This window comes from Haliotis rubra, unplaced genomic scaffold (genome assembly GCF_003918875.1).
Source record: "Haliotis rubra isolate DU_JTF1 unplaced genomic scaffold, ASM391887v1 Scf12, whole genome shotgun sequence".
Classification (NCBI taxonomy): domain Eukaryota; kingdom Metazoa; phylum Mollusca; class Gastropoda; order Lepetellida; family Haliotidae; genus Haliotis; species Haliotis rubra.
Window position 1 is genome coordinate 3,105,267 of NW_025765114.1, and position 121,896 is coordinate 3,227,162.

A 121,896-nucleotide genomic window follows, 5' to 3' on the forward strand; every position below is an offset into this window, starting at 1 on the left:
TACCGTCATGTTGAGATCCTCGATTTCAGATGCGCCATCTACGTTACTTTGAATCAAGTCGTCATTATAAGAACACTTAGCGTGTCTGCCAACTCAACTCAGGTCATTATGATCATCTAACAATACCTGATTACGTTGATTACGACTCAGAGACTCACAAGGCTTTAATTACAGCGTCTAGACCAACACTGAACATCGGCAACCTACCATGGTCCCGAGTCCTCAATAATGGCTCAAAGATGTGGCATTTACATTGTCACACCCAGATGAGTCTCTCAGGGATTCTGGAACATAGCTTCAAGAGGGGAAGAGTTAAAAGATGAAGACGATGAGCTCATTATGAATGTAACCCGCTGATCACTTAATTGTCTGATCAGTTTCCGATTCCACACCAAACCTCTTGAGTGATGACTTTCGCGAACACGAACAATTCATTTATTCAGTCAGATGAAATGTTGAAACATTTTCTCTTTAAAGCAATGAGCCAATCACACATGAAACAGATGAAGTTCAGCTTATAGAGAACATTATCTGCACATGTGTCTTCCATGTCTTTGACAAGAAATAAACGTAATATCAAAAGTCAAGACATGTTAAACATAAAAAGCCAGAAAGAAAATGTTTAACCGTTGTACATATGTTTACCATATATATGCAAATAATTGTTTGTTAATTATCTTTTTAACATTGGCTAACATTGGTAGTTAGGTCGGGAACCGTCATGCAACACCCACCGGACGGTCATTTGCCAGGTGAGCTAACACTTCCTCTCTGATGTATGTAATCCACACGTCAGTTTGAGAGTGAACAGATTTGATTGTTAAAGTCCGCCCTCACCAGTTTCGATTAATTTGTGAAAACTTCATTTGTATATGATGCTGACAGTGTCCAGCTGAGAGATATTGCATGAGGGTATTTTGTTCAAGCTGAGTGGGAGTGTCGAAATCTAGGATGGTGAATTGATTGTTGCAGACAAAAGCAAATATTATTTTCTAATAGAAATAAATCATGCAGTCTCTTTTGTGTTTGTTAGGAAATGAACGCCTAATTTATACATACTGTGTGTTATTAACTTGATGCCCGAAGAGATAAAATAGCACGTACATATACGAGTACAGGTTTGAATTAGACGTGACACATGTCGAAATTCTTATGCAAGTCGACATTCAACATGAGAACAGTACCGCAACACCAGATTTGTATTTTTGTAAAAGTAATTTCAACTTGGATACATAAAATACAACTAATTTATTATAATTTTTATGAACACTGTGCAAAGATTTACAGAGCTAGAAATATGTTTTTTTCAAGTTCATAGAGGATCAAAAGATGATTCCACAAACTAGAAAAAGAATTTGTAAAGTCTTCTCAGCACATTCTGCACACACAAGCCAACTCTGCACACACAAGCACAGGCTCTTCTTAGTCGGGGGTGTGATGTTGCTGCACAGTTGGTTGCTGATGTCGGTATGCACGTACACGTAACGCCCACCTCCGATTTTTTCGTCAAATTCGTTATCAGGCACATCGTATGTTCACATTTCCTTGGCAGTTCATAATGTGAGGAACAGTTGTAGTGTGTTGGCATCCCTTTGATTTCCAGTCAATAACATATTACACAAGAAATAACAATGCTGACACCATTGTTATCCCTCCCAAATGCTTTGCGTAGTACGTTTAGGAAGTAAGTTTAGTTGCTGTAACTATAGTTATTTAGTACTTTTTGGCAGTTAGCTATATCGACCATCAGCACAATACCATCCTTTAATGTTACTACGGAGGTGGTGGTTTTGCCATTCACAGAAGTTCCTGCAAGTGCCCATTCACCATACTATCCATTCATAGAATGGCTAAAATACCACAGGTAACAATGGGAATTCTCCCGCTTATCTTCTGTCAGCTCACCTATTCCCCCCACATTCTCAGAGGCTTTGAAGCCCCAAACTGGACCACTGGCTTCACAGTTCCGGTCATTTGCATATCTGGAACATTTCACGTGAATGTCAAGGTGCACCAAGGATGTTTTTCCCGCCTCGATAACCGCCCGGCCCGTTGATTTACTTAGGAAACATTCAGAATGGGATTTTAGACAGGATGTTGTGTCAGTTTGAGGATGACTGCATCTAGGAAAACATCTCAGAATATTCATTTCGTAGCCTTGAAGTATATTTATTTCTGAGTCTCCTGTTTATTGATTTGTAATTAAATATGATAATAAGACCAGTTATATAGCGCTGAACTTCAAGCTGCACAGGCATTCTCTCAGCGCATACAACATTATTACCCCGGATAACCCAAGCTGACTGTGAGGCGCTAGAAGATTAATAGTCACGGGACTTATCCCATCCGGTACCCAGTTTCTGCTCGATGAACAGAGGCAATTTTGAACAAACTCATTTGCCTAAGGTGAGACCACACGTGTCACCTGTGCTTCGTTGTGGAACAGGACAGAACCTCCCAGGTGCCAAGCTGCCAAAGACGGTCACCCATCGTTGCTTATAACTTCAACCTAATTGTGACCTGGCCCCGATTCCCCGAAACAAACTTAAGTCTGTTTTCAAAGACTCAATCTCAATTTGAGATTTGAGTAAAAACTTAAGTTTGTTTCGAGAAATCGGGGCCTGAACTCACATTAGGCCACATACCACCATAAAAATAAAGGGGGTCCATCTGATTTCACTTTTCCTTTTCAACTCCGAGCTTTACTTGAGGACCGAAGTTAGACACACCCCACCCCCACCCCCACCCCCTCATACTTCTGCCAAGTTTATATTGATGTCAATGCTCCATGCGTCAGGGGACAACTTAACAATAATCTTGCCCGTGGCGGATGTGTAGATATATCGGTCGGATCCAGATTTGAGAAAAAAACGGGGTGCGAACTTTGATGCTTCCTCATTATATGTCTTTGTCTGCACAATTATCGCGTTTGAATATCTCCAAACATCATACCGGGTGTCTCACTGGAAACATAAATTCAGAGTAAAAAACAATGGGTGACTTTATTAAGTGATAAAATATGCAAATATCTTTGAATGTATATTTGTAGGTATGCCTTTTGACCCCGTTAAGATCCGGGTTAGAATTGATCCTCAGCAAACCATACTTGTCATAAGTGGCCACTAACGGGATAGTCCAGACTCAATTATTTGTTGACAACCGTCATGTAGCTAGAATATTGCTGAGGGCGGCGTTAAACAAAACACAAACACACCTCAGCGCAAAGACAGTAAGGATCCAGTCTGTATGAGAAGCTTCCTAATCTGTAATCAAAGTAGGAAACGAAATATCGCCGTGCAGAGACTCGGGAAAATCTGTGCCTCGTTACGCTAATGATTATTTGCACACTTTTGATCCGTGAAAGACATATTCAGTAAGAACGTTAACAGGAAGTTGCAAAAGACAGACGACAGTCAATAGTTCAAGAAAAGGCTTGTCAGGAAATTAAAATGTCGAAACCAACGAAGAAGAGCCTATTGAAGTTTTTGTCCAAAACCTTGGGCTTCGAACAAATGAAACGTTCAGTTTTTAGTTTCAGTTATTAGTGTTCCTTCGGGGCAGATTGATCATGAAATGTTAACATAACGTGAGCGGGTTGTTCAGGTGGGAGGAGGCGCACTGTTGCCACACAAGTGATGCATCTTCTGATCAAAGAGGAGAAGAAGTTCTGGAGGAGACAAGGGATGATGGGAAGTTTTTTGGACAAGATAGAGAGTAGCCCAACCTATGCATAGAGTAAAAACCGGCGATCCAAGGTCAGTTGTCAGAACAATCACGTGCTCCAACTGAATACTAATTTATATTATTCCACACGAAACATCTTTGTTTTATTTCTCAAAGAATATTTCAATCAGTCAAAGTCGATTACTAGTAAATTGACGTTTAAAGGTCTTACAGGATGACATTCCTGTTGTTGTTTTTTATTTAATAATTCCTTATGACTTGACCAATCAGATTTAATGATAAACAGACCATCAACAAACAATACTACGAGGTATTTTTAACAAATACAAAACATTTTCTATGCCATTGAATGGCTGTGCCGTACATATCGATATATTATAAATGACCTTCAATTTGTTGTGAACTTTCCCATGTGTCTTCTAAGCAAAAAGGGAGCGATGAGGTAGCCTTGTGGTTAAAGCTCTCGCTCATTACGCCAAAAGCCCGGGTTCGATACCCAATCCGGTTACAATATATAATGCTGATTTCAAATGTCCCCTGCCTCGATATTTCCGGGATATAACAAAGAGCGGTGTCATACCATACTAACTCACTCAGTCTAAGCATAACACGTAATGGTAATCTGAAACTTGAATGGATGGGAGAGGAAGTACGCTTCTTTCTGCATATTTTCAAATGTTTCGTTTCTTACACTCTCCTTGTTCTAGACATCCTGCTTTTATGCTCCTCCCTTCAATGGTTCCGTGGCAGTTGGGGAATTCTGAAGATGTGATTACGGCGCGATGCGATGGACCATCGCTAATACCCCCTTCACACTTGAGGCGGAATGAGCCGGAATGCCGTCGGAATGAAAATTCCTGGAGATTCCTGGAAATTCGAACTGCATTCTAAAACTTCTTACTCCATTCCAAATGCCCTCCAACTATGCGTGTCAATTCTTGTAACATGCCCGAATGTTTTAAAAAAGGTTCAGAACTTTCGAGGTACATTCGAAGTGGAAAAATATCGAACAACATTTGAAGTACACTCTAACTGCATTCTAAGTATTCTTACTGCATTCTAACTGCATTCTAAGCATTCTGAACGTATTCGAGGGAGAATAGAAAATGCAACCGTTTCAAATCCTGCAAGAATGTCCCGAATGCGCCTCGAATGCATTTCGATTGCTGGAGGAATGTAGGTGGAATATTCGTATCGGAATATTTGATTGCACTTTGAATAGAGCTCGAATGTACATCGAATACACCTCGAATACGGAAAGAACGTCCCGAATGCTCTTCAAATGAGCCCTTACGTCATCAGAACACCGCCGAATTGCATATAAACGTAGCCACCTGTCACTGAAACTTCAGATATCAATCATTCACATCTTCAAGCTGCGCAAGTTGTCTCTGGACAGATGCTGCCCATCTTCCTCATCCACCATACCATTGTGGAGATTAGGATAACTAGTCCTCATCAAGTTGTGCAGGCAGACACAGCATTCAATGATTTCCTTCACAACGGAAGACCTTAGCAGCATGGTGGTGAGGAGGATTTGCCAACTCTGGGTCATGATTCCAAATGCATTTTCCAATACCCGTCGGCCCCTGCTGATCGCTGATCCTGTAGTTGTAGATTCTCTCGTCTCTCTGTAGGAGAGTCCTATGAAGGCCCTTATTCCAAAGGCATCATCTCCCAGAATAAAGCATGGCTTACGCTCGTCATGTTGGGGTAAGGGGAACGGATCAAGAAAATCCCAGGCTCCCGTCTTCAAGACAATCCTTGAGCTCGCACTCGTTGAAGATCTCAGCATCAGACATACTTCCGTAAGCAACAACGTCCACCCACAGGAACTTGTAATTTCCATCCACAAGGGCCATGAGGACCACAGACAAGAAGCCCTTGTAGTTGAGGTACAATGAACGGCTCTTGGCAGGTTTCCTACTGGCCACACGTTAGCTCCTACGGCATGTGGAATATTCCACCTGTTTCTGAATGCCTCTTCAATGGGTGCCCATTCTTCTGGAGCGGTAAGGCAGATGACAACCTCATCGTTGTATTCCTCCACAATGGTCTTACATACTTTTGGGATGATCAGGCTGACTGTGTTCCTTGCCACGCGGAAACTGTACATGATGCTGGGGTACCTATCACCTGGAGCCAGGAACCTCAATGTGATGGCTAGCTTCAAGCGTGGAGGTAGCGCCTTTCTCATATATGTATCCTGCTTCTGTATTCTTGGTCCCACTCTCTGTACCAACTCATCAAACATGGCAGGCTCCATCCTAAGGTAGTTGAAGAATGACTGCGTTTCTTCAACTTTGAGCTCCTCCATCAGTCTTGTGTAATGTCCATACAGCCTCCTCCATTCCTCTGTCAGCCATGGTCTGGTCTGGAATCTCCTGGGTCTTCTCCAGTTTCTTCTCCTGGTCTCCTCAACATTTCTTTTAATCAGGGCTTCCTGGTGGACTGCAATCTGCAGCAACACAACGTGGTCCAGGGGGTCCATACTCTATTGAGTTGGGCAGTGACTGATGAATAGTCCAGATTCAACCCCATCGTGGAACATTGTTGATGCATTTCAGACAATCGTGTTACATTCTAAGTGCATTTGAAGGACATTTGAAATATTCGAGATGTATTCTGTTTTAATTCTTTAACATTCGATCGATATTCGGGGGTCATTCCAAGAGGGTTCTGAATGCATTCTATGTAAATTCGTACAGCATTCGAGGTACGTTCCAACTGAAATTCGAGTGCTATTCACGCAACAATCGAACCGGCCTCGTACGGCAGTCGAAATTCATTTTAAGTATTCTAAGTGTATTCTAATGGCATTCTAAGTATTCCTACTGTATTCCGATTCATTCGAGCTGCATTCGTGATCTAGTACATTTGGAATGAATAAGAATCATTCGAGGCGGGTTCGAAGTGCGTTCCAACAGCTTTCTTACAAAGCCTGAAAAAAATTGTTTATTTTGACATTCTCTCCCGAATGCGGTTCGAATTTTGGAAATATTATTTTTCTTCCTGATTCTCCTTGATTTCTGTCAATGCGAAATAAGTGTGAAGGCGTGTTGCCGAATGGCTGACCTGCAGGCGGAGCTGTCAGACCAGTGAAAGATGGACTGTTGCCGGTTGTGTGAATACATAGCCAACGGTAAGATTCCGGGCTCCAACACCATTCTCCACTCATTCAAAGGGCAAGGATTCGTGGCTTACTTTTGTTGTAATACTTCAGTGTAATATTTCATACAAATGCCATACTGAAGTCACTTTAATTATAAACCTATCTCCGATTTTCTCTGCAGTAAAGTAGGTTCTTTCCAGAATCGGGTAGACCTCTGCCTGATGTTGTGTCGAGTCATCCCCATTGTGTCCTGATGTTGTGTCCAGGCATACCCATTGTGCTCTGATGTTGTGTCGTGCCATCCCCATTGTGCCCTGATGTTGTGTCGAGCCATCTGTGTTGTAGATCTACACTGAGGCTGGTATACATAAGTGTCCTGATTTTGTGTCCAGGCATCCCCATCCGATGTTTCCATAACCAGCATACCTACCCAACCAACAGTTTACTAACATTTGAACAGACATACAGGTCAACATGCTATAAAGGTGAAAATGAATCTGGACGAAAGACAGAAACAAATGAAAGTACGTGTATTTTGCGCTCAACTCTAAGGCACTCCTCAAACACAAAACGTCTATTTTTGAAATATGACACTAACTAGAATTCGGTTTACACAACTCGACACAAACGTTAGTGTGTATGTACATAGTGACACACATGTTTATGCATGAAGCATTGAGTAATCTACTAAAAACACGTCAATGCATCCACAATGCATTGTTTTCCGCAAATCGAACAAACGATATCAACAGCGTGTGCTAATGTAACATGTCTACAATGTTCGCATGCGATCCGTGATTGATTCTAACCATTGCTTATCAGCAGCGGCGTTTCCATCCACTACGTAATATAATGATGTAAATGGTTCAAATCAATTCCATTAGTTAGAAACAAGCAAGGGTATCGGAGTAGCCACCTACGCCTTGGGTACACTGAAGGGTAGAAAGGATACGTCTGTCAGTTGGAGAAGATCCCCACAAGGCTGAGGCATATCTATTCCTTCCTGCAAGTTAATTAATTAGTGGAGTGTTTTGTTTCTACCGGCAGCACACTGCAATTTATTATTACTTTGTTCATTAGTACCATTGTGATTTCACGTCCTCAATAAAAGCTTGGCATTATGGTTTGAAACGAAACATTATTTTTTTCTATGCCACCACAAATCGGGGTGATCATGATGTTCTGCCACCCAATACCAATACTGATCTTTCACTGTCTGTACAAACCGTATAATTATCATCTGATAGTGCAGTATTGAGTTCAGTTCAACGCCATGTTCAGCAATCCAGTCATATCACGATGTGTCTGCCGGCTTGATGTAGGAGGAAAGTTGGCACTTATATAGGTCTCGGGTGTAGCCCACTCTTGGAGAAACCTTGCAATACTCTGTGTTGATCACTTACCAACAGTCACAACAGGACCGAATCTTGGATTCGAACCTGAACTGAAGGGACTCAGAAAGCTTCACTAGGTAACCGGTGTCCCTGTGATGTAGATCTACACTGAGGCTGATTTGTAGGTAAAACCGTTATTGGTATATATATTGGTTGTGTTCCACCAAACACTGTTGTGTAGCGATCATGGACACAACAGGGACGTGTCTAAACTGTGGCTAAATCCACCATCCATGAACGATTGCCATTTGTATGTAACAAACACGTGGCATATACTGTTCTATATGGTTAGACTATGATCGGCAACATCAGGCCAATATTGTTAGCTGCAGTGAGTTCTGATTTGGATCAGGCAAACCACTGCTGAAGGTGTTAGAATTGATCCATGCAGTTGGAGAGAGATAGCACTAACCATGTTATGCCGTAGATTACATTTTACCAGGTTGTCAAATACACACATACTGTCCCCATGCATGAGTTATGTTCCTCATTATATATATTTACACACACACACACACACTCGCACACGCACACACACATAACTGGGAATAACAAAGAGGTTGAATTCAAGAATATAAAAATGTAACTTTTTGGGAGTTATACTCGTATGAACCTTAGGTTTATAGGTATGTAGGTATAGAATATTAAGTCCCATATACTTTGGAATCTAATGGAAATATAGCAAGTTCAATCATAAAAAGATGGTGTTTTGTACATTAATGCCACATTATAACCCAATCGGTAGATGAGGCAGTAATATACAACTCGTTATGGCACTGGGGATGACCACAACGAGTATCCAAAATATATAATTCCCATCCACATTCATCATGGATAGCTCAACTTCTCCAGTAAATGACTTATCTGTTCATTTTTTGTGGTTGCTGGCATGGAATCTAAATTTAACATCTAGTTGTTTTAGAAAATCCTGTTTTCGCGTGATCGTCGGTTGTTATCCATACAATACAATAACCCACGGCGTGCCATAGATTAATACCTTCAAAACCTTTACATCGCTTCTAGCAATATTCCAGCAAAATCACGGCGGGGACACCAGAAATGGGCTTCACATTTTGTGCCCATGTGCCCATGGAACCCAGGCCTTCGGCGTGACTAGCGAACGCTTTAACCACTAGGCTACCCCACTGCCCCTAACAACGAACAAGGCTGTTGGGACTAAATGCACATGAACCAGACCTATTCAATATAAGGCATGACATTTGCTGTGTTGACGTGTATGGCAGCTGATTCAGTTTTACCCTGCAATTATGAGGAAATCCACGGCAAGCCCCATACCCCATTGAATCTGTTCTTTAACACAATCTCCAGCTGCTTTTTATTCACTCCAAAGGTCATATCAATCTATATTTAGTAATCTACATAACGACCATTTTGTATCAATGATGACCCTAGTGTGTTAAGTTCCGGTTACCCAGTTCTTTACTTCCGGTACGAAAGACGTCCTTCATTGAAGGCGGAGGAGGATGTAAAGACCTCCTCTGGCAGAGACAAATGACAATCACAGACTCTTCACAGGCTTGTGTTGGCCAATAAATTGCTGCTGAAACATCAGTCCAACAGATAGGCATACAAAATCACACACAACAATGGCCAACTAGTTCCAATTCAGAGTTCAACTGAATTGAAAGTGTGGTAGTGAACTACATATATACACTCTAATGAAGAGGAAGGACGACCCTGCTTCAATGTGTGTCATGGCCACAAGTGTATAAAGATCAACGCCACCGCATATCTTTAATGTTGAAAATGTATTTTATTGAAAGCACAGTGACCTCTCCGTCCACTCTACGGGAAGATTCGTTTCGGTATATTTGAAAGCACTACAAAAGCAGAAGTTCAAGATGACCATACACCATTTCCTTCAACCCACTTTCGCTGAGACGGAGCCAATCGATAGGATTCCATTCTAATAGGATGGAAATGAAACCAATTCTTTTAGGATCGGTTTCATATTACATCTGTTTGGGCGTTAAATATCTTTTAGGAATCATATATCAATAAAACGCCGGATCCTTTCTTAAATTTCAAGGTGACATTCAGTTATTCAGTAGATGAAATGTGCAGATGAATTTAGATTAGCTGAACATTTTCTTTTAAAAATTGTATAGCAACGGTATTCGCTGACAAATTAGTTTTGTGAATGAGAAACACATAAATGATAACTTTATTCATCTGTTAGCTTCATGGGAACCAATCATGTCGGCTATATTTAGAAGGGTTAAATTGCAAAACGCTACAAAAATGTTTTTCGTGCAGAAGCTTTGTCACTTATTTAACGTATATTACCGTAGATGAGCCGATCTCACAGGTAAGCCACCCCCGCTAACTTGACCCTTAAAATCAGTATCAAAATAGTATGTGATGGGGTCCTAATCGCTATACGCGGCCAACTCAGACCACAAGACAACTGGCAGTGATAATTATAACTTCGGTCCGCATTATTCACAGCAATCACAACCATACTGCGTCTACTCACGCCTCGAAATGAAGTCCAGTTGACAGAATGGTGACAACCATTATTGGCATGAGTATATATAAAATATATGTGTGTGTGTGTGTGTGTGTGTGTGTGTGTGTGTGTGTGTGTGTGTGTGTGTGTGTGTGTGTGTGTGTGTGTGTGTGTGTGTGTGTTATTGTCCAATCGTCCGTACGAGTATAAATATGAGGTTTAAATGCAGCATTGAATACGTATGACAGACTTGCTCATTGGGATATGATTGTAAAAAAAAAGAACTTTTTTACAAATCCGCATGAGACAGGTTCCACCTGATAAACAACTGGTTTCTTAACCCCTGAGAATGCATCCCCAGTTCTTGGTACCAAATAACAGCATATTATCCAGGGGACAGCAATGTCAATGTTGTTGGGAATATAAATTTAGTAAACATTCTGGCAATCGTATTTTCTGGCTGGCACCAATTCATTTCAAGAGAAAATTCAGGGTACCACCTGAATTCTCTCTCATGTAAACGTGGTTTGAACCCATACATGTTCAGGATATGTAGATTCCCTGTTGGCATGTTGGAGTGCTGAACCTTGTGTGGTGTATCCGTGACGATATCGAGCAGCGGTAGTGTAACATAAGGCAACACCAACCCCTAGGTTTTCCAAGCTTATACATGTCAGTCAAATTCAGTATCTCTCCACGAACCATGACGTTATGAATCAATTATCAACATTTCTTTCCAGTGTGATTTCATTGTTCTGTGATGTACCGTTATTCCTAAGATTCTTGTATTCTGAGATGCAATTAGCGTTTCATCTAACTCACTCACAGCCTCAGGCTCTTTGTGAATTTGATAGTTCTCACGTAGAAGTTATTACATGAAACCTTTGATGTGGACATTACATGATGTTGTAGGGGTGTGTCCAGAAAAGACTGGTCACTTGCGCAGGTTGTTTCACTGTGACAAGTCAGTCAAACAAGCATGGGTCTGTGACTATTTGGAAAATGGACATACTTGAGGGGCGTGCAGAAATGTAATACTTTTCAAAAAATGGCTTAATAGTAAGTGCATCCACAAAGAGTACAACAGATGTATAGCCTTTACCATCTAAAAGATGTGAGCAGCAAAATTTAAGCCTGTCAGGGAAAGCTCTGAAGACGACCATCGTCCTTTAAGGCCTGTCGTGTCAGCAACACCGGAAATGATAAAACTATTGTAATGAACGACATGCCAATAATAGAGAGTCATATTGGAAGTTCGGTGGGCATTTCCAAGGAGATAGAACATTTCATAGTCACAGATTCTTACTAATGGAAGCATATACCACATATCGCTGGTTTCCTACGCTTCTGACATCTGATCAAAAGCACACGTAGCACAATAAGTCTTGACATAACATAGTTCTGTATGAAGCTGATACAGACCGGATTTTGCAAGAATTTGCTGCTATGGATACCACTTGAGACCAAACAACAAACAAAACAGTAGAAACATCACTATCACCGAAAAACGTCGGAAAGGTTATGGCCTCCGTTTTCTGGGATGCTGATTACATTGGACTATGGTCAATAGGACTGTGCAAGAAATGCACAATACTATGTTGCACCTTTGAGGCTATGTATAACTGAGTGTCGCGCCGGCTGGTTGCACCTCAACTGAGCTCTCACATATTGTTCAATTTCATGAGAAAGAGACAAGCTTCAGAGCACATATTTGGCAGAGTTGTGTATGAAGATGTTGTGATCACATTGGTGAAAACAGTTTTTCGAAATATCAACTTTAAGGTGGTTTATTTGTGAAAAAACACAAAGTTTACAGGCATGACTGGATTTGTGCTATTAACTCAGTCCAAGCTGATTGATCAGTTCACACGCAGTGTATTGTTCAAGTCAGGCCCAAGCAGCCATCACTGATTGGAGAACAATAGCCATACCTGGATCATCAAGCCTACAGATTATTTCTCAATGGAGCACTTTCTTAGACTGTGTTTGTGTCTACTTTTCATGACATTAATAACATATTCTCCATCACTATGTTTATCTCTCAACAAAGGTAGATCAAATAAAGTTTCAGCAGAAACTTTCCACACTCTGACAAGCCTGAACATCTGCAGTGTGAAGAAAACACGCCGGGGTCGGAGAAGCACAGAGAAGAATAACAGATGTGTGAATGGGAAAGATAAGATTTTCTGAAACTCCCAAACGTCTAGTATCGCCAGTACTTACAAAACACATGACTTTATAATGTGTTTGATAAATGCCAGATCTGCGAAAACTAACGATCCAACAAATGACAAGGCCCTCGCACTCAGAAATCTGGTGCTGGACAACAAACTGGATATTTTAGCAATTACAGAGACATGGCTATGCGATGATGATTCTGATAATCTCGCAGTTGGTAAACTCACCCCTCCGGGGTACAAGTTTGTTCAAGTATGAAGGAAACACAGGCGTGGAGGCGGTGTTGGTATCGTCTACAATGATAAACTTGTTGGTCGCAAACTGAAAGCTGCCAATCTCCATACTTCATTTGAACTTATACCACTACAATTCACATGTGACAACCAATGTTTCAACATTATAGTGTTGTACAGACCGCCAAAACCTGGTACTTTCTTTGATGACTTTAGTGCACTTCTTGATTCTCTGACGACAACACCCGGTAAGCTCTTAATATGTGGGGACTTTAATTACCACATTGACAAGACAAATGACAGAGATGCGCAGAAGCTGCTCAATATTCTGGAAGCTCATGGCCTAACTCAAGTTATACATGAGCCAACTCACGCTCAGGGACATATTCTAGACCTGGTGATTGTGCGTGAGAATGAACTGATGGTCAGTAACGTAAGATTTGATCATTCTGTAAGATCTGATCACTACAGTGTCTTGTTCAATGTCAACATCTCAGTTGAAAGACGAACCAGAAAGAACATCTCATTTCGCAAGTGGAAGGACATTGATCTTCAAGAGTTTCAGCTAGATATGACAACAGCTATTTCTATCTCTTCAGATCTCCCCGCCAAACTCTGCTGACCAGCTCATGCCATCCATTGAAGTCCTGTACTGTAACTCTTCATCCAGAATCACCCTGGTATAATGACGACATTCGATCAGCTAAACGCCTGAGGCGTAAACTCGAGAAACAGTTTAGACACACCAAGTTAGCCATTCATAAGCAGATGCATGACAACCAGAGACATCCAGAGACATCATGTTGACTCTCTTATGGAGACAGCCAAGTCAAGCTATTACAAAGCTGCACTGCAGGATGTGGATGGACAGAAGGACGTGTTCAGGATAGCTAACAGGCTTCTGTTTAAAAATTATCGGATAATTCCCTGACTCTTCCATCTCATATATCCCTTGATCAATTAGTTGACAAGTTCTCAGACTTCTTTTCTCCGAAGATTTCCACAATCAGAGACTCACTATAACATGATGACCTTCCACACAGTGAGCCCCAAATTGAATGATGATAAAACCAATAGCTGCATTTCCATGCATATCCCATTTCCGACCAGCAATATCTGTTACTTTGTCGGCATGATGATACCTGGACGTCAAGGCTACAGCATCTCTTATTCAGGCATATGTAACATCTCGTCTTGATGTAATGTAAATGTAATACTGTGGTCTCTCAATCAAAGAAATCAGTACTCCCGTATGTATGTATGTATGTATGTATGTATGTATCTTCCATCTCACCTCAGAACATGTATGTGTCTCTTTGCTGAAGCACTTGAACTCTATGTGATGTATGTTTGTATGTATGTATGTATGTATGTATGTATGTATGTATGTATGTATGTATGTATGTATGTATGTATGTATGTATGTATGTATGTATGTATGTATGTATGTATGTATGTATGTATGTATGTATGTATGTATGTATGTATGTCATTTACACTGAGAGACTTGGTAGACGATGTTTAGTGATTCAGCTTAAATCCACACTCTCGGATACGATGTAACATTACACCAGATTGCTGAAAGAAGACAGTACCTCAAATATAAGGTCATACACATACTCCTTTTTACCAGCGGGTCCCTACTGTTGCCTCTTTTAATAAGAAATAAGGGTACCAGTAAACAGCAGGGTTGGAATTGGTTTTCAGGAAAATACGCTTGTATTGGATGGTCAGGCTCGCTGGCTTGTTTGACACGTCATCGCATCCAGGTTGATATACGCTTGATGTCAACCACTTGTCCAGACTTGATTAACCATTGAAACTAAACAAGTCTAACCGCCGCCATATAGCTGAGTGTAGCGTTAATTACAAACAAACAAACCAAATGCGAGACGGTAGCTGGAATAATGTTAGGTATTTTGAGTAGGAGAAACATTTCAACAGCCACCTACGTGTTCGTTCATTAAACACAGAGTATGTACAATGCTACGTTCCACAAAGGCGATGGATATGCCACACGCCAACATCAACTCCTTAGGCGAGAACGTTGATCACTAATGCAACTCTGTCCATACCTTTGTAAAACAAGCTCGTTCTCACTTGCATCGCAATTTCTTTCTTTGAGTTGCCAAAGCTTCCAATGTAATCCGACTCCAGGACGTAATGTCTACTGGGCGATCCAGTGTGATCGTTTGTCCGTGAGGTCCTCCTCACAACATCAACCACAGAAGACAATTATCTTAACAGATGATCTCCTGAATGATAGGAATTAAAACTCAAGGCACCATATTAAATACCAGCCACAAATTAACCTTCAATATCTCTTGGGGGAGTGTAAAAACTATGTTCTAATGTGTTCGGTGGCAACTCAACTGTCAATTCCTACTTTAGGTGATTCTAAATGCGTTTCCGTGCGTTCGGGAAATTATCGCATGCAGTCGAACTACAACCTAGATTGTGGGGCGGTGTTTAAATAATTTACAAGGATGGCGTCTTCAGGCAGACCCAAAAAAATCCAACACTGAACAGCTGGCTCATGATTATGAATTTCATTAATTTTATTACTAATTAATTAAATCAGTACCCAACACCTGTCGACACTGAAGCCATCAATGTTTGCTTGAGTTAATAGTTAAGCCGTGTGTTTCATTCAAATGCGTTGATTTCAATGGTGCGGAATATAAAATACAATATTCTTTCAGTGATGAATATACGACATTGGTTACTGTTATAGAGGAAAATGTTGTTATTATTAAGGGATAAATATAAGTGTTACAATATTCAAGACGACTGATTGATTTTTTTGTTAAATGTTAACACGACACATGGTTGTAAAATACCTTGATTTATATAACTACCCACCCACTCACCCATTCAATCTTATTTCTTAACACCTCGACACTGAATTTCCGTGTTTGTGGTATGATTTTACAAGTTGTTGCATGAATAGAAAGAACTATTGTGAAACAAGGACTCGTGTCATGCATGTGATGATACAGACTCCTTCATAATAATCATAATAACCATGACTACTCTTAGCCTAAAACACTGTCGGTCATCCTTACATAGACAAACCATCATTTGTGTAAATAGTCTATGTATGTACAAATTGACGTGTCTTGATTCAGGTATGAATGTGTTAAATTAACGGTTGAATTGATAAGTGGAAGTCTTATTTAATTCACTTAACAATTCAACTGTTCTAACAAGCAAAATGAATAGGGGGGGGGGGGGTTACGTAATTTAAACTTGAAAGAACTTTTGTTAGATTTGTTTATGTGTGTTAATCCATCACACATTCCTGCAAAAACTTGTAAAGGGTAATCTGTGGCTGGGTAATTTGGTGAAAAATAAATTGGTTTCACTGAAGAAAGGAATTTGCAATTACATGAACCCTTTTATTGTGTAAGTTAGATTTATATATTCTTAAAAGTATTCATCCACATCACCAACACAGTCGCGTGGAAATAACGATTTATTTTGGTCAAAGTGTCAAACCATTCACTTGTTCTTGTTGTTTTTCGTTTGTAATATAGAACCAGATACTTTGGAATAAAACGTTACCTGCCCTTCCTTCAATGGATAAGGTGAATAGGGTGCTTCGACTCACTAGTTTGGTTATGGTTGCATCGTATCCCGCGGCGGTAGAGCATTGCTCATGATATCTTTCACTGAATTGATGCATCCAGACTTTATTGACGTCATGGTGTATGGCAATGCTTGGAGTATTTGTTTGAGTGGCATTCTCACAGTTAGTGACGTGGAGATGACATAACTTTATGGATGATCAACTTAGATGATCAAGCTTAGCGTATTGCTGAGTGCGGCGTTAGGCAACAAACAAACACTTCCTAACCCTTGTCGTGAACACTTGGTGGCATTACAGATTGCCACTAATCCGTTTCCAGAACTGCATATACATTTATTTGTACCCCTATGGAATCTGATACTCGAGATTATTGTATTGTGCTGACGTCTCGAGTACACCTTCCAGTCGTCTTTGTGTTAAACCCATTTCTGGTGTCCCCCGCCGTGATATTGCTGGAATATTGCTAAAAGCGGCGTAAAACTAAACTCAGTCAGTCAGTCAGTCCAGTCGTCTTTGTAATTCAACATGATCACGGCACCCAAAGCGATTTACGTTTGTATAACATTTCATAATAAAGATCAAAGGTTGTTCTCCATAAAGTGCAATACCTTGCGGACATGAAATTACCTTTCCCGTCAACTTCTGGAATTCAATAACTTTAAAGTCCACATGCGAATACTCTATTATTTCATCTTTATCCAAAGTGATGGAATTTAGTTCACCCCTACATCAGTTCTGTCACGACATGAAGGTCGTAGAGTTTTAATAACTGGTAGAATTCATTGGTAAGGGTATGGTGCTGTCAAAATTGGGATCATATCTGGACGAATCTTTTATTGAATACCAGTCAGCGAATCCGGGCACACATACGTGAGTTTACATAGCGAACAGCAGCTCCTTGGACCATCACCCATGTCCTCTCCTGGCAGAAGGGTAGGCACCATGCATAATACTACAAATCCACATGGATACAGAAGCTACCTAAAGTGAGTGAGTATATTTTAACGCAGATGTGAACGTCATTACCTGTATATGATGGCGTGTTACCGTATTATTTTTGTTTGTTTTGTTGTTGACGTTCTCAACAATATTAACATTCCAGCTACGAGTGACGGCGGATTGTAAATAATCCAGTTTGGACCAGATAATCCAGTGATCGACATCATCAACATCGATCCACGCAATTCCGATACGATGTCATGTGTCAACTAAATCAGCGAGTCTAACCATCCGACAAACATGTTTTTTTAAGACCACGACCTCAACTTCAACCACGACCTTCACGAGTAGAGAGAAGCATCTGCTGCTGAAGACCAACCAATACCCGGATTGTCCCGTGTCGTTACCTTGATGTGAAGAGAAAGCCAGAAGTGATGAACGTTTCAGACGTTTACCATAAAGGATACGAACATGACCTCGGATGGTCACAAATGAACATACAAACATACATGAGGAAGATTCCGGGATTCCAAGACATGGTTCAAGGATTCCCAATTTCTGCACTGTTCAATACGATGGCTCTGGCGACTTGGCCACCAGGATTACAGCAGCCTCATAAATAGTACACACGTCCTCGATGAGATGATGTTTTATGTCCTTCATTTACGTTTTGAAAACAATTAGAGGTTATGAGCAAAGAAATGATTATTTCCTAAAACCTCCACAATAATACAAGGAGGAAGAGCTCTCCGCTCCACATCCGTGAAGAAAACCATGTCAAGTAGCAACTGAACCCTTCCATTTCTGTTATGCGTTTTTCAAGGAAATCACCACTCCACAAACATGAATATGTCACTGGCTACTTCACCTTGGAAGACGTCACTGAACGTTTCTGATCTGGATAGTCCAGCAGATGATGAGATTATGGCTAACCATACCACTGCTCACTCAACCTGACACTAAGGATACTTAGTCGTATATGAGTGTTTTCAACAAAAGAAATGCTTGCCATGTGTAGAATGTATAATTTTAGTTATACATTAGAAATATTCGGAATCTTTTTTTTCATCCAAGACGACCTTCTGTTTCTGTTGAGTGGAAATTGGCCATCAATAATATGAGGTAGGGCGTTTTCCTATCGTGGACACTGTCAATTCCGCCAAAGAACATTAACGACACAAAGTAATATCACTAATGAGTTTTTGTTTTCACATTTCACTCTTTCAGTTGACAACTGAGATGCTCTAGCTGTCGTAGTCTGTGACAAATTAGTGTCATTTTATTTCCCAAAGGACTTCTGAGATGGATTCAGTTTTTTATCCTGCATTTTTAATTTTTCCTACGAAACGGTTTAGTTTTTCCGAAGATAATGTCGTCCATGACTTACTGAGAAAGCAGCATTTAGGACAATGGAGTTGTGGGTTGCATTTGTGTAGGTAGGTAAGATTTCAGAGAAATATTAAGTAGGGACGATATTATGGTACCGTTTTACCAATGTAGTCCAGTGACAGCTTGGGGGTGTCCCCAGTTTGCCAGCAAGTATTATTTAAAGGTTCCAGGTCACTAGACCGTGCTAATCTCTTAAAACAACAGGTGATGCACTTTTTAGTTACCCCTGTGCTGGTGAACACAGTTCACCTTACCACTGAGCTGGTGAGCACAGTTCACCTGAACTGACACTAATACTTCTGCGATGGTACCTTCAGCAAGTGCCTGGGTTTATGTTACCGGTTCTACTCAGTCGCCAGCCTGAAGAACGGCTAGACCGCGAGAAGAGACTGCTGCAAGATGATGTCAAGACTCCACTTGCTTACGGAGATAGTGTACCTCACCTTGTGGGACTATGAATAATGATGTATACATGTGATGTTGTGTATAATGCGATATATAAGAAATACAGTTCGCTCTACCACCATGTATAGTGTAATAAAGCACACTTTCGCCCTGAACTATTATAGTTAAAGTACGAGGACTATTGCTGGCGAAGAACATTTGCTCGTCTTCCAATGAAGGGTTCATTTACTTGCACTATGGCGTTCTCTTTGCGTTCTACATGATTCCACCCGTGAAGATCCGGGTTAGAATTGATTTTCAGTAACCCATGTTTGTCGTAAGAGGCGACTAACGGGATCGGGTGGTCAGGCTCGCTGACTTTGTTGACACATATCATCGGATCCCCATTGCGTAGATCGATGCTTATGTTTTTTACCACTGAAATGTCTGGTCCAGACTCGATTATTAACAGACTGCCGCCATGTAGCTGGAACATTGCTGAGCGCGGCGTAAAATTTAACTCACTCACTCTACAGGGTTCCCGAGCTAACCGCCTTTTTCTCTCTCCTCCGTGCAATAGTATACTTCTCTAAGCTATAGTATTTCAGTTTCATGTAAGTATCATGTGTAAGTGTTTATGCCCCTGACAATGCTTTCGCTTCTAGAAAATGTTATGATTACACAATGCCATTTAGAAAGTGGTCAAATGTAACAAAGTGTAATCCCAAATATAACATATGTTAGAAAATGTTCTGTCCTACATTTGACGCTACCTGTGGCACACTTGGCATAACCTGTTTCACAAAGAGCATATCAAACAAATATGCGTCAGGACATTGCAACCCATTAAAGTGTGCGAAAAAGTCCTATAATACTTCTGTGTAGTAATTCACAAATAACATGCCATATGCTTCAAGGCAATCGCTTTTACAACTGTAGCATGTAAACTACACACCGATTACAAAACATACCTAAGAGAACCCACACGAGCTGTGGTGTACCACAGGACCTCGTGCCTTTGCGAGGATTAATGATTAAAAATAATATTACTCCGAATTACTCGAAATGCTTCACAGTACAATACATTATGTATCATACTGTGAAGCATTTCGTGTCGGGGGTCATCTCAATTATTTTTTTATATTTTATGAAATCTTTAATCCTCGCAAAGACACGAGGGCCTGTGTGATGTGACCCCAGTTTGCCAGCAGCCAGCAGGGGATTACCTAGGTTTAGAGGACACACATGCTTATGAATGAGCGTGCAGACTAGAAAATACAAATGATAACAGTTTGATGACGGATTACGTTCGGATTAGATATCTTCTCTCTAAACTAGTTTAATTACATCTGTGATTAACGTAAACCATATGGGGCAATATGAACGTCGTATTTCTACTACCAACGTAGTTTAGATCAGTACATCCAGATGAAGTTGAGTAGTCAAGCCACATTCCACGATTGCATTGTGGGAATGTAACCATTGCGAACGTTACCGTGTCGCTGAAAACTTGTGAGTCTAATTGAGACATTTTAACCGTCGTAAAACATAAACGTAATATTTCCACCAGTGATGTTAGCTGCGTGAAGCAACTGCAAACCAAGAAACGGGATGCAACGGAGTAGTTTACTGTTATGTAGGAGGCTGTACGAGGCGATGACAGCTGACATGCATCGTGACGTCGCTTACATTGTGACGTAATGCAAAATGGTTCGATTACGAGGGGGCAGACAAAGAATGGCGCAGTGACGCCAATACATTGTGACGCAATGCAAAAAGTGCACATTATCGTCTGATAAAGTACTGTCGGCGCCTTTGATCTTTCACCGAAGCATCTTAGAATTTGTAATAACGTATGTTTGTATCATGATGATAGTGGTAATATTGCCTAATGCTTGTATTTCATAATACTGTTGATGATTGATGATGATGATTGTGATGATAATATGTATGTTGAAAAAAAAGAAAGAGTGAGAGAGTGGGTTTAGTTTTACGCCGCACTCAACAATATTTCAGCTATATGGCGGCAGTCAGTAAATAATCGAGTCTGGACCAGACAATCCAGTGATCAACAGCAGGAGCATCGATCTACGCAATGGGGATACCATGACATGTGTCAACCAATTAAGCCAGCGAGCCTGACCACCCGATGCCGTTAGTCGCCTCTTACGACAAGCATGGGTTACTGAAGATCAATTCTAACCCGGATCTTCACGGGTGGAATCATGTAGAACGCAAAGAGAACGCCATAGTGCAAGTAAATGAATCCTTCATTGGAAGACGAGCAAATGTTCTACGCCAGCAATAGTCAGTTAGGGGTCGTTATGGTTAAATGAAACGCTGCTATTGTGCAAAGAATGAACCCTATAATAGTTTAGCGAAGTACAGTAGTTCGATGAGGGAAAGCAGCATGAAGTAATGCCATGTTGAGCTAGCGCTTGAGGGAGCACTTCTGTAGCACGCTGAGAGAATACAATGGTTACGCGAAGAGAAACAATTGCACTTCAATTGAACGATATGGTTTAGCGATGGAACAATGTTCTTCGCCGAGGGAAGGCTATAGTTAACTCGGAATCCTTTCACATTAGGAACTTCTACGGGAATGTGATGACACGCCATTTTCCGTGGATGGAATGCTAATACACTACGATCTCGCGAGCAACCGTTACAGTTTAACCATAAAACGGTATGATTGTCGTTATTTGTGACACAGCAACGACTGGGTGTATTCTTAGAAATTATTTTCTTGCTCGAATGCGACCAACAGTTGTCATCAATGATCCTATCATGGAATATTCACAGCGATTTTACGCATAATGGAACATTTTTCGTCTGATAATATGGACTAGGTGTCATTTGACCATGACGTTTTATGTTTCTTTGAGAATATTCTATTTCTGCAAATGAAATAATTACATTATCAGTGACTTTCACCTGTTGTTTTTACACTATAACCTGGCAGTTAGTTTTGCTTGGAAACAGTATTTGTTCATCGAAAACAGCGAGCGCTGTGCAGTTCATCAAGGGAACTTATTTGCGAAGGGAACGCAAATGTTATGTGATGAATCTACTGAAGTAAGATCGAAGCCTTCAGTTTAGCGATTAAATGCTTTTTGTTTGCTGATAAAACTGTACCGAGCTACCGATTGTCGAAAGAATTATTCAGGAATACGAGTCCGCCGAAGATGAGCAGAGTGTCTTAGTTTGTCGAGGCAACATGATATATAGTGAATGAAGATATCGTATATCAGCTAATCACATACTATCAGGATCTCCACGGTACCCATGATGTTGGCATTTGTGGTAAGATCGCATAGCCGGTTTCTGCTCTTTAAACCTCACATTAAATATGTCATAAACGAAAGCACTACGATTACTTTTGTGACACGAAACACTATATTTCAAACAACTCGATTAAGTCATGACATGTGTTCTTTTCCATGGACACACGCTCTCCATTTATCAGATCGTAAACTCATTGTATCAGGTGGTCACCTATACAGCGTCATCAATTGTCTAAAATAGAAATAAACTATTTCGGCGTCATAAGACAAACAGACAAATACGTGGTTGGGAGTTGGAGCATCACTTCATACAGTTGTCAAACGGAAATAGCAATGAATAAGAGCAGGCGCTCTTAAACAGAAAATAACGGTTGTTGAAAGCGTCAGAGTCAATCCACGCTGACAGTTGTGAAACAGAAAAAAACAATGATTGAGAGTGTAAGCATCAAACCAAGTCGTCAGTGATCAAACAGAGAAACCATTGGTTGAGAGCCTCAGCATCAAGTCATGCCTTCCCTTGTCAGAGAAATGAGTGGTTGAGAGCCTCAGCATCAAGTCATGCCTTCCCTTGTCAGAGAAACCATTGGTTGAGAGCCTCAGCATCAAGTCATGCCTTCCCTTGTCAGAGAAACCATTGGTTGAGAGCCTCAGCATCAAGTCATGCCTTCACTTGTCAGAAATGAGTGGTTGAGAGCCTCAGCATCAAGTCATGCCTTCCCTTGTCAGAGAAATGAGTGGTTGAGAGCCTCAGCATCACATTTCAAAAACCAATATGCAAAATATAATGCAAACCCTCTTCTGTAATAATAGCGTGTTCACCACTACATGGGTGAAACAGTCTCTGTTTCCATCGTAAACCTACCTCATGACCTATTGTCTACTACGCAATCTAGTGTGATTGATTGCTCTCCACGACGTCTCCATTACAGCAACAACGACAATGGACGATTATCTAAAAGGATCTCCTCAATCTGTGGACTATACACTCCAATAACACAGGTATCGTTTTCATGCTTGCGCAATAACATAATAAATAGCACTGTTGGAGAACCAAAACATCATCTGTAAAACAGCAGCAACGTTTCTGTCAGATTGACATATGTTGGTTTCATCTTACAAGTTACTGAGTTTTAAGGTTTTAAAGTTAATATTAGTTCATTTGCTCTATCCTTCTGTATGAAATGTGTCTTTAGGCTGAACGAGAAAATGACGCATTGATATAAAGGTTTCTTCTACCAATGGTCAACCGTATTGTCCGTACTTCATAAACTTTGGCATTACGAGAGCAGCAAATGTTTTTTTGTCCACTGAATGATGAAAGGGAGTTACTAGACGGTTCCAGATATTAATTTAGACTTTTTATTGTATTAGAGATAATCTATTATTTTGTGTGCAATTCGAAAATAGCTTCAAAACAATTGTGAAATTGTCAAGAAAAATTCTGAAACATATGGATGATTGTGACTTTGTTTACAAGGAAGAAATTGAAGAAGCATAGTTTTGCTTGAGGATACATAGATGTTTCAGTGTATATATGAGGGAGTACAGAAATGATCACGTGACAAATCTCCGTGACAGCATTAACAGATGACATTGGAAGTTATTAATGATGAAAGTGACTGACTACTGAATAATCTATGTAAGCTACGAAAATTTCATGTATTTTGATTTGGGATTTTGTTTTGTTCAACATGTCAATAGTATTTACTACAGCCAGCTTAACGTGTGAGCACAAGCATGACAAAGAAGAATCGTATTGTGGAGGTGTGTGGTCCTGTGCATGGAGCACAGGTCACAAAGCAGTTGAAGGTAAGCAACGTTGGGCGCTGAGAGTCATTTGATGGGTGGCCCTGTTCTGCAGCTTGATTTCTGGGAGTTTCAACATTTGTTGGATCATTTGTTCAACATTTGTGGATCCAGAGGTTTCCCAGTTACCTTCCTAAGGGTTCATGGGAATATAAAACCCATACTGTCTCCAGTTATCAGGTACCAATTCCCTACTTGGTAAACAGAGGAACATTTCAGCCTCATGTCCAGGGTGACGTCACAAGTTCCGAAATTTATGTTTTGTATGTACGTTTCCTCCATCTGGTCATCCATTGGATGAATGGACACTTTTCAGTGCGAATGAACTGCATTAGGGGGGGTGACAGCATTGTGAAAACTTGTACACATTGTTCGTCCATAGGATGAATAACACCCTTGTGACTGCCGGGATATGATCTCAGCACCTGGCGCTAGCTAGCTTGGTGCTTTAGACCATTGGCCTACACTGCCTACGAAGCCTGAATAACACCCTGGTCACTGACGGGATACATTCTCAAGCCCTGGCGCTAGCTAGCGTGTTGCTAAATCAACAATCTGCGGAAAGATGTCATAGTAAATAAACGCTGCAACCAAATCTACAGCGAGTGAAAACATTTGTGACGCAACGCTGCATCTGTGCGCCGATGGCCACAACACTTGGTTTTGTTTTGGAAGCGTTTTTCGGAGCATCTTTCTGATGAAAACACTTCCACTTGGTCATTTGAAGACTTTCTTCGAATGTTCTGACGTTTTTGCTGTAGGAAATTGCCTTCCTGTATCAAGAAAAATTGAAATTCGCAACAAAATCATTTTTTCAGCAAACTTTCCCTTTTCAGAACTAAGCGCAATTCCAAAACCCAACTTTAGAAGTGTGGCACTTGTAGATCACTCTTCCGTTCTTCCGTGTTTATTCCTAACTCTGTGTATCCTTTCAAGGATTCAAACAATCGTGATGAAAATATTTTATAGAAACATTCGTTTGCGCTGTAAGATGCCTTTTTCTCAACATTTCTCTTTATCGTTAATGGGATTGACAATTTCCTGTAACATTCCCATGAACCTTAGATCTGTGTTCATTAGTAGCTCAATAACTTGAAGCATCAGCATTTTGATGATTATACGCAATCAGTCTACTATTGATGTAATTCAATTTAGTCCATACTTAAATCGTCTTGGACAGAAGCAGATTAGTGGGAATTAAAGAATATTTTTATGATTATAAGTCATCACTCTAATATTGATGTAATTCAAGTAATTACATGCTTAAATCTCCTTGGACAGAAGCAGATGAGCTGGATTTAATGAGTATTTGTATGAGTATAAGTAATCACTATGATGTTGATGGAATTCAAAGAATTACATACTTAAATCGCCTCGGACAGAAGAAGATGAGTTGGAATTAAAAGTATTTTAGTAGACAACGCGCTTCACTTTACCCTTGGTAGAAGTTCCCATGTTAACTGTCCTTGTCGTTCATTACCTTGGATGAATGGACGGCTAAGGACTGTTGCTGACAAACCAATGCTCCTATCGCAGCTGGAAGATACGGAACATATGTGTGAGGATCCTGATATATCTAAGGGAGGCAATCGTGTACAGCGAATTGTGGGGTCTATAAAATATATAATTATAAATCATAAATATCTCTATATAGACACATTAAGAAGATACAATTGTTTTGCTGACTCAGCTATGGCAGGCGAGGTGCAGGTCACGCAGCATTCCGCTCTGTTTCAGGGTCTACTCAAAATCATGGGCATTTGCTCAGCTTTTATGAATTCAGGGGTGTTGTCAAAACTTAAACTTGACAGCTGATATTAATGGGAATGTGTAAACTACATATACCTGAGGTGAAGTGTCACATGATTCCTCAGAAATGGAATTGTGAGAAGTTTCTATAGAAATACCCTCACGCTTAACAGAACTATTACAAATAGAATATTGTATTAACACAGACACATTTTGAAGAAATCAAAATACTCGTTATAATGCAATATCCGTTCCACTTCTACATATTTTACTTTTTGTTGGTTGGTTGGTTGGTTTTATAGTTTTAGGGCGACGTGGGCCAATAAGAGGCCTATTTGCGCCCTACACATTGACTTGATTTAATAAACAATCATAGGTAATTTCATCGCCAAAAGGAATCGTTTAGTTAAGATAAAAGAAACGACAACCCTATTAATTTGGATAGATGTATACATATATCGAATAACCTCTGCTTTGTGTTACGGATTAAAAACCTTAAGTAATCACTTCCATTTCTGAAACATGAAATACTCATTCATTAAAAAAGCAGTACGTTCAGATGACAGCGTGTTAAAATGATTTGAAACCACAGGGCATGTAATTAGATAATGTTCGATGTTTTCAGGCGTCTCCAAATTGCAATGGCCACATTTAGAAGAGACCGTCTTATCTATAATACTCCTGTAGGCATTTAGCCAACAGTGTCAAAGTCTGAGACGTGAAACAATAACCTCATCACGCCTTTTACGACGACGAATTTTATTACCAGATTTTAGTGATGGTCTAAGTTTGTACATATGTCGGCCGGTAGTACCTGTATCCCACAACTGTTGCCAACTCCTTGTAACAGATTTCGATAAAACATTTTCAAAATCTTTAGGGATTGGTTGAAATTTAAATAAATCAACTTCAGGAAACTGTAACCCGGATTTGGCCAAATAATCTGCAATCTCATTCCCATGTATTCCAACATGTGCTGGGACCCACACAATGTCGCATGCAATGTACTTCATGTTTAAAGATGTATCCAATATCTCATGAACAATGTCATCTCTAGATCCATTTGCACCAGCTTCTATAGCTTTGATTGCTGCCATGGAATCTGTATAGATAATTGCTTGATGGTCGTGTTCATCTACCCATCTCAATGCTTGCAAAATGGACAAACGTTCAGCTGCAAAAACAGAAAGATAATCAGGGAATCTGAACACCTTAGCGATCGATAAATTGGGTATCCAAAAGCCCCAGCAGTACGATCATTGGATGGTTCTTTCGATGCATCAGTGTATATATGTGTGAAATTAGAATAATTTTCAGACAGAAAGTCTTGAGTTATCACTTTCATTATGTTTTGGTCCATTCTCTTATTCACGATTAAATTGAGTTCTGAATTCAATCCAGGCTTTAGCAGAAGCCACGGAGGTGTGACAGGCGGAGCAGAAGGATCAACTGGGTTACAGTTGTAAATACCATGTTGATCAGCTAATCTCTGAATATTCAAGCCAAAGGGTAAATTGCCATGAGTCCAGTCACACATGACATATTCCACACAGTCATTAACAATCTCAGTGACTGCATGGTGTTTGTTCTTGGTTTTCATTTTTAAGAAATATTTCAAAGATACCTGTTGTCTTCGAAGGTGAAGGGGCATTTGTGAACACTCAGCTTGAAGCGCTGAGGTTGGAGTTGTACAATAGCCCCCAGTGCATATTCTCAAAGTTTTAGACTGAATTCTATCAAGCTTATTAAAATGACATTTAGCCGCCGACATATACACCTGACAACCATAGTCAAGTCTGGACAAGATAAGGGCCTTGTACGTTTTGTAGTCTCATAAGTAGTTACCTCCCCTACTGGGTTCATTTACACAATTGGAACCCCGTTGAATAGGTGTCGCAGACTATTCAGGGTTGGCCTCTCATACTGTGGCAAATTCTTAAATTGTGATGCATTTTATTAACCTCGAGGTGTCGTTAGAAATATACTTCCTTTCAAAAGTTTAGACTCACTAGTGTAAATATAGCCACTTACTTCAGGCAACCGTTCTAAACAAAATTTTGCAAAATACTCCATACTGTTTAAAGGTACTGTTTACACATGAACTGATGTATTGTAAAACAAATTCGTAACGTTGAAAAGATTATTGTCATGAGTTCAATAAATCATAAAAATCAGTGAAACTCACCAAAACGCAGCTGTTCACATACGCGATATTTTGCACATGTTTTCAGCAATGTGGTGCATGATCCTCGTGCAATTCATCTGCATAAGTTTTGCAGTTGGGTGTTAGTGGAGAAATCAATCTTCGATATAACCATATAAATAAATATATATATTAACTTCAAGCTATACCAAGTCGCGAAATGTCACACACTATTGCAAACAAAATTTGAAATAACAATTACTAAAGGTAAACTTGTGCCCACAGACATTTTACAGCACAAATACAAATAACGATATATGTTATGGTCGCTTCATATTATTTTTGTCTCTTTTTATTTCACTTAGTCAGTGAATGACAGTGTTGCTTTTTGTTGTATTTTTATATAAGCTTGTACCGTATTATCAGAGAAGGACTTATTTCATGAGGCAAGTTCACAGTTGTACAGACATTCATGTGAGAAGGGACTTCCGTCTGTTTGATGAATGATTATGACTGTCGCCAGGAGCATGGAAAACAACAAAGATCTGGCGTGGCTTCCACTTGTCAGGCTTTTGTGCGGAGGACAGGATAAAATCGGATTAAAGGTGGCAAAACATGTGGAGTAGGAGGTGATAGTATATGAATACACAATCATGACAGCATAGGTCTTCAGGCTCAGAAACATGGCAACAGGAGTGCCATCTTACCCCGACCGCGTGGTGAGTGAGTGAGTGAGTGAGAGAGTTGTACGCCCCTTTCTGAAAAGTGAGTGAGTGAGTGATTCCAGTTGTGAGTGAGGTTGTACGACCTGTTATAGAAATATTTCAGTCGTATCACTACGAGGGACACCAGAAATTAGCCTAACACATTGTACCCATATTAGGAATCGAACCCGGTTTACGGCGTGCCGAGCGTAAGCTTTAACCACTATCCCACCGCCCCAGCTGCCATAGAGTTGGAATTGCTGATAAATGCGCTGTTAAGCAACAAACATACAAATGAATTCGTGAGCAAATGGAGATATGGGCAGAAGACCAACCATCAATCATAATTTACAGTGTATAGTATTGTGCGTTTGCGTCTCCAACCTCTTAATCAGGCTGAATTTATCTCAGGTGAAATTTCTTGTTAGATATATACTTGGAATATTTAAAATGAACTTTCAGCCAATGATACTCTTTGTATTTTGGCAATTTCAAATGACCAATGAACATAGCTGTAGTACATTAGGAGCGACGTGACCATGTGGGTAATCCGAAATAATTGTCCCGCTTTAATGCGGAAATCGAGTTTTCTGGAAATTTCTAATATTTAGACACATTCTGTGTTTTTACTGATCAAAAATGTTGATAAACTGACACACTTTCAATTCAAAACAAGTTTACACGCAATAGAGCACACGTGTACTAGTTCAGTGCATAATTTCGAATTGCAGAATAGGAAAATCCATTCCAGTTGAGTAGCACCCATTAGATTTTTCCTGGAATTTAGATTCTAGCGAAGGTCTGGTTTCCTACAATCGGTTCGAAAGGCGTGTTCAGTAACAGTACCGCGAGTACTGAGCGCTGAGCGTACATGTTATACCGCCTTAGTAATCACTGTGCGAACCCTCGCGCTTATAGACACTGGTCCTGCAGTGGCACTATATAGGACCATGTTTCCTCCGTCCGTCACTAGTATTTAATTTCCAGACATGGTTAGACATGACAAAGATCTTTGATATGAGATGTCATATACTGGAGATGGGAGAACCGTATTTGCGATGCAAGTACCGATCTCTAACAGAAGCAAGTCTCTAACAGACGAAGGTATGGTCATCGTGATGTTCATGAAATCACCTCCCAAATCATCTCGCGCCTTCTCACTAAATGTCGTAATTTCCTCACATGCCTCCAACGTTGCCTTTATTCAAAGCTTTCCTTCTTGTACCTGATCGGATGGTACTGACGGACACTCATTGATAGCCTACATTTCACACTCTCATAGCCCTCTCACCAAACGTACCAAATGAGTAAATATTGTTTTCCGCCATAACTCAAAATAGAGTTATGAACTTCAGTCGTTTTCTGCCATACATCAGAATAGGGATGACAGCTTATAAAGACAGAGAGTGGGAATTTGGTTACATCAGCCTGGATTCTTGAACACCGAGTCTGAGTCAGGGTTTTCACAGAAGTGAACCACTATCAAATATTGATAATGCCAAGTGATCAAGCTCATGAAATGGGGTCAGAAATCAGGAACTTAATCTGTCTCATCGTAGTCAATGATTAAATTTGGCCATGTCTCCTCATGAAAACTTTACTGAGATCTTGAATGCTGCAATCCTAATCAAACAACCATTTTAGCAAGAGTCTTATCGCACGGGTTCACACCATAAAGGGTATGAGAGTTGTAACAACGTAGACACCAAAGACGGGAACTGTTGGAATATTGCTCGACATTTAGGAAAAGTTGACTACTGGGAAGTCGAAGTCTCCCTCGTGGATACAAGTCCTGAGGATGGCTGTTTGCCTCTCTGAACTATTATGGGTAGATATAAATACGAAAGAGACGAGAACGGTTAAATGGTCCCTTCTATATGAATGCTTAGTTCAAACGTTCCGCGCCACCTATATCGTATGTGAATAATCTTTGGATTGAAAGTAAAATTTTGAAAAAATGATTTTTCGTATGTTATCAGCAATGAGAGTCCTCTACATTTCAATCCAGAATGTACGTGCAGCCTGTAAACGTTCCCTATGGTGCATGAAATTAACCTGATTCGACAAGTTAACAAATCACCTTTTGAAGTATCAGAGTCGATTTGCTCCTACACACGTTCAAGCTACGCTTCGAGGTGGTGGGGAATCAGAAATGATACGGGGATGTGTTTCGTATTGATGCAGACTGGATCTGGTGAACGTGCAAGTAAAGCTAAGCAGAGAAACATATCGCACTGATATCCTTCATCCCTTCGTGGTGCCACATTTCGACAACCATCCTTTACAGAGTCGACCTGCGTACATTAATGACAATGCTAGACCTGACAGAGCAAGGGCTATAGTGAGGCTCAGAAGGAGGGAATATCAACTCTACCATGGCCAGCTTGGAACTCAACCCAACTGCACAACAGTTGGACATATTTGGACATAAAATACCTTTTTTTTAAATCTACCTGAACAGTTCAAACTGTAGCAGATCAAACTGCTTTTACACCAGGAATGACCATTGGTGCCACAAGAAAAAAATCAAAAGTTAATATGCATATCATGCCGCGTTGGGTACAATCAGCGATCAATGCACACGGTGGTTCTAGAGCATTTTGATAGGCTAAGTACCTTTCGGGAACACTGTTTTTAAGCCTACTTTACTCTGCACACCGACATGGTTTTCGAATCCCCGACAACCAAATATGTGACGTTATCAACGGCATAATGCTTGCTGATAATTCCTAATAAATATATTTGTTCAGTTATGTTGTTTTCTATATAGTTGTCATCGTTTTCATAATGTGTCTTGCCAAATGTGCATGACGTTTCAATCCATGGGTGGTCCGTATTGAGTAAAACTGTAGAAGGAAGTATATGACCGATACTCTGCTCCACAGTACTGTAGAAGGAAGTATATGACCGATACTCTGGTCCACAGTACTGTAGAAGGAAGTATATGACCGATACTCTGGTCCACAGTACTGTAGAAGGAAGTATATGACCGATACTCTGGTCCACAGTACTGTAGAAGGAAGTATATGACCGATACTCTGGTCCACAGTACTGTAGAAGGAAGTATATTACCGATACTCTGGTCCACAGTACTGTAGAAGGAAGTATATTACCGATACCCTGGTCCACAGTACTGTAGAAGGAAGTATATGACCGATACCCTGGTCCACAGTACTGTAGAAGGAAGTATATGACCGATACTCTGGTCCACAGTACTGTAGAAGGAAGTATATGACCGATACTCTGGTCCACAGTACTGTAGAAGGAAGTATATGACCGATACTCTGGTCCACAGTACTGTAGAAGGAAGTATATGACCGATACCTCTGGTCCACAGTACTGTAGAAGGAAGTATATGACCGATACTCTGGTCCACAGTACTGTAGAAGGAAGTATATGACCGATACCGTGGTCCACAGTACTGTAGAAGGAAGTATATTACCGATACTCTGGTCCACAGTACTGTAGAAGGAAGTATATGACCGATACCTGTAGAGGAAGTGGTCCACAGTACTGTAGAAGGAAGTATATGACCGATACTCTGGTCCACAGTACTGTAGAAGGAAGTATATGACCGATACTCTGGTCCACAGTACTGTAGAAGGAAGTATATGACCGATACTCTGGTCCACAGTACTGTAGAAGGAAGTATATGACCGATACCTCTGGTCCACAGTACTGTAGAAGGAAGTATATGACCGATACCCTGGTCCACAGTACTGTAGAAGGAAGTATATGACCGATACTCTGGTCCACAGTACTGTAGAAGGAAGTATATGACCGATACTCTGGTCCACAGTACTGTAGAAGGAAGTATATGACCGATACTCTGGTCCACAGTACTGTAGAAGGAAGTATATGACCGATACTCTGGTCCACAGTACTGTAGAAGGAAGTATATGACCGATACTCTGGTCCACAGTACTGTAGAAGGAAGTATATGACCGATACTCTGGTCCACAGTACTGTAGAAGGAAGTATATGACCGATACTCTGGTCCACAGTACTGTAGAAGGAAGTATATGACCGATACCGTGGTCCACAGTACTGTAGAAGGAAGTATATTACCGATACCGTGGTCCACAGTACTGTAGAAGGAAGTATATTACCGATACTCTGGTCCACAGTACTGTAGAAGGAAGTATATGACCGATACCGTGGTCCACAGTACTGTAGAAGGAAGTATATTACCGATACTCTGGTCCACAGTACTGTAGAAGGAAGTATATGACCGATACCTGGTCCACAGTACTGTAGAAGGAAGTATATATGACCGATACTCTGGTCCACAGTACTGTAGAAGGAAGTATATGACCGATACCGTGGTCCACAGTACTGTAGAAGGAAGTATATGACCGATACTCTGGTCCACAGTACTGTAGAAGGAAGTATATGACCGATACCCTGGTCCACAGTACTGTAGAAGGAAGTATATGGCCGATACTCTGGTCCACAGTACTGTAGAAGGAAGTATATGACCGATATATCCACAGTACTGATAAGTATATGGTCCACAGTACTGTAGAAGGAAGTATATGACCGATACCTGGTCCACAGTACTGTAGAAGGAAGTATATGACCGATACCCACAGTGGTCCACAGTACTGTAGAAGGAAGTATATGACCGATACTCTGGTCCACAGTACTGTAGAAGGAAGTATATGACCGATACTCTGGTCCACAGTACTGTAGAAGGAAGTATATGACCGATACTCTGGTCCACAGTACTGTAGAAGGAAGTATATGACCGATACTCTGGTCCACAGTACTGTAGAAGGAAGTATATGACCGATACCTGGTCCACAGTACTGTAGAAGGAAGCATATGACCGATACCTGGTCCACAGTACTGTAGAAGGAAGTATATGACCGATACTCTGGTCCACAGTACTGTAGAAGGAAGTATATGACCGATACCTGGTCCACAGTACTGTAGAAGGAAGTATATGACCGATACCGTGGTCCACAGTACTGTAGAAGGAAGTATATGACCGATACCCTGGTCCACAGTACTGTAGAAGGAAGTATATGACCGATACCTGGTCCACAGTACTGTAGAAGGAAGTATATGACCGATACTCTGGTCCACAGTACTGTAGAAGGAAGTATATGACCGATACCTGGTCCACAGTACTGTAGAAGGAAGTATATGACCGATACTCTGGTCCACAGTACTGTAGAAGGAAGTATATGACCGATACCCTGGTCCACAGTACTGTAGAAGGAAGTATATGACCGATACTCTGGTCCACAGTACTGTAGAAGGAAGTATATGACCGATACTCTGGTCCACAGTACTGTAGAAGGAAGTATATGACCGATACTCTGGTCCACAGTACTGTAGAAGGAAGTATATGACCGATACTCTGGTCCACAGTACTGTAGAAGGAAGTATATGACCGATACCTGGTCCACAGTACTGTAGAAGGAAGTATATGACCGATACTCTGGTCCACAGTACTGTAGAAGGAAGTATATGACCGATACCCTGGTCCACAGTACTGTAGAAGGAAGTATATGACCGATACTCTGGTCCACAGTACTGTAGAAGGAAGTATATGACCGATACCCTGGTCCACAGTACTGTAGAAGGAAGTATATGACCGATACTCTGGTCCACAGTACTGTAGAAGGAAGTATATGACCGATACTCTGGTCCACAGTACTGTAGAAGGAAGTATATGACCGATACTCTGGTCCACAGTACTGTAGAAGGAAGTATATGACCGATACCTGGTCCACAGTACTGTAGAAGGAAGTATATGACCGATACTCTGGTCCACAGTACTGTAGAAGGAAGTATATGACCGATACTCTGGTCCACAGTACTGTAGAAGGAAGTATATGACCGATACTCTGGTCCACAGTACTGTAGAAGGAAGTATATGACCGATACCTGGTCCACAGTACTGTAGAAGGAAGTATATGACCGATACTCTGGTCCACAGTACTGTAGAAGGAAGTATATGACCGATACTCTGGTCCACAGTACTGTAGAAGGAAGTATATGACCGATACTCTGGTCCACAGTACTGTAGAAGGAAGGAGGAAGTATATGACCGATACTCTGGTCCACAGTACTGTAGAAGGAAGTATATGACCGATACTCTGGTCCACAGTACTGTAGAAGGAAGTATATGACCGATACTCTGGTCCACAGTACTGTAGAAGGAAGTATATGACCGATACTCTGGTCCACAGTACTGTAGAAGGAAGTATATGACCGATACTCTGGTCCACAGTACTGTAGAAGGAAGTATATGACCGATACTCTGGTCCACAGTACTGTAGAAGGAAGTATATGACCGATACTCTGGTCCACAGTACTGTAGAAGGAAGTATATGACCGATACTCTGGTCCACAGTACTGTAGAAGGAAGTATATGACCGATACTCTGGTCCACAGTACTGTAGAAGGAAGTATATGACCGATACTCTGGTCCACAGTACTGTAGAAGGAAGTATATGACCGATACTCTGGTCCACAGTACTGTAGAAGGAAGTATATACCTGACCGATACCTCTGGTCCACAGTACTGTAGAAGGAAGTATATGACCGTCCACAGTACTGTAGCTGTAGAAGGAAGTATATGACCGATACTCTGGTCCACAGTACTGTAGAAGGAAGTATATGACCGATACTCTGGTCCACAGTACTGTAGAAGGAAGTATATGACCGATACCTGGTCCACAGTACTGTAGAAGGAAGTATATTACCGATACTCTGGTCCACAGTACTGTAGAAGGAAGTATATGACCGATACCTGGTCCACAGTACTGTAGAAGGAAGTATATGACCGATACTCTGGTCCACAGTACTGTAGAAGGAAGTATATGACCGATACCCTGGTCCACAGTACTGTAGAAGGAAGTATATGACCGATACCCTGGTCCACAGTACTGTAGAAGGAAGTATATGACCGATACCCTGGTCCACAGTACTGTAGTAGAAGGAAGTATATGACCGATACTCTGGTCCACAGTACTGTAGAAGGAAGTATATGACCGATACCCTGGTCCACAGTACTGTAGAAGGAAGTATATGACCGATACTCTGGTCCACAGTACTGTAGAAGGAAGTATATGACCGATACTCTGGTCCACAGTACTGTAGAAGGAAGTATATGACCGATACCTGGTCCACAGTACTGTAGAAGGAAGTATATGACCGATACTCTGGTCCACAGTACTGTAGAAGGAAGTATATGACCGATATACAGTACTGATACCTGGTCCACAGTACTGTAGAAGGAAGTATATGACCGATACTCTGGTCCACAGTACTGTAGAAGGAAGTATATGACCGATACTCTGGTCCACAGTACTGTAGAAGGAAGTATATGACCGATACTCTGGTCCACAGTACTGTAGAAGGAAGTATATGACCGATACTCTGGTCCACAGTACTGTAGAAGGAAGTATATGACCGATACTCTGGTCCACAGTACTGTAGAAGGAAGTATATGACCGATACTCTGGTCCACAGTACTGTAGAAGGAAGTATATGACCGATACTCTGGTCCACAGTACTGTAGAAGGAAGTATATGACCGATACTCTGGTCCACAGTACTGTAGAAGGAAGTATATGACCGATACCCTGGTCCACAGTACTGTAGAAGGAAGTATATGACCGATACTCTGGTCCACAGTACTGTAGAAGGAAGTATATGACCGATACTCTGGTCCACAGTACTGTAGAAGGAAGTATATGACCGATACTCTGGTCCACAGTACTGTAGAAGGAAGTATATGACCGATACTCTGGTCCACAGTACTGTAGAAGGAAGTATATGACCGATACTCTGGTCCACAGTACTGTAGAAGGAAGTATATGACCGATACTCTGGTCCACAGTACTGTAGAAGGAAGTATATGACCGATACTCTGGTCCACAGTACTGTAGAAGGAAGTATATGACCGATACTCTGGTCCACAGTACTGTAGAAGGAAGTATATGACCGATACTCTGGTCCACAGTACTGTAGAAGGAAGTATATGACCGATACTCTGGTCCACAGTACTGTAGAAGGAAGTATATTACCGATACTCTGGTCCACAGTACTGTAGAAGGAAGTATATTACCGATACTCTGGTCCACAGTACTGTAGAAGGAAGTATATGACCGATACTCTGGTCCACAGTACTGTAGAAGGAAGGAAGTATATGACCGATACTCTGGTCCACAGTACTGTAGAAGGAAGTATATGACCGATACTCTGGTCCACAGTACTGTAGAAGGAAGTATATGACCGATACTCTGGTCCACAGTACTGTAGAAGGAAGTATATGACCGATACTCTGGTCCACAGTACTGTAGAAGGAAGTATATGACCGATACTCTGGTCCACAGTACTGTAGAAGGAAGTATATGACCGATACTCTGGTCCACAGTACTGTAGAAGGAAGTATATGACCGATACTCTGGTCCACAGTACTGTAGAAGGAAGTATATGGCCGATACTCTGGTCCACAGTACTGTAGAAGGAAGTATATGACCGATACCCTGTTTCACAGTACTGTAGAAGGAAGTATATGACCGATACTCTGCTCCACAGTACTGTAGAAGGAAGTATATTACCGATACTCTGGTCCACAGTACTGTAGAAGGAAGTATTTGACCGATACTCTGGTCCACAGTACTGTAGAAGGAAGTATATGACCGATACTCTGCTCCACAGTACTGTAGAAGGAAGTATATGACCGATACCGTGGTCCACAGTACTGTAGAAGGAAGTATATGACCGATACTCTGGTCCACAGTACTGTAGAAGGAAGTATATTACCGATACTCTGGTCCATAGTACTTTAATCAGTTTGGGCTGGTCATGTCTTTCTTGGAACATATGATCGAAGTCGCATCTGGGGGTCTTTTAAGAATTCATAGGTTTTCAGATGTAATTATTTTTAGATAATTTGTTCCTATCATTGCAAGGATTCTTAATTAAAGGATATTCTCAGTAGATTCTAGTTAACATGTTCTATCTAAATTAAACAAAAGCATACACAGGGCTGGTATAAAAAAGCATTAACAGAAACTTACAATATCAACTGCCACTCTTCGATTGTTTATTTTCAGGTAAAGAATATGGAAACATAATTACGTTTTTTCCAGGAATGGTTCCCTGATAACGTACTTAACACACATTAACATCAACCTTTGATCTACAAAAACGTAATTCGGCAAAACTACTTTTATTTCAAATGTCAGCTTGCTCAGACAAATGGTTGTTTTTTATTCATTAGTTTTTAATTCTTATGATGCTTGTGCTGCAGATGAAACCCAAAAGGAGCTTCGTCCTCAATATTAAGAGTATAAGTTCATTAACGCCTTAGGCCTTCGATATCACAATTATAGCACTTCTTCTTCGACATGCATGCCGATCCTCCAAGGTGAGGCAGTAAAGGACATAACAAAGATACTTGTAGGAGGAGGGATTGTTTGCTCGCACAGCGCGATAAATTCATTATGACAAGAAATAAATATTTGTGTGCGAAAACTAGACGCAGGCAAAGTAGAAGACATCCAAATTTGGAACCATGATTCTTGACACGTGTTCGAAGGATTGGACCACAAAATATAGATAAAGGGATTTTCTTGATGCGTAGGCGACTTCAGGGTCGTGGTGTACAGAATATAAACACTTAAAGAGATCAAGGATAATTCATTAATACATTCACGTGGATGTACGTGGTTTGGATCGAACACTCAGTTGGAGTATTCTTTCATGTTAATTTGAGAACGCTTTCAAATATTGTTTCGAAATGAAATGTTTTTTGGAAAAAATGTTGCTTATATCTTAAATACTATGGCTACCATCCTTCCAATTTATATTGATCTGTTTAAGTAAGAATTACCATGTTTACCTTCATGAAAAACTGTTTCATGTAGTCGATTATTTTGAGGAATGTTTTATGAAGTAATATAGTTTATACAAAGCATATACAAGTCTTCATTTTGAAGGTCTGATGTATTTTAGAACAATCATTAAGTACTTGTAGATGTTTCATGGTTTCGCGTGTATATTTTCATTTACAGTACAAAACATACGATTCAATACAAAAAACCTAGTTGGGTCCGCTCAGTGTTGAAGAACGCGGACAAGAAAAATTTCCAACTAAATTTCAATGACTTTTCGTCGTCTATTGTGTCCAGAATACCACTCAACCAGGTTACGGTCCATGGTTTGTCTGACATGTTTGATGACGGCCAGTTAAATCAATAAATAAAATACACTGGTATTTTTACAATACGCACAGGTAGGTTAAGTGAATTTATGGACATTGCCGCATGGAACTGACAAATAAAACCCCACAAACTGTTAATGAAACTATTTTCATATAAGCACAATACATCAACGCCAGAGAATAACCAGTCTCGATTATACGTCAAAACAATACCTTTAAGTTTTGATTACACACATCGTGAAACTGTAATATTGCTGAAACAAATATATACTTACATATATACTTATGACTCGACCTTTAGCAGAGGTTTCTTATAGATGTTGAAAGGATTTTGTCGTTTCTATTCTATTGAAATGCATAGGTGGAACCAAAATGCGACTTTCCATGAAATTTGAACAAACTTCATAGAAGCAACTGATAAATGAAGACGCTATAATATCTGCCCACAGTACATTGCTTGGATAGAAGACGAAATTCACAATTGGAAACTGGAACATCCCTCTCGAACATTATGTTAGATCCATGTCAAATCATTATATCTTGGACAAACCGAACCTGTAAGAAAAGAAAGTAATGACGTAAAACATATCGAGATCAGATTGACGTCACCAAGTGTCCCAATATCCGAAATGAAACCCGAGGCTATTTTTTGTCAGTATACGTTTTTGTAACGAGATCCGTTCTAACGTTATGTCTTCACATGTTCTGTTATGTCAGGTCCATAAAATGGAAGTGTTTACTAAACAAACTGTCAAGCTAAAAATTTTGTATTATAAAGGTCCCTCAGACAGATTGTTCCTTGCGCAGCCTGTCACGTGCGAAGGACACCAATGTCTTCAGAACGCTAATAGTTCGCGATAACATAAAGACAAAACCCAATCACGGTGCCACGTTATGATGAAAACAACTTGATATGTAGTCACCACATTCCTGACGCAGTAAATGTTCCCACGTGTTGCCTTCTTGGATTAATCTTGTCCATCAAGTACATCTAATTTCGCCTTCGCAGTGCTAATATAACATTGTGACAAACACAAACTGACGTACAACCGAGACGAAGCCTATCAGATCTAATTAGCTCGACACGTGTCTCACGTTTCAAAGTATAAACCCACGCTCAGTCTAAATCATCTCCACATATTATATTCACTTATTCATATTCTTTATTTATTAAGATATTTATAGCATTTTTATATACCTTCATCTTCTTGACGTTTCTCAGAATATTAGAGTATTGTTCCATTAAGACCTTTCCCATTTATCAAACTATTCCTCGAGGCCATTGGTGTTTGTTTCTTGATACAGTATTCATGAGTTAATAGTACATTTCAACAACATCTCCATTCCCTTATCGGTTACCGTTCTGCACTTTTCCTGGATGTGTATATCTGTTGCCGTCGCCAATACAACAGTTACTGTCATAATTATTCTACGTATTATATATTGACAGACATTTTACGCTGAATATGTATTTTATGATAAAAATATACCCATTGTCACTGACGGATACGGCTTTTGGAGAAAGGGGGTGTGTGTGCACACTCTTGAGAAAGGGGGTGCACACTCTATTTTTACGAGTTTCAATGGTAATTTAATCAACTTTCAGGATAAAAAGAGGTGCATACCCCAGCAAAACACACACACACACACACACACACACACACACACACACACACACACACACACACCACCCTCTGGATTCACCTATGATTTTGTAACAGTTCAATGTTTTCAACGTAGTGTTATGGGCCATTTTATTGAGAGAAGTATCTTGTTGTTGCTTTCATAAGATAATGCAGACACAGAAAATAGGATGTTTTCATACAAAACAGAAACGACAAGGTTGGGAAACATCACTGATGAAATATTTTTAAATTTGGTAAAACACGCAAATATTCTGGGATTACTACGACAAATTAGATTCATCTGTAACCAAACACCAACTCAAACCCCCTCGAACCTTCATTATCTGTCCTTCTATTATCTATTATCGTTCTATTACACTGTAAAACAATCCAACAGATTTCCCTAATTCAGATACTGCAAAACAAATAAAAGTGTACTTGATATCTATTTCTGTACCAAAAAACCTTATCCTCCATGCTGGCGCATGCGATGCAGGTTTCGTAACTTATTTCAGATAACGTAATACGTGACGTAATTGTATTTCTTCAGGTAAGGCATAGACGGAACACACATATGTATTTTATAATGCCACTTCAGAACAATGCCTATCTATGGAAAGTAGCATATCCATGGTAAAGTAACACATCCATATTTGTTGAACGGCTGATGAGTATGTAGCTGGTGAGAAACAGGGTGTTTGCGCATGGATCCCCAACAACTATGTTTAGAAACTGATATATACACGGATTGATTTGTTTCACCCAACATCGAGGTACTTTGATGACAGTATCTAGGACTAGGAACTGGGCTTGACGTTGGTGGGATGTCTGCAACCCAGAGACAGATATCAAAATACGATGGCCACCAGTAACGTGTCTAACTATTTCAGCCAACGGCATAAGATGATTAGAAAGGTTAATCTTCCAAAATGGGTGTATGTGTGTGTGCCGATTGTAGCAATATGCCAGTCATGTCACGGTAGGAAATTTGGGTGCAGACTTGCAGCTTCATTGAGTTTATGTTATAACTGTTTACTTGATCTGAGTTTCAAGTTTCTTGTTAGTTATCAAAAGAGACTGAAACTACTTCAACTTGTTTTTACTTCATATAAACTATTCATTTATTTGGGAAAGGACTTCAGATGAGACAATTCAAGGAGAAAAAAACTATTGCAATAGTATTGCAATAGTTGCAATAGTTGGTCGCAATTGACTATCTCTATCGCAATAGTTGTTTCCCCCTCAATAGTCACCCCTACAAGTTACACACAACACACTTTATGGTTAAACATGATTACGGGCAGACAGGCTTGATATATCTGGAACCAAAAACACTTTCATCGTTATGTGTACTGGTATGTCGACCGCCATGGATCTCTGATACTGAAGATTTGTATAGAATTCCAAGTACGAAGTCTTCGATCATCATTCTCCAAAGCAGTCTCTTTAGGATATGACTTACTACCGAGGGTAACGTGTCTGACGTTTATAGTCATCAGGCAGTGATCCCGGAAGTTGATCAGTAAATCGAAGGTTAAAGAACATCCACACATTCCACATTGACAGGATGTTATCCGATGACTGTAAAAACAATTCTTTCTAACTGCAAAAAGATATACTTCTTTATAACATTACCTCATCATATGTCAAAGCCTGTACCTATTGTCATTTGAAACAACATCCGGTAATTAAAAGTTCACAATTTCGCGACAATAAGTGTCCTAACTGTCTTCCAAGAGACAGCGAGTATGTTAGCTGATGCCCCGTGGAGGAAAGCTGTTCAGGTAAAATCTCGTGGGAGGTCCTTATTAACACTAAATACTTTATCGCTATCACTGAACGTCGGTCATTTTGCCAAACTATGCCAAAGTTCGGCAGAATGAGGAACTTATGACTATCTATGTTTTACAGGGTGAAAAGATGAAATATACTCTTCAAAAAAGTAGGGAACTTCATTTTAAATTTTCGATTGAAAAAAGTTGGTGATTTATCGGAGTCAGTCAATGTTGATATGATATTAATGAATGTTTTGAGAGTGCTTCACCACTTGCACTTCCTTATGACCATAGTTGTTTGTACAGTAATTGCTCTTGAAAGATCATTGGTGTATGACGTGAAATTTGCATGTGTACGATTTTTTCAAACTAAAAAACGGCTAGAAATAAACACTAACAACTGTGTGATGCAAGATGATTGTCAAAATTTATGGTCTACATTGATTGATCGACCTTCTTGAAAACAGTCAAAATGAAGAATGACACCCCATGCACGTGTATGGGGCTACTGCGTTGTGTACGTGCTTGCCATGCGTTGTGTTTAGGGGTGATGATAAAGAGAAATGGTGGTGCGTTCATATGATATGTGTCTTTAAAATGTTATATACTTATACTTCGTCTCCAATTGAAAGTCCAGGTTCCCCTACTTACTTTGAAGAGTAAATTGGTCTTTATCTGTTTCGAAGTACTGCTCTGAAGACACTGGCGAGTACATGTTAGTGAAGAGCGTTCGCACTAAACTGTTTCACATGGTAACACAATATGGCCATACAGCCGATATAGTTGCATATAAAGTATAGGCCATGGTCGTTTCGTCCACCCTGAAACTGTTCCCGATGACTCCGTTGTATGATATATAGGCTTCACTGCAAAGCGTGTCCCGGTTATAAATTATCTTTATATGATAATTACCAGAGGAGACATGTGAATGGTTGATTGATAAAGGGGATGTCAAAGTTGAACTTTATAGACAATACAACTGTAGGTTGATTGTCAAGCGATCCAAATCATAACAATGTATTTCCAACAACTGTTCACGGAAAGATCCACGTCGTAAATTAGACTAAGGTTTAACATTCATCATGTAGCTTCAATCGAACATGGATCTGGTTAACTATAACTTGGAATATTTAGGACGTACATCAGAGTGATTTCGAGATATGCAGGTATAATTGATGAGAATACGAGAATCTAATATAGAAAATACAATCTAACACCAAAAGTTGACTCATCTCAAAATATAATGGATAGGATATGAACGAGGTCATGCCCAGTAGCATATTTGTCACTAATTGTGATCAAGACAAGAATGTTATGTTCAGCAAGGGAAATATCCTTACTCGAGAGGACCCGTGAAGATTCGAGTTCAAATTGATCTTCAGTAACTCATGCTTGCTGTAAGAGTCGACTAACGGATCGGGTGGTCAGGTTCGCTGACTTGGTTGACACATGTCATCGTATACCAATTGCGCAGATCGTTGCTCATGCTGTTGATCACTGGATTGTCTGGTCCAGACTCGATTATTTACAGACCACCGCCATATAGCTGGAATATTGTTGAGTGTGGCGTAAAACTAAACTCACTCACTCAAAACTCGAGAGGACAATGATCATCCTGGCATCGATTCCAAACTTTGCGAAAAGATATTATTATCGTATCACACTCTCGCGTTTATGTTACAGTATTTGGTAAAACGATGACATAGTAAGTTGGCCTTTTCCTCTGTTTGGAAGTGCTGCTGTAAAACATTGAACGTACGTAAATGTTATTTAAGTGCGTTTGCACTTAAGATTGGAGAAACAAAGCGACTGTTTTACGTTTTGTTCCCTGGAGCTAATCCAAATATCATCATTAGCTCGAAAGCACCTATTGTCCCACGCATCTGTTGAAGCATCGACCATCTTACATACTTGAGTGAGCGTGTGATTTTCAAAACATTTTTTTTAAATAAAAAAAACACGTTTTTCTATTTCAAGAATAAAGGTTAACTGCAAGATGAAAAATATTATGATGGTTTCATGCAAGGGAAAACAATGATTATACATTTTCTTTGAACATTATTCTCGAAGAAATCGTTCTTTTACTTCTAAGCATATAGCCCATACTCTTACATAATGCAGGTGGACAGATGTTTTGCGTAGAAAGCATGCATTGTCCAACCACAGCCCGAGGAGGCATTGCTATCGAGAGATGGCGGATAGGTTTACGAATAATATTCGGATATGCACTCGGATACAGTTAAAGTTACCTTGGGGCCAAGGACTAACATGTCTTCTAAAGTCTTCCTTTAATGACCCCCAGAGTCTCGGGCAGCAACTGAGTGATGAAGAGGCATGGTTTCCCCAGCCCCTTTAACCGCAGACTGACCTATCCCTCGGCATAAATCTATAGCTCCAACATTTGAAATCCAATTTTGATAAAGGATGTTTTGTAATGTTAAATTGAAATAGTTTTTCAATTTGACATCCAGCATCTTTTATAGTATGTCATTAGACTGGTCTGTGTATTGAAATAGCGACGTGAAGTAGTGAAACTAGTGAATACCGTTGCAAAACGGAAAGGTGTAACTTGAGTTAATTGTGTCATAGCGCGGTGGATGATTACCATAACATTTATGAAAGATTCCGTTGATTTATAATTTCACACGCACTCACTCACTCACGCACACACACACACACACTCTCTCTCTCTCTCTCTCTCTCATACATACATACATACATACACACACATACATACATACATACATACATACATACATACATACATACATACACATACATACATACATACATGTACACACACACACACACACACACACACACTATGAAGTTATGATGCTATCTGATGGCTTTTACAGACTTTTTCTATGTAAATATCATTGATCGTTTTGTATACTTGTATATCAGCACAACTGTACCTATCAACGTCACACATTGACTACATGTACTGTATCTATAAATAGGTGAAAAAATGGAAAATAAGAAAAGAATTGGAAATGTCCTCCACATGCCTACCATAAAATTTCTTGAATGTTTTCCTGAGACCTTGAATGTGGTAACCTTGATCGAACAACTTCTGAGCAAGAGTGGCATGACGCTCTTTGAAATCCTGATAAAAAGAGCACGCTTGATTGTACCTTAAATGTTGAGAAATGTGAACGCCAATGGCTGGAGCTGTTTGAATATTGCTCAACATGAAAGGGAAGTTGACTATTAGGAAGCTGAACTCATCCCTTTTGTCATACAGCCTTGTGGAGAGCGCTTTGTCACTCTCAATCTTTATGCATAGATCTAAATATGAAACAGTTGAGGCGGTCTCACTTGTCTCCTTAATTTCAAGTTCAGGTTGGTAAATCAAATATTGTATATGATTCCCTGCTGAGCTCGTGGACGAAACATGCGAAACTGAACCTCAAATGGTGAATCGCCAGCCGTCCATCTTGTCAAGCAGTCTTTATAGCATGTACCGAATAAAAGTGACTAAATATGTATCCATTACAAACTTATAACAAATGCTGCATAGTGTCTTTATGAATAGTCATTCAACAGTTTGTGTGTTAGATTCAGGGATCTTAAGGTGTTTATTTGAGGTAACGTGACGTTAGAGACTATTCTGTCACGAACGAGCTCACCATCTTTACAACACTGTGTTATTGTGTGAGTGAGTGATGTTTCGTGTCGTGTTATGCCTTAAATCATGCAATCAAGACCTCTCGGTAATGTGCTCAATATTCATCATACCGTAGCTGTGGGCCCAAACCACGGTAGATGTATCTCCATGTGACACGCTGCAACAACGTTAACGTGATGAAGCTCTCCATTGTCATCTCTCATGTATAACCCTAATTCATGCACTCGGGTGGTTTTGAACATGTGCCAAATAATCTTTTTCACGGTATAAATGCTCATGCAAGTGAGTGTTATCTTTAAAAAAGCATAATTTGGGTTATACAATTTTGGCTCCTGTACTTGCATTGGAACATTGATGAACTGGACACACCGGACGTCTACAAGAATTTGTGCCAGGAATTCCTCAAAGTTGGTGACAATGATGAAAGTTGGTATATGCACCTCTTATTTATAGTTCATGAACAGACACGTTCAACATGGTGTATGTTTATTAACGACACTGGCGCGCGCGCACGCACGCACACGCACACGCGTTCACACACAGACAGGCTCGCGCACCTAAGCACGCACACGCAAATAGATACTCCGTCATCTGTTGACACGTAGGCCGGACACATGACCACAGGGAATTAATTATAAAAAGTTGGTTCTTTTATTTCTGTAATTACCTGTCAACGCTACTCGTGAGTAGTATTCTTTAATTGAACACAATATTTTGCAGATGATGAATAACGGGTTAAGCATGAAATATACAAATGAAATTCTACTATGTATGTAACGTGGCGATTTAAGATAACTATAAATATGCACCTAAAAGAATTCGGATGTTTACAACAATGTACTACACTAAAGTATAACAACATATTTTAGAATTATATCCCCAACCCTATCCTCATTAAGTTCCCATCGTATTGTCAGCCATTCCATAAACTTCCCAGCTTTACGGAAGTTAGGGACTTTTATTTCTAGTTGTTTTGTATTTACAATTATAGATAACATCGAAGGCATGAGTTGAGAGGATATAGGACTCCAATAGCGCATCATTATAGCAAACCCTAAAACATCGGGATTGTCTGGATTCTCTACTTTTCGTTGAGATGAAATCTATCTTGCTTGTCCTGCTAGTTGAGTACACCGTATCCGAACGACATCCGAAGTGATTATATATTTTCTCATGGGCTCAAACGATTTCGTCTGTCCAAAGCGACTACTGCAAGGTCTGTCTAAGTGATCCCCTGAGAGAAATATATACGACCTGACGACACGACACATCGGTCAGAAACTCCACAACCTTGAGGTAAGCTTGGACACCATTTAAGAGCCTTACAACATCTGTCAAATGCAAATACTAATCGTATTTACAGAAACATATTTAGAGCCATAACAAGGGATGGAAAAAATATAAAGATTATCATTAGTTATATTATTATTATAAACCTAATTCCTTAAGTTTATAGTTCAAGAAATACATACGACATTTGCTTGACTAACCAACAGTTGTTTTGTGCATAAACCGAGATATTTTAGGCCAGGCCCACCAACGGACTAATGTTTCTTGGTTCGTTGATAAACGGCGCTTCCGCATTACTGCGCCGATCGATTTCCTTCTGTTGTCCAAAATGCTTTTGGTGTTAATGATTACCTAAACCGTGTTTTAACCTATTATGATTGATATATTGTTTAAGAACTGACTGCACTATACATTTGGTTTAATGGAGCTCTAACGTAAAAATGTTTTTACACACTTTGCGTAAATTCGTTACGAGTAAATCAATTATCGGAACACATCTGGTCTTTACACTGGCTTTGATTGAGTGCGTTGAGGGTTAAGATCAACACTTACCTTTTTGTATAATGTTAACATTAATTTGTATATCTGTACACCTTCAGGCTCTATGGCTTGAACATTGCTAAGTGCAGCGTTAAACAACCAACAGACCTATAGGCTATGAGAATATATATTTACTGGGACCATCGTTGTGAGTAGTTCCTACACATGGCCTATACATCACTCTAATCCTCTCGATGGTTCAGGGGCCGCGACATGACTTCGCGTAGGGGTATTGGTGAAATGTGGTCGATCTGAGAGGCAGCTCATGTAGGGAGACATTTAATCGGATTTGTGGCAAGGCACATTTGGCACTTTGGCACCAACCTGCGTTTCTGTTACACTGAGACCGCTGATGTATTGGTATTTACGAGGCTGAACACGTTTGAAGTCACAGGAGTCAGTCGTGTTGAGTTTCAACACCATTTCAGTCACCCCATTAGTGTCTGCGTCAACGACGGGAGATCCAGAAAAAAGGTCTGGACATTTGCTGAAACAAAGTGACACGTTGCTGTAACCAACTGAAGTCTTGCTGACAACAGACACTTTGTTGTAGGGAAATGACGCCTTGCTGTATCCAACTGAAGTCTTGCTGACAACAGACCCTTCGTTGTGGGGAAATGACACCTTGCTGTAACCAACTGAAGCCTTGCTGACACATATCTGTAACCAACAAACCCTTTGTTGAAGTGAAATGACACCTTGATGTAGCCAACTGAAGCCTTGCTAACATATATCTGTAACCAACAAACTCTTTGTTGTAGCGAAATGACACCTTGATGTAACCAACTGAAGCCTTGCTAACATATATCTGTAACCAACAAACTCTTTGTTGTAGCGAAATGACACCTTGATGTAACCAACTGAAGCCTTGCTAACATATATCTGTAACCAACAAACTCTTTGTTGTAGCGAAATGACACCTTGATGTAACCAACTGAAGCCTTGCTGACATATATCTGTAACCAACAAACTCTTTGTTGTAAATGAAATGACACCTTGATGTAATATATCTGTAACCAACAACTGAAGCCACCTTGATGTAACCAACTGAAGCCTTGCTGACATATATCTGTAACCAACAAACTCTTTGTTGTAGCGAAATGACACCTTGATGTAACCAACTGAAGCCTTGCTGACATATATCTGTAACCAACAAACTCTTTGTTGTGGGGAAATGACACCTTGATGTAACCAACTGAAGCCTTGCTGACATATATCTGTAACCAACAAACTCTTTGTTGTAGCGAAATGACACCTTGATGTAACCAACTGAAGCCTTGCTAACATATATCTGTAACCAACAAACTCTTTGTTGTAGCGAAATGACACCTTGATGTAACCAACTGAAGCCTTACTGACATATATCTGTATCCAACAAACTCTTTGTTGTGGGGAAATGACACCTTGCTGTAACCTCACTGTAATCCAGGTAAATGGTTAGCGATGACAGCGTGAGAATGTCAGGTTGGATTGAACAGTGATGCCAACTAGTACCTATGGAGTCTAAATTTGTGTCACAAAAGTAAATATGAAAATGTGCATTATACATTGAGTGAACCCTTATAAGAACATACCTCTACAATAAGTGACAATTTATGACAGTCCCGGTATTGCATGCTGTTTCAGATGTATATTTCGGCAAGGGTATTACCACTCATATACATGGCAGGTATATGGAGCAGTTGTACGCTATGGCCTTTGTTTCAATGTCTGTGTATGTATGAGCCACACACGTATTTTCTCTGCTTACAGGAATCTAGGGTTTGCTTTTTCGTCTACCCCCATGGGTCATGTATACATGTACTTGCAAAGCAATTTTCCATACGCCCACAGTCAGATATGGCAGTGTGTGGCACAGCTGGGTGATCTGAGAACAACCGTTGTCGACTGTCCGTGGATCTCAGGAAGGAATCCCAGATGAGTTCCTCTGTCAGCACTGCACCCACGTCCGTACGTTTCACGTCAAAACCATGGTACACAAGAACTTCCCCAGCTACTTCTAGACTGACTGACTGACTGACTGAGTTTGGTTTTACGCCGCTTTTAGCAATATTCAAGCAACATCACGGCGGGGGACACCAGAAATGGGCTTCACACATTGTACCCAAGTGGGATTCGAACCCGGGTCTATGGCGTGACGAGCCAACGCTTTAACCACTAGGCTGCCCCACCGCCCCGCTACTTCTAGAAATCCAACAAAAAGCACACATTTGCATACACTATGGAATATGTACATGGTCCATGGAAGAGTGATATGACAATACAAAATTCACTGATTCCCAAGGTTGCATTTTGCGCGCCATGATGTCCCATGAATTGCCTTTCAAGGGGATTAACGCCATCTCCAAAAGTATCGTAACTGGCCACTTCAAACAAACATCAACGGGATGCAATGACCAGTCATGAATCATCTGGAACATGATCAGGGGACGTGTATACCCACCACGAAGCCCACGTGAGGCGGTAGCCATACTGGACCAAGAAGGAAGAGGGGTGGGCAAGGCATAGGATAGTTTTAACCGTTACAATACACATATTCTGCTGATTGTAATGTTGTAACTACTCCTTCAGTTTTCTTTATGCATCTATTAGCCTCACTCTGTGTATGACTGTGCATAAACTATCTGCTGATAAAATCACACAAACAAATGTTCAGGACAAATGTTCAGCCTTGCAGGCTCTCCTCACATACACTGAATCGAACTCGATTTTCTGTTACATGGAGGTGTGTTCCACTTTGGTGTTTTGGGGTATAAAATCGCTGTTATGAACATGATTTTAGAATCGGCATCTCATCATTTGTTATAATCGACTTTTGAGAAATCCCCATGCTCATCTTAGTGCCGGGTTGTACCCTAACTGTCTGGCCCTCACCAGATCCGGTGGTGTATGCCATTATAGTCTGTTCTCAACGTTAAATTTCGATAATAAGCAATGTTTAAATTAGTCATGAATATATTACCAAATTCGGCCCCGTTAGATACCGATTTTGATCGAACTCGTGCCTTCGAAACGTATCTAACTATAACTAGCTTTCGTTCGTCGGTTTCGTTTTGAAGGACACTCGTAATGAAAACAGTAACTTATGGCGAGTGAGTGAGTGAGTTAAGTTTTACGCCGCACTCAGCAATATTCCAGCTATATGGCGGCGGTCTGTAAATAATCGAGTCTGGACCAGACAATCCAGTGATCAACAGCATGAACATCGATCTGCGCAATTGGGAACCCATGACATGTGTCAACCACGTCAGCGAGCCTGACCACCCGATCCCGTTAGTCGCCTCTTACGACAAGCATGGGTTACTGAAGATCAAAATTCTAACCCGGACCTTCACGGGTCCGTATCTGTTGGGGACGAATTTCGGGAGAAATGTTGATGATGGGAAACACCCACAATCCCGCCTCCAATCATCACTGAATAGGAAACACATATATTCGGATTTCCTTAGAAACCATGTCTTCAAATATTAACATTATAACTTGTTATTTACCTCAGTGACAAGATACGAAGTCGAGGCAACAACTTCTTCACATTTTCACATGTAATACGAAACTTTTGTTGATATATCAGGACGGCCAACGATTGTAGAAATCGGCAACGTTGTTCGCCAAGGTTGTTGCTATATATAGGGAATGTAACTATATTCGATATCGCATTCATGTTTCGAAGGTGGGCGGTTTGTCCGGATCTAGTTATCACATAGTGTAGTAGCCAGTATTAAAGTGGAGGTTCATTCCCATTATGATTACTCCCAGTTTGGACATAGCGTTTATATGAACATATTGTGATTCCATGAATCTCCATGTCAAGGATGTGTTTACGGTGTCGTATTCTGTGATGTGTGGGCGAACTGTCACGTGCCCAGGGTATCTATGGAAATGCTTTACACAGATCGAGTAGTAAAGTTGAATATTGTTTTATCATAATGATTTTTGACATTATTTTGGGGAAGATCGGCTCGGCGTGATTATATTTAGGGCTATAGGGTTTAACGGTTGTGTTTTGTGGCCATTGGGAGCGTTATTGTGTGTTATTGTTAAGACAATGAATATATACTCACCAACATTGAAAACGCACCATTTATAAAAGTTCAGATTACTAGAAGCGCGTGTAAGGAATTGATATTTTTGAGTGGATAATAACAGATGGACGACTGACAACAACACAGAAAACACGCTCGTTCATTTAATTGTTCCACAGTCAGAAAGGATCAAACACACGTGGGTCAAACCGAAAAGTCAATATCGCGTGTGACCACCATTTGCATTGGCACATGCAGTTCAACGTCTCCTAATTGAGTCAATAAGCGTCCGAATAGAGTGCTTGAGGATGGCATTCCACTTTTGCAGTAGTGCTGCCTCAAGTTGCCGGATTTTTCGCTTCTGTTGTCGCCGCGAAAAACTTTTATCAATTTCGTCCCACAAGTGCTCAATGGGGGATACATCTGGCGACTGTACTGACCAATGAATTACCTGGATGTGTTGCTGGGCCCGTGCGTTGTCCTGTTGAAAAGTATGGACATCTTGGTGGTTTTTGCAGAATGATACGACGTGAATATGAAGAAACTGGTCACGGTAGTCAAGGGCATTAACTCTCCCTTGACAGACATGAAGATAGTCCTTTGATTGTAACTTATTCTACCCCAGACCATGACGCTCCCACCACCCCAAGGATCTGTCTGAACCACACAATCATCAGTATAACGTTCACAATGTCTACGCCAAACACGTAATCGGCCGTCAGCATTACGTAGATGAAGACGTGACTCGTAAGTGACTACCACAAAATGCCATTGTTGTAACCTTTACTGAGCATGACTGTTAGCCCATTGTATACGCTCATTAAGGTGTCTGTCAGTCAGAATTGGTCCAACGTAAGGACGTCGAGCATTGAGCCCTGTAGCGTGTAGACGGCCTCGCATGGTGTCAGCGCTGCTGATCCAACGTCGACCTTGAACTAGTGCAGCGGTCCTAGCAGTCGGCAGTATTCGATCATGGATATGGTCAAGGTCAATATGGCGATCCTGACGGGGCGTTGTGACACGTTGTTGCCAAGGTCGTGGAAGGTCACGAGTACTGCCTGTCTGCTGATGTCGTCTATGAAGCCTAACGGTGGTGGAGTGGCCAAGTCCAAGTTGTCGAGCAATATCCCTGCTGCTGGTGCCAACCTGAATCATGCCTAGTGCACGTTCCTTTCGTGAGGTGTTAACCTCGGCATCTCTGTCCTCGTTTCACAATCGTAAGTGAAGCAGTGAGAATCGTTTCTCATACACCTGCTTTTAATGTCACAGTCTGCATCATTTCAGAATGAAATCCGCGCTTTTTTCATGACGTGGCTGCATGTTGATGCGTTTTGGAATTAAGAGTCATACTGTGGACAGGAATTTGTTTCTAAAGCATTTTTTCAACTGGACATGCCCTTCGACTTCATGTTAGTTATATTCATTGATCATTGTCATGCTGAAATCCATCTTGATGAAAATATGGACAATTTTAGACTGGTGCGTTTTCAATGTTGGTGAGTACATATTTGATATTCGTGCGTGTAGTAACGCCTTGTTAAAAACGTCTTACAAGTGTGAGAGTAAGGATTTACGCTGCTTTTAGCAATATTCCAGCAATATCAGGGCGAAGAAGACAAGAAACTGGCATCACACATTGTAGCCAGGTGGGGAATCGAACCCGAATGTTTAAACCACTAGGCTTTAACCCCACCGCCCCAATGTGTCTTCGAAATGAATCAATGAACCCAGACGCGGTGACAGAACGTACTGTGATGTGTATTTATAGGAAATGCAGTGACAAAATGTGAAAATGACAAATCTGTTGTTGATCAATCAGGACAAAATCGTGGTAATCAGGAACTGCTACGGGCAAGGTAGTCAGACAGCATATAACTTCGGAGCTCGGTTGACAAACAGGAAACCTAAACAGACGCCCAAAGAAAGACAATCCTGGTAGTTTATTGTAGCATGTAGTTACTGGCGCAACACCAGATATACGAAACCACCAACACGAGACTCAGAGACACAAACCATCAGATAAACCACATCGACACAAACCACCAGACAGGGCACATAGACGCAAACCACCAGACAGGACACATAGACGCAAACCACCAGACAGGACACACAGACACGAAACCCCAGACAGGACACACAGACGCAAACCCACAGACAGGACACATAGACGCAAACCCCCAGACAGGACACACAGGCACGAAACCCCAGACAGGACACATACACACAAAACCCCAAACAGGACACACAACACCCCAGTCTTGAAACAAAGACACAAAACCCCAGACCGGACACAGACACAAGATACCTTTACTCAGGACACCATGGCTGTGTCCAAGGTATTATAATACACGTCAGTCAACCTGTTGGACGTGGTGGCGTACAATACCAGTACGCTTGATGTTCTTCATTGAGGCAAAACTTTAGGCACCTTCAATCCGTCGCGGGACTGAAGAACTGACAACACGCAGACAACAAAGCTATACGTATGGTAGTAAGATTGTGCCATGAAGAAAAAGCGTTTCATTAGCTCGTTAAAGTTTTATGTGCTCATTTGACCAATATCCTGCTCTCTGCGGGCAATACAGTTGGAGATGTTGTGGAGATGAACCAGGAATTGATTTTTGAATCAGCCAGGAACGTGTCTCATCATAAACCATTGCCTGGTCGTCTGTGTGCTCTCATTTACCTCTTATGTGGTTACAAAACAAGTTTAATGAACAACTGTGACTTCCTGCAGTGGACATTCCTCTACCGGTAAGATCCGCCACACGAATATCTAGCCTTCTTGGCAGGGCCTATTTACAAAAGAAATATTTCAGCATTTTTTGAATGAACTTACACCGGGTACCTTAACAAGCAATATTTCAAATTAATCCACAAAGAAACGAATGGCTTACTTATATAGGTCGATGATCAATAATTAATCAAACATGTCCGTAATGTTCCTGTTTGTTGCATATTCTGGCAAATATTTGTAAATGCCAAAGTCAAAACGGACCCAAATATACATGTGTAAAAAATAAAGGCTGGCAACTGAGTACAGGGTTGGGGAGAAATCGCTGTATTGACCTGAAACTGTACTTAAACACATTTAGATTGAAAGTAGATGAACATTCTTCTGTAAATACAGCAATTACCGTTATCGGTGGCAATATTGACAAATATTCTATTTATGTTTATCGCATTAGGGCCCAACTGCGTGTTATCAGGCGGTAACGAGAATCCTTTGATAAGATCACCTTAGGTAGGATTTTAGATACTTTAAGTATTAAATAAACATGTTGTCCTGCGAGGGTGGCTATTTTGAACGCCTTTGAAATTAGAGAAGGAACTGAATTAGTGAAAATAACTTATTTAGTCATACACTTGGAATCTGCAGTCCTAAATTTAGAACGAAAATAGTTTTCAGTAGATAATTTTACGATGTACGTTTTACTATTTATGGCTAAGAAGCAGAACATGTTAATATGAACGTGTCTTTAATGAAGCTGATATTAGCAATAATATTTATCATAATTGATGGGCTGTGTGACATGTTACAGACATACGTGCCCCGTAGGGATTCCGAAGCTAGAACTGGTCCACAGCAACGAATGTTCATCGTGGGAGGCGACTTAAGGGAACTCGGTAATCTACCGTATCCCTACTGCGTGGGTAGGTGTTCATACTGTCAATCACTAGCAGTTTTATATAATCTATATATACGTTTACACGTAGCTCGTATCTATATCTGATAACCAAATTTATATAGTTGAGAAATTTACACTTTCAGTTGTCCCGTAAGGGTGATAAAGAACCCCGCACAATATACATGTATATGGACCCGTGAAGGTCCGGGTTAGAATATCGATCTTCAGTAACCCATGCTTGCCGTAAGAGGCGACTAACGGGATCGGTTGGTCAGGCTCGCTCGGTTCCCAATTGTGCAGATCGATGCTCATGCTGTTGATCACTGGATTGTCTGGTCCAGACTCGATTATTTACAGACCGCCGCCATATAGCTGGAATATTGCTGAGTGCGGCGTAAAACTTAACTCACTCACATGTATATGGTTGATTGATATAATGTCAATGTCGTTTCTGTTAAGGATATCATGTGATTCCAGTGTTGTTGATATCCCAATGGCTTGGTCGACTTTGGAAGAGAGGACATCAGGAACTGATATTTTCCAATGATGGTCAAAGGACTCATTCCCTTCACTGATTTATCCGTCTCCATTGGAAATGAAAGAGACCGGTGCAAACGCCTCATCTGTCTCAGTTTATAGCTGTTTTCAATGATAAATTCGACCTTGCCTTAAAAAAACTTTAATACCTTAGAAAAAATATGCAAAATAATTTGTGTAAAGGACATTTCCAAAATTTAGGCAAATTGAAGTGTGATGCGTTTCCCGGTGTTGACGCGTTCTCTATCTTCTCACGGTGAACGCTTGTTTTTATACGTGATTGTCAGGATATGCTCCCCTTTCGCAAACAGTTCATCCATGTTTATGAGTCAGTTCGAGTAGTACGCTCTTCTTTTAGAAGAGACAGAAATGTAAATTATGGAAATGGCAAATTAAGGGCTTACATGTATATGTATTATACGCAATCGAACTTCATTTACGCTTGAAGATAAATAACAATATCCACAAATAGGAAATGCAGAGCCCTTGGTGAACATCTCTGACAATGACCACAAGCACAGTTGAAACATGACAGTTAGTCTGTCATACAGACCCTGAAACAAACATATCCAAGAAGTCCCATGCAAGTCTAGATTATGTGGCACGTGTAGATTACGGCAGTTTCTTAAAATGAAGGAAGTCATTGGAGTCCTTGTCATTATATTTTATGAATATAAACTAGGAACCGTTTTTGGGGGGAAATATGTTAATTTTAGAGACTACATTTAAGTCTACAGGACTATCATATCAGTAGGATTTACATGGTACATCAGCGAAAGTAAGATCAAGAACCAGCCCATACGTGTGGGTGACCCTAGCTTTAAGGATCGAAACATACGTGTGTTAAGAAGTGAGGTAAATACGGATATATATATATATGTGTGTGTGTGTGTGTGTGTGTGTGTGTGTGTGTGTGTGTGTGTGTGTGTGTGTGTGTGTGTGTGTGTGTGTGTGTGTGTGTGTGTGTGTGTGTGTGTGTGTGTATGTACATCTTGTACCTTTATTTCAATGTAACTTAGTTAATACCCAGAGAATATACAGGGAATGTGGTTCAGTTGAGGCTGATTGGTAACGACATTTTAATGTTTTACGGACTCTAACATCTTTCGCCGACATCATCCTGCGTTTACTAGTTCCAGAAAAAAACGTGTAGTTTCTTTTTAAAAGTATCTAGCATTCGATATTTTACGACGTGCGTTTTCACTGAAGAACCCGTGAAAACCCGGTTATTAATTTTCTCCAATACAACCCGTGCTAACGGGATCGGGCGGTCAGGCTGGCTTGGCTTGTTTGACGCATGATCCCATATCCCAGTTGCGCAGACAAATGCTAGTGATGTCAATCCCTGAGTTGTCTGGGTTAGGTTCGATTGTTTACAGACGTGTCATTGTTCAAGAATATTGGTAAGTGAGGCGTTAAATAAAACCAAGTAGCCTACACCAAAATAGCGCTCGCTTCTATAGGTATGGAGTAGATTAACGTTCGGCCTTGCGAGTGTCAATATTTCTATGTTCTATGCAAGAGCGGCATTTTCCCCTTGATGTTCCTTCGCTGTCTTTCTATAATTCCATAAATCTCTGTTGACTTGTGGAAAATATTTATCATTGAACATAAGTAAAAAGCGGTTGTTTACATTATTTAGATCAGGATGTAATGCACTAAGTATTAAATATATTAGAAGAGGTATTGGCTCTTGTAATGATGATATTGTGTTATGTAAACACTGTAAAAGTATTGAGGATGAAATTCATATTGTTTATATTTGTAAACCTATGAGGATATGCGTCGGCGTTTCATTCGGAAAACGGTCCATGGATATTACTATTCTTTATATGTACATCAACAGACATTAGCATCATAGATCATTTTGTCAAGTTCTCAGAACATGTTTATTCTGCCCCTTTCGGGGTTGTATTGTGAAAATGGTAACTAAAATCACTATTATACCACCTTGTACGATGGATCGTATGGCCTTTATACAAAATAAATCCTTCTTCTTCTTCTTCTACTTCTTCTTCTTTACGGAGGCGTTGTATTAACAGTGACGAACGTGTTTTCCTGACTGGTACTGCCCGAAATATAAAACCTGTCTGGATTATGACAATATATATAACGTGGGTGACTTTAAGAACAATTTATGCCATGGAATATGTAATGTTCGTACTGAATAGCTTCCGACGAAAGGATTTCATATTACTGTAAGCAAAATGCTACTTATCTTAGTGGAAAACGATTTTTGTCGCGAATGAAAAACCTTTTGAGTTAATACATTAAGGAAACAGTTTCAGAGGACAAGTAAAATTCTCAACCCACGTCATCTATATGTAGGCGTTATAAGTGGGAAACCTCAGGCAAGGCACAGTTCACTTATGCTTCCTGTTCTATTTAGTCAACACTATTTGAAAGGTCTTTTTTCCAGTCTCTAAGGGTTTGAAGACGGTGTGAGGAGTCCGCAATAACATCAGTTTCTGAAGTCGGAGTCAGCTGACACAAGGGAAATTCCAGTGTCTGGAAAGTATCATTGACCCCTACATTTGGGATACAATTGAATACAAGATAATATGCCTTGTGTCCAGCCAAGTCCCCTGTAGGCTAACCCGTTAATTTAATTGTTAACCTTTTGTTTCTGGTGAATCACAAGCTTGTGTGTTCAAGTAGTTTCATCGTCGTGTTCTCCATATGTCTAATGGAAGTATATCTGCGATGTTCAACATAAAGAGTGTATCAACTGCCGGTCACAAAACTGCATACGTTTGTAAATTTAATTCAACAAGAAAATCACAAACACTACAAATACGTTACTAGGCTGAACAGAAACAGTGGCCCAAACCCCTGCAAACTTCAGGTCCAAAACGCATATTAAAGTTGCCCATTGAATGACCATTTCTTATTCGTTTCATTTTTAGCCTTCATCAAACATATTTTTTACCGACCAAAATGTTAACAAATTTTCCCTCCACTTTGATACTGTGGAACTGACTATTTAACGTCATAATTTATCACATTTAGTTTATGTTCCGTTTAACGTGGTCAGTGTGGTATGTGATTATCGGAGTCCGTCTATAATCACGATGGTGCTTGACATAAAGCAGCTGACTTATTATATGTCTGAATCAGTTCAGAAAGGCCAGTGCTGCAACTACAATCAGTCTGTCTCACAGTCCCTGAACCGCACTGTTTTCCCATCCATCCAGCTCTTTCTGCAATGCTAAAACTCTAAATGAAGCAAGTCTAGATTTCCTCAGGTTCAAGCATGAATCTCCCATCTCACTGGGGCTTCTTTTCAATTTAAGAGGAAATATTTGTTTCTATCAAAACCATATAGATTCATAGACTAAGCGTTAGTCTACAACGACAGAAAGTTTGCACCTTTTGACCAAAGTCGCCTGCGTGTTAATCATTAACTTATGAGTTCCACAAGGCTGGGTAGCATTTCATGAAATACACGATATTTTGTTACCCTATTACCTCGTGGTTCATTGTTCGAAATACCCCCACCCCTTAACTACAAAAAAGCCCGTGTGTCTGCGTGACAAATATCCTATGCAAAAATACTTGTATGCGTAAAACGTTACACCGAAATTTATCAGATTAGTTAAGACGTGGGGTGTGGGGCAGCCTAGTGGTTAAAGAGTTCGTTCGTCACGCCGAAGACCCGGGTTCGATTCCCCACATGGGTACAATGTGTGAAGCCCATTTCTGGTGTCCCCCGCCGTGATATTGCTGGGATATTGCTTAAGCGGCGTAACACTAAACTCACTCAATAGTTCAGACGTACCACGCGCAGAAGCTCCATAGACATTCGTATGGCGCAAATCCTGAACTTAACACTAGGAAAGAAAGTCGATAATCTCTGTGGGCCGTTATTTCTGTCAATATTTTGGTGTGGTTCGACCCGTGAAAATTCGGGTTAGAATTGGTCTTGAGCATCCTATGCTTGTCGTAAAAGGCGACTAGCGGGATCGGGTGGTCAGGCTCGCTGACTTGGTTGATACATGTCATCGTATCCCAATTGCGTCGATCGATGTTCATGCTGTTGATCACTGGATTGCCTGGTCCAGACTCGATTATTTACAGGCCGCCGGAATATTACTGAGTGCTTACCTCACTCACCCAGTTGTGATTTACGTAATCTTATCTCTTTATTTGTGTAGGAACTAGCATGTAGGGTCTGCAATGCAACGCACCGTAATGGAGCGTCTTCGGGCTATGTACATGCTGGACACTGATAGAAGTCGGCGTGCCGAGGCCAAACTCTTCAATGTTCCACAGTCTGTGATTAACACATAGTCTGTAACAAAACTAAAATGTTGACGATCGATTGATTTGAAACGAGGCACTAAGAAATCAAGCTCAAACTTTGTCAGGCTACCTGAGTAAGAATTAAATGTCAGACGGTTAGAAACTGTCTACATGAAACTTCACTTCATGTATCACTGATTTCTATTTCTCTTTATGAAGAAAGACACGACAAAGCCAACAGGCTTTAATGGTATTCACAACCGGGGTAATTGTCGCTGGTCACGTGTCATGTATTAATGTCACGTGAATCCCGATCATCCTAGCATTGCCTTGAGAGGCGACGTCAAAATGAACGCCGGGCCTATGTCAATCTGATTCCTCTTGGCACATATGGTAGTGAATCCGTCATGATGTGGGGTGACATCACTAAGACTAAGTGACCACCACACCACATTGTGGTCAGTGGACAGTACTATCGGAACAACATGCCGAAACCCTTTGTTGCCCCGTGTTCAAGGCGGGCCGACGTTATGTCTTTCAGGACAACAACGCACATGCTCACCGTGTACAATTGCCATTTCTGGTGTCCCCCGCCGTGATGTTGCTGGAATATTGCTAAAAGCGGCGTAAAACCAAACTCAGTCAGTCAGTCAGTGTACAATTGCAAATCGTCAATGTTCACCTGATGCAGCACGACTTCCACTGGATGGCATTGCCAATAACGAGCCCAGAACGTCCCCATTGAACACGTCTTGGACATGAGAGAGTGACACGTGGCATCACAGTCATAAGCCACCGGCCACCTTGAAGTTGGCCCGGCGCTGCAAGAGGAGTGTGACTGAAAGACACTGTAAAACCCATACGCAGTATGGCACGTCGAGAGAACAGGTGTTTGATAAATCATGGCGGCATTATGGATCATTGAATTTACCATCGTTGGTGCACGGTGTAGTAGCCCAGTGGTTAAAGAGTTCACACAAGGCTCTGGTTCGATTCCCTACTTGGGTTCAATGTGTGAATCCCTTGTATGGTGATATTGCTGGAATTCTGCAAAAAGCGGCGTAAAACATTATTCAGTCAGTCAGTCAATGGTCAGTAGGTGGTCAATGCATCCACTGTCATTCTTCACTACGGGTCGTAATGTGTTAGTTTTATCATAAACTGACGTACAAAACATGAATTTCGAAAAACATCCATCAAAAGCAAAAAAGCACTGAAGTTGGTGTGTTTGGGCTAATGATTCACATGTTGTGTGTTTGGTATATCATACTGACCACAGATTTCAAGTTTACTTTATGGGTTTTCAAAATATTTTCAAAATTACGGGTGTAAAGTTTCTTTTGTACGTCAGTTTACAACTGTTTCCAGAAACTAATATCTCTTACAATTTTGGTAGCATTTTCAGAGTAATCCTAGTTCTCTGGAGAGAATTCGATAATCATTAAACATCTTTCTACATGCCGATGCCGGTGTTTCAGCTAAAAAAAATAGCAAGACACATCAGTACATGGAATTAGTTCCGAGTCGAAAGACAATCTGGAATCCTGTTGGCCATTTCTGGATATTTCATAAGTCCTTTGTGACAAAAAACACAGTGTGCAACTGTCTATGGACGTGAATATATGGAACTCTCCAGGCCTTCCACGTTTGGCCGGTTTACGGCTTAATCTGTGGCCTCTAAAATACGCAAAGCTTCATATACTGGAAGTAAGTCAAACGCCCGAGGCTTTTCCTTCTTTTGTGATACATGTCGAATTATTAACTTGACGAAGCCAATAAATCATTAACCAGGCAAAAGACAAGATATTGATACCTTAAGATATATGAAATGTGAACTCTTCTTAAAACAAAAAGAAAAGTGCCTAAGGTTATACGTCCGGTCAGAGAGATGAATTGATATATCGTTAGCTATAATCACATGCTTAATTTGACTTTCCATTCGTCAGTGTGGACCTGGAGAAGGTGTATTGCAATATCCCTTTGACGAGAATAACTACGAACCTTTTTTACAAGGAGTTAAACTACGGTCACTATAGATCTGTAACACGATGTATTGCCCCCAAAGAAACGCTTAGGCAGCAACATTTGGAAAACAACACGTTTTCTTCTCATCGCAACACGATCATGTGTGAACCCTTGCTCTGTGTAGTTGAAAGTAATCATATCGAAGGCTTTAAATAACGTTTACTCTACCACTGGCGTGATTCGTTAAATGTTTAATGTGAGACATAGAACTATAAGATACGAAAAGGGCATATTTATGTATTTATATCCTATGCATGTTAATAGCCTGAAATAAATATAATCGACTTGAAATACACATGTTACATACATTTTTGAATATAGAAACATTTAGAAGTGTTATGTTTAATAGTTTCCTTACAAACTATCAGTGAATTGATACTAAGTATTGTGTCAAAAGGATATTGCAGGTTTCCAAAACGTAAGACCATTGTCATAATCGGAAGACTGTACGATTCGGACTATATCAAAAACATGTGTTTATGAATCACATCATATAGTGATGATATCAAATGTTCGCAAAAAGGTGAAAATCTCTTTCCCCGCCGGTGATACCCGTCACAAACACATGCAAAACCAAGTAAAGCGTTCATCTGAACAAAGACTGGAACATATGGTAAAGTCACAGTGAGGTAAATGATATGGAACATACTGACTAAAATTTGGGAATGACCTCCTCAAATCAATGACCTCCACACAGTATTTGACAGCGTCACTGAAACCATAAATGTTTTAACATTGGTTTCTCGTCATCCCTTGTGGACGGCCACCCCAAATCTTATGCACAGATCGGGATATAACAGAGGAGGTGGTTTATTGCCAATTCAGGGGAAAAGGGAGGGGCAGGCTATTTGACAAATCTTAAAACACATCAGATGATCGCCTCACCTGTAGATTAAGTTCATGATAGACGCCTATGTGGATGCCCGATTGTGTTAAACAACGCCCATCTTGCGGAGTACGCTATGACACCGAAAGATAAGCATGTGGCTGGTTCCAAGTCCAATCGCATTTAAATGTATCAGCTCTGCACTGTAGAGCGAGAGTAAAATATATTGCAAATGTCTAAAAAGATGACTGTACTTTATTACCTAGTCCTTAGCACAAGCCAATAGTTAGTGATGATTAATCAATCTAGTTTGTAACATAAATTAAATAGAATGAACAGGTTTTTACTACTAAATCTCCATAGGCTATAATTACATTTGTTCTAACCTATTCTTCGAGCTATGACTGAAACAATACCCATGCATTATTAATTACATGCTTAAATGTTAACGAACCCATTATAACATGTTCTCCGTTACTCTGGGCTTACACATCGAATGATAATTTGGTCTTCTTGAGATATATATTATTGCAGTATACATGAGTATTGGTACTTGCAAACATATGAGTCTTTCCTTCCCGCAGCGTCCCGAAACTATTTCCCCATTATGTTTGTTTTTAACGTAACAAGCAACATAAATTTGTTAATAAGCTCTTTCAGAGTGAAATTTGGTGTCCTGATGCACCGAAACGTTACAGTCACCGTTTGCAACGTGCATAAGCCACAGACCTCTTTCCTCTTAAGCTTATCAATATTGCCGGGGAGTCCGGTACACCAACGCCAGCATCTTGATTTTCGGCCACTTGCCATGCGCTTCCATCACTGTCAGTGTTGGCGGGGTAGCGTAACATGGGTGTTTATTTACCTACAGCGTGAAGAATTGGACATGTCAGTTACCTTGAGCATAACCTGGCGGCAAGATGCAGAGTCACGAGGTGGTCATCCAACAGCCGACCTCAGCCCAGTCTGTGAGCTAATCAAACATCCTTGGTATCTACTGGGTCAACAGAGGCTCCACGTGCTGCACGCGTGCATGGCCAGGATCCACACGCCAAATTACACTTCACCAGGAAGTGTCCATCTTCTTAATGCCTGTAACATAATCTCAGGTAATTGACCCAGCAGGTATTTATGTATTCAAATACCGGTTCCTACCGGCTGCGATAACGGTAAGATTTCATGGTTCGACTACATCAACAGGTAATCCCACTATCGCCATTGACATGCGTTCGTTTCCTACTACTGAACGCAGGCATTTTCGCTTCAAGTCACAAGCGTTTGACTGATTGAACAGCACACAAAAACCTTTCTTTCCTTTGAGGGTAATTATGGTTTGTTGAACCAATCTGATCTATCACTGCTTTAGCAAAGTGTCAGTGAAAGTGATTATTTGCATCTATGGTAGCTATTGCTCTTTCTCTTGAAATTGGTAACATCCACATACTAAATATCTGGGGAAAAGGTGCCATTTCCAGGACAGTTTGGGCGTTACTTCGACAAACATTGTGTTCCTTAACCATGAACACGTGGGAAGGGGTATTTTCTAGAACCTGAAGAAATAAAGCTATTTTTTCTCGCTATATTTTATTGCATGTATGAAAGAGGTACTGTATATAAGAACATCTGTACTACCAGTTGCAAAGATATATTTTCAGTGAAAGTCCTGGTGGTTGAGTGGATGAGGTCTTTAGACAATCAGTGCTGGGGGTTTGGTGCGTAACTCCGAGGCTTGGGGTTCAAATCTCGCGTGGTACTAAACGAGTATAATGTACTGGAATCGGTCTTCTTACAGAAAGTGTTATCGCAAATAGAATCATGTTAAAATAAATTGTAGTGCTAAAAGAACATCACACAATGATATGTCCCTTCCATCCCTCTTCGTTCATTGAAAGGTGCGCCCACCATCTTCTCAGTGTGATCTTCACTGTCTCAGTAGCTAAACATCCAAACATCCCGTTAGTTGCCTCTTACGACAAGCATGGGTTACTGAAGACCAATTCTAACCCGGATCTTCACGGGTGCCGTGGTAAATTGAGTTCCAGGACAAGCACACATCATCATGTAAATTGTCCAGTTGCCTTACATTTTAGCTGGACATTGTGCAGTGTTCTTGAACGATATGTTTTGCCAATGCTTTGAGGTATTACTTTTCACATAACTACTAAAAGTCTCTCGATCCCAGTGAAGAACCATAGCCTTTCTTCACGCTGCGGCATTCATAGTACAACATAACTACCTTGAACACAGTTATCACTTAGTTTGAAAGATTTTCATCTCTAAGTCTTATTTGATGTTCATGTTTACATCAAGAATGAAAAAAAGTATTGGAAATGGTAGTCACAGCTACAATGAGACATCGGAACAGCCGTGGCCTGGAGAACTATTCAGCCTTCACGATAAGAGAAGTTTGATACGTGCATTGCTCACCTTACAGGTAATAGCTAATATAGCTCGAAACTGCGTTGTAGTATTATATGAGAACATAATATCTGAAAATGTTTTCACAGCAACTGTTCAATCAGTTGTTTTCTGATACTGTTTAAAGAAATATTCCAATTTTAATCAAGGGAATGGCTGTAATAAATATGGAAAGAAGCAGCTTATGTCCTCTTTAGCTGTTGGAACGTTACTTTAGTGCAGAGAATAGGCTTTGAGGTCGGTTTCTCAAACAGTTCTTAAACCAACAAACATGCAATTAGTTGAGCAAACGCCAGTAGGGTATACAAGAGTAAGCTCAATTAATAATGAGGTTGTACCCCTGAAAATCCGGGTTAAAACGGGCAACCCATGCTTGTCTAACGGGATCGAATGGTTAGTTTCGCCGACCTGGTTGATGCATGTCAGTTGCGTAGATCGCTGCTCATGATGTCAGTCACTGGAATGTCTGGTCCAGGCGCGAATATGTACGCACATATAGGTGGAAAGTGCCGAGAGCGACGTTAAACAACAAACAAACATAATGATGTCAGGGCATTTCCAAATTCAATATCAGTGAAGGTCACGTCTTACTTTTCAAAAAGGTTGGTGTTGAACGCTGCACCTGGAGCTGACACGCTGCGAGAGGGTGTGTTGGTGTGAGTGCGTGTGCGGGTGCGCTACTTTGGATGAATGCCAGTTCTATAGTGCTGACTAACTAAGATACCATTCCACATTTTAACATGGATACCCAACTCAGTGTGCACTGAGAAGACACATACTTCTAATCCACAACAATCATGTTACCTCCGTGTGAAAATGTATTGCTTCGCGTGAACTTGATAAAATAAAGTATTTTAGTGTGACGTGAGAGGGACTAGCCTAGCTAAAGCGTACACTCGTCACGCCCAGGCACCTATCTGGAATTCCCCCCGTCCTGATACTTTAGCATGACGCAGATGTGGCTCCAACTAAAGAACGTCCGCTCTCCGTCAGATACTCTTTCCAGAACGTCGAGGTGGTCGACGTCGGCCCAGAACTTGTCGAATCTGGTCCGGTCACTGAGCGACCAGTGATCCAGGCTGTACGGGTAGCCAGCAACCAATTGACCGATCATATGACCCCAGATATGGGCAGCTCTTAGTTCTTATGGGGTACAAGAGTGTTTAAGCGGTCGCTCGTCAGGTCAAAGAAAAACTCGGGTTCGATTCCCCACATGGGTACACTATGTGAGGTCCATTTCTGGTGCCCGCGGGGCGGTGGTGTAGCCTAGTGGTCAAAGCATTCTGTCTTCACGCTCGAGACCTGGGTTCGATTCCCCACATGAATGGTATTACTGGAATAATGGTAAATGCTGCGTAAAACCTTACTCACTCAGTCGCTTATATCATAATACAAGGATACGTTTTCACCAGACTTACACTGTCGGTCCAAGGGCATGAGAGGTATCAATTGGTTGTGCATAATTATCTCCCTTTGCCACACCAGAAACCGGTTCGTTCAGATTAAGTTTCAACGTCTGTTGTCCAGAGTTGCGTTGTAAAAAGCAATCTTAGCGCTAAGGCGCACGCAACTCCCATACCTTAACATAGACTTAAGGCAGTCTTAGCGCTAAGGTTGTTTTGTTCAACAGCACCCTGATCTAAAACCTTAGTAACTTAGAACTTTCCTGTTACACTGTGATATAAATGGAAATCTGTGCAGTGCGGCGTTCAAACCTAACCCACTCACACTGAACTCATCACTGCTTGCAAAACAAAATAGTATCTGATATTTGCTTGCGACAAAAACAATTTCACATGTAACATAATACTTCTCAAAGTGAGGTAGGGAATAGTTTTGCGAAATTGTAATTTAATCTTCAGTATTAGACATATTGATCACTTTTCTCTGGTGGCTGAAAGGATCGCTCGAAATCCTGGTTCAACATTTCGCTCTCTAAAATCGGATTCCGGGATACTGATATGTGTGCCACTCGGATGTGACAGTTTCCCCGGTGTCGCGTGACAATTTGCCATCCGTGTCATGTGTACACGGACTGCACGTGCTAGTGGTGACATACGAGGGGTTGCAAACTGACATCTTGAGTCTCGGAAAGCACGAGCAGCAGTAAAACCCTAAGCTAACGAAGATAAAATGGGCCTCATTGTGACAGATCGAGGCGAGTAATTCGAAACACCCAAATTTATTGCTTTGAAATGGGTTTCCGAGAAATCAAATGATTATTTGTATAAGCCATTAGATAGCAATTACGAAAAACTGCCCAGTGCCCAGATTAACATGAAAATGCGCATATAGATGGCCGTTGCATCTCGGTGTATTTCTCCGCTTCAGTCAGCAATGTTGCTTGTCCTGCAAAGTGGAAATGTATGCATCTGTTGAATTGAGAGTTCCACAAAAAGGGCCATCGCTGTGACGAGCACCCTCGAGGCGCTACTCCTGGGCCTAAGCTGGTTCCGGCTCCCTTTACGCGCGCCAAGTTGTGATATGCGAGACGGGGCCCAGCTGACTTCCGGTACCAAATTTCCGGTGACGAGCATATACATAGTCCAAATTGCACGACCGCCATATATAACTTTACTATACCGGGCCAAGTGTACAATCATGCTTGGCTGTCACAGCTGTTGATAGTCGTAATAGCTGGCTAATTTGGGGATGGTTACATCGGAAATTTGTTATTCCTGCAAGGAGTATCGGTCCTTACTGTCAACTGACAACTATGAGACCATGAAACGTTGTTTGTCACCGGAAGTACTGAGGTCTCGCGAAGTGCCGTGACCGACTTCCGGGCCCTATACCGTGCATGGCCATCGACGTATGATCGGTTCGTATCGCAGTTCTCTCTGGGTAGGTTTGATCACTCTATGCTCGTGGGTTCAACCAAAGTGAGTGAATGAGCTGTGTGCGAAATCTACGCTGGTCCTGTGGTCCCTGGCTAGTAACAATTAATCAGGCCAGTGAATTTTGCATTGATAGGTAAGTAAATCTACGAATGTTATTTTGGACCAGTAAAGTACAGACAGGACCACTAATCATTGTCCAATCACTGGTCCTGTGGGCTACTGGGAAATTTTGAAAGGTTTCTTTCCCAGAATGAGTATAGTTTTACGAGATATAGTATGGTTTTACACAAGAAATTGGCTTCACACATTCTGGTGAATCGACCCTAGGTCTTCGGCTTGAAGTCAAAGAACCCACACAGTCTGAACATGATACAGTGTGAAGCATGAAGTACCAGAAGCCTAACATGAGCAATACGTTACATTGTTTTCTGTGTATGTTAGCAAGATCAGGCAGTATTAACGTCAAATCAGGTGGGTCCAACCCAGACATGGCAAACTATTTTATCTCCGTCCCAGGAGTTTGAGACAATGAGCTAAATTGGGGTAATGGCGAGACGAGCTAATACATTAACCACGAGACTACCCCACCGTCCCTTTAACCAATGTGATGAACGTCTGAGACTTCCGTCACTTCGGGTTTCCTTCTACGTTGAGCGCATGGGTGGATCCAGAAGGGTGTGTGGTGATGCGGGTGTGCGCAACCCTCCCAAATCCCTCCCTCCCATTTTCTGAAGAGGCATTTCCTCATACCCTTCGGACTTCATGATTTATGTGTGTGCGCGCGCGCACGCACACACACACACACAACCTCCAAAATCCTGCATCTGACCCAGTCTAAGTAAACTTAGGTTCCGCAGTGTAACAAATAATACTGTGCCTAAGTTTATTCAGACTGGGATCCGCCCCTGGAGCGTAACTCGATAAAACTCGCTCCCTCCCTCCCTCCCTCACTCACTCACTCTCCTCATAGGGATTAAAACTCTCCGCCAGCAATGAAGATTATACAATTCCTTTCGGGCTCTTTGAAATAAGACCCGTGAAGATCAGGGGTAGAATAGGTCTTCAGCAACCCATGCTTGCCACAAAGGGCGACTATGCTTGTCGTAAGAGGCGACTAACGGGATCGGGTGGTCAGGCTCGCTGTCTTGGTTGCCACATGGCATAGGTTCCCAATTGCGCAGATCGATGCTCATGCTGTTGATCACTGGATTGTCTGGTCCAGACTCGATTATTTACAGACCGCCGCCATATAGCTGGGAATTTGCTGACTGCGGCGTAAAACTAACCTCACTCACTCACTCACTCTTTGAAATAACACATACACCTCTTATAAAACAATGAAAACGAATGAATGTGCAGTACACGATTCTAATTAATTTCCTTTCTGTAGCATTATATGAAGGCATATATTTCAAAAAGAGAACCGAAAAACAATGCTAATTTTGATCCGATGAAATTACGATGTAAGAAAGTCATATTTACAGATCAATATATTATATGCTCAAAAAAGTGAGTGGGCGAGTTAACATTAACGTCGCATTGGCGTTATTTTAGCCATATATATTTTCTGCTCAAGGAAACAGCAGTCGAATTCCCTGCACAGTATACTTATAGACAATGGTGTATAGTCATCACTACATGATCTAATCATTGCGCCATCAACATCATGGATGGATGTTTGTTTTTCACTCAGCTATATGGCGGCGGTTTGATCTGGACCAGACTCTCCAGTGATCATCCATCTGAAGATTCTAACCCGGATCTTCACAATTATAGATCCAGGCTAGAATTGGTCTTCAGTAACCCATGCTTGTCGTAAGAGACGACTATCGGGCTGGTCAGGCCCACTGTCTTGGTTGACACATGTTATGTTATCCAATTTGTGTAGATCGATGCTCATGATGTTGATCGCTGGATTGTGTGGTCCAGACTCGATTATGTACAGACCGCCTCTATATAGCTGGAATATTGCTGAGTGTGGCGTTAAACAACAAACAAACCAATCACAGGTGTTTTCCCGTAAGCAATATACACGTTTGTACATATTTGCATACGTATCATCCACAGTCATGTCTTCTCTTTTACTCTATATCAGTTATATATTGGAGAGATGTGATCGGTAGAAGGCCAGATTCCTTCATCAATTCCTGGAGTTGATAACAACTTCACTGCTGGGAGCCAGGGCCACCCATTTAACATGGAAGCTGGGCAACTGACAGCCTGACAAAAGAAACAAGTTATCCTTGAGTGTGTGATACTCAAGTAATACTGAGATTTCCATCAAGATGCTCCTTCCTCACAGGCTTAATATCGAAGCGACATTAGATGAGGCCACAAAATGTTTTTGTCAAAGCTTTACAACAACCCTTGTGTATTTTGGGCTTATGATAACTATTACTGAAACATCGTTCTTTATACAATGTTAAACACATGGCCTCTGTGTTGTTCGCTTTTACACACCAGAATACTGAAAAGGTCACGTAGTTCTACAAAACACAGTTCGATCTCCATTCCGAGACAGTACTGACCATATCTCACTTTCCTGTTTAAGACAGTCCTACCCTGTGGCAAATGTCAGCTAAGTGTCAAACTCTCGGTATATAAATTCCATTACTTCCGTTTAGCATATTTTGCGACGGAATTCGAAGGCATTTGTGAGTCCCAGTTTGCTCTCTGAGGCACTCTGTAACAAGAGACACATCAACATCCAGCGTTTGATTCACTGGCCCATCTGTTATCGCACAAATCGAGTTTCGGGACCCTAAGAAAAGGATAAATCATGTCTTAGTTACAAATTAGTATTGATGACAATATCTAACGTGAAACAGCTGGGAAATGTTCTTCCGTTCTTTCTGTTTTCAGATGATCTGACGATTAAGGAATTGTTCCTTGCGAAATGCAGTTTCACCTAAATACAGAAACTGCACATGCAGCAAACACTGGTTCCAGTGCAGGTGAAAAGAAATATCGTAAAAGCATTTGAATAAAATATTAAGTTAATATAAAGAGTAAAATAGTCGATCGGATTTTGTAAGATTCACATTTTAATTTTAAATGTCCTTTCCCCTTTCCAGAGACCAATATTCCAGAATATTCTTGCTACTGGTCATATTGTTTTCAAAAATATCTAAGGAGAATTTTTTGTTTATTCCATCTTAAAATAATTAAAACGCGTACTTATTGCATATTACAGACACAGTGTATATCCGGATGAAAGTTGCAGTAGGGATCTTCTTGATTAATAGATATCTGGATAACTGCTACGTTATATAGTTTAGATAAACAAGGTCTCACAGCATTCGAAAGTAGGGTCGCTGGAAACTATGGATAGCACATTGCCGTCATAATGAATTTTATATACTGGGAATTTAGAAAGGAATTCCATTCCAAACCCGACACAGGGGACAATTGTCACGTGACAGTACTACAATTGAACAGAAACGTCAATGTTTAGCATTGAAAAGTCAAAATGACATTTAGTTCATATTTCCATTTTCTCAAGTTAAATTTTGCAAACCAGATATAATCCTCACAATAACGTGTGCACATTGTCTTACAGTGTTAAAGCCTCAGCCTCTCTCGTACACAGTAACACCTAAGAATTCCAGAACCGACTTATGAAGATGAAGTGGTCAGGATCGACGACGATGTTGGGTGGCATATCATGTTATCCCCATGACGTTGATCGTTGCTCATGATGCCATCTTGTTTAAAATCTATTTTATTTTTTTGCAATGTGACAATGTGTTCAAATAAAGTGGACCAAACTCTGTAACACAAACTGGCAGTGTTACTGGGTGTATTTCATGGAACATTACACCCAACAAACGTTTGTTTGAATGTCAGTTTGATAGCCATAACCTTAACACGTGTTCAGAATGTCTCATGTATTGATAGCTTCCTGATTAAATGTAGCATCCTTCCGAGGGCACTGTCATCACAATTTTTAAATGTCAACATTGTTAAAGCTTAAGTAGCCTTTAGGAATCGATATCTTACTCTTGCGAGAGTCAGCAGTAAATCCTGAGCTTTTTTCTTCAGACAGGTGAATGACGTTTAGAACGCTTGGTCAGGTAGCGGCGACAAAATCCGGACGGAGGATAATCAAAGATTTCTTCCAGCTGGGCTTGGCCTTGACATGCTCCTCGTGAATTGGTCTCTTTCACAATTTGCAACACATTCTTTGTATTCTACCAAACTGCACATAACTTTCCGGTATCAGTTTCCAGGTTACTTCCCATCCCCCTCGTTTTTCCATTTGTGAATTTCCCTGGTTGATATACTCGGTCGGCACACTGGTGGAATATTGGGTCGTGGAGTAATTAACAAAACACTTTAGCAGTCAGTTCTGTTTTTTCAAGTTGTGCATGAGCACAACACACATGTGCATATGCTCTCTTTGGGCCCTACAGACAATCCAACGCATTCAATGTACCTTCATTTCAGAAAGAGGGGAGGTGAGGAAGTTTAGTGATTGAAGCGTTCGCTCGTCACGTCGAAGACCCGGGTTCGATTCCCCACGTGGGCACAATGTGTGAAGCCCATTTCCGGTGTCCCCCCGCCGTGATATTGCTGGAATATTGCCAAAAGCGGCTTAAAACTAAACTCACTCACTCTTTTCAGAAAACAATCTGATGTTCTTGTTTAAGATAGCTTAATGGTTAATATATATTGCTACATCTTGATTATAACGTTATGTAAAAATATATTATTTGCGGATCAAATGACACCGAGAAACAATATCCGTGCAATAGAATCTCTGCAGTCACACAGGAAACACACCACGCAGAATGTATTTATCGATATGGCGAGATTTTTTTAACGGCCTACACACTTCTATAACTTCACAAATATAAAGTCGACAGTGGGAGGAACAGTATTTATGGAGGTTGAAGGGAAGCACGAGGACCTAGTTGCCTGTGGCGTCAAAATTCGCTTTGTAGAGCTACTTCCCTTTCCCGCAACAGGATCTGAAGATGTGTGCCCTGTATTCTGACACTTAGTAAAGCAACTGTTCTTCAAAGCATGGTTCAACTCTGTCACTAATGGCTACACTATACTGTACAGCTCGACCCAGAATAGCAGAATTGATAGCTATGCAGAAGGGAAACCTTTTAAACGATGTTGAATTTCTTAATGAGTGAGTTTAGTTTTACGCCGCAGTCAACAATATTCCAGCTATTTGCCACCGGCCTGTAAATAACCAGACAATCAGCATTAGCATCGATCTACGCAATGGGGATACCATGACATGTGTCAACCAAGTCAGCGAGCCTGACCACCCGATCCCGTTAGTCGCCTCTTACGACAAGCATGGGTTACTGAAGATCAATTCTAACCAGGATCTTTACGGGACACTTGACAGTGAAGTAAACGTAACAGTAAATATATTTCTCAGCGGAATCTAATTCTCAGTTTTCTAGCATGATTGTTTCTCTAAAACAATCCAATCTGTATGTGATATTATGTGACAAATTCCTGAAATATGCAGTCCGAGTAGTCTTATTTGCTGCTATGGCCCTGTCACAATAGCAGTGTCTGAATCACAGATGATTCAGCTTCGATACAATGATGATTCAGTTGGGTCGTAATGACGGTGTCAGCCAGCCAGGAGCGGAATGTGTACGCTCTGACCTGTATCATTACCCAGTATAACCCAGCTTAAGTCGGTGAAAAAGAATTAGTTGTAGGAGGAATCGATCTCTGATAGAGTTGATTGGCAAAATCAATGAACACTTCACTTCCGGTTAGGAGCTATAGGAGACGCATGTTACTCTGTAAAGAATGGCATTTCCTTCCTTTGTTTGTTTTCACTTGTAGCAAGATAATTAAAACCTTCGACCAGAACCTAAATATAGACTTGTTTCAATATTCTGCAGTCGAATGCAGGCTTTGACGTTTGCGAGAAGGTTGGGATCGAACAGTGCCAGGGTTTGTCTGAAAGGCGAACGCTTTTGTGGTAGCTTGGCGCCCAAAATAGCATGTGGTATCCCAGCGGGGTTTCGACGTTCATGACTTCGATAGTTCCATGTTGTTAGTCAAGGGTGTGTCTTTTAGGCCTTTCTAATTTGAGTTTCAAAGCACACTGAAGGAACAAGAAGATCTTTGATAACCTTGAAATGGACGAAGACGTTGACTGCGATACGTTGTTTACGGAAGTCCATCAGGCCCGCGTCCCACGCACTCGACCAAAAGAAATGGTCATTTTTTTATCTGTCCTCCTGGAACTGAGTGTAACCATTGTATCATTGTGACAGTTGATTGCCTGGTGTGAAATAGATGATGGAGTGTGGGGGAGTAAATAAACTGTGAAAAACTCGCCTTAGTAAAGGCATTAAGGCGTGATTAACGGCCCACTGATATCCTATAATGAATGTCAATATTACAAACTAACTCCCTCTCTCCGTACAAATTCACTGACACCATTTGATACCGCTGAAATAATGTTCAAAGCGGCGCTAAGCTAAACTCCAAACCCTCTCATTCATTTCTTTTGAGTCACATACAACCGTGATACCATTGAACAATTTTCTCATTGTCTGAACGGATACTACAGTGTCACGTAAGAAGTACCAACACATTTGTCAAATGGCAATAACACATTTCATAGAAAATCAATGCTCGTGTTGATGATCACTGGAATTTCTGGTCCAGACTCGATTATTTACTGGAATATTGCTGGGTGCGGCGTAAAATTAAACTCACTCACTCCCATCAATAGCAAGTTTAAATCCAATATAAGTATCGCATTCATCAGTTGGCTATAGTTGACGTCATGGTACAAATGTATACCATCGGCAGGACACAGCTCCAAGTAATTTCTGTAAAATATGGCATTCACGATTTTATATCGATATCTCTCTCTACGTTAACCTCAGCAGATTTCCAATCGTTCTCCAAGTCGACGTAACACATGTTTAATTTTCGTATTTCGCAATCAGCGGGTTACGTTTCAAACTGACAGAAAACGTTTCATTTTTCGTTTAGATTTGTTGTTGAAGCATATGAAGCATTCAGTAATCAGTCACACGCAATAACATTGACGCCCCGTGGGTGTACAGCTAATACAGCTGATCATTGGAAAGATGTGGAAGAGAAAGTTGCAGAACCAAGAGGGATGTTTCTCGGCACTCTGTTTATCTAGATCTCCTCAGAGAAATGTTGCAATTTTAGACAAATGCTTCCAGAAAAAGTGAAATCGCATTGTTTGTTGTTTAAAGTGGCACTCCCCAATATTCCGGCTACTCGACGAGGTTGTAGAATCCTTACCAAACCTCGCGGATACATATATCGTGTTATATTTACAGCTAATATGTATGTACACAGATTCGTCTATAATGATAATAATGATCGAACACCCCCTATTGTCATTAGTGACAATAGCACCACGGTACGACCAACAACACTCCCTAGGGGTGTAAGTTTAGTTTATTTCATAGTTTATTGCGCAGTTTCTCAAAGACATCCTTGAATTTTATGCCTTCCAGAAAATGGTGTCTATATCGGTCAGTATTTTCTATAATGTCATTTACCTACTTCTTTTAAGTTGCGCGTGCCAGGTAGCACGGTTACCTCAGTGAAGACATTGATCTCACAGATGTCTCATAGATGTATACAGTTTTACGTGTGCAGTTGTGACCTAGCAACATCTTGTGGGTGGTCGAATATGTCATTGCTTTATGTTTGTGTTTGACATTGACCGTATGTCGACGATCCACGCCTACATTTTATCCTCGACAATAATAGAGGAATTATAAAGGAAATCAATTATGATGCCTTCGACAATCCACTATGAAGCATCTAGAAAACATATATCTCGGAAGAAATGGATCGAGATATCGAAAATGCATACTAGAAGCTGTTTCATTAATGAATTATGGTGCATAAGAGCATCGCAAAACACGTACGAGAGGTATGTTCCTTTATTTTAAGAAATACCAGTTTTCTTTTCACTTCTTGAATGTTTGCTAGCTCAAGTAGTTATCGGAAGAACAGTCCTAGTAATCGGAAAGCTGTTTAGAGTTATGTCCCTTGACTGATAAATCGGGTTCTCTGCCTGGAGGCTTCAAGCAACAATACTATACGTGTTACAAGATGCATGTGATGTTATTTAATTCGTACTACGGTAACAGTATAACAGTGGGTCATTTGAGGCATTAACCCGACAACCCAGGATAAGAGACGACATATATATAACGCCGGCAAAAATATTTATTGTGATCAAGAAAACAGCTATCCACATTGTGAGATTTGAATCTGAAGAGCGCAAACATACTGACGTACCAAGGACCAGAATCACCGAGAATCTGAATTACGAACCAATGATCCGCGGATGGAAGGGACGCAACTCTGCACAGCGAAATACCAAGTGTCGACTCGTTAGCCTACCCGGCGTGACTTGAAGATGGCTTTACACGTCAACATTATCAAATAATGAAGAAAATCATCAATTATAACCGTCCGAATATTCAAAAATCAAAACTGCAATATTAATCAAGCGGCGATTGCTGGAGAAGATGCACAAAATCGAAGCAATTATCAGTTTACGTGCATAAACTGTTAAACGGCTTTACACGACTACTTGACTACGTGTCATTAGGATGATCAACTCGATCAGTAACTGAATCACCTCGTGTGTACTAGAATCAATACAGCGCAATGACGATGTTTGGTGAAGAATTCAGGGGCCTTTTTTATCTGTTGATTGGTAATCAAAGTGAACAACTGTACATAATTTCCAAATCAAAACTTTCCATTCTATGAATAAGTAGATACAATGTAAATGTATACCGTTCGTTACATTTACTAGTTTTTCAACTGCAATGTTGTCCAGAGTATGTACATGTCTAGAACACTAATATTCAGGGCTCATGGCAAGGCCATGTTATTGTGAGTCCCTTTGCTTGAAAATGGCTCACACATGATGCATAAAACTATAGAGTGTTAATAGGTTTCAGTATCTTGGAGGGGCGGTGTGGCCGCCTAATAGTTAAAGCGTTCGCTCGTAACGCTGAAGACCCGGGTTCGATTCCCCACATGGGTACAATGTGTGAAGTCCATTCCTGGTGTCCCCAGACGTGATATTGCTGGATATTGCTAAAAGCAACGTAAAACTAAAGTCACTCACTCAGTATCTTGGATAAACTGAATTCAGGGTGAAATTGATGGTTCAACTCACCTTACTGTTAGAAGTACGTGAATTTGAAAATGAAGTGTTTGTGAACTTTCATGATAACAAGATGAATATTAAATGCAAGAACTTGGATCTTTTAAAGCCAATTCTTTCCCGGAAATTTCAACGCCCAACGTTACAGGGATGTCAGTCTGCAGCGAGTTGTCCTTCTCTTCCACAGAAGACAGCAGAAGAGGACATTGTTCCCACAGGACACTGCTGATTCCCACGCTGATCGAATAATCCTTAAGTTGCTCAATGTCAGTAACATACGCCCGGCCCGCGTCACGCTCACCCGACCTCTCACCGATAACATTTCTGTAAACATGCCGGGCGAGAGACACCACAACGTCCACGCCTGTCGATCAACACGTGCATCAGCTGGACCATGCATTGTTGACGCACTCAGCGTCGTCATCAGGAGGCCTACGTCATCGAAGAGGCGTCGTGTCCAGGCCCACAGGACGCCCGAGGATGACCCACGGGATGTTGATGCCATTACCGAGGTACTGGAAGCGTTCAGATGCATGGTTATCACTTTCGTGATTTGTTTCCGTTTTGTGAAAAGTAACAGAAATATCCCGATATAGTTTTATTGATTTTTGTTAACTCAACGTGAATCTCATGTTAGTTAGTTAGTTATTAGCTGTCTATGTCTATGAATACTTTATTTTGATGAGCTGTGTAGTGAGATCCAGGTACGCGACTGACATTATCGATACTTGAAGGTTTGAAAGTTTCGTTATTGACTTAATGGAAAGAGAGAATATGTTTTGGAAAAAAAACATCAGTTCTAGTGCGAAATGTATGATACACGTCGCCTTGTTATGAATAAGATTGTTAGTTGGTGTTTAACGCCATACTTAGCAATATTCTAGCTATATGGCGGCGGTCTGTAAATAAACGAGTCTGGACCAGACGATCCTGTGATCAACATCATGAGCATCGATCTACGCGATGAGGGATACGATGACATGTGTCTACCAAGTCAGCGAGCCTGAGCACCCGATCCGTTAGTCGCCTCTTACGACAAGCATGGGTTACTGAAGACCAATTCTAACCCGGATCTTCACGGGTCTACGAATAAGGAACTGTTATTTGAGCAAAGCTGTTATATCCATATGTTATCCATAATGGTAGAACCGTGTGTCGAATGGCATTACAGTAGTTTCATGTTCATTCCAGGAATATCCAAAGCTGCTTGTCTGATGAAGTGATGGCTCGATTCTTTAAATCAAAACAAAAGTCAAATATTTATGACTACACATACACACATTAGATGACGTCATCAAAACAGGAGGTTGCCATCAGTATTTCAGTGGGTGTTTTGTATACCAACGGTTTTTCTTTCCTGAAATGACAAAATATCGGGGTGTAATAACTATTCCTCCTAGCTCGTACGTCATTTTCAAAATCGTTAAATATCCGGGTTAGAATTGGTCTTCAGCAAACAATGCTTGTCGTAAAAGGCGACTAACGGGATCGGGTGGTCAGGCTCGCTGACTTGGTTGGCACATGTCATAGCATCCCATAGTGCGCAAACCCCCTACCCCTACCCTTTTTTGTACTGAAAGTTTATTAAATGACCATTGAAACTCGGGTGAAAATGAAATGTGCACCCTCCCTTTTCTCAATAGTGTGCAAACAATCCACCCCCACCCCCCCACCCCCACCCACCCCGTTTCTCAAAAGCTTGAATCCGCCCCTGCAATCCCATTTGCGTAGGTCTATATACTCATGCTGTTGATCACTGGATTGTCTGGTCCACTCTCGATTATTTGCTGACCGCCACTATACAGCCGGAATATTGCTGAGTGCGACATTAAACAACAAACAAACAAAATCGTTCAAGAAAATGAAAAATGAAAAAGCACATTTGAAGCAGACGTAAAATAATGACGCCACTCTCACTGTATTGGCGAGTAAGGCACCAATACATTATTGTCACAACCTGGCATTACTACAACCATAATGGCAGCAGGTTTTTTCTTCATCGCACATTTTCAACAAAGAACATGCAACATTTTTCTGGGTATCATTTAGTCTTGGTGGTAAAATCAATGATAACTTTCGTTGTTGATAATTTTGATTTTCTAGAAATATCTACCACCCTGGTCGGCAAAAGCGATCGTGATCAGAGTGCATCATGAATCGCGGTCAAAGGGAGAAAACTCCAAACTCCGCTTGCATGTATTTGTTGGTATCATGTTTTAACACTACCGCGTTCTCCTTCATTCATCATAACGGAATTTTACATCTACTTGACATATTTAACACAAAAACACGAGGGCGAGATTCTGCTTGTCATCTAAAGTAATTCCTTCAAATGTTTCAGTTTAGTGCGAGAATATCAAATAACATAACAGCTAGAATACCTTATTCCAAACTCACATCTGCGTAAACTGTGTTCCCAATGAGTAAAATCATAATGAAAGTCAAACTGCGAACGAGGTGGTCGACAAAAGTCAAAATTACAATACATTTATTAATTATCAGATAAAGAAGTAGCAGGACGGATATAGCGATGGTCGAATCAGTCACTATATTTGAACGGCATTCAGCAAATGTCCAGCTGTATGGTAGTGACCTTCAAATATACAGTCTGGATCAGACAATACAATGATTGACGTCATGAGCGCCGATCTATGATGATAGTGTCAACTTAGTCAGCGAGCCTGACCACCCAGTGCCAGCAGTCGCCCCTTACGGCAAGCATGGGTTACTGACGATTAGTTGGCACCAAGATCCTCATGAGTCAGAAACAATGTTTGCTGAATGAACGACACAGATTTATTATTTGTAATACATGCAGACGTTCAACGTCAGATACTTGACTAAAGAACGCATGGTGTACGGTGCACATGTACATTATTACTCTGCTGAACTTGTGTGAGCTTATTTGTTGTATATTGTGTTTCAGTGCATCAATAAAAGAAATAACTGCTGTCCCCCGCCGCCACGCGGAACGGGGGACATTGTATTCAGCAGCGTCCATCCGTACGCAGGTACGTCCCGAATCTTGTTAACGCGATATCTCATGCACTGTTGTACCCACTATCTTCAAATTTGGTGACAGCCTACATTGGGGGATTACACAGACACCAGTCGAATTGGGTACAATGGAACCTCTAGTCTGTGACACAAACCCTGAAGTCATCAGACCGGTCATTAAGTACCCTCAAGGACGACCAGTAGAATTGTCTGCATTAGAACCTGTAGTCTGTGACACAAACCCTGAGGTCATCGGACCGATCATTAACTACCCTCATGGAACGACCAGTAGAATTGTCTGCATTGGAACCTGTAGACACGAACCCTGAAGTCATCGGGCCTATCATTAAGTACCCTCATGGAACGACCAGTAGAATTGTCTGCATTAGAACCTGTAGTCTGTGACACAAACCCTGAAGTCATCGGACCTGTCATTAAGTACCCTCACGGACAACCAGTAGAATTGTCTGCATTAGAACCTGTAGTCTGTGACACAAACCCTGAAGTCATCGGACCTGTCATTATTACCCTCACGGACAACCAGTAGAATTGTCTGCATTAGAACCTGTAGTCTGTGACGCAAACCATGAAGTCATCGGACCGGTCATTAACTACCCTCATGGAACGATCCAGTAGAATTGTCTGCATTAGAACCTGTAGTCTGTGACACAAACCCTGAAGTCATCGGACCGGTCATTAAAACCCTGAAGTTACCCTCATGGAACGATCCAGTAGAATTGTCTGCATTAGAACCTGTAGTCTGTGACACAAACCCTGAAGTCATCGGGCCTATCATTAAGTACCCTCACGGACAACCAGTAGAATTGTCTGCATTAGAACTTGTAGTCTGTGACACAAACCCTGAAGTCATCGGGCCTGTCATTAAGTACCCTCATGGAACGATCCAGTAGAATTGTCTGCATTAGAACCTCATCGGACCTATCATTAAGTACCCTCACGGACAACCAGTAGAATTGTCTGCATTAGAACTTGTAGTCTGTGACACAAACCCTGAAGTCATCGGGCCTGTCATTAAGTACCCTCATGGAACGATCCAGTAGAATTGTCTGCATTAGAACCTGTAGTCTGTGACACAAACCCTGAAGTCATCGGACCGGTCATTAAGTACCCTCACGGACAACCAGTAGAATTGTCTGCATTGGAACCTGTAGTCTGTGACACAAACCCTGAAGTCATCGGGCCTGTCATTAAGTACCTCATGGAACGATCCAGTAGAATTGTCTGCATTAGAACCTGTAGTCTGTGACACAAACCTTGAAGTCATCGGACCTGTCATTAAGTACCCTCATGGAACGATCCTGTAGAATTGTCTGCATTAGAACCTGTAGTCTGTGACACAAACCCTGAAGTCATCGGGCCTGTCATTAAGTACCTCATGGAACGATCCAGTAGAATTGTCTGCATTAGAACCTGTAGTCTGTGACACAAACCTTGAAGTCATCGGACCGGTCATTAAGTACCCTCATGGAACGATCCTGTAGAATTGTCTGCATTAGAACCTGTAGTCTGTGACACAAACCCTGAAGTCATCGGGCCTATCATTAAGTACCCTCATGGAACGATCCAGTAGAATTGTCTGCATTAGAACCTGTAGTCTGTGACACAAACCTTGAAGTCATCGGACCGGTCATTAAGTACCCTCATGGAACGATCCAGTAGAATTGTCTGCATTAGAACCTGTAGTCTGTGACACAAACCCTGAAGTCTTCGGACCGGTCATTAAGTACCCTCATGGAACGATCCAGTAGAATTGTCTGCATTAGAACCTGTAGTCTGTGACACAAACCCTGAAGTCATCGGGCCTATCATTAAGTACCCTCACGGACAACCAGTAGAATTGTCTGCATTAGAACCTGTAGTCTGTGACACAAACCCTGAAGTCATCGGACCGGTCATTAACTACCCTCATGGAACGATCCAGTAGAATTGTCTGCATTAGAACCTGTAGTCTGTGACACAAACCCTGAAGTCATCGGGCCTGTCATTAAGTACCTCATGGCACGATCCAGTAGAATTGTCTACATTAGAACCTGTAGTCTGTGACACAAACCTTGAAGTCATCGGACCGGTCATTAAGTACCCTCATGGAACGATCCAGTAGAATTGTCTGCATTAGAACCTGTAGTCTGTGACACAAACCCTGAAGTCATCGGACCGGTCATTAAGTACCCTCATGGAACGATCCAGTAGAATTGTCTGCATTAGAACCTGTAGTCTGTGACACAAACCCTGAAGTCATCGGGCCTATCATTAAGTACCCTCACGGACAACCAGTAGAATTGTCTGCATTAGAACCTGTAGTCTGTGACACAAACCCTGAAGTCATCGGGCCTATCATTAAGTACCCTCATGGAACGATCCAGTAGAATTGTCTGCATTAGAACCTGTAGTCTGTGACACAAACCCTGAAGTCATCGGACCGGTCATTAAGTACCCTCATGGAACGATCCAGTAGAATTGTCTGCATTAGAACCTGTAGTCTGTGACACAAACCCTGAAGTCATCGGACCGGTCATTAAGTACCCTCATGGAACGATCCAGTAGAATTGACTGCATTAGAACCTGTAGTCTGTGACACAAACCCTGAAGTCATCGGACCGGTCATTAAGTACCCTCATGGAACGATCCAGTAGAATTGTCTGCATTAGAACCTGTAGTCTGTGACACAAACCCTGAAGTCATCGGGCCTATCATTAAGTACCCAATGTCTATAAATTTGGTGACAGCCTATATTGAGGGATTACGCAGACACCAGTCGATTTGGGTGACCTTGACCTTATTTTCAAGGTCATCACGGCACTTTGACCACTTTTCAAACTCCTGTTAATGCGATATTTCTTGCACTGTTGTACCCAATGTCTTCAAATTTGGTGACATTTGGGGATTACATCTTTACTTGACCATCAGATACACTTTTACCTGTGCTGTGTCATGATACTTAGGGACCGTTCATAATTTATGGCCAGGGTGGGGTGATGATGATTTTTATGGAGAAGCATGTACAATGTGAATGGCACCCCCTAAAAGTTATGTACAAAGTAAGTGACCGCCCCCCCCCCCAGCATGTCATGTACAAAATCAATGACCCCCACCCCCTTCAAACATTTTTAAGCATAATTTTTAAATATTTACATGTACAAAATTGATGAACCCCCTACCTCCCGAGAACAAAATAGGTCAAAATCATCATCACCCTTCCTAGCCATAAATTATGAACGGTCCCTTATACACACACTGTCATTCACTTTACAACCACCAAAACAGGAGTTTTTAATTGTTTACATTTATGCTGTGAATTATTTTCATTTCTGAGCATAAATATTTGTCTAGTGGGCTTATTGTGATCCGGGATGGGGAGGAAATGTCCTGGTTGTTTACATATACATGTACACAGAGGCCAACATAACAGGATGTGATATGGGATGTAGTATGAGAGGTTAAAAGCATTTATTTATTTATTTATTTATTTATTTATTTATTTATTTATTTATTTATTTATTTATTTATTTATTTATTTATTTATTTATTTATTTATTTATTTATTTATTTATTTCTCACAAGAATGAATGAATGAATATTGCTTTACGCTGCATCAGCAATTTATGTTAAAACTTATATCTTTTCATAAAGGCCAATTTATTTTAGAAATGATAAAATCTTACGACCAGAAACTTATGTAATTAGTTGTGTTAAATAGGAAACATTCAAATATGTTTCACGTATCAATGCAGTATCCACACAATCTAAAAGTATGTGTTTCGGGTTAGAATGAACCTTCAGTAACCCATGCTTGTTGTAAGGGGCGACTAACGGGATTGGGTGGTTGACACATGTCATCGGTTCCCAATTGCGCAGGTCGATGCTCATGCTTTTGATCACTGGATTGTCGGGTCCAGACTCGATTATTTACAGACCGCCACCATATAGCTGGAATTTTGCTGAGGCCAGCGTAAAACTAAACTCACTCACTCAAGTACTTCACTTGCTGCGTCAGTGTTGAGTGAGCTGTTGTCAACCTGTCTCCTGATAATGTCGGTGTATGGAGTATGTGATGAAAAACATGTGACCATGTGACACAAAGCTCAGTGAAGAGCATCTTCTTGACAGTAAACAACCTAAATTTCCTCATTATAAATGTGTAATGATGTTGTGATATTGATATAACTTAGGGACCGTTCATAATTTATGGCCAGGGGGGTGATGATGATTTTTATGGAGAAGCATGTACAATGTGAATGGAAAAAAAAAAAAACCCACCCCAACCCCACCCCCCTTTAAAATTTATGTACACAGTAACTGACCCCCCTGCATGTCATGTACAAAGTCAATGACCCCCCTCACCCTTTCCATATTTTTAAAGCATAATTTTTAAATATTTTCATGTACAATATTGCTGATCAACTCTAGAAACATGTGTACAAAATTGATGACCTCCCCAGAACAAAATGGTTGACCCCTCCTTAAAATCACACACACACACTGATATTGTTTTGTTGGCGGGTTTATCTCGAAACCGTGGGACTATTGTCTGCGACTTCCCCTGTTTGTGATGACGAATTCCATTGGGACCGGACGTCACTGTGCATATGTAACTGGTTTCTCATTAGCAGACACCGATCACAATTTATATGTTTTTAAAAAGTTTACTAAAACATTAGCTGCGTCCCTGGGTGGGCTCGAACCACCAACCTTTCGGTTAACAGCCGAACGCGCTAACCGATTGCGCCACAGAGACCTTGCTGAAGGACGAATGAAATCCACTGACTATATAAATTACTAAAAATAGCATACATAAGGGGAGATAAATATACTTTCCGGAAATGCATATTATCAATAAACAAGATGGCGGAACATGATAAATCCCCGCTTCTAAAATTTGACCAGTTAGACGATTATGAAACACAAAGACAACAAATTCGTCACTTGTATGATAACAATGAGCGATCAAGTGGAGGTGACGCTTCCAACGACGTAATCACGATCAGTGGCAGCACATCGGCCTCTGTTCTTGTTGAACCTGATAATGTTGTAGCAATTTTTGTTGTCGCATTTGACACAAGAACAGGTGGGCAGCATTGAAATAATTTTTTTACCATGTGTATGAAGGCTCAATGAAATTTAAACTTTTATAGATACATAGAATTCATAAAATGTTTAGCTATAATAGTCATTATGATATACGCATGTCAACATGTACATACCCTGTAAGCCGATGCGTCGCCGTATTGGCCAAAATGTCACCATGTCGTAGATGTTGATACCACATTGTGCTTAGTCGCAGACATGTGGGCGTTTACCATATCTACCTATGTCAGGGTTATATAAAAATTCGTAGTACCTGACAAGGCAGTGCTTGAATTGTTATGATACAGCAGAAGTAAGGTACTCCATACCACAATGTGACGGGTAATACAATTCCCTACAATTGACACCCCTACCTGGATACAGAAACAAATTTGCTCAACTGAAGGGGATTTTTGTATATTTAGAACGATCGAAACTTTTAACTGTATCTGAAGGCTGTGATGCGGTCCTATATAGTCAAGGCATGTCATATCATGACTGTAGTCAACGGCTTTGTGGCTCTCGTCTAATTTAACCTATGAATGACAGGGTAAAAGATTCATGAAACAAATGTTCAAGCTACTTGTACTAGACACTGTCTACCCATACTGATTCATACCAAATGGAAATGGGAAATTCATACCTCATTTGAAACAATTATCCTGTATTTGTCAGAATATTTGGAGACGTTTTAATGGCAATGTATGTTTAGCACTGTTACATTTCTAAAATTTGTCCTTTTCAAATTTCAAATATTCATTCATTTACATTTCTTTTTTTTCTTTAAACATTTCTATCTTCATTTTTGGGTACATATCAAAAAACATTGTTCATTTTACTATCCAAACATTCATTCATTAGTTTCATTCATTAGTTTGTGAATGAACAATTAACTGACTGACTGAAAATCAGTGTCTGTAATTTGTCCTCAAGTGGTCTTAATTGCCTGAACTCAATCAGTGTTTGTGATTTGTGATTTACATATGTCAGATGTTTACTTGTTCTGCATATATGGTACTAACATATGCCGCAGAGGACTTGGAAAATGTACAATGTGAAAAAAACTTAACAGTCAGTAATTAGCCTCTCCAGGTGTTGTTATATGAAACAACAGTCAAACAGTCATAGTTGAAAACATGTTTTATCTGTTTTATGCACAAGAGTAGATAATTTTCTCAGGTGACTGTAATTACTTTACTTATGTTATGGATTTTGAGCCATTGATTGAAAAATCCCCAGCATCAAATATCATTTCCTACAGGTAAGAAATAAAATGAATAATGTCTAATATACTGTCTTTTTCATTGGGTCATACTGTAGGGAAGCATACAAGTCAATAATGTTTCAAATCTTTCATGTCGAACAAATTCACATTTTGTATGTATGGTCATCCAGATGGTTAGGTATAAATAGATACATGTTATCCAATATTTAGGTTTGAGTCATCCAGATGGTTAGGTATAAATAGATACATGTTATCCAATATTTAGGTTTGAGTCATCCAGATGTTAGGTATAAATGGGTACTGATTGTCCAATATTTAGGTTTGAGTCATCCAGATGTTAGATATAAATGGGTACTGATTATCCAATATTTAGGTTTGAGTCATCCAGATGTTAGGTATAAATGGGTACTGATTATCCAATATTTAGGTTTGAGTCATCCAGATGGTTAGGTATAAATGGATACATGTTATCCAATATTTAGGTTTGAGTCATCCAGATGTTAGGTATAAATGGGTACTGATTATCCAATATTTAGGTTTGAGTCATCCAGATGTTAGGTATAAATGGGTACATGTTATCCAATATTTAGGTTTGAGTCATCCAGATGTTAGGTATAAATGGCTACTGATTATCCAATATTTAGGTTTGAGTCATCCAGATGTTTGGTATAAATGGGTACATGTTATCCAATATTTAGGTTTGAGTCATCCAGATGTTAGGTATAAATGGGTACTGATTATCCAATATTTAGGTTTGAGTCATCCAGATGGTTAGGTATAAATGGATACATGTTATCCAATATTTAGGTTTCAGTCATCCAGATGGTTAGGTATAAATGGATACATGTTATCCAATATTTAGGTTTGAGTCATCCAGATGTTAGGTATAAATGGGTACAGGTTATCCAATATTTAGGTTTGAGTCATCCAGATGTTAGGTATAAATGGATACATGTTATCCAATATTTAGGTTTGAGTCACCCAGATGTTAGGTATAAATGGGTACTGATTATCCAATATTTAGGTTTGAGTCATCCAGATGTTAGGTATAAATGGAAACATGTTATCCAATATTTAGGTTTGAGTTATCCAGATGTTAGGTATAAATGGGTACTGATTATCCAATATTTAGGTTTCAGTCATCCAGATGGTTAGGTATAAATGGATACATGTTATCCAATATTTAGGTTTCAGTCATCCAGATGGTTAAGTATAAATGGATACATGTTATCCAATATTTAGGTTTGAGTCATCCAGATGTTAGGTATAAATGGATACATGTTATCCAATATTTAGGTTTGAGTCATCCAGATGGTTAGGTATAAATTGATACAGGTTACGCAATATTTAGGTTTGAGTCATCCAAATGGTTAGGTATAAATTGATACAGGTTATGCAATATTGGGGCATAAGTCTGCCCAAACAGTTTGGGTTCAGATCTCTAATTGTCCAGTTGGTACCGTCCAGTTCCCATTGGTGTACAGAATATGCATTTAACTATGTTTGTAGCGAACTAATAAATATAACAAACTGGGATTTTTTCAGCCACTTGCTGTATATTTTAGTCGAAATATTTGTAATAATCTACAGTTATAACATTAGTTGTGCCTACGTGTTTGTTATAACCATAGTTTACTGAACTGAAATGTGTACCTGTTCAGTGGTTATACCCAGCTGACTAACCCATGAACATCCGGGTTAATGTGGTCTTCAGCAACCCATGATTGTCGTAAGCACAAGCCCTTGTGTCTTTGTAAGGATTGAAGATTGATTTTTTTTTTGAGATGACCCTGACTCGAAACGTTTCACAATTAAATACATCATGATTTATTGCACTGTGAAGCATTTCGAGTCAGGGGATCCTCTCAATTTTTTATTTTCTTTTATAAATCATTGATCTTCGCAAAGACACGAGGGCCTGTGGTCGTAAGAGCCTACTGACATGATCGGGTTGTCAGGCTCTCTGACTTGGTTGATGCATGTTACCGTATCCCAGCTGAGTAGATTATTGCTTTATGATGTCAGTCACTAGATTGTCTGGTTCAGGCTTGATTATTTACAAACTGATGTCATATGTCTGGAAAATTCCAGTGCATCAGTAAACAACCAACAGACAAACAAAAATAAATGACAAGCTAAAGAAATCACATATTTTTGCTGCTCCCCTTAAATGATTCTGATAGTGCCTTTTAGTAGGCCTATAGTGGCTCCATAACAGATCCCCAATCCAAACTGAATGACAGTTCATTTCAGAGAGGGCATGCATCCCAACGTAACAATGAGTGATACATGATTCACTTCTACAGTCTGTCCTTCTCACCTTTATATACAAGTACCTATATTTTGCACATTAACATATTTGTTCTTAACGTGTTTGAAACTGGGCAGGTACTTGAGGGTAAAACTGTCATGTCAGAGTAAAGATGAGATGGCATCCATGTATATCTGTGACGTATGGTACGTTATCCTTTACAGACTAAAAGCAGACTAACAGGATTGGGTGGTCAGGCTCGCTGACTTGGTTGACACATATAATCATATCACAATTGCTTAGATCAATGCTCATGTTGTTGATCACTGGATTGTCTGGTCCAGACTCGATTGTTTATAGACTGCCGCCATATAGCTGGAATATTGCAGGGAAGTGTGTGGCATTAAACAACAAACCAACCAACCATTTACAGACTGGCAGTGTTTCCTAGCAGATGAAACTTGTGGAACTACAACCTTACCATTCATTGGATAATCTATAATTCTCATTCTAGTTTCATTATCTTATTTTGTCTATGTAAATAATTTGTCTTTTTTGTAAGTTTGGTTAATGTTCCAGTCTTGCCTTGCCTTTATATAAGTAGTGGTTCATATCTTATTCACAATCCTATATACACAACCTTTGAAACTCTGAATGGATCTACTGGAGAAAATCAAGGCCATAGAACCACAGGTGCCAGGAGACAGGTTTGAAATATAATCATTGTGAGAATCATGAATGAATGACATGTAAGTAACGTGGATTATATTGTGGTAATGTGTTATTAACATGATAAACTAATTGGACATTTCTTTTTTCATTTATATGAGGGTCACCCAGCAGAAAATGGGTACCCAGTGGGATAAAGTAATGTGACTATAACCTTCTAGTGCCTAACAGGCAGCTTGTGTTATCCAGGGTAATGATGTGATAATGTGCTTTGAGCATACCTTCATGGCATGGAGACAGCACAATATAAATGCCATAATTATTATTATTAATGGACACTGACAGAGAGTAAGAAAAAAGATGACACATGTAAAAAAATATTATCCTTTTATTTTCATGTAGGTGAATAACCAATAACTGACATTTTTCACTAAATGTTTACCATGCTAAACCTGTGCATATTACCATAAGTAAATTAAACTGTAAATTGTAATGTCAACATGGCTGGTATACATGACACACTTCAAGCCAATCGTGTATGCTTGTCAGCTGTTGTAAAGTTGAATGTTTAACAAGTCTAGTCATGACAATTGATATCAGTTACTGTACATCTGATATCAACATGGATATGCTTATTGAAATTGGCAGTGTGGAATGCAGTCATTCGACTTGTATTGACAGATCAATAGGAGCGTGTTGTCCTAGATCCGGGGGGGTGTTGTTACTTAGGAAGGGATTATTGACTGATGACAGATTGCAACCTACATGTGTCTATAGCTGTCATCACTCATCAGGGAGTTACAGGTGTTGCTAGCACAGGATGACTCATATAATCTGCTGCACTCGTCTGTATAGAATCTGTTTCACTATGTTTGTTTGTTTATTTGCTTATCAAACACACTCAGCTATATTCCAGCTGTGTGACTGTAGACGTAGTTTGGTAGTAATCAAGTCTGGCAATCCTTTGATTTACATCATACGCAATCATTCTATGTACACATGCTCCAAGCACGTCAGCGAACCTCACCTTCTGTTATTTGACAAGCATGGGTTGCTGAAGACCCAGATCTTCATGGGTCTTGTTTCTTTATGATGACAAATATTATATTACTATAGTATAAGTATTAATTTTCAAACCTATTTGATGTACATGATTTATAGACACCATTAGTTACAAACTTACATCCAACCAGTCCATTTTTTAATTTTAACAAAAACAATAAAGAAAAGCCTTTTTACATACCATATTTGCAGGTTAACATATTCAAATGACAACAGAAGCTGATTAATTGGAGAACTATAGTATGTGTTAACATCCAGTATAAAGTACTACTCTGAAGTAATGCATGTGATGAAGAGAGTTGACTTACAAACTGTGTGCCCAGTGTATGGTTGATGGAATCTTAGTGATAAATACACTGACGATCAAGGGGGCGGTGGGGCAGCCTAGTGGTTAAAGCGTTCACTCGTCATGCCGAAGACCCGGGTTCGATTCCCCACATGGGCACAATGTGTTAAGCCCATTTCTGGTGTCCCCCGCCGTGATATTGCTGGAATATTGCTAAAAGCGGCGTAAAACTAAACTCAGTCAGTCAGTATAATGTCAGATACCAAGTTTCCATGGTAACAGGTGGGTTTTCTGCTTTGTTCAGTTGTTTATTATTCAATACGTATAACTGTGGAATGGTAACAGCTGGTACATCATGGAGATTTGTCAAGATGTAAATTATTGTCATACACACTGCTTGATATTAGTTTAATCATGTTAAGAGTGAAGCCAAGTTTGAAAATGTTTTCACTATTTATTACTAACTGGTCTTACCATAGATTCAACAATCTTGACATTTCAACTAAAATTGCCAGTGTATCAGATTTGGTCAAGTTTAGATATGGACGTGTATATGGAGTTTGACATGCTGAAGGAGATCAGTCATCTGCCAAGAGAACTGGTATACACACTGCATTAACAAATATTTGCAAATTCCCAATCTCATTGTGATTACTTACATCAGTGAACAAAGCACCCAGAGCAGCCGAGTGATTTCTCTGTCTCAAAACACGAACATGGACATGATGTTTTGAGTGGAAATAATATGGTTACTTTACCATACTGTGTATGTTTAATGCCCCTATTGGCTTCTGAGCATAATGGCATCCAAGAGCAAGTAGTATTGATGGGAAGTTGGTATCTCTTCTCTTTTTCTAATCCAAATGTTTGAAAATGAGGTGGTGAAGAAATGGAGCAGAATCATTTTAGAAAACTAACATTGTACTGGCTCAAAAACATATGCATCAATTAATGTTATTTAGCCCCAAGTCTTCATTTAATGTCAGTTAATGTTCCCATATGTGATTTCCAAACTGTCCCAATCAATGTTAACATTGTCAGGTATCCAGGAAGATGATTTATGCTTAATTTTACATTGTTGCATTGAATGAAATGTATATGCATAATATATGCATAATATATTTTCATGCTTATATATTATAACAGATATACCTGATGATTAGGGACCGTTCATAATTTATTGAGGGGTGGGTGGGTGGGTTGATGATTTTGTACAGAAGCATGTACAATGTGAATGACCCCCTAAAATGTACCCCCTGCATATCATGTACAAAATCAATGATCCCTCCCCTTCCCATAATTTTTAAGCATAATTTTAAAATATTTTTATTTACAAAATTGTTGACCCCTTAATACATGTGTACAAAATTGCTGACCCCCTTCCCTCCCAGAAATAAATGGGTGACCCCCTTAAAATCATCATCTCTCACACACGCACGCACGCACGCATGCACGCACCGCACGCACACACACACACACACACACAGCCATACGGTCCCTTAACATCATCTACCGGTACTAAGAATCTGAATTTCCGTGTAAGAAAGGCTTAATGTTAATGGTTTGTGGATTACTGAGCTGTTTATGACCATGAACCATTCTTAAGTGTGTTAGCTTGTTTGTAACATGTTATTCTGTGCACAGGTAATCTTGTGGAATGGTGTTCACCAGAAGAAACTGACCTTGATGGGGTAGAGTTCAAGGCCATGGCTAGTGGTTCTCATACCCTGGACAAGGATTTTGTGTAAGTAACAAACAGCTCTCAGGCCATGTATCATGTTTCTCTAGTTGATTTTGTATACTAGGGCTGCGCAATATAACCGGTTTACTGGTATTTACCGGTTCAGACATGAAAACGATACGTATTGCCATACCCGGATTGAAAACTAGTTTTTCGACATGCATTCAGAAAACTTCGTAACACTCGGAAATCTTCGGATATTTCCGTTTTTCACACTGGAAATCAAGTTAAGTTCGGTTTGAAGTTGTGTTGTTAATTTTTGTTCAAGTATTTCGCAATGTTTTGGATCTGAATGTTATATATATATTTACTCATTATTGACCAGTGATCCCTGATATGTCCTGACCAGGTCAAGTTGCTGTCTAAAATCTCAGGGCTTTTTTGAGAGTGGAGAAACTAGTTCAAACTAGTAACCACTGTGTTGATGTTAAATTGTTCTTTTCCTTGTTTCCTTCATTTTAACATGATTAAAAGTTTTTACTAAAGCTTAATCAAGCATAGTGATTTTGTTGTGTTTTTGCTTTATAAATCAAGCATTAACTCGATTATAAGTAATTTTTTATGAAAAAAAATATTCTTGCAATATATTGTAATATGTATCGCAATATATGCTTTCGAATCGCAATATATCGCAATATGAAAATTCTCTGCAATACCCACCCCTATTGTATACACTAAGGACAAGACATATTAAAACATACACCGTGAGGTTTCACCATGGATGCATTCTCCTCATTGTTTTAAGGGATGACAACTTCCAACTTTAATATTTCAGCCTCAGTGTTATTCACATAAACCATTCAAGATGGTATATGTATTTCTCATCTACAAAATGTGCTTTATTTGACACAACACACATTCGACCTCGTGCTGGATACAGGCCATGTAAGAGGATCTGACTGATGTCAGTGTTCAGGACAACATGCGGCCTGCTTCCCACATCACCATCAAGTTCTTATACATATTGATTCCATGCATATTTGTGTTCATCTGTTTCAACATCAATAGCCAACTTGATGTTGCCCTATTTTCATACTCAAGGTCAGGGTAATAAAGACTATCATTTCGATTAGTTTCTTATAACAAATGAATTTCTGAAAATAAATGTTATTTTGATTTTATATTAACTGACAGATGGTAAGAAAGTACAGCTGGACTCAGTTTCATAGATACATGTTGTACATGTTTTACCTGCCTGAAGATGACTTGTCGTTCAAAGATATCATGACTAATAGCTGAGCTTAAACTGCTTCATAGAATAAATAGCTCCATTTGTTAAACTATTTATCGAAAGAAATAATAATGTTTCAAAGTACAGTCAAACCATGTTATCTCATATTTATATGTGTCAGATCACTTGCTTTGTCACAATCAGTTTATTGCTTCACCAGATAAAACTGATTATAAAGATTACCCTGATCATGCTGATGAGTCACTGATAAATGTGTGTATTTGTTTATTTATTTGATCATTATCATATGATGTCATGATAATCACAAGAGATGAATAAACGTCAGATTTCTATTTCTCTAAGACTTCAAGACAATAGGAATCGAAGTATACTAGCCACATAAAGAAACTGTGCATTGTCAAAATATTATCCCAGTTGATAAGTACGATAACAATGTCAAAGGTACATATAAACTTTAATGGAGGGATCATGAGACCATAACAAGTCGGGAGAATTTCAATTGAAAAGTCAATCACAATGACGTCACGAGTCCACAAGCGGGACAGGGGTCAAATGACCAAGGTAGCCTATCAAATGTGCAAGGAAGGCTTGTGGGATGTCACGCCAGATTCTCTCAAGTTCTGTTGCAAGGTCAAGGACGTTATCTGGCGGATGAGTAAGACGGCGTAGACGTCGATCCATCTCATCCCAAACATGCTCTATCGGGGAGTGATCCGGTGAATTTGCAGGCCAAGGTAGTACGTCAACGTTGTGGTGTTGCAAGAAATCCATAGCAACCCTTGCCGTATGAGGGCGGGCATTGTCCTGTTGGAATGTTAACCCAGGGCCATGACGTTGCAGAAAAGGAATTGCCACAGGTCGAAGAATCTGATCCCTGTAGCCCACACCAGTTAAGTTGCCCTGAACAATCACCAAAGGAGTTCTTTGGCGTGCTGTTATTCCACCCCAAATCATCCCGAAACCACCACCAAAGCGATTCCTCTCCAAGACACAGGCCTGTGCATAACGTTCTCCCACGCGTCTATAGGCACGTTGGCGTCCATCACTATGGGAAATGTTAAACCTGGACTCATCTGTAAAACAACATTTCTCCACCAAAACAAGGGTCTGCAGACATGATTTTGGCACCACATTCGGGCGCTTTGTCGATGACGTTGTGTCAGGAAAGGACGTATGGCGGGACGTCGTGGTCTGATCCCATGATGACGTAAACGTTGTCGAACTGTGTTGGGGTGGATACGGCGAAGTCCTGAGATGGTTTGGGCAGTCATCACTGCAGTCTGAAACCTGTGGCGAAGATGGGTCACCCTTATCCATCTGTCCTGTCTTGGCGTTGTTACACGTGGACGTCCAGAACGTGGCCGATCGATGACGTCATTTGTGTTCTGGTAGCGTCTCACCAGTGCAGAAATGGTGTTCCGGTGGCAGTGGAAATGTGCAGCCACTTGTCGTTGAGACATTCCCCCACGGACCATCCCAATGGCCTCATGACGTTGTGCAAACGTGAGCCTTGGCATGCTATGCTTTTCAATTTTTGAACGATCGCATGGGCAGGGGTTGAGCTTTCCAAAGTGACAGTATTGTGTGGCATTCATTTGCTCTGTTCTCTTTCCTGGAATGCATGTGCAACAACGTGTTGCACGTCTCAAGGATGAACCCACTGACGTCACGGGACGTGGCACGTGCATGCATGTTGGATACATGTCACTAATCTCTGAGTTTAAATCCTTATGCGTCTACACAGGTTTGATAAATTTAGATTTTAAATTTTTGTATGCACAGTTTCTTTATGTGCCTAGTATATATCTTGATTTAGATATGCATAGTGTCCAGTTTACATGTTAGGGTGTTTTAGTTTGAAATACACCACATACGTATCGAAAAAACAATCAGTGTTTTGTTTTACAGCTACTTCCGGAAGGAGAACCTGTACGGCCTGGCTTGTTTTGAAAATATGAAGGTTGAGAGTGAGATAGAGCGAGGAGCACGGATGAAGTCTGTTGGGATCCTGTCTACATCCTACACCTCCCTGTACAAACACATGCAGTTCCTGGAGACACAAGTCAGGTAACTAGGCAGATCTTGGACTCCCATGTCAGATTAATATGTGACAGTAGTTTATTATGTGAACATATTGTGTCATTCTTTGACTGTTTTAGCTTGAAAAGTCATCTCCATTGAAATCATGACCGGGGAATTGACAGTTAACAGAAATATGAACCTGATTCTTAAAGGAAAACACACTAGTTTTGCTCCACATGGTTTCTTGACTTCCTCTTAGTTGTTCTCCGCCACGACGCGGAGCGGGGGACTATGTATTCAGCAGCATCCGTACGTCGGTACATACGTAGGTCCTGATTCTTGTTGACGTGATATCCCATGCATTGGTGCACCCAATGTCTTCAAATTTGGTGACAGCTTACATTGGGGGATTACACAGACACCAGTCGATTTTGATGAACTTGCCCTTATTTTCAGGGTCACCATGACACTTTTCAAACTCTTGTTAATGCGATATTTCATGCACTGTTGTACCCAATGTCTCCAAATTTGGTGACTGACAGCATACATTGGGGTAATACGCATACATCTTTACTTGACCATCAGATACACTTTTACTTGTGCTACAATGGTTAAAGACACTGTTGCAGTACAGGTGCAACTGTTGCAGTAGTGTTATGGCAGCTTGATTACGCATTTGTTTGTATTTCTTTGTATTTCTTTGATGATGACAAAGATTGAATGTCAGCAAGTCCCAGGTTCAGCAGATTGCCAGGGAACTGTGTTATGATTAACACAGGAGGTGAATTATTGATTACCATCATGTTTTTAACTGTTTGAACTAAACAACAAACTTTGATTTCAAGCAAGATGCTCTCTGTCAACAATGGAATAGTAAATTAATGACTTACAGTACATGTTTTCATTAGTCTGTTGATAGGGTAGTGTGGCAACAATGTTAACTATCTTGACATTTTATTGATTTATTCCCATGGACAATTGTGTTTCATCTTTGATTTTATCAATCATTGATTGCATCCTCGATATTTGTTTCTTATCAAGGCTGAATGCTAGATATTGTCAGGATGAGACAGTGAAAGCTCCACCTGTTTTCAGACATCAGCTGGAGGTGCCTGGTATATACACACAGCTGATAGCCTTCTATGATGACAAGAAGGGGATGCTGCCGGTGAGCGGGTCATCGGAGATGTTGAAGATCCCCAGCCCAGCATCCACGCCTTCCACGCCCAGCAAAGAGCTCTTGCCAGAAATGAAGGTGAGGCTGAGTGAGGTAGACAGCATAATCACATCTTTTTCGTCTTTCAGGAGCCTTTTTATCATGAAATATTCACCTTGGCCCCATTTCACAAAGTGATCGTAACTCATACTTTAGTGTGGACTTACGACAGTCGTAGCGCTTTGATCGCTTTTGTGAAACGGACCCTAGGTCATGATTAATGGCATGAATTACAAGCATATTTCTTGCTTCACATAGTGATCCCTGCACTGCAACAGTCATAACGCTTATGGTTTCACAAAGAGTCGTGTTGTTATTGTTGATTTCACTTCTGGAAGCGTGAACCAAGCATTCTGCAATATCCCACATAGCGGACAGCACATGAGGTACAGGTGACCCAATGTCAAGTATTTCTATCATGATGAAGATAACTGGTTCCATTGTAGATCTTGCTGTAGTGGAGAGTTTATTAATCCACACATGAGTGAGTCATGTGGGTTTCAGTTGTAGTGAATGTAGGAGGTCTTGATGCAGGTCTTAGATATACAGAACTTGTAACTTAAAAAAATTAAATCAGGTTCTCCCTGGGATTGGAAGCCTTGTTGAAAGGTTTCGGTCACACCTATGGCCTTAGCATTGTATCATCTGTATCTGGTCATCTCTGTCAGCAGTGTTTCTCATGGCAACTTGTGCTATACTCATTTTCTTCTTCTGCAATGGGTTTTAGCTTAATGTGCTAGAGGTTATAAGAATAGACACAGTCAGTCCATGTGTGTCATTTTGGGAGTAGATAACTGAGAATGAACAGTATTTCTTCACTAAACAAGATAGATGGATCTATCAAACAGCAGTTTTGACAAGACTGACATTATTGTTTCCAGAGCAAATCTTGAAAACTGTTCAGTATTTCGTCTAGTGGTGAACTGGTGCCTTTTGATAGTTTGGGATTTTTGAAGTTACCATAACAAAAAGTTTGATATGATTTTTCATGACATATTTTCTTACCTCACACATAAATGTCGCTTTCTGATTGGCTGAGCGCTCTTCTATTATTTTCAATGTACCCCGCTTACAAGCGAGTAACATTTCAATGTACCCCGCTGTCAATGGCAACTCATTTGGTACTTCATGGTAGTAATTCTTTATCTCGAATAACACTGAATCACGCATGATGTACGGAAATTACCGATGTTTTGCAAATGCAAATTGATGGAAGGGAGATAACTCTAAATCTGTTTTTCTTGTCAGCAAAATCTAGCAATGGCTACAAAAAGATTTGTACCTGTGCTCAATCAATTCAAAATGAACATTAAGGGCTCAGGGAACATAAACAAACATCGAGGGTACATCAGCCCATGTCCCCATCGAGACCAGTGAACAACTTATATTATTATTCATATCAATGATTGTGTCCTCTTGTTAAGAGAATGCATCGGAGAATTGAAATATGTAGGTTGAAATGAGTTGCCTCCCTTGAACCAACTTTTCTCTCAGATGAGTGGTAAGGGAAGCATTACTGATTCTCCATGATTAGAGTAATCAGATACTCTCAGTCTTACACTCACTCTCCTCCCTTCCAGATCACCCACCCAGCTGGCTGTTTCTCCCAGTTCATCAAGTTCTTCGGAGAACAGATCTACACGCTGTGGAAGTTTGCCCTACTGCAGAAGCGCATCCTCTTCTTCTCTCCTCCGCCCATTGGGGTGGTGTGTTACAGAGGTGGGACATTGGAAGCAACTGAATCCATATCAGACAAACAGTAGTGTAGACCCTGAACGTGGAGCATCACCATCATCTCCTTGGTCGGACATTGATCTGACCAGCATTAGCTACAGGGAACCTTTGATGGAAACATCAGGCTGGAATATTGAAAATGAATGAATGAACAATAAACAAACAACAAGACAGAATTTTGTGTAACCCTCATCAAAGTGTTTCATTCTTTCACTGAAAACAATTTTGTTTTTTGTTTAAAGTCAGTAAGAATTAAGTGTTAATTACACAACAACTAGACCCTGATGTCTTAAGGACAAAAGGACTTCTAGAGACCTGATCTAACACAATGTGCAGTTATGATATATCATGTGATGGTTGATGGTATCCTGTGTTATATTTGAAGACTTAATTTAATAATGTCGAATTCACCAATGAAAATTTGAACTGTTTCAGTGTACTGTGCTTGTTGTCTTGGTAACCACAATATACAAGGGCTTACACGACATGACTTCCGGCCTCACTTCTATGTGAATGTAGCTGATATTGAGGCATTGGAGAATGAAGTGACATATATAGCTTGTAAGTATATATATATATATGTGTGTGTGTATATTGTGTATGTTGAAGGTAGACATGCATTATGTGGCAGTATATATGGTGTATTGAAGGTAAGGATGTATTCTGACAGAGAGTGTTTCTATAACATACTATTATCCTGTCTTTCACACTTGTGCAGGCACTACAGAGAAGATATTTGAGAGCAAGACCCATCTATATGATGTGTACATAGACAACCAGATGGTTAGGGCACACACACCTGCGCTCAAAGACCTACTTAAAATCAGCGATGCTGACAGGGAAAAATATGCCAAACTCAACAATCAAAGGTAAACAGTTGCGATACAGAAACTTGTTCTGAAACTTCAAATCAATACTCTAAGAACTGGTCAGATATTTTGACAAGTAAATAAACTCTTCATATATTTGATATCTGTAACCTCAGGTGACTTGTGAAGATCAGGGTTAGAACTGGTGTTCAGCAACCCATGCTTGTCGCAAGATGTGACTAACAGGATTGGGTGGTCAGGCTTGTGACTTGGTGGGCACATTTCATTTTATCCCATAGATAGATGCTCATGCTGTTGATCACTGGATTGTCTGGTCCAGACTCTATTATTCACAAAGAGCCACCATTTAGCTGGAATATTGCTGAGAGCGGCATTAAACAACAAACAAACAAAAGACGGACCGAGTAAAGGCAGCTCCCATGTACAAACTGAGGAAAGACCCACAATACTTGAGTGTTTGTTGAAGATGACTACACAGTTCATTATCCGTCTTGCTAACTATGTTTTCACATTCCAATTGTGGTGCCTGTAGTGTGTATGTTATGGCTCTTCTTCTGCAGATCCTCCTATGTATTCTCCCTACAAGAAGCAGGGGAGCAGGTGATTGATGAAGAGGAGTTCTTCTCAAAGTAAGGGCAGCTTGATATGATAACCTGTTGACAGAGTAGCTTGTTACTTCATATTGAATCAAGTTGAACTTGTCTCCAACTCATGGGGAGAGAGAAATAGTTTGCCATGACTGGATTAGATACACCTGATTTTACATTGATGCTGCCATAACTTGTCATCATACACCAGAAAACACATTGCTCATGTTATGCTTTCTGTCCTTCCAGTTTCACACTGTTTCATGTTCAGACTTTTAGACTCTTTGACTTCACGCTTAAGACCTGGGTTTGATTCCCCACATGGGTACAGTGTGTGAAGCCCATTATTTGTCCTTATCCTGACTCATGCTTATTGCTTGTCTTCTTCTTCTTGCGAACATAGTGGAACACGTGTATCTCCCAATTGAAGTTCCCTTCAATTAAAAAAATCACTAATTAGTGCTCACCACGAGTTACCTCCCTTCCACAAGCACGGGAACGAGGGCGCCACCTGAACCCATGTGCCTCACTCTCTCCTTCTTCGCCCAGTGAGCTGGACGTGAGAGCGCCTGTGTCTCCCAACACACTATATCCTTTATTTATATTTAGTTTAGTACCTCTTATATTCAGTTATAGAGGTGTAACTAGTATCCTTATTCAACTTGCATTGATTATTAGTCGTGTTTCTGCTGTTTTATTCACGGTTCGCCGTGTTTGTTCAGCAGTTTACGTTAATGAGAATCTGCACAGGTTGTAACCTACGTTATTCCGCTACCGATCCACATTTAAAATGCCCTAGTTGCATTACTCCATGTTCTATTGTTTCTCGTTGTAAATTAGGTATTAATTTACCAATTTCTGCCTTTGATAAATATTTATGTTCCGTTTTGAGACGGAAGGCAGATAAATCTCGCAAACAATCTTCAGTCATGGCTAATAGATCGGAAGCTATTATACCCTGTCAACTGTTGACTGACGACCCGCCACCGGCTGGTGGCCTGCCGGAGTTTCCCTCGGGAGATAAGCGTGGGACGCAGTCCGCCATGTCCAAGAAGCGACCTGCATCTCAAGACATTCCGTCTTCACAGTCTAAGACTAGGAAAGCGTCCACATCATCTCAACGTACGCTTCGAACCCCCAGGTCCAAAGCTTTGTCAAAAGGGAAATCTACGAAAGCTACAAATAATTTTGCCTCCGATATTCTACCTGTCTCAGAATTATGTTTATATGATGATGACATTCCGATTATCATTCCAGATGTACGTCATAAGAAACGTCCAGTATCTGCTACCGTCACTACAGCGCAGATCAACACGCAACCAGAGATGCCTACGCTGACGCCTGAGTTTACGATTGAGGGTCCTGTCACTTTCACAGAGAGGCCACCCTCAACGCCAGCGCAGACCGTCCCAGACGACCTGGTTAACCAAATCATGAGACTGATGGAGGACCGTTACGGTTTACAGAGGCCCCAGAACCCAACCCATAATAAGTCATACAGGGCCCCAGAGCCCGCCTTGGCTTCGCGTTGGGCCCCAGAGCCCACAACACGCCTCCGCGAAGGGCAACCCAGCCCGTAGCGATCACTTCACAAAGGAAGTCCCAGGCCGCCTCCTCGCGGGAGCTAGAGCCTATCCAGTTGCGAGGGACATCGCGGAGAAGGAGCGCTTCGCCGAGCCCACACCCTGTAGAACACTGAGGTCGTTCGCGAAGCAAGCGCTCATATGTCGATTCGGACACTGACTCGATACATTCGCGAAGGTCGCAAAGGCTAAGTGGCTCCATATCTACCTCGCCCAGAAGATTTAGAAGAGCTTCGCGAAGTCCCTAGCGTTCGCCGAGGATGTCTCCTCCAAGGTCTCCTTACACTAGCCACTCGTCAGTCCGTTCACCACAGTCCTCTCATAGATCTTCCTACAGATCTAGGACTCCGACATGTGACCCTACATCAGAGGAAGAAGGTATCATTTTCTCAGATGCTGAGATTAGATACTGGATGGTGAATGAGTTACAACTTGCTTCCCCATCGAAGAACGAGAATTCAACTCAGACTTACCTGATGAAGGATGATGATGTAGACAATATCACCTTACCTCCTATTGACCCGATTGCAGCGGTACTAGCTAATTTGGATACAGCCTGTTCCAAATCTTCGAAAGTCCAATCTACACATTTCCCGGTCTTCAATGCCAAGAAATTTGCTGGACACAATATGGACCCCTTTTTCAAGGCCCAGGATATTGATGACAACTTTAAATTAATCAGCGATGCCAAGTCCAGAAGTTACAAAGTAGACGATCGCAAATTCGCTCAATTAGATACCATCGCCAGGAGAATGTTCTTTGGATTGAATAGATCTAGAACGATTAATGAAACTCTCATCACCAAGTTCAAGAATTCTACAGAGGAGGAAGATAGAATGATCTACTCAGCTCTACTCATGCAGAAAAGAGACCACCAATTTCTTACAGAGCACCTGTCAGCGCTTACTGAAACTACTACCATGGCTCGTCGGCAAGGCTTACTAGCCTCCTGCTCTTGGGATAAGCAATTTACAGAATCTCTATACACAGCTCCATGGTCATCGCCCTTACTGTTTGGTGGCAACATAGACAAGGTCTCCAAAGAAGTATCTAGAGACTCGAGAGAGGTTCTTATGATCAGATCCATGGATACCTTAGCGAACGTCATTAAACAGTCAACACAGAGATACTCGGGCAAGTCTAAGTTTCGGGGCTACAGAAAGCACGGGACAAGAAATTAGCTGCAGCTAAAGATCCCAAGGATTCTTTTCGTCGCCCATACAACAAATTTAGGGGAGGATCAGCTAGAGGCAGATCATCCAGAGGTGCCCGTGGATTTAGATGATGAAATTCAGGTTCGGAACGACTGGAGTCTTCCACCCCCAGCCGTTCCAGTACAACCGTCTCAAGTGGGTGGACGCCTTCAGCTACACTGGGAAAACTGGGGAATACTACAAGATCCATATGTATCCAACATCCTACAGCACGGATATCTAATACAACTCAAGGCCAAGCCTCCGTTAACAGTCAACCCCCAGGGTTCAACGCTCAACCGGCACAACAACTACCTATGTTAAGAGAAACAGTACTTACTCTACTAAACAAACAGGCCTTTGAAGTTCTGGATCAACGAAACATCGTACCAGGTTTCTACTCCCCAGTTTTCCTAGTGCGAAGAAAAATTCCAAGGAGAAGTTTCGTCTCATATACAACATGAGCATCTTCAACAGAGAATATCTATTCAAACCACCAACGCTTTTGCATGATACACTTACCGCTAACTTCGCATTTAATTCGCCCCAAAGATTACATGGCCAGCATAGATTTGCAAGACGATATCTACACATTCCGATTCATCCCAACTCAAGGAAATATCTAAGATTTATCCTAGACGGAAACATTACCAATGGAAGGTTCTTCCCTTCGAATCACATCGCCCCTTGGGTATTCACAAGAGTGACCAAGCCTATTGTCTCATACCTACATCGTCAAGGTCTTCGCAGCGCTGCTTTTTACCTAGACGACGGTATACAAGTGGATCCAGATCCACAGCGTCTCAGACTACAGCTGATCTTTATAATCAAGCTACTAACACAATTAGGATGGTTAGTAAATCTACTCAAGTCGGACCTAGAACCAACGCAGGATCTGCAATTTCTAGGTATACGATTTCTAACAGCTCAGAATCGTATTGTAGTCCCGGAGGACAGATGGATCAAGATCCAACAACTTATTCCTCAAGCCCTACTCTCTCCTTTACCACTACGACAGTGGCAGAGCCAATTGGGACTACTCACATCAGCTCAAGACTTGACAGTCAGAGGCAGGCTTCAATTACGTCCGTTACAAGTCCTCATCAATGCTCATCTCGAGGACCCTCTACCATTCAGTCTACCAGATTATGTCAAACCACATCTACTCTGGTGGACCAAGAGATTGAATGTTTGCGCAGGCGTCTCCTTAGAAGAGCCGGAATCGAACACACATCTCTACGTAAACGCGTCACTACAAGGTTGGGGAGCCCACCTTGCTGGCAGGACAGCATCAGGCCTATGGAGCAATCAAGAGAGCAAATGTCACATAAATCTGCTAGAGATGCAAGCAGTCATAAACGCCATAAGTCACTGGAGCAACATACTACAGAACGCTCAGTTGATGGTTCACACAGACAATTCAACAGTGGCGTTTTATGTGAACAAACAAGGTTCAACAAGGTCACAGAACCTACTAACTCGATGTTTCAGACTGTTCGATTTAATGGACAATCTAAACATACACGTCAGAGCTTGCCACATTCCAGGAGCAAAGAATGTATTAGCAGACGCTCTCTCTCGGCCACACCAACCGTCGCCGACAGAATGGATGCTCCACACAGAGATATTCAATCAAATAATCATGGAAATAGGATCTCCACTGATAGACCTATTCGCCACTTTCGATTCAACAAGCAACTGACAACATTCGTGGTCGCCAGTGCCAGACCCACTAGCATGGGCAACGGACGCACTAAGCATATCGTGGAGAGACTCAACGCGTACGCTTTCCCGCCTCCAGCGTTGATCCCACAAGTCTTACAGAAAATCAGTCAAACGCAGAGCCTCCATCTGATTTTAGTCACGCCCTACTGGCCAGCGAGAACTTGGTTTCAAGATCTCATTCAAGTAATGGGAAAACCAATTCTTCAGCTCCCACAACGCGCCAATCTATTGATACATCCGCACACCAAACAAGTGCACGAAACACCAGAAGCATTCCAACTTCACGTATGGATTTTATCAAGGCATGTCTGAATAAGAGAGGTTATTCTGCCAGAGCGGCTAAAGCGGTCACGCTTGCACTACGTAACTCAACTGGTAACTTGTACGATGACAAATGGCACAGTTTTGTCAATTACGCTGCTAAGAAAGGATTTACAGCCAGATATGCTACACATCCTCAAGTGGCAGATTTCTTATGTTATCTACGGCAAACTAAGAATCTAAAAGGCTCAACCTTGTTCACTTATCTTGCAGCTATAAGTTCTGTCATAACTATGCGAACGGGCGTCAAGTTAACAAAAACACCAGAGTTACTTGCTTTGTTACGAGCGTTCCGATTGGAGGATCAGAAACGGAAGTTTCACGCTCCAGCCTGGGATCTAAATATAGTGCTCCAACACCTCACTAGTGAGGCTTATGAACCATTGCTATCTACATCATTTGAATCACTGACCCACAAAACCTTATTCCTGTTAGCACTAGCTACGGCCGCCAGGATGTCAGAGATTCACGCATTGGATTACGAGAGAACACGCTTTGATGATATTCATAACATCGCTCATCTGGGACTTCGCTGGGATTTTATAGCGAAAAACCAACTGCCAGGTCAACCAGACAGATTATTCCACGTCCCAGCTTTCTCATCCATACTTGGACCGCATGATACGATGGATCTATCATTATGCCCAGTGAGAGCACTGAAAATATATCTCCAACGATCCAAACAGAGCAGAGGGAAATTCAAGAGATTATTTATCCCTATATCTACAGCTACGCAGACGGAAGTCTCACGTACTACGATCTTTATCTGGATCAGAACTGTCATACTACGTGCCTACAAGGCTGCAGGACTCGACCCTCCAAGAGCTTCTAATCCTCACGAAATTAGAGCGCTAGCCTCAACTCTTGCTCTACATGGGAATTGCTCGTTGAATACCATAATGGTGGGATGTTTCTGGAGATCCGATATGGTGTTTGCCAACCACTATCTGAGAGATATCACCACCGAGGACATCTCAGGTATCCACCATTTCGGTCCCATGGTCCTTGCTCAACAGTTGACAGTTCCACGGAGAAGATAAGTCTATCTTACAGATTTTATACTTATCTGATAACAGTACAAATAGCTACATGCTATCTATATATTTTGCTTAAGTTTAATTTATTATCTTAAGCTCAGTACTATTTCTTTTTATATCATACTATATATAAGCTTACAACTCCTAGGAGTTTTGCTACTATATATATGTTCAGCTTAAGTTTCATTAATCCTTAAGCTCAGTCATATGGTCATATGCATAAATGTATTAGCTAACAAACTCTAAGGAGTTGGTTACTATTATACAGCTTAAGTTATAATTATATCTTAAGCACAGTACTATACTATTATAGCTTAAATATATGCATATCTTAAGCTTAATACTTTGGTTAATTATAAAAGTATCCACTATAAACTCACAGAAGTTTATACTATCACATTAATAGCTTCAGCTTACATTAATGTTGTATATACTTTTATCATATTCAATAAATTGTAATAACCTTTATATGGCAGCTGATAAGTTAAACAGCAGGAATTCATCAGTTCAGTGCCTTTATGAAGTTCCCATAGGGTTATTACAATCATCACAGTTCAAATCACTAATTATTTAAATCCAAAGTATATATATTCCCACCTCCTTTTCCGTCGGATTCTACAAGCAATAAGCATGAGTCAGGATAAGGAAAAATATGAAATTAATTAGAGTAAAATTAATATTTTATACTTATCCTGACTCATGAGGTAAGCCCTCCCGTCCTCCCCACTTAACACTTTGGATTTCTTCGGAAAAATAAAGTGTCGGGCTCGAAACAAAAGGAGAGAGTGAGGCACATGGGTTCAGGTGGCGCCCTCGTTCCCGCTCTTGTGGAAGGGAGGTAACTCGTAGTGAGTACTAATTAGTGATTTTTTAATTGAAGGGAACTTCAATTGGGAGATACACGTGTTCCACTATGTTCGCAAGAAGAAGAAGACAAGCAATAAGCATGAGTCAGGATAAGTATAAAATATTAATTTTACTCTAAAAATTTCATTTTGGTGTTCTCTGCCCTGGCATTGGTTGAACATTACTAAAAGCGGAGTTAAAGCTTACACACTCGACCATTTCTTAGTAATTCTAACTTTAACTGTTGAATACATCAGGGGGCGGAGGGTTAGCCTCGTTGTTAAAGCATTGGCTCGTCACACCGAAGACCCGGGTTCAATTCCCCACATCGATTCAATGTGTGAAGCCCATTTCTGGTTTTCCCCGACGTGATATTGCGGGATTGTTGCTAAAAGCGGCATAAAACCATACTGACTAATTCAATCACCCAACACATCAGGGTTACAATGGTGGCAGTAAAGGTAAACTGTATCCACTGATCCTGGTATAAGACTCAGCTGACAGTGAGGGTTGTACCTTCAAAATCAAACCAGATTTCTTCATCAAACATTGCAAATTTATTAACCTTGTGCAGCAGTATAAACCTGGAAATCTTTCACAATGATTACCGGTGACATGAAATGGCACTGTCTAGCAAAGTCTTCTTCCAGCTCTCACGATCCATTTCAAATCAGACACACTGACTGAGTCTGGCAGACTGCTGCCAGCGTTTATCCTGTGGACTCTTCAGACTTGCAGCTACTCAATATCTTCCTTGTTTCGTTTCAGTTTTTTCACAGAACTCAACGACAGGCTCTTCCAAACCCTTCTGGACATCTCATGTTCACAAGATCGCCAGTTGACCTCTGACCACATGAAAAGCATGGGCCTTGACCCTGTGGGTGACCGCACATTCCTCATGGAGCTGGTGGAGCATTATGGGATAGATGTTGTCTTAATGGTGGATAACCCATGCTGTCCCAAATAGTCGGTCTCCACAACACACTCCCCCGTGCTAGAGTTACATTTCTTTGAGCCGTGATGTAATAAGGTGCTGCCAGTTTTTGAAACAATTTTGAATATTTGATTAAGTTATTTATGCATGTTAGGGGCCTGTTGTGAACACAATATGGCCCTGTTAAGATTGTTAGGATCAAATGTGAACCTTTAAGCTGGAATCCTGTTTTCAGAGCAGTTATTTCAAGGACAACCGGAATCGGCATTATTCATGCTACAACCGAATGAAGTATTTCAGAATAGAAACAGTGTTTTAAAATGGCAGCAAGTCCTAAGTACATAGTGCTTTATGTTATAGACAAACATGTGAACTTTCAAAAACTGATACATCTGAATAGTATTGCCCTCCACAATGCAATATGGATGCCAATATTTCATTATACAAAAACATTTGTATCATTCCATTAAAATGGGTTACAAAATTGTTACATGTAACCAACCGTCCATCACAAAATGCTTTTAACTAAATTCATGAAAATGATGCATTAAAATACTTTATTCTGACTGGTTGTTTCTTGGGATGATTGCTCTGAAAGTAACAGCATGCATATCGTTCAACCATGTGTTGTGAAGAAGTCCAGGTTTATTGATGTTTCTCCAAGTTGCTACACTTGTTAATGATAGCAAATACCTTGTGCTACTTTCATTAGCTCTAAACACTGTCTCCATATGTTGTCTTGAAAAGACAGTCGGTTTGACATATCATGTATATCAGCAGAAACCCAAATAGGACTGTTGGCAATCATGTCACGGTCAAGGCAGTTGTAGCAAGTATTCGTGTCTACAATGACATACATTTGTGTTCTTGATTCATCAGTTATCAGCTGATATTATGAAGACTGTTTCATACTGGAGTTACCTCACAGGTGCTGAAAACTGCAGCAAACAATGAGCCGTAGTGTTTCTGTGGAAGCTCGGTCTTAGGGAGTAGTTGTGGCCACTTTGTGATGTAGTTTCTAGTCTTACCAATCCAAGTTGCAGTGGGGTAGCCTAGTGGTTAAAGTGTTCGCTGAAGACCTGGGTTCGATTCCCCCTATGGGTACAATGTGTGAAGCCCATTTCTGCTGTCCCGTGCTGTGATATTGGTGGAATATTGCTAATTCAGTGTATGAAATAAGGCCCATCCGACCTTAAATTTACAGCTACCCAACCCGACTGTCTGGTAAAAATTGTACATGTTTCATACATCTGAGTAAATTCACCTTATCTTCGTGTCTGGTCTGGTTAAATCCATTTTGGGCTTGTAACTTTTTGAAATCTTATCAAAATTCAGAAGGTCAGCCGAGTTCAAAAGAGTACTTTTTGAACTGTTTAGACTGTGTCAAGTCTACACAGTTAGTCCACAGTGTTGAAAGTCTGTATACTTGGCTGAAGCAATGCAGGGGTTCTTATGTCACTGTGACTGTGTCAAGTCTACACAGTGAGTCCACAGTGTTGAAAGTCGGTTTACTTGGCTGAAGCAATGCAGTGGTTCTTCTATCACCTGTACCTGAGGTAGATCTTCAAAAGGCTGGCAGGACTTAAGTATCAATTGACCTTTCATGAGATGGTCTGGTATGAGGTCAAGTGGCCATTTAGTTCATGGGTCAGGTAATATATACCTTGCCCTTGCTCGGGTAATACAAAATTTCACACTGGTTTCGTACAAGTCGTATGACACTTGCCCGTGTAATAATCTCAATATATTCAGGTCAGAGACACCCAATACCCAGAATTCTGTTTCCCAGGCTAGCTGCAGCAGTCATGGCAGCTTGTATTTTTTTCTTCCTTAGCAAGGTAGCTTATCGCCATTCTGGGGGACAGCCTTGAAGATATAATCCGTCTCATGATTTCCTAATGGAGATGTCAAGGAGGATCATATATCTGTTTAAGAGCAGAGGCAACTTCTGTAAAGACTTCTAGCTTTTAGACATGTTAGAGATAATTCAAGTATGAAATGGTTTGTTATCTTGAGAGCTGTGAGGAGGAGTCATTTAGGTAGTGATGCCTGTTTCATGTGCAATATCTGTATTTATTATGTACATATACCCTCACCTGTAGATAACATTCCACAAACTGTGACAGCGATGCATGTGCATGTCATGTCAATTTCTGTCACATGTATTTCAAAACTGAGGAACACTGATATGTTGACAAACCACTGTTGTTGCTTGCAACCATCTTCTATGCTGCTGAATCATTCTTTGTCTTGTCTAACAGTTCCTACCAGGCATGGATTAGAACTTTTTATGTAAATAAATATCATTTTACGGTTGACTCTAAGCTGACATAACACAGAAGAGAAGCTAGAGTCTGAAATGTACAATGTCAGGTGAAACTATACTCAACAGCAAAAGTAATTGTAATTATGTTCTCATTTTATCATTTGCGGAAGTTTTACATGTTTTCAATTCTTTTATGAGATTTTAAATCTACCTGTGTAAAGTTGGCTGCAGTTTTCAAGTATCAGAATATTCCTATAGCTCTTTAGGCAGACTGAAATGTCTACAGATTTGCATTACCCAAAATTGATGTACAGCTATTTAAAAGAGAAACTTGGGGCTGTGTCATCAGTAATGCGGCATGAGCATGCATGAGTGAGTGGACACTAGAGCTTTACAAATATCCTCTACCATTAAGCTTCAGCTCCCCAGGTCTGTCTTGAGAGTGGTTTGTTGTGTAAGTAAATGCTGTATTATCATAATAATGAGTAGTGTTCATATGTTCCTCTGATCAGTTACTTATGTCCAGTTGTTGTTGGTAACTGTGGCGACATGTTGTCTGTTATGACACAGCCTGTTACTTGTTGTTATCGGGGGACCAAGTTGCTGTACATATATGTTGGTAGTTCCTTCTCAAACACAATGAACATGTACTAGATATTAGCATCCATTTTAATCAGTGAACAATTCTTAGGTCTCTTAAGCATTTCGTATTTCTTGCTTATGAAACAATGCAGTCAGAATATGGCTTCTTTTTTTAAAGATTGTCAGTGATAAGCATCGTTTAAAACATTCCCTTGCTTTTTTCTTGGAAGCCTTATGAACATACCCTATAGATCTTGTATAACAAGATGTGTCTGTACTGTGACAATATGAAGATGTTTGTTTTGATGTATGAACCTATATTGTGAGTCAACATACAATATACCTCTGTTCTGCTCACAGATTCAACATGTATTTAATTGTACAGTTCACTTTTGCATCACTGATATACTTTCACAGTTTCTTGTGTGGATCTTTAACATCCCTCATCAGTCTGTACTGGATATAGCAGTGTTAGTTGACATGTCGTGTTTGATGTGTCGCCAGACAATAACATTGGGTATTCACTCTGAAATTCAGTTCCCTGCTGACTTCCTTATTTAACCGTTGTCCTTCCACAGGAAATTAGTAAGAAATTATGAGTTTTCAGACTTCAAAGTGTCAGATCATATCAATATATTCAGACCTAAATTGTCATGAAGAAATATTAACCTGGTAGGTAAATTATACTGTTCATTTGATAATATGGTACACAAAATATGAACTGACAATAGGTCCACTTAATTCCAGTTTGTGTTTTCTCTCTTAAAAATTAAATACAATGTTAGAACATGTACTGGCCAATCCTTTGACTGGTCTATGTATATACTTCATATTCATAATTTATGGTTTGTTCATTCAGAAATTTGTCCATTTGGATAGTTCCACTTTGAATGGTAATACATGTATGTAGTGTAACCAAGTTTTCTTGTAGCAGTATCTTCCTTAACAGCCTAATATGTGGTTTCAGTATTGGAATTTAGCAGTGGTACAAATTGTGTCAAATGTTTGTCGTTATCGGAGTTATACCCCTTTGATGTGGGTGTCTTACATTTGGGTCCTGAAGGTGGAGAGTGATATGACTGGAGTTCTCCCCAGTACATTACAGTGATGTTAGGCTTGTTTGTGCTGGCCAGCTCAACATGCAAGCTGTAACACTCTTCAGATACCTATCAATGGATAACATAATCTGTTAGTATTTTATTGGATGATGATGTTTGCCAAAGTGTCCAGGTAAAGAAATATGTATTATGATGAAGTTTTCAACTCAATGATACATGTTCACTCAACATGTTCAGTGACATTGAGCAGGAACACAAGAACTGAAATACATTTGTACTATTGAACTACATTGAACTATTTGGTTCCCAGAAACTAATATTTTGCTTAAATTTGATATCAAACTCGAAAAATACATCTGAGTGACATAAATCTGTCTAACTCGTTCTGTATGCTACGACCTATTCCCTTTGTGTTTCAGAAATTTAATATTTTGAGGCATTTGACATGTTTATGACTGAAATAATTGTTAAGTTTGATTCAAGTAAATTTTAAGGATTGTTAGAGTTTTAGTTTTTGTTTAGGATTGTACTTTGTGTTTTAGTTGGGGCTGTGAACATCAATGGTGTTGCATTCAGCGATGGTATTATGCTATAATCTGGTGAACCTGTTGACAGGCTCACTACTTCTCATTCATACTGTAATAAAATCTGTGTGTATTTTGTATAAATATCATTGTATATAGTAAATATTTTATTTAATGTTCTATGGAGAAGAACACATTTTCCGCATGATGAAATGCTGGCATGTGTTGCTACAATTGAGGTAATATGATCAATCATTCCCACAATACTTCAATTGAATCTTACAAAATATACAAATTATTTATTAAAATGGTAGATCAAACAATTAGTGTACAGATCAAACAGTTTACAAATACCTACTACAAATTAATCCTAGTTTCTTTTTAAGAATGGAAAATATCAGTAATCTGTCAGGGAAGTCTTTAAACTGTTGGCATGTAGACAATTTGGTAAATCAAAATGATAGTGGCATTAAATACCATACCTCTCCTTCACTCTTTCTTGTTTCTCTGTTCAACACTCAAGATATTATTCAGATACCCAGCCACCTTCACTTTCTTGTTTCTCTGTTCAACACTCCAGATATTATTCAGATACCCAGCCACCTTCACTTTGAAATGTAGATAGAATCCAAGTGCTGATTGCAATCAAAGTTGGATGTCCAATCACAACAGCTGTACATAATGAAATATACAACTGTTTGGTGAGTGACAGCTATCTACATCTGTCAATCACTGCATCATCCTATACCTCTGTCCTTATAGACCAATCAGAAAGATACTATTAGTCAAATAACTTTTCGAAAGTAGGACCTGACATGAGCAAACATTCAGAGTATGTAAGGAGTATTTCTGATCACTTGCATTTCGGTTCTTTCATTTAGCATGTTTGTAGTGAGTCAACAAAGCTAGTTATGGTAGGTTAATAGAGGTCTACTTCTTCTGTTCAATATGATAATGAAAATACACATTTTGTTACATTTGTTGCAGTGATTATTGTATACAATGCTGCTGTTGATGCACACTGTGAGGATATTCCTCTGTATGCATGTTATGTGTATGTACCTGATGGAAACTGTATGTCATGCTCCGCTCATTATGCAGACATCTTTATCAACTTGTGAGTTTTATCTCAAGAATAAAATTGATCAAAATATTCTTGTTTTGTGTCCTTTTTTAAATTTTATGATTTGCAGCAAAACCAAGTAATATCAGTGTTGTTATGCTGGAATATTCTTGAAATCATTCATCAACCAACAAAATGATCAGTAGTTTGTGGGGACTTGTATTTCCCAACATTTTAAAGATGATCGATGCTCATGCTGTTGATCACTGGATTTTCTGGTCCAGACTTGATTATTTACAGACCGCTGTCATATAGCTGGAAAATTGCTGAGTGCGGCGTTAAACAACAACAACAAAATGAAGATTTGTACCTACGCTGGTGGCAAGTGTTAATAAAACCTCAGTATGTTTGGTTGACAAAGAAAAGCATCTCACAATTTCTATTTCATTTTCATGATATTTTGGTTTGCAGTTTCACAAGCTACGAATTGGTGTATTTAGTTAGTAGATTCAAACTGTTCAGAATATTATAATTTACATTGCGATATTTTACTCTGATAGATAGGGTTGATAAAAACTACCTCTATTTTCTCTGAATTATATTTGGTGCAGTTGCTTGTAAAAGTAAAAAAAATATTAAGAATATATTTTGAAAAAACGAAATGAGATTGAAACCATAGTGCAAATGGTATTAGGACATAAAGCCGTGTATTGTTATCAAGTCTGGATATACAACACTTAGTGATTTACAAGTGGTTTGTAGCTTCTGGCATGATCAAGCTTGTTGAGTGAGTGAGTTTGGTTTTATGCTGCTTTTAGGAATATTCCAGCAATATCACTGCAGGGGACACCAGAAATAGGCTTCACACATTGTACCCCACCGCCCCTCAAGCATGTCTTGCAAACATTTTTCAGGTTTTAAATTTCGTTCATGCACTTAAATCACTTGTTAAAAATCAAAGACATTTTACAGAATCCCAGTTAAAACATTTTGTAACAGAAATGTAACTGCCCCCTATTTTCATTGGTGAAGATTATGTAATAGGATTTAAGTCCTCTATACTGATATCCCAAATTAGATTGGCTTGTGTCGAATAGAGATAAAACACTTGATTAGTTTTAGGAAGTTATGTCCTATAGTGTCCAAGATTTCAACCGCACATTTGACAGTCATAACATTGTCACTCTGTGCTGTTGTTGGAGCAAGTGGACGGTTGTGTCTCTGATGCACCTGAAGAGTCTGGCGTAGAGGAACACGGCTGTGATAGGGCTGTTACTGTAGTGACATTATATACAGTCACAGTGTCACTGCCGTACATGACAGGGACATCCATAAATCTGTTGCCTATTACATATTCTTAAACATTCTGAAATATCTGACAAATTTCATTAAATTATCTTTAAAAGTAAACATATAAAACTGGCAACTAGTATTATTAAAAATGTCACTACCGTTATTGTTTCACTACCATAACAATTAATGCCAATGTCCATGCCACAACATTATCGATTTCCTTATTTCCTTAAAATTGATTTATGTGTTTATGTCTGAAATTTGTTGTGCAAGTATGTTTGGTAGTAGAGCTTCATGTAAGCATAATACAATTCATATTCTCATTTTTGCTACATATTACTTTATATTTGCAAATCAGAATTGAAAGGAATTGTTTGGTTTGTTGGCCCCTTTTAAGCAATAAATATAAAAAAATTCAAAACTCATTAGCCATGTTATATTGTAAAACTACATATATATTAATATACATGTACATTAAATGTACGTTAAGCTTGCATAATTCATATTTTGTATATTCAGAATACTATGAACGTAATCAACAGTTCAAGGTAAAATAATATAACAAAATTAACAATTTTTGCCTACATGAAATATAAACGAATTTATATTATATATATTTCAGATTTATTAACTAACTGCTCTCTTCTCTACTAAAATCTCTACTCTGCTAAGTCAGGTGATATATCATTATCTCTTGTTTCGGTTCAGTGCACTTCCTGGGCTATCCTATTACCTAAAAAGGGGTGATGAGGAGTTGTTGTTTTTAACAATGTGTGGTAGTATTGGGATGTGGAAGTTTTGGGATTTAATTCATCAGGGAGTTAAGCAGACTTTATAAGAGCGGTGACACCAAGATTATACGTTCAGGATTAACATCCGCGTTGAGATTAACGCGAAATTTACTTTCCCAACAACATCTACTGCAACCGGGTCAGCTTCGTGCGGCCGTGGACCTGGAACCAGAGAGAACACGTTTTTATTCCTGAGAATGTTGCAATGTGTAATTTAATGTCTCGGGTTGGATGATTTGATATACAAGCATAATACACGAACATTATTCATTGTCAATCCCCGCAGCCTCCTTTGTTAGACATGATAATTACATTTGACAAGAAGAGGTATGACAAGGGGAACGACCGCACTACGTGAAATTACATTAATATGTCGCGCATACTATCTGTGAAATACGACTTGAATCTTCAACTGCCCGACTATGTTGTGCTCCGCTGCTCGTATTTATGTCTTAGCCTCGTTTCGTGAAGGAGTTATGTGATGGGCTCTCACACATCCTTCTGTGGTGCTGCCTTCATTAATTATATAGGTAATGTATGATTTCTTGTCACAAACACCGGAGCACCTGAACTTGGTCTGTTGAGGTCAACTCAGGTTTAATACTTCGGACATCACAGGGACGTATGTCCGTACCTCACTTTCATTTCAAATCAGGCTGAACCTATCCCGGGCAGAAAGTAAACTGTACTTCATATACAGTTTAAAGAAATAAATGAATTCTGAAATTTTAGAATGCATCTTTCAATGCATATCCCTGAAGACATTGACATCTAACTCAAAGGTCGTAACTCACAATTTGCATTTGCATGTCAATCCACGGCGCACAGTTTTCATGTCTGCGCATGATACACACGTGTTTTTCAATGTACACAGCACATGATGGCCCTTTAGATGTCAGAAGCTCATGAAAAACACTTAGAATTAAGTTAGATAACTGCAAATATATCTTACCCGGTTCCACGGTTTGCTGATAAAATCAACGGCTACACGCATTGGGTATGATGCAAATAGGAAATGCGTAAAGTGAAGTTGTCAAACATTTGAACGTTCATTGCAACACAACATCGCCTCTTTGGAGACGTTATCTACTGCAACACAACAATAACGACTTGTGGCGGGCCGGATGTCAACGTGTTGCGGCACGTCAACAAGGCAACCATATTGGGTTGGTGCATCATCGGAATCGATAGCAAACAGCTGGGACAAATTTTGGGATGAGACCAATTAGTGACGGAACCGCACCCAACCGGTTGACGGGCAGAACATCCGGTCCAACTTTGGACTGAAATAGTACACTGTTAACGGATGAGTAAGTGAGTGAGTCAGTCAGTCACTATGGTTTTACGCCGCATTTAGCAGTATTCCAGCAATATCACGGCGGGGGACACCAAAAATGGGCTTCGCATATTGTATCCATGTGGGGAATCGAACCCGGGTCTTCGGCGTGACGAGCGGACTTCCAGCGAGTGACGCCGAGAGACAACCAGACAAGCAACGATTGAGAACTCAAACCATGGTCTTCTATAGATGTCTGGTTTACCTGATGTTAAAACTTGGTCTTATAAGCCTTGATGAACCCGAAGGTGTTCACATTGAGAGGGGAATCATAGGCGGATCCAGAAGGGGGGTGCGCATCCCCCCCCCCCCCCAAAACCCCTTTTGTCCTGAAAGCTTATTAAATGACCCATTGAAACTCGGGTGAAAATCAAATGTGCACCCTCCCTTTTCTCAATAGTATGCAAACATACACACACACACACACACACACACACACACAACCACACCACCACCACCCAATCTCTTCTCCCCATACTCCCATATTTGTACTGAATCAAACCTGGAACTCAGGATAAAGTAATACTTGACTTGTTATGTAACACTGCCAGGCTATCACGCCATATTGTTGTTAACACGACGGCCATTGTGAAATCTTGGAAAAATAATATTTCGATTATTAATTTCAAGTTTGTCTTTGTCTCAATCGTTATGAAACACATCTGTATGTATTCTTAAACAAATATAGGTTTACATACCAGTTTAGTAAAGTTTCAGTTATCTCATGTCTTCAGCAACCCATGCTTATCGTAAGAGGTGAGTTGGTAGACAAATGGATCGGGTGATCAGGTTCACATGGTAGACACATGTCATCGTTTTCCAATTTTATAAATCGATCCTCATGATGTAAATCACTGGACTGTCTGGTCCAAATTTGATTATTTACAGGCCGCCGTTACATAGCTGGAATACTGCTGGGTACAGCATTAAACAACAGACAAACAAAGCTTATCGCTGGGGTCACAGCGTTCTGTACTTGAATCTGGATCAGGGGACACGATGACACTCTCCCAGAACAGTCACCTAGCATAACTATCCGACCCGAATAAGTTGTCTCTCACGACCACGTGTTGGTTTGTCATCGATCCATTTTAACTCCAGGGGGTAAAATGAGTAGAACACCATGTCGACATTGTAAAGGTTATTTCAACGCAACGACAATAATAACACTTAAACACTACCTGAGTTTGTTTGTTTGTATCTTACAAAACGTTGCTGATAATTAATAGTAAGTAATTGCCGTCTAATTTTATAAATGTTAACCGATTCTTTGAGAAAATTACTATTTCTCATAAGTCACGTAACATGTAATGATAAGCTGGAGACAAATGTTTTGGTCAGGTGATGAAGAGATGATGTGGCCGAGGCCTCGCAGATCATCACGGATAGCACTCGGTTCTGTTTGAAAAAAAACCCACCTCCGTGGTGTAGTGGTTAGAGCGTCCGTCCGGAGAGCGGAAGGTCGCGGGTTCGATCCCCGACCGCGTCATACCAAAAGACGTTAAAATATGGTACTTGTTGGTCCCTGCCTGGCGCTCGGCATTAATGGGTACAACAAGGACTGGTCGGCTCGGAGTCAGTATAATGTGTCTGAGTGGGGTATTCTTCACTGCGGCATGGTATCTCAGTGGGCTCGCACTATAAAACCAGCTTCAGTCTGGGCTAGTACAAGCAGCCGCACCTACACATACACATGCATGCACGTCGTCATATGAGCGAAATATTCTCAAGCACGACGTTAAACCCAATTTCACCTCACCTCACCTGTTTGGAAAATCACAGTCTGAGGGTTCAAATCTCGATAACCACCTTTAATTTAAAACTGATGATTTTAACGACCGCATCATCACCGAAATGAATAAGTACGTATGATGTATGTGTGTGCGTGTGTGTGTGTGTGTGTGCGTGCGTGCATGCGTGATTGTGGGCGTACATGCGTGTGGGTGTACCTGTTTGTCATCAACAACAGTAGTTACTTTGGAATAATGGTTTATAGTCTTCTTGTTACAACTTGCAAGTGTAGGTTGTAACATGCAAGTTGGTGTTGGTACAATGTTTGTGTGGAAATGGTCAGACAGCGTGATAGACATTGACGAAGTTATTTTAAATGTTCTGGTCGCCGACTTCGTGTTTGGTGATCCGTGAAGATCCGGGCTAGAATTGATCTTCAGTAACACATGTTTCTCGTAAGAGGCGGCTTACGGGATCGGATGGTCAGGCTCGCTGACTTGGTTGACACATGTTATCATATCCCAGTTGTTGATCACTGGATTGTCTGCTCCAGACTCGATTATTTTCAGAACGCCGCCATATAGCTGGAATATTGCTGAGTGCGGCGTAAAATTTAACTCACTCACTCACCCGTGTTGGTTTTCTGGAGGAGCTGTGTCGTACAAGGTGTTTTGAAATTTCGAGTCAAGACAGTATTTGAGCATAAACAGCGCCGTACTTTGTTTACATAGACTACGATAGGGTTTTACTTAAGTCAATCCGCATCCCATGCAAAATATTCTAATAAAACCCATGCAGCACCACACCAAAGAAGAGTCTATGTTTAATTTCACCATGGTAGAGTGCACATAATCAAACCTGTACTGTCTTTTCAATGCAGAGTTAGATTCATTGCAGACTTTACGACGCAAAACTGAACTTGGGACTGAAGGCACTGCGTTTAGCACCATTAAATGTACAGGTAACCTAGCTGTACAATGACAGCTGAGTATGTTTATCTCTTAAATTAAACACAAGTGTGGTATATGTGTTTATTCCACATTTTGAGCGTCATTTTATGGGGGGTTAGTTTCTCTTTATATGATGCTAGACCAACCCAGAGCGTTTAATGGCTTGACAGTAATGGTGTTGTACAAGTACAGGTGTTATGTTTATAGGAGGTAGACCTGTGAAGGTACAGTGCTACATGATTCATCCGCAAGGTGGCGTTCTCATAAACATATCGTCCGGAATATTAGATCATGGATGCAAAATTGTGTCACATTGTGTACATGTTTGAGTTCCTCAGAGTCATTTTAGGGAACGGAGTTCACTCTGGTTCACCAAGTCCCACGTCCAGCTCACTATATGTACAAATGATTCTCTCTGTGTACATCTGGCTCACTCTCTGTACATCTGACTCACTCTGTGTACATCTGGTTCCCTCTCTGTACATCTGGCTCACTCCCTGTACAGCTGGCTCACTCTCTGTACATCTGGCTCACTCTCTGTACATCTGGCTCACTCTCTGTGTACATCTGGCTCACTCTCTGTACATCTGGCTCACTCTCTGTACATCTGACTCACTCTCTGTGTACATCTGGCTCACTCTCTGTACATCTGACTCACTCTCTGTACATCTGGCTCACTCTCTGTACATCTGGCTCACTCTCTGTACATCTGGACTCCTCACTCTCTGTACATCTGGCTCACTCTCTCTGTACATCTGGCTCACTCTCTGTACATCTGGCTCACTCTCTCTGTACATCTGGCTTCACTCTCTGTACATCTGGCTCACCTCTCTGTACATCTGGCTTCACTCTCTGTACATCTGGCTCACTCTCTGTACATCTGGCTCACTCTCTGTACATCTGGCTCACTCTCTGTACATCTGGCTCACTCTCTGTACATCTGGCTCACTCTCTGTACATCTGGCTCACTCTCTGTACATCTGGCTCACTCTCTGTACATCTGGCTCACTCTCTGTACATCTGGCTCACTCTCTGTACATCTGGCTCACTCTGTGTACATCTGGCTCACTCTCTGTACATCTGGCTCACTCTCTGTACATCTGGCACTCTCTGTACATCTGGCTTCACTGTACACTCTGTGTACATCTGGCTCACTCTCTGTGTACATCTGGCTCACTCTCTGTGTACATCTGGCTCACTCTCTGTACATCTGGCTCACTCTCTGTACATCTGACTCACACTCTCTGTACATCTGGCTCACTCTCTGTACATCTGGCTCACTCTCTGTACATCTGACTCACCCTCTGTACATCACTGACATCTGACTCTCTCTGTACATCTGACTCACTCTCTGTACATCTGGCTCACTCTCTGTACTCTCTGTACATCTGACATCACTCTCTGTACATCTGACTCACCTCTGTACATCTGACTCACTCTGTCTGTACATCTGGCTCACTCTCTGTACATCTGATCTGGCTCACTCTGTACATCTGACTCAATCTCTGTACATCTGGCTCAATCTCTCATCTGTACATCTGGCTCACTCTCTGTACATCTGGCTCAATCTCTGTACATCTGGCTCACTCTGTACATCTGGCTCACTCTCTGTACATCTGGCTCACTCTCTGTACATCTGACTCAATCTCTGTACATCTGGCTCACTCTCTGTACATCTGGCTCAATCTCTGTACATCTGACTCACTTTCTCTGTACATCTGACTCACTCTCTGTACATCTGACTCAACCTCTGTACATATGGCTCAATCTCTGTATATTTGGCTCACTCTCTATACATCCGGCTCACTCTCTTTGTACATCTGGTTCACTCTCTGTACATCTGGTTCACTCTTTGTACATCTGACTCAATCTCTGTATATTTGGCTCACTCTCTGTACATCTGATTCACTCTCTGTACATCTGGCTCACTCTCTGTACATCTGACTCAATCTCTGTA

General features: G+C 40.5%; 1 protein-coding gene, 1 long non-coding RNA gene and 1 other non-coding gene across 3 annotated transcripts; 2 read left to right on the forward strand and 1 right to left on the reverse strand.

Moving 5' to 3' along the window:
- The first annotated feature begins 68,578 nt into the window (after window positions 1-68,578).
- Window positions 68,579-72,258, forward strand: LOC124263075. Its single transcript, XR_006894766.1, has 3 exons — window positions 68,579-68,647; window positions 71,506-71,597; window positions 72,203-72,258. It is a non-coding gene; the product is annotated as an uncharacterized LOC124263075 (long non-coding RNA).
- A 13,230-nt stretch (window positions 72,259-85,488) lies between these two features.
- On the reverse strand, window positions 85,489-85,562 carry Trnan-guu. The gene has a single exon. It is a non-coding gene; the product is annotated as a tRNA-Asn (tRNA).
- Window positions 85,563-85,661: 99 nt separating this feature from the next.
- LOC124262602 (DENN domain-containing protein 11-like) lies at window positions 85,662-108,911 on the forward strand. The gene is made up of 9 exons (XM_046697110.1): window positions 85,662-85,892; window positions 93,029-93,128; window positions 96,226-96,384; window positions 97,435-97,594; window positions 99,136-99,274; window positions 99,725-99,850; window positions 100,008-100,158; window positions 100,680-100,748; window positions 108,180-108,911. Exons 1-9 carry the CDS (start codon window positions 85,670-85,672, stop codon window positions 108,376-108,378), a joined length of 1,326 nt encoding a protein of 441 aa, XP_046553066.1. The 5' UTR covers window positions 85,662-85,669; the 3' UTR covers window positions 108,379-108,911.
- The last annotated feature ends 12,985 nt before the right edge of the window (window positions 108,912-121,896 follow it).

Excerpts from the sequence above, each read along its gene's own strand:
- LOC124262602 (XM_046697110.1), top strand. The coding sequence starts at position 85,670 with ATGGCGGAACATGATAAATCCCCGCTTCTAAAATTTGACCAGTTAGAC. Across the intron at positions 99,275-99,724 it reads TGGGGTGGTGTGTTACAGAG|TGTACTGTGCTTGTTGTCTT; the intron begins GTGGGACATTGG and ends GAACTGTTTCAG. Across the intron at positions 99,851-100,007 it reads TGAAGTGACATATATAGCTT|GCACTACAGAGAAGATATTT; the intron begins GTAAGTATATAT and ends ACACTTGTGCAG.